We start from the raw sequence: 144179 nt of genomic DNA, 5'->3' as shown, positions 1-144179 counted from the left end.
ATTTCCAAACCTACAGAAACACATTAATGTTCAGGTAAAGGAAGGTCAAAAATTCCCAAACAGATTCAACCCAAATAAGACTACCCCAAGGCATATAATAATCAAACTCTCAAAGGTCAAGGACAAAGAGAGAATCCTAAAAGTAGCAATAGAAAGAATAAAATAACATCTAAAGGAACTCTGGCTTGTCTGGAACAAACTTCTCAAAGGAAATCATATAGGCCAAGAGGGAATGGTATGACATATGCAAAATGCTGATGGAAAAACAAATTCCAGTTGAGAATACTGTAGCAAGCAAAGCTATCTTTCAAACATGAAGGAGAGATAAAGAATTTAGTAAACAAACAAAAGTTGAGGGAATTTATCACAATAACTCCTGTCTTACAAGAAATACTAAAGGGAGTTCTTCAATCTGAAAGAAAAAGACACTAACATGTAACAAGTAAACATCTGAAGGTATAAATCTCACTGGTTAAAGTAAATACACAGGGAAATTCAGAATACTCTATACTGTAGTTGTGGTGTGTAAACCACTAATATCTGTAGTATGAAGGTAAAAAGAAAAATCTGTCAAAAATAACAATAACCACACCAATTTGTTAAGAGATAAGCAATATAAAAAGATGTAAATTGAGACAACAAAAAAGTCAAAATGTGGGAAGAATGGAATTAAAGTGTAGAGTTTATAGTTTTTTCTTTGTTTCTTTTCTTTGTGATCAAAGTTAAGTTGTCATCTTTTTTAAATTGCTAGTTATATCTTTGCAATGTTTTTACATAAGCCTCATGATAACCACAAAGCAAAAACCTATAATAGCTACACACAAAGGCAAGTTGTAGGAGAAGTTTGTAGGGTTCCACTGCGACAGGGAGGAAGGAAAGAAAGGATATTTGAGAAAATTTGCTCTGTGACACAAAAAACAAGTCCTTTATCTTTTAACCATTTGTTACATATATTGCAAATATTTTTTTTACCATGAGTAAGAGTGAACAGTCAGTAGTCAAAACAAATGGCTGAAGAGCACAAGAAGCAGATTTGTGATTGTATGAGTTTTGCACCCAGAGTGTAATTTCCTTCTCCAAGACTTTTGTGCTGCCTAGAAATTTACCTTTCTCATGGAGCAGTCCATTTCCCCATGCTTTATGAAGGCTACCAGACTCCATAAAGTCTTTCTCCAACCCCACCACTTCCTAGGTCCTTTCCAGATACAGCCAAAAAAAGCATCATTCTCAAACACAAATCTGGCCCCACCATTCCTCTGTTAAAAGTCTACAATAGTCTGGTATTCAAGATACTTTGGAAAAAAAAAAGACCCTTTGTAATCAGTCAATTCTTTTATTGTTCCTCTGGGCCAAGGTCTGTGCTAGTCACTGGGAAAATTCAGCACTGAGCAAGATAGACAAAATATTTGCACTTGAGGGCCTCACAGTGTATCAGCTTTATTTCTCATGACTTCATTTCTACCCATAATGACAGAGAGAAACGGGGAGTGCGACAGGAGATAAAGTATATGATAACTGAGGTCAGGATCATTCAAGGCCTTGTAGGCCAAGGTAAGGACTTTGATTTTATTTATATATTAATATCTGAAATGGGCCCTCTTATGAGACATATGAATTCCAGTAATGTGAAAACAACAAACTTTGAATTTGCAGAGCAGGAGGGGAGATAAGAAGTGACTGGATCATTAAAATGTGTTTAAGATATATTGTTAAGTACAACATACCCCCCTCAAGTATTGAGACAGGATGTCCCAGTCAGAAACTAGTAGGGCAAGAATGTGAGCCCTATTTTTATGACCTCAAATGCCACGCTATTTTCATTGTACCAATCTGTCTCCCTCTTCATTGAGGTTCACTGTGGTTGCAGTATGATGCAGGAAGCTTTTGAGCAGCTCATATGTATCACTGAGGAGAGGAGACTTGTGTGCAGAGAAGCCTCATACTATATTAGAAAATGCTTAGGCTTTAGAATCAGATTGACCTGGGATCAGGTCTTGACTTTCCCATTTACCAGCTCTGTAACCTGGACAAATAACTTCTCTCTGAGCTTCAGCCTTCTCATCTGTGTAGTGAGGACTGTCAGAGAAAATGAAAGTCATGGTGGTCAATGAAACCCTAAACTTCTAGAAAAGGAGGGTCCAGATTCATTGTGTGTACAGTTGGAAGAAACAACAGGAACTCAGAAAGTTTCACAAGATTTATTTTACAGCTATGATGCAAAAATGATGCAAAAACTAGCAGCAGTTCCCTTCCCTAAGAAAACTCTCATGGTAATACCTATGGCCCACATTTTGATTTATGCTCTACTCCACTCAGTGACACTCCTTGGGAGGTACCTTTGTGTTTTATTTCAGGATGTATCATTTGGAGTTGGGGGGAAGTACAGGGGCATGGAAAAACGTAGGACGGGTCTGGAACATTCTGTTTGTGTGAGAAAACAAAGATATTTTCAAAAAAGTCAGAGGTTGTTATAAAAATACATAAGAGCTAACTGAAATGGACTACCACTAGCCATTTTGTAACACTTTGGGCAACAATTTGGTTATTGAAACAAGTGGAGTGTTTGAAAGGCCATGAATTCATAAAAGCAATCAAAAGAGTACAAAAAGTAGTTGTAGTGCAAAAAAAAAAAAAAGATTAATATAAAAGGGTATGGATAATTTTTTTTTTATTTCGGCTTATTATGGGGGTACAAAAGTTCAGGTTACATACGTTGCCCATGTACCGCCTATGCCCCCAAGTAAGAGCTCCAGGCGTGTCCATTCCCCAGACAGTGTGCATTGCACTCATCATGTAGGTATATACCCATCCCCTCCTCACACCCCCCCCGAGTCAGCACCTTCAAGCGTGACCATTCCCCAGACAGTGTGCAACACACTCATCATGTAGGCATACACCCATCCCCTCCCCCCACCCCCCACCTCAGTCTGATATGCGATTGGTATCATTCCCAGATGTGAATTTAGGTGATGATCAGGGAAACCAATTTTCTGGTGAGTACATGTGATGCTTGTTTTTCCATTCTTGGGATACTTCACTTAATATAATGAGTTCCAACTCTCTCCAGGAGAACCAAAGAGATGTCGTATCACTGTTATTTCTTATAGCTGAGTAATACTCCATGGTATACATATACCATAATTTACTAATCCATTCACGAATTGATGGGCATTTGGGTTGTTTCCAAATCTTTGTGATTGTGAATTGTGCTGCTATAAACATTCAGGTACAGGTGTCTTTGTCATAGGATGACTTTTGTTCCTTTGGGTATATGCCCAATAATGGGATTGCTGGATCGAATGGTAGGTCTGTTTGAATCTGCTTAAGGTATCTCCATAATGCTTTCTACAGGGGTTGCACTAGTTTGCAGTCCCACCAGCAGTGTATGAGTGTTCCTGTCTCTCCGCATCCACGCCAACATGTGTTGTTTTGGGACTTTTTGATAAAGGCCATTCTCACTGGAGTTAAGTAATATCTCATTGTGGTTTTGATTTGCATTTCTATGATCATTAGGAATGTTGAGCATTTTTTCATATGTTTGTTAGCCATTCTTATATCTTCTTTTGAAAAATTTCTGTTCCTGTCGTTTGCCCACTTTTTGATAGGGTTGTTTGATTTTTTCTTGCTGATTTTCCTGAGTTCTAAATAGATTCTTGTTATCAGTCCTTTATCTGATGTGTAGTATGCAAAATTTTTTCCCATTCTGTAGGTGGTCTGTTTATTCTCGTGACTGTTTCTTTGGCTGTGCAGAAGCTTTTTAATTTAATCAGGTCCCATTCATTTATTTTTGTTGTTGCTGTGGTTGCCTTAGGGGTCTTCTTCATAAATTCTTTGCCTAGGCCAATGTCTGTAAGAGTCTTTCCTACATTTTCTTCTAGAATTCTAATCGTTTCACACCTAAGGTTTAAGTCTGTTATCCACTGTGATTTGATTTTTGTGAGAGGTGAGAGCTGTGGGTCCTGTTTCAGTCTTCTACATGTGGCTATCCAATTTTCCCAGCACCATTTATTGAATAGGGATTCTTATACACTTTTATGATAAGAATGCTTAACAAAATAGGCATAGATGGAACCTACCTAAAAATGATACAAGCCATATATGACAAATCCACAGCCAACATCATACTGAATGGGGAAAAATTGAAAGCATTCCCACTTAGAACTGGAACCAAACAAGGCTGCCCACTGTCCCCATTACTTTTCAACATAGTATTAGAAGTCCTTGTGAGAGCTATCAGGCAAGAGAGTAGAATCAAGGGAGTCCAAATAGGGAAAGAAGCAATCAAACTCTTTCCTCTTTTTAATGAAAACATTTAGCAAAATAATTCCTTTCAGCACTGTTTTAACTGTGTCCTTCAATTTTAATGCATTGTATTTTCATTTTCATTTATTTCAATGTGCTGTTTCTTATTTCTCTTGAGGTTTTCTTTTTAACCCCTTGGGCTATTTAGAAGTGTGTTTTTTTTTTGTTTGTTTTTTTGTTTTTTTTTTTTTGTTTTTTTTTTGTTTTTTTTTAGAAATATGTTTTTTTATACCAACTGCTTTATTTTATTTAAATTTTTTTTATTTCAGCATATTATGGAGGTACAAATGTTTAGGTTATGTATCTTGCCCTTGCCCCATCCGAGACACAGCTTCAAGTGTGTCCATCCCCCAGTCGGTGAAGAATTCCCTTTATTATGTTAAAAATGTGTGCAGTTTTTTCCATCTTTTCTTGTTTTTCCACTGTAATATATTAATGTGGTACATTACATTAATCAACCTTGTAATGATAAGTTGTTTTGGTATTTTTGGGATAAACCCAACTGGTTATAATGTATTTTTAGATACATGACATATTTGGGATTGTTAATATATATTTTTTTCATTACAAAATATTAAGGAGGTACAAATGATTTAGGTTACATGGATCACTCTTGTAATGCCTGAGTCCCAGCTAAATACGTGCCTGTCACCCAAATAGTGTTGATAGTACCCATTAGGCAGGTTTTTGCCCTTCTCCTCCTCCTCCTCCTCCTCCCCCTTGGTTGATTTCCACTCAGTTTTACTTTCTTCTGTGCACATGTGTGCTCATCGGTTAGTTCCAATTTAATAGTGAGTACATGTGGTGTTTGTTTTTCCATTTTTGAGATACTTCACTTAGGAGAATGATCTCCAGTTCCATCCAAATTGTTGCAAAATGTATTAATTCATCTTTTCATGGCTGAGTAGTGCCCCATGGTATACATATACCACATTTTATTAATCTACTCATGAACTGATGAGCACTTAGGTTGATTCCACATCCTTGCAACTGTGAATTTTGCTGCAATAAACATTCAAGTGCAGATGTCTTTTTGATGAAAAGTCTTTTCTTCCTTTGGATAAATATCCAGTAGTGGGATTGTTGGATCGAATGGTTGATCAGCTATGAGTTCTTTGAGGAATCTCCTTACTGTTTTCCATAGAGGTTGTACTAATTTGCCATCCCACCAACAGTGTATAAGCATTCCTTTCTCTCTGCATCAACTCCAGCATCTGTTGTTTTTGGATATTTTGATAAATGCCTTTCTAACTGGGGTAAGGTAATATCTCACTGTGGTTTTAATTTGCATTTCCCTGTTGATTAATAACGTTGAGCGTTTTTTCATGTTTGTTGGTCATTTGTCTCTTTTCTTTTGAGAAGCTTCTGTTCATGTCTTTTGCCCACTTTTTAATAGGTTTGTTTGCCTTTTTCTTGCTGATTTGCTTGAGTTCTTTTTTTTTTCTTTTCTCTTTCTTTCTTTCTTTCTTTCTTTTTTTTTTTGAGTATCACAGAAAAGAGACAAGATTTGAGTTCTTTGTAAATTCTGGTTTTTATTTTATTTATTTATTTTTTAAATTTCAGCTTATTGTGGGGGGTACAAAAGTTCAGGTTACGTATGTTGCCCATGTACCACCTGTCCCCCCAAGTCAGAGCTCCAGGCGTGTCCATTCCCCAGACAGTGTGCATTGCACTCATCATGTAGGTATACACCCATCCCCTCCTCACACCCCCCCTCCCCGAGTCAGCACCTTCAAGCATGACCATTCCCCAGACGGTGCGCAATGCACTCATCATGTAGGCATACACCCATCCCCTTCCCCCACCCCCCACCTCAGTCTGATATGCAATTGGTATCATTCCCAGATGTGAATTTAGGTGATGATCAGGGAAACCAATTTTCTGGTGAGTACATGTGATGTTTGTTTTTCCATTCTTGGGATACTTCACTTAATATAATGGGTTCCAACTCTCTCCAGGAGAACCAAAGAGATGTCGTATCACTGTTATTTCTTATAGCTGAGTAATACTCCATGGTATACATATACCATAATTTACTAATCCATTCACGAATTGATGGGCATTTGGGTTGTTTCCAAATCTTTGTGATTGTGAATTGTGCTGCTATAAACATTCAGGTACAGGTGTCTTTGTCATAGGATGACTTTTGTTCCTTTGGGTATATGCCCAATAATGGGATTGCTGGATCGAATGGTAGGTCTGTTTGAATCTGCTTAAGGTATCTCCATAATGCTTTCTACAGGGGTTGCACTAGTTTGCAGTCCCACCAGCAGTGTATGAGTGTTCCTGTCTCTCCGCATCCACGCCAACATGTGTTGTTTTGGGACTTTTTGATAAAGGCCATTCTCACTGGAGTTAAGTAATATCTCATTGTGGTTTTGATTTGCATTTCCCTGATGATTAGGGATGTTGAGCATTTTTTCATATGTTTGTTAGCCATTCTTATATCTTCTTTTGAAAAATTTCTGTTCCTGTCGTTTGCCCACTTTTTGATAGGGTTGTTTGATTTTTTCTTGCTGATTTTCCTGAGTTCTAAATAGATTCTTGTTATCAGTCCTTTATCTGATGTGTAGTATACAAAATTTTTTCCCATTCTGTAGGTGGTCTGTTTATTCTCGTGACTGTTTCTTTGGCTGTGCAGAAGCTTTTTAATTTAATCAGGTCCCATTCATTTATTTTTGTTGTTGCTGTGGTTGCCTTAGGGGTCTTCTTCATAAATTCTTTGCCTAGGCCAATGTCTGTAAGAGTCTTTCCTACATTTTCTTCTAGAATTCTAATCGTTTCACACCTAAGGTTTAAGTCTGTTATCCACTGTGATTTGATTTTTGTGAGAGGTGAGAGCTGTGGGTCCTGTTTCAGTCTTCTACATGTGGCTATCGAATTTTCCCAGCAACATTTATTGAATAGGGATTCTTGTCCCCAGAGTATGTTTTTGTCTGCTTTGAAATCCCCAGAGCCAGAGCCAGCTCTGAAGCTCTACCTGTGCCCAAGTCCAAGGCTCTGACTCTGTAGCCCCATAGTCACTGCCACGTGTGCGAATCCACCCCTGAGACTCCAAAATTGTGCCTGGACCCTAACACCCTTGAAAGTTCTGATTTTTAGCTAGGAGTGAATGCTGCTCAGGGCTGGGAGGTCATTACAGAAGTATTGGACCTCAGGGAGGTTTTATTGGCCCAGAGGTAGGGGTGGGACTCAGTAGTGGCATACAAATTTTAGCATTCTTTTTTTCTATTTCTGTGAAGAATGTCATTGGTATTTTTGTAAAACAAAATTGGTATTTTTGTAGAACAAAGCTGGAGCCATCATCACACTATCTGAGTTCAAAATATACTATGATGCCATAGTAACCAAAACAGCATAGGTGTTCTTTTTACTAAAGAATGCTCTGGCTATTTGAGGTCTTTTGTTGTGCCATACAAATTTTATCATTCTTTTTTTCTGTTTCTGGGAAGAATGTCATTGGTATTTTTGTGAGGATTGCATTGAACATGTAGACTGCTTGAGATAGTATGGCTATTTTAACAATATTAATTCTTCTAATCCATGATCATGTGCTGTCTCTCCATTTTTTTGTGTGTATGCCAATTTCTTTCGTCAATTATTTGCAGTTTCCATTGCAGAGAACATTCACCTCCTTGGTTAAATTTATTCCTAGGTATTTTATTTTTGCTGTAGCTATTATAAGTCGGATTGTTCTCTTGATTTCTTTTTCAAATTGCTCATTGTTGGAGATATATATGTATATATATATATATATATATATATATATGTTAGGTTGGTGCAAAAGTAATTGTGGTTTTAACATTGTTGAAATTTGCTGTTTGATATTGGAATACATTCTTAAATAAATGTGGTTATGTTATACATCATTTTAATGTGCATTTCTCACTTTATGGCTTTTGGCTAATGACCTATTACTTGCTGTTTTTTTATATTTATTTTAGACTATGAAAATGATGTTAGACAAAAAGCAAATTTGAGTGATTTTCTTATTCGGGTTCAAAATGCATAATAAAGCAGACAAGACAACTCACAACATCAACAATGCATTTGGCCCATGAATTGCTAATGAATATGCAGTGCAGTGGTGGTTCAAGAAGTTTTGCAAAGGAGACGAGAGTCTTGAAGGTGAGGAGTGCAGTGGCAGGCCATCGGAAGTTGACAATGACCAATTGAGAGCAATCATCGAAGCTTATCCTCTTACAACTACACGGGAAATTGCTGAAGAAGTCAAGGTCGACCATTCTACGGTCATTCGGCATTTGAAGCAAATTGGAAAGGTGAAAAAGCTCAATAAGTGGGTGCCTCATGAGCTGACCTAAAATAAAAAAAAATCATCATTTTGAAGTGTTGTCTTCTCTTCCTGTATGCAACAACAACAAACCATTTCTCAATTGGATTGTGATGATGACCAGCTCAGTGGTTGGACCGAGAAGAAGCTCCAAAGCACTTCCCAAAGCCAAACTTGCACCAAAAAAAGGGTCATGGTCACTGTTTGGTGGTCTGCTGCTGATCTGATTCACTACAGTTTTCTGAGTCCTGGCAAAACCATCACATCTGAGAAGTATGCCCAACAAATTGATGAGATGCACTGAAAACTGCAACACATGCAGCTGGCATTGGTTAACACAAAAGGCCTAATTCTACTTCATGACAGTGCCTGACCGCATGCACACCACACAACCAAGGCTTCAAAAGTTGAACAAATTGGGCTACAAAGTTTTGCCTCATCTGCCATATTCACCTGACCTCTCACCAAATGGCTATCATTTCTTTAAACACCTTGACAATTTTTTTGCAGGGAAAACACTTCCACAACCAGCAGGATGCAGAAAATGCTTTCCAAGAGTTCCTCAAATCCTGAAGCATGGATTTTTATGCTACAGGAATAAATGAACTTATTTCTTATTGGCAAAAATGTGTTGATTGTAATGTTCTTATTTGGATTAATAAGGATGTGTTTGAGCCTAGTTAAAATGATTTAAGATTCATGGTCTGAAACTGCAGTTACTTTTGCACCAACCTAAAATCTGATTTTTTTGTTGTTTTGTTTTATTCTTAATTGACAAATAATAATTGTATATACTTATGGGGCACAATGTGATGTCTTAATGTGTACATCATGGAATGATCAAATAAGGCTAATTAGCATATCCATCACCTAAAATATTTATCATTTTTTTGTGGTGAGAACATTTACACTCCTCTCTTTTGGGTATTTTGAAATATACAATATATAATTTTTAACTATAGATCCTAAAAAAGATGGCAGAATGGAGGTAACCTCCTGGATTCCTGCTCCCAGAGAGGGAGGCATAGATCTTGGTCTGCTACACATGAGTGGATTGCTTCCCCACAAGAACAGCATTGTGAATCGATGGAGAGTAAGCATGGGACACAAAAAGCAGGAAAAAGAAAAGATGAATGGGAGATAAGATTATGAAAATCTGGAGAGTGCAAGACAAACAATAGAGAGTAGAGTGTGGGACAGTTGCACCCACCTCACCAGCGAGTGAGGTGGGATCAGTCCCACAGGAGAACGTCTTGCTTCCCCACTGGCCTCCACACCCACTCAGACAGGGATCTGCCTGAAGTCAGTGCAAAATCACCACAGGAGACATGGGGCTCTGTGGAGAGGAGACATTAGCAGGAAGCATCTTGAGCTCCCCAAGCTGTGTGCCAGGACTGCACATGACGGGGGAGGGACTGGTCTGGGCTACGGTTGGAGGCAGTTAGGACACAGGTAAATTGCCTCTACCACTCAGCAGGTCCAGTTTGACAGAGGTGAACACTGAATAGTGGACTCTAACCTGGAAACCGCCACAGGCTAATAGGCCTGCTTAGGGTGGATCAGAAAGAGCAAAAGCTCCTGCTGAACAGGCATGAGATTGTGGAGGGCAACATAAAAGAGACAAGGGGGCATCCTGATGACTCAGCCCCCTGACCCAGCATCTGCCAACCCCTGAAGAGTCACCCCCAGTACTAACGCTCTGTGGGCAGGCAGTCGCCATTTTGGGGGTCCACAACCCAGCCCTGCGTGTGATACGGTGTTGGACAGCTCCCTTCCCCCAGCCCAGCGACTCTCACGATGAGCTCCGCCCTTACACAACCTAGCCGACACATTTTGATGTGTAAACTCTGAGTGTTTCTCCAGTCATGAGAGACTAGTGCCTAGATCTTGCAGGTGCTGGGGTCGGGGGGAGGGGGGCTATTGCTTGCAGGACTCAGAGGCGCTGGGGTCCTGGGCAGACTGTGGCACCCTCCCTCCCCCTAGCCGGCATCTTTTGTATTGAAAGTGGTGGGCACCACCTCTGGAGGTAGGGAGAGACAAGAAAGAGCCACTGTCTCTCTGCAGCTAGTGTGAATCTTGCCTGCAGGTCAAAAGTCATCAGCACAGTGACTTTACACATCAGACTGGTTCTTGATCATCTGATCAGATCAAAACACTGGGGCTGGATTTTGCCTCCAGTTGGCTGCCAACAGTGGGATCAGCGGCCAGGGAACAAAAACCCTGGCAAGAGGCCAAAACAGGCTCCCCAAGTAACACCTCCCACCAGGAGCAACCCCCCAACTGTGGATGAAGAGCCCTGAACAACACATAAGCGGCTCCCCCTAGTGAGAGAGGAAGCAAGAATAGAATTGCATACATCCAGGATGTTAGGCTGCATTGGTGAAGTGCCTTGCCCCTACAGCACCTACTGGAACAGAGCCTGTACATAGCATGTTACTTTTCAAATGAAAACTGAAAGGTGGGAAGCAACCATTGATCCAGATGGGAAGGACTCAATGAAAGAACTCTGGAAGTATGAAGAATCAAATGGAAAACACACACCCAAAGAGGAACACCAGCTCTCTAGCAATGGACATTAACCAAATTCAGAACACTAAAATGACAGAAGAAGAACTTCAAAAATGGATCATAAGAAAACTCAAGGATATGCAAGAAAAAATGGATAACCAACACAAAGAAACCACACAAAATAATCCAGCACTTGGAAGAAAAATTCACTAAAGAAATCAAAATATTAAAGAAAAATCAAACTGAACTCCTGGAAATAAAGAATTTATTCACGGAACTACAAAACAGAAAGTCTCAAGAGAAAGGTAGATCAAACAGAAGAAAGAACCTCAGAGATTGAAAATAACACCCTCCAATTAAATAAATCAGTCACAGAGATAGAGCAAAGAAATAAGAGAAAAGACCAAAGCCTACAAGAGATGTGGGATTATGTGAAGAAGCATAACATGAGAGTTATGGCCATTTCTGAGGGTGAAGAAGATAATATGCAAGGGTTGGATAAGCTATTTGAAGATATAATTGAGGAAAATTTCCCAGTCCTTGCTAAAAATCTAGATATACAGGTACAAGAAGCCCAAAGGACCCCTTAGAGATTCATTGCAAATAGGAAGACACCACATCATGCAGTCATCAGACTGACCAAAATATCCACTAAGGAGGCCCTTCTTCGAGCTGTAAGGAGAAAGAAACAAGTAACATACAAAGGAAAGCCCATCCAAATCACGCCAGATTTCTCAACTGAAACCTTACAAGCAAGAAGAGATTGAGGCCCCATTCTCACTCTTCTGAAACAGAATAATGCCCAGCCTAGAATCTTGTACCCAGCAAAGCTAAGTTTTGTGTATAAAGGAGAAATTAAGACATTCTCAGATAAACAAAGACTGAGGGAATTTACCAAGACAAGACAAGCCCTCCAAGAAGTACTCAAAACAGAGTTGCACATGCACCAGCATAAGAAACACTCACCAATGTAAAACTACTCAAAAGCTAAAGATCAAAGACCAGATACCACAATGGCTCAAGAGAGAAAACATAGCAATGAAGTTCTATCCAACAGGACGAACAGAAATCTGCCCCACCTATCAGTTCTCTCAATAAATGTGAATGGCTTGAACTCTCCACTCAAGAGACATAGGCTGGCCCGGTGGATAAAAAAATACAAGCCAGATATAAGCTGTCTCCAGGAAACTCATCTAACCTGCAAGGATGCATTTAGACTGAAAATAAAGGGGTGGAAATCGATATTTCGAGCAAACGGAAGCCAAAAGAAGACTGGCATGGCAGTTTTGATTTCAGATAATTTAGTTTTTAAATCAAAAAAGGAATGAAAGACAAAGATGATCACTGTAGAATGGTGAAGGGTACAGTTCAACAAGAAGACATAACTATACTTCATATGTATGCACCCAACTTAGGTGCACCCAGACTCATAAAGCAAACCCTACTTGATCTAAACCAAATGATAAACAGCAACACCATAATAGCCGGAGACTTCAACACCCCACTGACAGCTCAGAAAAGATCTTCCAAACAGAAAATAAACAAAGAAATAATGGACTTAAACAGAACTCTAGAACAAATGGGCCTGACTGACATTTATAGGACATTCTATCCAAAATCCATTCAATATATGTTCTTCTCATCAGCTCATGGGACATTCTCTAAGATTGACAACATCCTAAGACACAAAGCATGTCTTTAAAATTTTTTTTAAATTAGAAATTATACCATGCATCTTCTCAGATCACAGTGGAATAAAAGTAGAAATCAACCCTAACAGAAATTCTCATTTCTACTCAAAGTCGTGGAAGCTAACCAACCTTCTCTTGAATGATTATTTTATAAATGAGGAAATTAAGACAGAAATGAAAAGATTCTTTGAACTAAATGACAAAGAAGACACAAGTTATCAAAATCTGTGGGACACAGCTAAAGCAGTCCTGAGAGGAAAGTTTAATTCCATAAATACCTATATCCAAAAGACAGAAAATTTACAAACAGACAACCTAATGAATCGACTCAAAGAGCTGGAGAAAGAAGAACAGACTGAGCCCAAACCCAGCAGAAGGAGTGAAATTAACAAGATCAAATCAGAACTAAATGAAATGGACAACAGGAAAACTATATGGGAGATTTATAAAATAAAAAGTTGGTTCTTTGAAAAGAAAAACAAAATTGACATGCCTTTGGCTAGACTAACTCAGAGCAGAAAAGAAAAATCTCTAATAACCCGTATCAGGAACATGATAGGAGAAATTACAACTGATGCCATGGAGATACAAGATATCACCTATGATTTCTACAAAAACCTTTATGCACACAAACTGGAAAATGTGGAGGAAATGGACAAAGTTTTAGAAACACACAGCCTCCATTGCCACAACCAGGAAGAAACAGAATTCCAGAGCAGACCATATCAAGAACTGAAATGTAAACAGCAATAAAAAACCTCCCCCAAAATAAAAGCCCCAGACCAGATGGTTTCACACCTGAATTTTACCACACTTATAAAGAAGAACTGGTACCTATCCTACAAAAGTTATTCCACAATATTGAGAAGGACAGAATGCTTCCAAACACATTTTATGAAGCCAACATAACCCTGATGCCAAAACCAGGAAAGGACGCAACAAAAAAGGAAAACTATAGACTGATATCCCTTATGTATATGGATGGAAAAATTCTCAATAAATTCCTAGCAAATGGAATCCAGATGCTTATCAAGAAGATAATCCATCACGAATAAGTGGGCTTCATCCCAGAGATGCAGGGATGGTTCAACATCCACAAATCTATAAATGGAATTCACCACATAAATAGAAGCAAAAACAAAGACCATATGACCCTCTCAATAGATGCAGAAAAAGCATTTGACAAAATTCAACACCCTTTTATGATAAGAACGCTTAACAAAATAGGCATAGACGGGGCCTACCTAAAAATGATACAAGCCATATATGACAAACTCACAGCCAACATCATACTGAATGGAGAAAAACTGAAAGCATTCCCACGTAGAACTGGAACCAGACAAGGTTGCCCGCTGTCCCCACTGCTAGTCAACAATAGTGCCGGAAGTCCTTGCGAGAGCAATCAGGTAAGAGAGCAAAATCAAAGGTGTCCAAATGGGGACAGAAGAGATCAAATTCTCACTCTTTGCTTGATAATATGATATTATATCTAGAAAACCCCAAGGATTCAACCAAGAGACTCCTGGAATTGATCAATGAATTCAGTAAAGTCTCAGGAAACAAAATCAATACACACAAATCAAAGGCATTCATATATGTCAATAACAGTCAAACAGAGAATCAAATTAAGGACTCCATATCCTTCACAATAGCAACAAAGAAAATAAAATATCTAGGAATGTATTTAACTAAGGAGGTAAAGGACCTCTATAGGGAGAACTATGAAACACTGAGGAAGGAAATCGCAGAGCATGTAAATAGGTGGAAAACCATACTATGCTCATGGATCGGAATAATCAACATTGTTAAAATGTCTGTACTACCCAAAGTGATCTACAGATTCAATGCAATCTCTATTAAATTACCAACATCATTTTTCACAGATATAGAAAAAATAATTTTATGCTTTGTATGGAATGAGAGAAGACCCCGTTTAGCAAAAGCAATAAAGCAAAATGGGAGGTATTAATTTTCCAGACTTCAAACTATACTACAAGGCTGTGGTTATTAAAACTGCTTGGTATTGGCACAAATTCAGGGACAGAACAGAAAATCCAGGTATAAAACCATCCTCATATTGCCATCTAATCTTTGACAAAGCAGAAAAAACATACTCTGGGGAAAAGATTCCTTATTCAATAAATTGTGCTGGGAAAACTGGATAGCCATGTGTAGAAGACTGAAACAGGACCCACAGCTTTGACCTCTCACAAAAATCAAATCATGGTGGAAAACAGACTTAAACCTTAGGTCAGAAACTATTAGAATTCTAGAAGAAAACGTAGGAAAGACTCTTACAGACATTGCCCTAGGCAAAGAATTTATGAAGAAGACCCCAAAGGCAATCACAGCAACAACAAAACTAAATGAATGGGACCTGATTAAATTAAAAAGCTTCTGCACAGCCAAGGAAACTGTCATGAGAGTAAACAGACCACCTACAGAATGGGAAAATTTTTTCGCATACTACACATCAGATAAAGGACTGATAACAAGAATCTATTTAGAACTCAAGAAAATCAGTATGAAAAAATTGAACAACCCTATCAAAAAGTGGGCAAACGACATGAATAGAAATTTTTCAAAAGAAGATATAAGAATGGCTAACAAACATATGAAAAAGTGTTCAACATCTCTAATCATCAGGGAAATGCAAATCAAAACCACAATGAGATATCGCTTAACTCCAGTGAGAATGGCCTTTATCAAAAAGTCCCAAAACAATACATGTTGGCGTGGATGCGGAGAGACAGGAACACTCATACACTGCTGGTGGGACTGCAAACTAGTGCAACCCCTGAGGAAAGCAATATGGAGATACCTTAAACAGATTCAAGTAGACCTACCATTCGATCCAGGAATCCCATTATTGAGCATCTACCCGGAAGAACAAAAGTCATTCTATAAAAAAGACACCTGCACCTGAATGTTTATAGCAGCACAATTCACAATTGCAAAGATGTGCAAACAACCCAAATGCCCATCAATTCATGAATGGATTAGTAAATTATGGTATATGTATACCATGGAGTATTATTCAGCTATAAGAAATAACGGCGATATGGCATCTCTTTGGTTTTCCTGGAGAGAGTTGGAACCCATTCTACTAAGTGAAGTAGCCCAAGAATGGAAAATTAAGCACCGCATGTACTCGCCAGCAAATTGGTTTTCCTGATCATCACCTAAGTGCACATTTGAGAATAACACCAAATAGGTATTGGACAGCGGTGGGGGGTGGGGGGAGGGGATGGGTGTATACCTACATGATGAGGGCAATGTGCACTGTCAGGGGAATAAACACGCTTGAAATTCTGACTCAGGGGGATGGGGTGGGGGGAGGGGATGGGTGTATACCTACATTATGAGTGCGATGTCCACTCTCTGGGGAATGGACACACTTGAAGCTCAGGCTCAGGGAGTTGGGGGGGCAAGGGTAATATATATAACCTGAACTTTTGTACCCCCATAATAAGCTGAAATATAAAACAAAAGAAAAAAACTATAAAAAAATAAAAAGTAATAAAAAAAATACCTAGGAATGTATTTAACTAAGGAGATAAAGTCCCTCTACAGGGAGAACTATGAAACACTGAAGAAGGAAATTGCAGAGCATGTAAACAGGTGGAAAACCATACCATGCTCATGGATCGGAATAATCAACATTGTTAAAATGTCTATGCTACCCAAAGTGATCTAGAGATTCAATGCAATCCCTATTAAATTACCAACATCATTTTTCACAGATATAAAAAAAATAATTTTACACTTTGTATGGAACCAGAGAAGACCCTGTTTAGCCAAAGCAATTTTAGGCAATAAGAAAAAAATGGGAGGTATTAATTTACCAAACTTCAAACTATACTACAAGGCTGTGGTTATTAAATCAGCTTGGTATTGGCACAAGAACAGGGACACAGACCAGTGGAACAGAACAGAAAATCCAGATATAAAACCATCCTCTTATAGCCATCTAATCTTTGACAAAGCAGACAAAAACATACACTGGGGAAAAGAATCCTTATGCAATAAATGGTGCTGGGACAACTGGATAGCCACGTGTAGAAGACTGAAGCAAGACCCACACTTTTCACCTCTCACAAAAATCAAATCACGGTGGATAACAGACTTAAACCTAAGATGTGAAACTATTAGAATTCTAGAAGAATATGTGGGAAAAACTCTTATAGACATTGGCCTAGGCAAAGAATTTATGAAGAAGACCTCAAAGGCAATCACAGCAACAGCAAAAATAAATAAATGGGACCTGATTAAATTAAAAAGCTTCTGTACAGCCAAAGAAACTCTCATGAGAGCAAACAGACAACCTACGGAATGGGAAAAAATTTTCACATGCTACAGATCCGATAAAGGGTTGGTAACTGGAATCTATTTAGAACTGAGGAAAATCAGCAAGAAAAAATCAAACAATCCTATCAAAAAGTGAGCAAAGGACATGAATAGAAACTTTTCAAAAGAAGATAGAAGAATGGCCAATGAATATATGAAAAAATGCTAGCATCTCTAATCATCAGGGAAATGCAAATCAAAAGCACAATGAGATATCACTTATTTCCAGTGAGAATGGCCTTTATCAAAAAGTCCGAAAACAGTAAATGTTGGCATGGATGCGGACAGATAGGAAGACTCATACACTGTTGGTAGGACTGCAAAATAGTGCAACCTCTGTGGAAAGCAATATGGGGATACCTTAAAGAGATAGAAGTAGACCTACAATTTGATCCAGCAATCCAATTATTGGGCATCTATGCAAAAGAACAAAAGAAATTCTATAAAAAAGACATCTAGACTCGAACATTTAAAGCTGCACAATTCACAATTGCAAAGATGTCGAAACAACGCAAGTGCCCATCAATACATGAGTGGATTCATAAAATGCGGTGTATGTATAGTATGGAGTACTACTCAGCTATAAGAAACAATGGTGATATAGCACCTCTTGTATTTTCCTGGATAGAGCTAGAGCCCATTCTATGAAGTGAAGTATCCCAAGAATGGAAAAATAAGCACCACATGTACTCACTATCAAATTGGTTTGACTGATCATCACCCAAGAGCACATTTAGGAATAACAATAATCGTGTGTCGGACAGATTTGGGGGCGGGGATGGCTGTATACATACATAATGGGTGTGATGCGCACCGTCTGGTGGATGGATATGCTTGAAGATCTGATTTGGTTGGGGAGAGGTGGAGGCAAGGGCAACATATGTGGCCTAGACTTTTGTGCCCCCATAATATGCTGAAATAAAAAAATATATATATTTTTAACTATAGTCACCATGTTGTGCAATAACTCCCCCTATCTAACTGGAACTTTGTACCCTGTTGACCAACATCTCCCCTTTCCCTATCTAACCCCCATCAACTCTTGTCATCAGCATTGTAGTCTCTAATTCTGAGTTTGACTTTTTAAGATTACACATGTAAGTGAGATAGATCATATGTATTTGTCTCTCTGTGTCTGGCTTATTTCACTTAATATAATGACCTCCAGGTTTGTAGGGTTTTTTTTTCTCCAACATTCACCCTATGTAAAATGTAGTTTTTTACTGTAAGTATTAAATTGTATTACATAGGTAAATAATGTAGAAAATTTCTGGGATATTGTAAACAGTGAGTCTCAAAGTGTGGACCCTAGACCAGAAGCAGCAGTCAATTGGGGACTTGTTAGAAATGGAAATTCCTTATTCCTATCATAGATTTACTGAATCAGAAACTCTAGGTGTTGGATCTCTAATTTGTATTTTAATAAACTCTCCACACATTTCTGATGTTGGGTAAAGTTTGAGAGCCACTGTGTTAAAAATTACTTGTGGTTATTCATTAATTCCCACCAGCTCACATTTCAGACAAACTTAATGTAGTGGTTACTACATTATCTAAAAAGAAACACCGCATAACAAGTTAAATAAATTATGTTTAAATAGTCAAACTGTTCTCCTTAGTTTGCAATGGAAAAAATGGCTGCAAAACCATTACAAAGTTGTCCAAATGGGGTATATCAGTCCAGGAAAAAATTTTCAGCATTGCTCCAGGACACAGAGTTGAAAAACCTTGGGACTGAGGGTAGCTTTCTGAAATTGTTAAATGAAGGTCCTGACTAGAGCACTCCAAATTGATAAATCAGGCAGACCAGGAGGGGTCTTACCATTTAAGAAAGGCCTTGAAAGTCAGTAAAATTTAGCTTGATCTAGTAACAATCAGTAGTGACCACTGAACTTTTTTGAGAAGGGAAGCTGTGCAGTGAGTGGAAAGTGAAAAGATTGAATTGTAATGGGGAGGGCTGGATACTCAAGGCCAGAGTCCACAAGCTCTGAGGAATGTGGAGACTTCAGAGGTCCTGGATTATATGGATGGGGAGGAGGCTGGGAGAGGAAACTGACTAACCTCTACCAGAGACTATATTTCAAATTACACTAATAGTGACATGATCAGGCCCAGAGTTGTCATCCAAAAGGGTGTATTCTAGTGGGGACTATGGAGCTACAGGATTTCCTAGATTATAGGTTAGGCAATTGCTTTGTATTTACAGGTGATCTTTCTTCATTGACGAGTGGGTGGAGGCATAGGCTGATAAGAAAAATCAGGTAACCTGTATTCCTTCAGATGCTCTGAGATTGGAGGAAACCCCCCCCCCCAGTTTAGAAGCATATACTTTCCAGGGTTTGTGCCAAATGTACTGGATATGAACCTTAAAGTCAACAAGTGGTACTAGACTCTAGTGCCGTAAGCTAAGTGTGTGTGTGTGTGTGTGTGTGTGTGTGTATGTATGTGTGTAAGAGAGACAGAGAGAGAGAGAGAGAGAGAGATAGATGGCAGGGGGCACAGGGGAAAGAGGAGAGAGAGAAATGCTTGCCTTGTTTTACTGGGGGGAGTCTATTCTTTTTCTTAATAAAATTTTGCAAGTCATTCTGGAGTGAGTCCTTGTCTTAGGAAAATCTTTTCTCACAGGGTCTGAGTGGGAACCAGGTTGATTTCTACCTCTTGGGGAACTCTTGTATAAAGATATCTAGGTTCTCAAAGTCAGTTGCCTTTTATTCTATGATTTTGTGAGCTGCAGCTGTTGGGTGGTTCTGTCACAGAATTTAATTTTTGCCAGGGCCAGTGTGGTAGCTTTTTTGGTGGGGGTGGAGAAGTAGATTTTTAGGGAAACCTTACTTTGAATGTATTAATATCTATTTGATATTGATTTTGGGTCCTGCATCAACACCCCACTTTCAGCAATGTACAGAGTATCAAGACAGAAAATCAACAAGGAAGGTCAAAGTTAAACTGTACTCTACACCAAATGAACCTAACATACATTTATAGAACACAACGAGAAGATACCCATATTTCTCAATGGCACATGGAACAATCTCTGTAATTGACCACATTTTAGGTCACAAAACAAGTCTTAACAAATTTGGAAAATAGAAATTAAATCAAGTATCTTTTCTGACCACAATGGAATACAACTAGAAATCAAAAATAGAAGGAACTTTGGAAACTGTACAAATCCATAGAAATTAAACAAAAGGCTCCTCAACAACAACAAAAAAATGGGTCAATAAAGAAATTAAAATAAAATTACAAACTTTCTTGAGAGAAATGAAAATGGAAAACCAATACAGTAAAACCTATGGGATACAGCAAAAGCAATTCTGAGAAGAAAGTTTATAGCAACAAATGCCTACATCAAAGAGGTAGAAAAACTTCAAAAATAAACAATCTAATGATGCATCTTTAGGAACAAGAAATGTGAGAAGAAACCAAACCCAAAATCAGTAGAAGGAAAGAAATAATAAAGATAACAGCATAAATATATAAAATTCAGACTAAAAAATAAAAAAATATCAATTAAAATAAGACATAGAAAAGGGGAAGTTTGTAACTAATGAGAGCAAATAAAGTTAATAAAAATATAAATTCTAAAAATTTTGTTTTTTAAAGAGGTAAATAAAATCAGCAAACCTTTAGCTATACTAATTGAGCAAAAAGAGAGAAAATCCAAATAAATAAAATCATAAACAAAAAAGGAGACTTTATAATGAATAACACAGAAATACAAAGGATGATTGGAGACTATTATGAACAACTATACACCAACAAATGGGAAAACCTAGAATAAATGGGTGAATTTCTGAATACATACAACCTAACATGATTAAAATATGAATGTAAAAAACCTGAACAGAGAAATAATGAGCAATGAGATTGAAGCATTAGTAGAAAGTCTCTAACCAATGAAAATCCCAGGACTTGATGGCTTCACTGCTGAATTCTATCAAACATTTAAAGAAGAACTGATACCAATTCTACTCAAACCAGTTCTATGAGCCCAGCATTGTGCTGATACCAAAAACAGACAAGGATACAACAACAACAACAACAACAACAAAAACTGCAAGTCCATCTCTGAACATAAATGCAAAAATGAGATTATATAAAGCTAAAAATCTTCTGTGCAGCAAAGAAAATGGTCAACAGAGTGAGTAGAGACCCTACAGAATGGGAGAAAATATTGGCAAACTATCCATCTTACAATGTATTAATAACCAGGATATATAAGGACCTCAAACAACTCAACAGAAAATAAACAACCCAATTACTAAATGAGCAAATGATATTCATAGAAATTTCACAAAAGAAGATGAACACATGTAATATATACTCAATGGAATATTATTCGGACATTAAAAAGCATAAAATTCTGTAATTTGTAGAAATTTGTATGTAACTAGAGGACATTAAGTAAAATAAGCCAGTCACAGAAAAATAAATATCTCCATGTTCTAAATCACATGTGAGAGCTAAAAAATTGATTTCATGAAGGTAGAGAGTAGAATGATCGTTACCAGGGGATGGGAAAAGTAGGGAGGAGGTGGTATGAAGAAAGGATAGTTAATGGGTACAAAAACATACTTAGATAGAAGGAATAAGTTCTAGCGTTTATTTATGTAATACAGTGTAGAAAGATATCATGTCATAAGCAATGATTCTGTACAATAATTCCACAGAAAATTTTTTGGGGGAATTCTTGGTAATTTAAGACCGGCAAAGCATTCCCCTCTCCCACCTGTAAAAGTGCTTACAATGAACAGGGATTCTTTATCAAAGCTCCAAAGATATGTGGACAAAAAAAGTTCAAATTTTCAATGCCTAATGTGTGCACATAAAACAGGCACAAAGAAACAAATGTATATCCTCTTAATTACTGTATCACAAATATAGCAGAAGCAGCAATCTGCACAGTAAAATTCAATCATGGAAAAAATCCTCTAAAGCATTTGGAATACTTAAAAATGTTTAACTTTAAAATGCATAGTAATCAGGAAAAGAATACTTAGGAAACAGGATAAGCTAAACTCCCATGTTAACATGAAGCATCCCACATCAATTCTTTTTTTTTTTTCTTTTTTTCTTTAGATTCTTAAAGCATATTTCAAGTAGGACTTAATTGGGTCACAAACCACAAGAATAATATACAACTGGCTAAGGGGCTATGTGATAAATAATCAGAAGAGAATCTCTTCATGCACTAGTTTGATACAGCTAAATCCTTTATAGTACACAAAACCCATTTTTAATGTAGGGTGACTATAGTTAACAATTATTTATGGTATATTTCAATGTAGCTAAAAGAGAAAATTTGGAATGTTCCCAACACAAAGAAGTGATCTATGTTTGAAGTGATGGATATCATAATTACTCTGATTAGATCACTGCACATCATATACATGTATCATAATATCACATGTAACCCACAGATACATACAATTATCAATCAATTGTGAGGGGGGAGGGGATGAGTGTATACATACATAATGAATGCGATGTGCACCGTCTAGGGGATGGACACGCTTGAAGCTGTGATTTGGGGGGGAGGGGGAGCAGGGGCAATATACATAACCTAAACTTTTGTACCCCCATAATATGCTGAAATAAAAAATAAATAAATGAATAAATAAAACAATAAAATAAACATTCCATCAAAAAAGTTTGAATGATTATTTTATCTGTAAACAAGGATAATTTGACTTTGTACTTTCCAATTTATATCCTCTTTCTTTTTCTGGCTTAATTGCTCTGGCTAGGACTTCCAGTACTGTGTTGAATAAAAGTGGTAAGTGTCCTTGCATTGCTGCAGTTCTTAGAGGAGAGGTCTTCAGCTTTTCCCCATTCAGTATGATGTTAACTGTGTGTTAATATATGGCCTATATTATGTTGAGGTATGTTCCTTCTATGCCTAGTTTGTTGATACTTTTTATCATGAAGTGGTGTTGGATTTTATTTAATGCTTTTTCTGTATCTATTGGCATGATGCTATGGTTTTTATCCTTAATTATGTTGATGTGATGTATCACGTGATGCTTTGTATTTCTCTGTTGTCTTATCATTTCTGGTTCTATTTGGGCCCTATTTCTTTTATTCTTAGTCTAGATAAAAGGTTTCTTGATTTTTTTATATTTTCAGAAAACCAACTTTTCATTTTCTTTTTTTTTTTTTTTTATTTCAGGATGTTATGGGGGTATAAACATATTGGTTACATGTTATGACTTTGCCTCACCCAAGCCAGGATTTGAGGCATACACTTTCCCCCCTACAATGCTCACCACATCCATTAGTTGTGAGTTTACCCACTCCCAACCCCCCAACCCCTAATGAATAGTGTTGATCAGTTAGTGCCAATTTTATGGTGAGTACATGTGGTGCTTATTCTTCCATCCTTGTGATACCTCACTTTGAAGGATGGGCTCAAACTCTATCCAGGAAAATATAAGAAGTGCTAGATCACCATCATTTTTTGTAATTGAGTAGTATTCCATTGTATACATATACCATATTTTATTAATCCACTCATGGATTGACGGGCACTTGGGTTGTTTCCACATCCTTGCAATAGTGAATTGTGCTGCCATAAACATTCGAGTGCAGATGTCTTTATTACAGAATGTCTTTTGTTCCTTTGGGTAGATGCATAATAGTGCCATTGCTGGATCAAATGGTATTTCTATTTTTAGCTCTTTTAGGTACCTCCAAATTCTTTTCCACAGAGGGTGTGCTAATTTGCAGTCCCACCAGCAGTATAAGAGTGTTCCTATCTCTCCACATCCTCACCAGCATTTGTTATTTTGGGATTTTTTTTTTATAAAGGCCATTCTCACTGGGGTTAGGTTATATCTCATTGTGGTCTTGATTTGCATTTTCCTAATGATCAGAGATGTTGAATGTTTTTTTTTTTTTATATATATGTTTGCTGGCCATTATTCTGAAAAGTTTCTGTTCATGTCCTTTGCCCATTTATTGATGGGGTTGTTTGATTTTTTCTTGTTGATTTTTTTGAATTCCACATATATTCTTGTTATCAGCCCTTTATCGGATGTGTAGAAAGGAAATATTTTCTCCTATTCTGTAGGCTGTCTATTCGCTCTAATGATAGTTTCCTTGGCTGTGCAAAAGCTTTTTAATTTGATCAGATCCCAGTTATTTATTTTTGTTGCTGCAGTGATTGCTTTGGGGGTCTTCTTCATAAATTCTTTGCCTAGGCCGATGTCTGAAAGAGTCTTTCCTACATTTTCTTCTAGGATTCTTAAGGTTTCGTGTCTTAGGTTTAAGTCTGTTATCGATTGTGAATTGATTTTTGTAAGAGGTGAGAGGTGGGGATCCAGTTTCAATCTTCTGCATGTAGTTATCCAGTTTTCCCAGCACCAAAATAGATTCTTTTTCCCAGTATATATTTTTGTCTGCTTTGTCAAAGATTAGATGACAACATGTGGATGGTTTCATCTCTGGGTTCCCAGTCCTGTTCCAAAGGTCTATATCTCAGTTCTTGTGCCAGTACCATGCTGTTTTAGTTACTGTAGCCTTGTGGTGAAGCTTGAAGTCTGGTAGACTGATAACTCCCAGTTTGTTCTTTTTACTTAAGATTGCTTTGGGTATACGAGGTCTTCTGTGGTTCCATACAAAGTGTAGAATTATATTTTCTAGATCTGTAAAAGATGGTGATGGTACTTTGATAGGGATTGCATTAATTCTGCAGATCACTTTGGATAGTATGGACATTTTAACAATATTGATTCTGCCAATCCATGAGCATGATAGGGTTTTCCATCTGTTTACATCTTCTACAATTTCTTTTCTTAGTGTTTCATAGTTCTCCCTGTATAGGTCTCTCACCTCTTTTGTTAAATATATTCCTAGATATTTAATTTTCTTTGAGGCTATTGTAAAAGGTGCTGTGTTTTTTATTTGATTTTCAGTGTGACTGTTATTGGCGTATATGAATGCCTCTGATTTGTGTGTATTGATTTTGTATCCTGAGACTTTACCGAATTGATTTATCAATTCCAGGAGTCTCTTGGTTGAATCCTTGGGGTTTTCTAGATATAATATCATATCATCAGCAAAGGGTGAAAGTTTTATCTCTGCTGCCCTCATTTGGATGCCCTGAATTCCCCTCTCTTGATCTTTTATATTGTTTATTCTGAATTTAATTTCTGCTCTGATCTTTATTCTTTCTTTCTTACTAATTTTGGGTTTGGTTTATTCTTGCTTTTCTAGTTCCTTGAGATACATCTTAGGTTGTTTAGTTGAAGTCTTTCTACTTTCTCAATGCAGGCATCTATTGCTATAAACTTCCTTCTTAGAACTGCTTCTGCTGTATCCCACAGGTTTTGGTGTGTTGTGTTTTCATTTTCATTTATTTCAAGAATTTTTTTAAATTTCTTTCTTAATTTTTTCATTGATTCATTTACTATACAGGAGTGTGTTATTTAATGTCCATGTACTTGTCCAGTTTCCAAAGTTCCTCTTGTTTTTTAGTTTTATTCCATTGTATTCAGAAAATATATTTGATATGATTTCAACTATTTATTTTATTTTATTTAAAATTTTCTTGAGACAGGGTCTTTCTCTGTCTTCCAGGCTGGAGTGAAGTGGCCCAACCATAGCTGGCTGCAGCCTCAAACTCCTGGGATCAAGTGATCCTCCCACCTCAGCCTCCCATGTAGCTAGGACTACAGATATGTGTCACCACATTCAGCTAATTAATTTTTTTTTTTATAGATGGGGTCTCTCCATGTGGCCCAAGCTGATCTCAAACTCTTGGCTTTAAGCAGCCCTCTCACCTCAGCCTCCCAAAGTGCTGGCCTTACAGGTGTGAGCCACTGTGCCTGGCCTGATTTCAGCTTTTTTAAATTTGTTGATACTTGCTTTGTTGCCTAACATATGATATCTCCTAGAGAACATTCCATGTGCTAATGAGAAGAATGTCTATTCTGCATCAGTTGGACGAAATGCTCTGTAAATGCCAGTTAGGTCCACCTGGCCTAGAGTGTAGTTGAACTGCTTGCTGTTTATTTGTTTATTTTCTGTTCAATGATCTGTCCATTAATGAATGTGGAGTGTTAAAGTCCGCTACTACTGTTGTATCATAGTCTGTCCCTCTCTTTAGATATATTTCCTTTATGTGTCTGACTGTCCAGTGTTGGATTCATATATATTCATAATTTTTATATCCTCTCCCTGAATTGACTCCTTATCATTATATAATGACCATTTATCTCTTTTTACAGTTTTGACTTGAAGTCTATTTTATCTGATATAAGTATAGCTATTCTTGCTCTTTTTTGGTTTCCATTTGCATGGAATATCTTTCTCTATCTCCTCACAGTCTATGTATGTCTTTATAGGGGAAGTGAGTTTCTTGCATGCAGCATATAGTTGGGTCTTGTTTTTTTATCCATTGAGCTTCTCTATGTATTTTAATTGGAGAATTTAGTCCATTTATATTCAATGTTATTATTGATAGGTAAGGGTTTACTGCTGCCATTTTACTTGTTTTCTTGTTGTTCCTTAACTCCTCTCCTCCTTTCTTCCTTCCTTACTGTCTTCCTTTGTGGTTAAGAGGCTTTTCTCTTGTAGTATGTTTTAATTCCTTGCTTTTTGTTTTTATTGTATCTATTATAGGTTTTTCTTTCTGGTTACCATGAGGCATATAAAAAACATTTTATAGTTGCAATTAGCTATTTTGAAATGATGAAAACTTATCAAAAAGGGAAAAAAACCCAAAAAAACTCTACTATTAAACTCCATCCCTCCATATTGACTTTTCATTTTCTCAATTTACATATTTATATTACCTATTTATGAACAAATTATTGTAGTCATTATTTTTGATAGATTTATCTTTTCATCTTCATTCTAGAGATGTGAGTGATTTACACATCATAATTACAGTATTCTTTTTTTTATTTCAGCATATTATTGGGTACAAAAGTTTAGGTTGGGTGCGATGCACACCATTGAGGGGATGTACATGCTTGAACTACAGTATTCTGAATTTGTCTGTGTGCTTACTTTTAACAGTGAGCTTTATATCTTCAGATGATTTTTATTGTTGCACATTAGCATCCTTTTCTTTCAAATTAAAGAACTTCATTTAGCATTTCTTGTAAGATAGGAGTAGTGGTGATTAATTCTCTCAGCTTTTGTTTATCTAGAAAATTCTCTCTCTGCCTCACATTTAAAGGATAGCTTTGAAGGATATTTGAAGGAATACTATACCTTTTCTAGGTGTAGTATTCTCAGTTTTCAGTTGTTTTCCTTCAGCACTTAGAATATGTCATGCTACTCCCTCCTGGCCTGTATGATTTCCACTGACAAATCTGTTGCTCGAGGAATTTTTGCTCCTTTAGATGTTTCCATTTTTTCTCCTGCTGCTTTTAGCATCCTCTCTTTGTCCTTGGCCTTTCAGAGTTTGTATTAATAATATACCTTGGGATAGTCTTATTTGGGTTGAATCTGTTTGGAGATTTTTGACTTGCTGTATCAAGATATTTATATATTTCTCTAGGTTTGGAAATTTCTCTGTTATTATTTCTTTAAATATCCTTTCTACTTCTTATTCTTTTTGAACTCCCTCCTGAAGACCAATGACTCCTCTGATTATGTCTTTTCAAATAATCTGCTTTCAAGCTCACTAATTATTTCTTTTGCTTGATCAACTCTGATGTTGAGATCATCTGATACGTTTCTCAGTTCACCCAATGTATTTCTCAGGTCCCAGATATCTGTTTGATAAATTTTGTTATTTTGATCTTTTTGTTAAATATCCCTGAGAAATTTCTGAATTGATTTTCTGTGTTATCTTAGATTTCATTGAGTTTCCTAAGGACTACTATTTGGAATACTTTTTTTTTCTTGCTTTTTTAAATATATTTATTTCAGCATAGTGTGGGGGTACAAAAGTTTAGTTATGTATATTGCCCTTGCCCCCCAGCCACCCGAGTCAGAGCTTCAAATATGTCCATCCCCTAGACAGTGTGCATTGCCCTCATTATGTATGTATACACCCATCCACTCCCCCACTCACATCTGCCTGACACCCGATCAATGTTATTCCTAAATGTGCTCTTAGGTGATGATCAGTGAAACCAATTTGATGGTGAGTACATGTGGTGCTTATTTTTCCATTCTTGGGGTACTTCACTTAGCAGAATGGGTTCCAACACTATCCAGGAAAATACGGCAGCTGTAGATTTTCTTCTTCATTGTGATTCAATCTTGACAGGTTCAGTGTTTCTGGGAATTTATCCATTTCCCCTAGGTCCTCTAATTTGCTGGCATACAATTGTTCATAGTATTCTCTTGTAATCATTTTTATTCCTCTGGCATTGGTTGTAATGCCACACTTTGGTTTCTGATTTTAGTTATTGTGTCCATTGTCTCTTTTTCCTGTTAACATAACCAGGGGATTGTCAATTTTTGTGCGTCTTTTCCAACAAACAACTCTTATCTTCACTGATTTTTTTCCTATTGTTTTTCTATTCCACAATTCATTTTTCTTAACAGTAATCTCTGTTATTTCCTTCCTTTTTATAGCTTTCAATTTAGTTTGCCCTTCTTTATCTAGTTTCTTGAGGTGTAAAGTTAATTCATTGATTTGGGAAATGTTTCCTTTTCTTGTGTATGCTTCTGTAGCTGTAAACTTAACCCTTACCATGGCTTTTGCTTCATTCCATATGTTTTTCTACGTATGTTTTCATTTTCATTTGTCTCAAAGTATTTTGTAAGTTCCCTTGCAACATCTTCTTTGACCCATTGGTTGTATAAGATTGTGTTGCTGAATTTTCACATTTCTGCAAATTTTCAAGGTTTTCTAGATTTATTCCACTGTGGTCAGAAAAGCTACTTTGTATGATTTAAAGCCTCATGAATTTGTTAAGACTTGCTTTGTGTCCCAATATGTGGTCAGTCCTGGACAATGTTCCGTGTGCACCTGAGAAAAATGTGTATTCTGCTATCATTGATGAAGTGCTCTGTGTGTGTCTGTGTTGACTAAAATAAACACAAAATGCTTTTGCATGGCAAAAACAATGAAACAAAACACCATCAACAAGGTAAAAATATTCATGACAAACAGGAAAAAACATTTGCAACCTATATCATAAGGAAAAGGTAAATGTCCTACTACATCCCTAAGACATAAAGAACCTTTTGGGAGAAAAAAGGGGCCAGAGCCCCTGTAGAAACTGGGCCAGAAATATAAACTAATAGTACAGGAGAAGACGAGAAAACAGGAAAGGCTCTTAACCATATGAAAAAGATGTGCAACCTTGCACATATCAAGGGAATTACAAGTTAAAATATATACTAATATATCATTTATCACCTATCAGATGGGAAAATTTAAAAATATGGTAAGAGTACTGGTGAGACTCTGTGAAAACTTCGTCTCTCAGATATTGATAGGGAGAAAGGTAAATGGTACATGCGTTTTGAAGAGAGATTTGACAGTAATGAGCAAGATAACTTGTGCTTTTACCTTTTAAGCAGCATTAGCATGCCCTAGGAATCAATCCCAAAGATACAGTGATAAAAATTACCAAGTACTATGTCACACGTCTATTCATTGCAGCCATATTTGTAACAACAGCAAGAATGGAAACAACCAAAGTGTCCATTAATAGAGGAATGGTTGAGTAAAGTACGGTGGGTCCACTCCAGTACTCTCTAGCTGTGGAGAGGAATGAGGGATGTCTCTACAGGGCACTGTGGAGTGATCTCAAGGATTTTTTGTTTCATTTTTAGCAACTTATTTTATTCATGTGTCTTTAACCATTCCACTACATGCATTACATTGTGGCTACCGCATCCATCCACTGAAATAACACAGCTCTCAACATGGGAAGCAAGTAGTGCTTTTGGAAACATTTTTTATACACGTGTGTTTACGAGATGCATTATAGTGTGGTCAGTACATTCATTCCCTGAAATAACACTGTTCTCAACTTGGTGAGCAAGTAGCCTCAAGGATATATTTTTAGATAAAAAAAAGACAAGGTGGAGAAGTTTATGTAGATTGTGCAGCATTTATCTAAGCAGGAGGAAAGAGAACAATGAACGTCCATCTCTCTAACGAGAGATACAGGTCCAATGGCTAAGTAACACCAGTTGCCCCCATTCCTTTAGCCTTTAAGAGATCTGTTGAATACAGCACTGCATAGGCTTTGCTAATTCCGATGTCCCTACCACTCACCTTTACCCAACTTTGGCCCCCTCCAAGAATGCACATTCCCACATAAATCGTTTTGACTACTCTTTCTGCTCAATACTTGTCCCAGATCTCTCCATTTTTTATTAAAAAAATAACACTTTCCCACACACTTTAGGCTCTTCTTGGTCAGAAACCAGCAGTAGCAGTCCATCATGGCCCTGCAGCCTTAGCAGGATCTACTTTGGAAGAGGAGTCTTTCTGGGCAAGGGTTGAAAGCAGTGAGGTGCTGGAGCTGGCCTTACTGGAGCATGAGACCTGACTGTTAGATTTTCAGGACTTTTGTGAGCCAGTTGTTAAATACAGCCATTATTGAAAATTAAATTACATAAACTAACGATCACATTCATTATACTGAAAACAGACACAACACCCACATGCTCAAAAATCATCAATCCCTAATTAATTTTCCAAATTTTGCTATTATGTATGTTCTTGTGGTTATTGACATTTATTGTACCTGAATGGTGAAAACACACCTCTTCCCAACTCTGCCTTCATTGGTGTCAAGTTGGTATCTGGAAATCAGCAAATGTAACAACTTGGGGCATTTCCTCCAAACTCCCTCCCCAACCCCCACCCCAAGATCCAGTTGTTAAACCTTTAGCTGCACGCTACTGGTTGAAATTGATCCACTCTGCAGATGCTCTGATGTGGTGGATATGCTCAGATCTAACCAATGTTGTTATATAACACACAAGAGTCAAGACCTAACTCACAGTACTCTACACAGTGATGTTTTAAATCTGTGAACTGAGGTAGTACATGACAAAGGGAAGTACACAAAAAGGTTTGATACTTAACATTTACAAGGATGTCCTAATATGCCAAAAAATACATCATTACGAGACTTTTGAAAAAGTTACAGAACAATGTGTTTGTGTGTGTGCGTGTGTCTGGTGCCAGTGTCAGGTCTGAAAAGCCCTGCATGGAAATGGCAGTGGGCATCAGAAAAGTGAAAGGGCCCGGGGAAAAGGGTCTCACTCCTTCCCCCAACATCCATCATTTTATTTCTTTTTACCTCCCTCTCTCATGCTACATCCTTTAACAAAAATATATTTCCTCTTTTACCCAACTCAGCTGTGGGACTATCATGTGCCTAGGACACAATTGCATAGCAAGGTATTAGTCCTTTTCCAGGTACCACTGCTTCCTTCCTCCAGGAATATGTGGATTTGTTCATCTGTTTCTGGGAGAAGAGGAATCATTTATTCAAGTACCAAGCCAGGGAAGGAAGGAAGGCATGAGATGGACTCCAGTCTTGCTCTCTGTCATCAGATTGAGAATATAAGAATCCTGACTTCTCAAGGCCTCAAAAAAGAAATGACAATTTGTAACTGGATGTCATCACAATCAATCACCTTGGGTAGAATAGAGGGAGGGAAGAAAGGAAGGACATGACAGCATGGATAGGAGTCCATATCCAGACATGTACAATTGAGGTCTCTCTCTGCCTGCTGAGGGTCTCCAGTTCTTCATTTGTCTAGAACATCATCAACAGAGGACTGAGAAACCAGTGCAGGTAAGAAAGATCTGATTGACCACTACCTTGAGTAAGAAGAAAACCCTTTTGACTGATGTCTAGTGCTTCGAGTTTTAAACCTTTTATTCAGTGTTTTATAAAAAAATTAATTATTAGCTAATTCAGGGCCTGGTAAAGACAAGGGAATTATCCCTGATCTTTGGCTAAAAATTTCCCCCTAAATACTTTTGCAAGTCACTTTCACTCTTTGAGTGCACTTCCTCATAGGTAAAATGGTAATGATAATGCTTAGCTTGCAGAGTTGCTGCGAGGCTGCATGTGCTTAGTACGGTGAACACAGAATAAATAAAAGGTAGTGACTCTTCCTCATATTTCATGGGTCCTTCCAAAGTAAGATCTGAGTCCAATTCATTTCCCCTCTTTTTGATTCTTCTTGTCCTGACTGGCCTCAGTTTCCCCCGCTGTAAAGTTCACACTGGACTACAATAAAACTGGCATTCCATTCACCAAAATTATCCTTCATTGATGTTTGGTTTGGCCCACATATGGGGCTTCAAAAAGGAACCTGAGCCAAGGTTTCTAAGTTGAGTAAAATTACTCAGATGGGATCTGGAATCCCATCTTCTCTAAAAGCCAGTGGATTTGGCAACCATGAGTCCACATTCCTGCATGGCAAAAATTGAGCCAAGCACCAGCTGCCGCCTTAGGTAGAGCATGCACTGTCACTTTGGCCAGAGCCCATCAGGCCTGCTCTACTCGTTTACATGATCTGCTTGATCCTGTAGGTGTTGCAACTTGTGGCCCTCTGGACGACTGAAAACAGTCCATGCCAGGCAGAGGGTAGGTACTTAATTGCTCAATGAATGAGTATCCTACTCTTTTTCCTCTACCATTTTATTCTCTAGCCATGTTAAGAAGAAATCCCAGTTATTGTGTAGGGTGATTCTCGCTTTGAGACATGAATCGAACAAGTCCGTTAGAGTCAGGATAGTCTATAGTCTTACTGTGTTATACTGTGGTAACAAACAACCCATATATCACAGTGTCTTACAACAACAAGGGTTTATTATTTGTTCACACACACAAACCTAGAGACAAAGTGAAAACATTCTTATGTTTCCACATGCATGGATACGTACATGAGTGCACAGGTATGCCTGCAATCACAAGACAAATAAAAACTCTGGCATATGAATTCCCACAGAACCCCATTTAGAGACTGATCAACTTAGATTGCACGATCCTGCTATGATAGGAGACATAAAAAGGCCCCAGCATCCAAAGCAGTAAGGGATAGAGGTACAAGAACATCCACCCTCAGCCAAGGAATTGCCCCACATAATAAAAAGGGTCTGAAAGCTTATAAAACACCTGAAGGCTTAAAAAAAGAGATGTTAAGCATTTTGGACATTAACCATTTTGCACATTCAGAAACAGGGTACCAAATAGGCAGTGCTCTATTGAGGCCTCCTCCTCTGGGCTCCTAGCTCAAGAGGGAGATGCACCCCAGATGTCCAATAGGCAGCGAGAGGGAGCTGGCTGGCCTGGGGTGGAGAGAGGGGCTGGGAGGCTGGAGTCCTTTATCTCCAGCAGGAGCTGTAGACAGAAAGGAAGGGGCCAGAGCCAGGTCACATCCTTGTCCCCTCCCAGCTCTCCCTTTTTTTGTGTGTCCCACCCAACCAAAGTTTGTCACCTGGACTACTGTACAGACCCTTTCCTCTCCGATTTCCCCATCTTCACGCTTGCCTCCCCCCCTCCCCGATCCCTCTATCACAACCACCACATCTCTTTCTGTCAAGCGCAGGGTCTCTGAAAATGCTCTTCCCTAGCTCTGAAACATTCCCTGGCACCTCACCACCTACACAGTTGCTGGTCTAGCCTCCTAAGCCTGGCCTGCCAGACCTCTGTCATTTGTAGCCTCTCCAGCCTTGTCCCCTTCTATCTCAGCAGTTCCTCCAGGGTTGTTTCTTCACTCACGTACCATGCGCCATCCACCATTTGGGTCCAGGAATGCCTAGCCTTCCCTGTTAGCCTCCCCAGGTGTTTATCCCTCCTCACACCTCCTCCATCATTGAGATTTGGCCAGAAAACACAGCTTGCTTGCCAAGGCATCCAGGCTCCACATTTAGACTGGAAGCTTCCTGCAGGCAGGGACCAGACCTCCTTCCAGACCAGACCCTTACCACCTCTGTATGTCCTCCTCAAACTGCAGTAGACCGCAGGGGTCTGGGTAGAGAGCCCTGGGCTGGGAGTCAGGAGACCTGGTTCCTCCACTGGAGATGCTGCATGCTCTAAGGCAAGTCCCTGCCACTCTCGGGACTTCAGTTTCCTTGTTTCTTGACATCAGGGCACCGGACATTTGCTGTTCAGCACAAAGCTCAATAAGCTGCAGATTCACTGAACAGCCCTCAACTGCCATTTCAAGAGTCGGACTGAGGAGCTTGGGTGCCTGGCCCCAAGGAAGTTCAACCTACCGACCCTGATTTCCCAGTTAGAACCTGCTTACCACGAGGCACCCTCCCCCCCCCCCCCCCCCCCGCCACCCTGTTCCCAATTATCCCCACCCCATGTTCTCCTTCCAAGGAGCAGGCTACCTGGTGGGCCGCAGGGCTGGTGCAGGGAGATGGAGTCCGAAGGGGCCTGGGAAGAGTCTCTCAGAGTCAGCAGAGCCTCAGCAGCCTCCAGCTTCCGCTGCCACTCTAAGGAGGCAGAAACCGCAGCCTGGTCCGAGGCTTTGGGGGCCTGCAAAGGAAAGGGCGTGAGAGAATGGGCACTGGAAGCCATACCTCCTCCCAGTGTGACAAGTGCCCCTTCAGCCCCCAGTTCCCTCGAGCCCCCCGCCCCCCAAGGCCTTCTGCTCTTCCCATCCACTAAGCTCCGCCCCTCCCAGGGTTCCGGACCCCACTACTTTCCCAGGACCTGTGGCTGGAGTAGAAGAGGGTCAAGGGTGGCACAGGGCTGGAGGATCAGAGTTGAGCATCTAGAAACAAGGAGAGGAGAGGCCAGGGGATTAAAATCCTCTGACAGACACATACTACCGGTAGACAGAGAGGGGGGGCAGGATTTTGCAATAGCTGGATGTGGAAATCCCAATGCCTGCTGGACCATTAGTCGTTGTAGTTGGGGCAAGTCCCTTCTCCTGCTTGGCCTGTTTTCCTTTCCATACCTCTTATTTCTATATCTTTCCCGAGACACTTATTCCTGCCAGCGTTTTCCTCCCAGGGCAAAGATGAAGATTATGGGAAGCCACAGGTGTCTGTGTTTTAATCTGCAAAGCACCTGGAGAGATGTGATTACTGTCCCTGTTCAGGGACTGGTTCTCACCTCCATATTGCCCAATCCCCATGAGTCTTGAAGGACAAGTCTGGCTCATCTCCAGGAAGCTTTCTCTAATGGCCTCTGGACTTTCCCCTGGGCCTCTGTGGCCTTCACCATCATGGCCTCCACTTGTCAGCAGGACCTTCTATCCCGTCCATCTGCTTCATGTGGAGTAACAACCCTCATTTGTTGGAGGCCTACTATGTGGCAGGCCTGTGTCAGTCCTCTTTTCAGTGCTATAGGTATAGAATATTGTCCCCAGTACACCCATAAGGAAACGGAGGTTCAGACACGTAAAGTCACTTGTCCAAAGTCTCACAAATAGGAAATGGCAAAACTGGGAGAGCCCTGTCCTTGCCCGTTAGTCTTAGATGCTGCCTTCTCCTTCCCTTTTTCCTCCTCCTACTCCTCCCCTTTTTCCTCCTCCTGTCTCCCATGGCACCAAGCACAAGGTTGGGCACACAAGACACAGCCAGTTCCATGGTCTTCACTCCACTCACGTGCTGGGCAGGGCAGGGGGCCCGTGGGGCTCCCCGGAAAGAGAAACCGTCAGTTGCTGCTCCAAGGTCGCTGGAGTGCAGGGCAGAGACAAAGGTTCTGGGGGCTTGTCAAGCAGCAGAGCCCCTGGGGAGCTCTCCTGCAGAGGCAGAGAACATGGATTGGAGTCAGGTACCAGGCCAGCCATGGAAAGAGAAGGCGTGGGCATGTTCTGGGATGAGGATAGGACCCCAGAACGTCAGAGCTCTGAAGACCTTGAAGACCAGCCAGTCTTACCTTTCATTTTGCAACTGGGGAAATTGAGGCCCAGGGGGAAGTGACTTTTCCCAAGGTCACAAGGCAAGTTGGTGGTAGGGTCGCAGATGGAACCCATGTCTTTGGGGCACAGAGAAAGGGGTCTGGGCAGTGGCTGGGTGGGAGCCTCCCCCGCTGGCCATGGACTCTCCTTACCTCCTCGGGGGTTGTGCGGATGTGGGCCTCAGGCTGCAGCACGTTGCTCTCCTTCCCAGCTGTGAAAGACCAGGGACAGCTTTGCTGGGCCTTTCCTTCCCCCGTCCCTCCCGCAGGCCCCACCCCACTTTACCCACCCCTAGTCTCAGGTCTCACCTCACGGTGAGGTGCACCTTTTCGAACCCCCAGGTCTCTCCTTCTGACAAACACTTGGTAGATAACATTGGTGACGTTTTATACTTGGGCAAGGTAAGGTCCAGGGAGTAACTTGCCCCAGGCCACACCGAACTTTGGTGACAGGACTGGTGACAGAACTACTCATGCTTCCTCCACCCAAACTCAGGCTGCCTCCCTGGCCAGAGACACTCACTGAGGACTCCTGCTTCCACGGGCAAATTCTTGGCACGGGTGTGAGCTTTGGGAGGGGCAGCCATACTCCTTATCAGTCCTCGAGCCAGGTGCCTCTTTAGCCGAGCCCGCTGCTCCCTCTTCAAGGCACTCACAGCAGGCAAGATCCTGCCGTGCTCCCTAAAGTAGGGGATTGCAGGTCTAAGGTTAGTCACATTTAGAGGAGGCCTGACCCCTCCCCATCTCAGACACCATACTCACGAGAAGAGGGCACAATTGTGACACTTGCAGGCCTGGAAGAGGCAGAAATGCTTGTGGCCCCTGATTTGGGTAGTGATGCCATGGTTGTGGCAGCGGTCACAGCGACCTATAGCTCTTCTGGGGCCAAGTTCAATCCCCCACGGGGCTCCAGTCTCACGCCCCGTGGTGCATTCGGAGTCAGAGGGGCAGCAGGGCACAGCAGGTATTTCTTTGGGTTCCATGGTTCTAGGGTCAGGAGCGGAGGTCAGAATGGCCACATGATCCCCTACCCTCAACGTACTTCCTCTGCCCTTGGAAAACCCTATCTGAGGTGGCTGGATTCTTCTTCTCTATCCTGCTCACTGCTCGAATGAGATTGCCCCCTCCCTTCTTCTCCCATGGCTTTCTCCAACCTTCACCCTGACCGCTTTGCTCAAGTTGCCTCCTTCCCAGGAAGCCCCACTCATGCATAGGCTCCTCCCAAGAAACTCTCAGCATCATGGGTCCCGGACGCGTTCAATCGATTCATTATTCTCCTTGCTTACCTTCACTCCACCACAGACCCCATTTTCAGTCGCACACATGCACTCCCATGCCCCCTTCAACAATTACTACCCCCCCTTCTTATGTGTCATCCTGTACTCTGCCAAACCCAACTATTATTCCTGGTATCCACTTCAACAAATCTCCTCCAAACCTCCCGCATTCATTCACTCCCCACACATGATTTTATGCCCCCTGCGCTCAATTCGATTATTAGTCTCTTCCATGCCCTATATTCAGTTTTCCCCTCACATTCCATTCTGATTTTTTTCTTGTGCCCCACCTTAAGTTTAATTATCCTCTTGCTCCCCGTTTACGCTGATTTCCCTGTTGTACCCCATGAAACCATATTGTCCTCCTGGATCCCTGGCCCTCTTTCAATTATTATTTTCACTCGTCCCGTCATTCATTCCCTTGATGCTTCCTTCAGCAGATAGATATTTGTTGAGCCCCCTGTGGGGTGCCACGCTCTGACCTAGCCAATAGGCAACTCCTCAGTGCAGTAATTTTTCTCCTGGACCGACGCACCCTCTCTGCTTTCACGCAAACCCAGGCATTGCCTCCACAGCCTCCCAACAATCTTCCATATTCCTCTCCACACTTCAAAAATTGTGCTTGAGCATACCCTCTCCCCTCCCGTCACCAACACACACACCCCATCCTGCCACCTCTGAGTGCCTCACTTCCTCAGGAAGCCCAATCCTTCGCTACCTCCCCACCTCTGAATCAAAAGCAGGCACATGAGTCCTGTCCCAGTGGCCAGAGGCCAGTTTCTCAGGGGGGCTGGGGCAAGGGGTCCCTCCAAAAGGGGTTCCGAGAGGGGTAGGGGTGGAATGGGACATCAGGAGCGAGTGGGGGGGGCACCCTGCTGAGGTGGGAGAGAGGGGAAGGGGTTGGAGATCTGGAGAAGGAGGGTGGGAGGAAATAAGAGGCATGGAAAATGAGGATCATATTCCTGATGCCAGCCTGTGGTTATCACAGCCTCCAGCAGGTTGGAATCAATCAGCTGAGACAAGAGGTCTGAGGGAAGACCCAGTTTCAGCTCCCCTTCCCGCCCTTCCGACAAAGGCCAATGAGCTGCATGCAGCACTGCCTTCCACCTCCCACCGCTGGTGCCTGGCGACCAATGAACTTTTAGGTGCCCTGCCGCTCACGCGCTGTGGTCACGCCCCCTTTGCCTCGCTGTCGCTTCTCCTGTTCTGTCTCTTCTCCCAGGGAAGAGATTCACTGGGCCCGCCAGGAGCGCCTGAAGTGAAGTTGAGCTTTAAGCTCCTCAAGGCTTGTTTCCCAAACTAGTCTCCCTTTGGGTGTGAAATATTTTGTGTGCATGCATTTTTAAGTCATGTTCTTGGTATTCTGTAATTTACCTTTTAAAAATTCAGTGTGTGCTGTTAAGATCAATCTGTATTCCTGTGCCAGGGATTCTGGGTTGGGGTGACTTTGCACCCCCAAGGAACATTTGCCAATGTCTGGAGACATTTTCGTCCATATTTGTGTGTCTCTGTTTCTGACCTCCCTGTTATGTTCCATAGATACATTTGTCTATTCCTGAGCCAGTACTACATTGTCTTAAATTTTATAACTTCATAACACATCGTGACGTCTGCTAGGGCAAGTCCCTACATCTTATTCATCATCTCCAAATATATCTTTGCTATTCTTTGCCTTTTGCCCTTCCATGGACATATTAGAGCCTGCAGTGTCAAGTTTCCTGAAAACTCAGTCGTAACAGATTGGAATGCCTTTTTGCTGAATCTATGGATCAGTTAGGGGAGAATTGACTATGTCCCCCTATTCAGCCTTCCTAGTCACCAACTTGGGATGTCTCCATTTATGTGGGTCTTTAACTTTTTAATCGTTCAGCTTAGTTTTTAGTTTTATCTTCTGTACATTCAGATCTTATACATCGTTTACTGTATTTATCCCAAGATACTGTAGAGTGTGGCTCCTCTTGTATTTGATGTCTGTTTAAAATGACAATTTCTATTTGGGTCTAATTCACACAAATGCATTTGACTTTTTAAAAAGTATATTGATCTTAAAGTCCACCACCATGCTAAAGTCTTATTATATCTAAAAATTTGTCTGTAGGCATTCTGGGGTTTTCTGTGAATCTATGAGTAGTAGAAATAGAATCAGACCTCTGGGCTTCTTACTGTGCTGGCTAGCAAAACCAGTACAAGATCTAATAGAGATGGCAAAACTGGACTTCTTTGGGATGTTCCTGATTTTAAATAGAATGCCGCCAGCATTTTCATATTAAAATGGTCTCCCTGTGTTTTCCCTTCCCTTCCCTTCCCTTCCCTTCCCTTCCCTTCCCTTCCCTTCCCTTCCCTTCCTCCCTCCTTCCCTCCCTCCCTCTCTCCCTTCCTTCCTTTCTTCCTTCCTTGCTTCCTTCCTCTCTTTCTTTCCCTTTACCAGATTAAGGAACATATCCTTACATTCCTAATTTCAAAAGTTTGCCTTAAACATTGTGAATAGATGCTGAATTTTCTTTTTTGCCTGCAAGGAAATGATCAGGACTCTATTTTACCTGTGACTACGATGACTGTCAGTTATAGGTTTTTACAAAACCTTTATCAAAGTTTAACTTATAATCAAAAAGGTACAAAAATCATTAATGACTTTTTTAAAAAACACATGCAATTATTAATAGCATCTAGAGCAAGCAACAAAATATATTAGCCACACACAAACCTCTTTCATGCCTCCTTCCACCTATACTTTTTCTAATGTTAAGCCAGTGTTCCTCCCCTGGGATAATGGTAACTTAGCCATGGCATATTATTTGTGTACATTAGAGTGCTGTACAAATGTACACTGGAACATTAGCTTGCATCAGAATCACCCAGAGAGCATGGTGAAACACAGATTGCTGAGCTCCCTATCTGTATTCTCAGATTACAGGATTTGAAGTGGAACCCAGAGTTTGCATTTCTAACAAATTCCCTGATGACGCTGACGCTGCTGGTGGGGGGGAGGGGGGACCACACTTTGAGAACCACTGCACAAGAGAGGATAGCATAAGGAACCCCCGATTATCCATCTGAAACCATTAACCAACCACTCATGGCTGATCTCATTTCATACATATCCTCCCCCCGATTATTTTCAAGCAAATATCAAAAAAGTGCAAAACTTGTATATCTTAATTTATCTTATTTGATTTGTAAATATTTCAGTGTGTAGCTCTGAAATATGAGAAATCCATTTTATTCTCAACTTTTTATTTTGAAAACACACAACGTTGAAGGGGTAATACAAGTGAACAATCTTTTGCCTAGATTCACATTATCCCATTGCTTTATGTCTCAATATTTTTTTCTTGCTTGACCATTCAACAACTCTGAACACTTCACCCAATTACTTCAGCGTGTATCTCCTAAGTACTAGGGTGTCTTCCTATGCAACCAGAGTACCATTACCGCATTGAATAAATTTAACAATGATACGGCAATATTATCTACGTCCATATACAGTCCATATTTAAATCTCGCCAATTGTCCCAATACTATCCTTTTGAGAGATTTCTTGGGGCATAAACAATCCAATCAACTATCAAACGTTGCATACAGTTGTCATGTCTCTTTAGTGGCCTCTAATCATGAACAGTCCCCCAAACAATTTTTTAAATCTTCCATGACAATGACATTTTTCCAGAGCCTAGGCCTATTGTCCGGTACAGTATCCCACAATATGGGTTTCCCTGATCTTTGCCTCTTGTTTAGATTTATGTTTAACTTTTGGTGTAAGAATATTAAGTAGGTGATGAGGAGTTCACATTATACCACATCTGGAGGCTCCTAAGGCCAGTTTGTCTAGTTATCGGTGATGCTATTGGTATTAATCAGTTTAATCACTTATTTAAGGTGTTTGTCAGACAGATTGCTCCATTGTGAAGGTATCTTTGTCCATTTGCAATTAATAAGTAGTCTGTGGCATGATATTTGGATATTCTGCTCTCCAACCAAATTTCGTCTCTTGGCTTTAATATCCATTCAGGGCTTTTGCCCGATTTGATTATTATTTTGTTGGCTTAAAAATGGTGATTTTCTAATTCTATCATCCATTTCTGCTTTTGTCGGCGGGCACTTTGCTGTAAAAAAAGAGCATCTCATTCCACTCCCGCCTCCACATTGTTGTTGTTTTTCATGTTGTATTTGCTGCAGCAGAACAGAAAAAGCTGTTTATTTGTTTTTTGAAAGAAATATAAAGAGAATAAAGTGAACAATAGTAAGCTAAATGTAAACAAATACATGATGAGTTTGGTAAGAACTTCCCCTCTAACAGTCCAAACAGATTGACAAAATCAGTTGCCTGAGATTAGAATTAACTGGCCAGCAACAACAAAGAAGCGGTTTTTGATAATTACTAAGAGGATCTGAGGTTGTTAATTTGGCCAGCTACAAAATGGCTTCGATCTTATACACACACACACACACACACACACACACCCCACCCCACCCCCACACGCACATTTTAGACGGAGACATGGTAAAAAGGAATTGTTATTTCAATTACAGAATGTATGTTAGACAATGGTGAGGCCATACATAATATTTTACAAAAAGCAGAAGACCTTCAACTAGGTCACCAAGCAAATGCCCCTATAATACAAGGCCTTCCTAACAATATGGAAGAATAATTGATTCAAAATCTGAAAAACCTCAACTCCCTTATTTTTAGCATTACATGAGTCATGAGACATTTTGTCTCCAAGAACTTTCCGATTTGCAAAGACGTGCTTGCCGCATAAAAAATTGAACTCGTGGCACAGATATTTTGGAATTATTTCTATCTCTTAGAAAAAGAATTGAGCTAATTATGAAAGATACTACAAAAACTAGTTCCTATGAGGAAAGACAGGGATCTGGCTGTTAGGTCAAAAACTGAATTTCCTTGTCATTTAAATCAAGGGTCTGATGCTTCTCTTATTTCTTCTTTCCACTGTATGATTCTTATTGGAAACGTAGAGGTTTAGCTTCCTAACGTAGACTATATGAAAAGTTTCATGAATATAGTTATTAAACTCATTCAGTAAGTATGTGCAAATACAGTGAATCATCACAGGTTTTTATTTTGTCAGTCATGGTTGAGATGTGTAAGTTTTATTGATCTTTTTCTAAAAAAAAACGATTTTTGATTCATTGATTTTTCTCTATTGTTTTTCTATTTTCCATTTCATGGATTATTGTACTTATCTTTCATATTCCCTTCCTTTCCTTTTGTCTAATGCAAGTGCTTAACGGTATAAAGTTTCCTTTCAATAATGCTTTAGCTTTGCCCCACAAACTTTGATCTGTTTCATAACCATTTCGATTCAGTTCAATTCACTTGTCGATGTCCTGGAAGACTTTCTCTTTATTATTCTGTCTTTTTAAATTGACAAATAAAAATTATATATGTTTATGGTGTATGATATTTTCATATAAGTATGATGATGTTTTCATATAAGTATACATGGTGAAATGGCTAAATCAAGCTAATTAACATAAGCATTATCTCACATGCTTATCTTTTTTTTTTTTTTTTTTTGTGGTGAGAACACTTAAAATCTAGTCTCCTGGCAAATTTCAAGTACACAATATATTGTTGTTATCTATAGTCACCATGGGGTACAATAGATCTCTTGAATGTATTCCTCCTGTCTAACTGAAATTTTGACAAATTTTGACCAACACCTCTCCAATCCCCCCAATCTCCAGCCTCTAGTAACCACCATTCTACTCTCTACTTCTATAAGATGAACACTTTTAGATCCGACAATGAGTGAGATCATGAGTATGGAAGGCTACACTGCCCATTAGACCTCTAGACCTTTGCTGGCATGAGTGGGTACTGGGCCACAAGGTTTTCTGAGGTGTTTGGCTGGAGTAGAGCAGGTACTGTGAAAATGTTTTCTGTCTTACCAGGCTGCCCCTTTCTGTTCCTTAGGCTACAGGGAACAGGCTTTTGTCAGGTTTTTTTGTTTGTTCGTTAGCTTGCTTTTTTCGTTTTGTTTTGTTTGTTTGCCTGTGCCTTTTGGCCTTTCCAGTAGCTAGTTTCTTCAGCTCCAAGTCTGGGATACATCTGACAGAAACAAATCCCGGGGAACTTAACCACAACGTCCCTCTGAGGTCCCTAGTTGATCTGCTTTCTTCTCTCCACTTTTCAGAGTCTTATGTTTGTTTTATATGTACTGTCAAGGATTTTAAGTCGTACTCAGTGCGAAGAATAGGGAAATATATGTCTGTCTACACCATCTTCCCAGAAGCAGCAGTCTATAAATTTAATTTTTTATTTAAAAAAATTTAATTGACAAACAATAATTGTATCTATTTATGGGGTGAAATGTGATGTTTTGATATATGTACACAATGTGGAATGATTACATCAAGGTAATTAACCCTTCCATCACCTCACCTTACCTATCCGTGTGTGTGTGTGTGTGTGTGTGTGTGCTGAGCACATTCAAAATCTACTCTTTTAGCAATTTCAAAATATGCAATACATTGTTTTTAGCTGATAAGGCTGTGGAATAGATCAGTAAAACTTACTGCTCCCGTCTAACTGGAACTTTGTACCCTTTGACCGACATCTCCCTTTTCCGCATCCCCCCACCCTCACCCCCTGGTAAGCGCCATTCTATTTTCTGCGCCTATGAGATGGACTTTTTTAGATTCCCCATATGAGAGAGAGTTTGCAGCGTGTGTTGTGTCTTCCTTTCCCTTTTATTTTTAGTTGACAGGTGGCAATTGTACATATTTATGGGGTGCAGGCTGATATTTGGATACATGTGTGCCATGTGTGACGATGAAATCAGAGCAACTAGGATATTCATCACTTCATGTATCATTTCTTTGTGTTCACAACATTCAAAATCCTCTCTTCTAGCTTTTTGAACGTCTGAAATAAATTATTGTTAACCACATTCACCCTACTGTGCTATGAAACACTAGAACTTATTCTTCCTATCTAGCTCTAATTTAGTATCAGTTAGCCAAACTCTCCGTTATCCTCTCCTCCCCTCTAACACTTCCCAGCCTCCCCTAACCACAATTCTACTCTCTACTTCTATGGGCTCATCCTATTTAGCTCTCACCTACGAGTGAGAACACATGGTATTTATCTTTCTGTGTCTGACTTATTTCACTTAACATCACATCCTCCAGGTTCATCCATGTTGCCTCGAATGACAGGGTTTCATTCTTTTTCATAGCTGAATACTATTCTATTGTGTATATATACGCCACATTTTCTTTATCCAATCATCTGTTGAGAGATACTTAGGTTGATTCCATGTCTTGGCTATTGCGCATAGTGCTGCAATAAACCAGGGGGTGCAGATACCTCTCCAACATACTGATTCCCTTTCTTCTGGATGAATACCTGGCAGTGGGATTGCTAGATCATATGGTAGTTCAATTTTTAGCGTTTTGAGAAACCTCCATACTGTTTCCCATGATGGCTGTACTAATTTACATTCTGACCAACAATGTATAAGAGTTCCCCTTTCTCCACATCCTTGCTGACACTTAATCTTTCTGTCTTTTTGATAATAGGCATTCTGACTGGGATGAGATGATATCTCACTGTGCTTTAGATTTGCATTTCCCTGATGATTAGCGATGCTGAGCATTTTTTCTTTCACATACTTGTTGACCATTTGTATGTGTTCTTCTGAAAAACGTCTATTCAGATCCTTTTCCCATTTTTAATTGGATTATTTGTTGTTTTGCTGTGGAGTTGAGTTCCTTTTATGCTTTGGATATTAGTCCCTTGTCAGATGAATAGTTTGTAAATATTTTCTCCCATTCTACAGGTTGTCTCTTCACTCTGTTGATTGTTTCCTTTGCTGTGCAGAAATTTTTTGGTTTAATATAGTCCCGTTATTCTGTTTTTGGTTCTGTTGCCTGTGCTTTTGTAGTCTTACCCATAAAATATTTACCTAGACCAATGTCCTGAAGCATTTTCCCTACGTTTTCTTCTAGAAGTTTAAGAGTTTCGGGTCCTCCGTTTAAGTGTTTAATCCATTTTTAGCTTATTTTTGTGTAGGGTGAGAGATAGGGGTCTATTTTCATTCTTCTGCATATGGATATCCACTTTTCTCAGCACCATTTATTGAAGAGGGTGTTCTTTCTTCAGTGTATGTCCCTGGCACTTTTATTGAAAATCATTTGGCTGTAAATATGTGGATTTATTTCTGGGTTCTCTATTCTGTTCCATGGGTCTATGTGTCTCTTTGTATACCAATACCATGCTGATTTGGTTAATATCCCTTTGTGGTATATTTTGAAGTCAGGTAGTGTGAAGCCTCCAGCTTTGTTATTTTGCTCAGTATTGCTTTGCCTATTCAGGACCTCTTGTGGTTCCATAGGAATGTTAGGATTGTTTTTTCCATTTCTGTGAAGAATATCATTGGTATTTTCATAGGGGTTGCACTGAACCTGTAGTTTGCTTTGGGTAGTATTATTGTTTTAACAATTTTAATTCTTCCAACCCATAAGCATGGGATGTCTTTCTATTTTTGTGTGTGTGTTCAATTTCTTTCATCGTTCTTGGTTAAATTTATTCATAGGTATTTTTTCCAGCTGTTATAAATGGGATTTTTTTCCTTGATTTTCTTTTAAAGCTAGTTCATTATTGGTGTACAGAAATGCTATGGATTTTCGTATGTTGCTTTTGTCTCCTTTGACTTTACTCAATTTGTTTATCAGTTCTCAGAGGTTTTCTTTTTATTTATTTATTTATTTATTGTACGGTGTTTAGGTTTTTCTGTCTATAAGATCATGTTATTTGTGAACAGGGACCAATTGACTTCCTCTTTTTCGATTTGGATGCCCTTGATTTCTTTCTCTTGCTTAAATGCTCTGACTAAGGTTTTCATTACTATGCTGAATAAGAGTGCTGAGAACAGGCATCCTTGTCTTGTCCCAGTTCTCAGAGAAAAGGCTTTCAGCTTGTCCCCATTCAGTGCGATGTCAGCTGTGAGTTTGTCATATATGGCTTTCATTATGTTGAGATATGTTCCTTCTATACCTAATTTGTTGAGAGTTTTCATTATGAAGGGACGTTGAATTTTATCAAATGCTTTTCTTGCACTTATTGAGATGATCATATGGTTTTTGACCTTCATGCTGTTGAAGAGATGCCGTACACTGATTGATTTATATATATTGAACCATCGCTGCATCCTTGGGATAAATTCCACTTGATTGTGGTGCACTATCTTTTTCACGTGCTGTTGGATTCAGTTTGCTAGTATTTTGTTGAGGATCTTTGCATCTATGTTCATCAGGGATAGTCGCCTGTAGTTTTCTCTTTTATTGTGTCTTTGTCTGGTTTTGGTATCAGGGTAATGCTGGCCTCACAGAATGAGTTTGAAAATAATGGGTGTTAATTCTTCTTTGAAAGTTGGGTGGAATTCAGCAATAAAGCCATCCGGTCGGTCCTCATCTTTTCTTTGTTGGAAGACCTTTTATTACTGATTCAATCTCATTACTTGATACCATTCTGTTAAAGTTTTGTATCTCTTCCTGGTTCGATCTTGGTAGGTTATATGTTTCCAGAAATTTACCTATTGCCTGTATTTTTTCCCAATATGTTGGCATATAGTTGCTTATAATAATCTTTAATGATCCTTTGTATTTCTGTGTTATCAGTTATAATGTCCCATTTTTCGTTTCTCATTATATTTATTAGGATCTTCACTCTTTTATTCCTAGTGTACCTAATGGTTTGTCAATTTTGTTTGCTTTTTTCAAAAAACGAGTTTTTCACTTCTTTAATCTTTTTTGTTTTTTTTTTCTGAAAAATATAATCCATTTTGAATTACATTTGAATTTTTGAATAAATGCCATTCATTTATTTCTACACTGATTTTTAGTATTTCTTTCCTTCTAGTAATTATGGGCTTGGTTTGTTCTTGTCTTTCTAGTTCCTTGAGGTGTATGATTAAGGTTGTTTATTTGGAATATTTCTGTTTTTTGATGTAGGTATTTGTCGGTATAAACTTCCCTCTTAATACTGCTTTTGCTGTATTGCACATGTTTTGGTATCTTGTCTTTCTATTTTCGTTTGTTTTAAGAAATTATTTGATCTCCTTCTTAATTTCTTCATTGAGCCATTGGTCATTCAGGAGTATGTTGTTTAATTTCCGTATATTTGAACAGTTTCCAAAGTTCTGGAACCACCATTCTACTCTCTGCTTGTATGACATCAACTTTTTAAGATTCCACATATGAGATATGTGTTATTTGTCTTTCTGCACCTGGCTTATATCTCTTAACATAATGTCCTCCAGGTTCATCCATGTTGTTGCAAATGACAGGATTTTCTTCTTTCCTTCTTTTGATGGCAGAATAGTATTCCATTGTGTATATATCCCACATTTTCATTATTCATGCATCTGTTAAGGGACACTTAGGTTGATTCTATATCTTGGCTATTGTGTGTGAATAATGCTGCAATGAACATAGGAGTACAGACATATCTTCACCATAATGATTTCAGATCCTTTGAATATATACCCAGAAGTGAGATTGTTGGTTTAAATGGGAATTCTATTTTTAGTTTTATAAATTTAATTTTAAGTTTTGATTTTAAAATGTGTTTAAAATAAAATAAATTCAAATTCAATTTTAATCCAAATTCAAATTTTAAAGAAAAACTGAAATTTTATACAGGTTTGGAATTCAATTGATTTTCATTTGGTTACATATTGTACTTGCAAAAAAAAACTCTTCTGTCTGATAAAGCCATTTGAAAAAATGCAAAGGAACACCATAAATCGTGCATTTTTAAAAAGAAAGAAAATGATATTCAATAGATTCTCCCATATATCAGGAATATTTAAGACAATTCTATCATTTATAAAAAGCCAAATTTTCGATCAGAATAATAATAAAAATAATAAATGGGGAAATTTTTACATCTCTAATTTCCGATCTTTTCCCCATTTCCTAAGGCATATCCACCTCCAGTGAGTTAATATTCAGAAAGGGTTATTTCATCTTTAATAACCAAAAATGAGTATTCTTCTAAATGCTATTAAAATGACAATCAGAAAATTCAGCAAATGTGGCAAATTAGTCATTTGGTAAATTCATTGATTTTGGGAGAATTGATTCCTTTGTCACCCAGCATCACAAAGCATATCAGGGAGAGTCATGAACACAGGAGATCTCTCTCCCTGGCCGTTCTACATCCCTGGAAGCACAGGGAAAAAAGCAGCTCATTGTTGGCCAAGTGAGGCAACTTCATTCTGAATCTCTTAATTTGGGTCACTATTACAGACTCTGAGTTTTTATGACATTTAGAGGTCAATCGATAGTAATTAGACCTATGTGGTGAAAAAATATTAAGACCATTCTGGAGAAGACAAGATCAATCAAGGAAAGTAAAATGGAACGTTTGAGAGTAAAATTTTTAGATCAAAATGGAATGTTTGTTTTCTTCATTGACAGTCTCAAAGCTCAGAGACAAAGCTAACAAATATTTTAGTTTCTCTTAGTAAAACACTGAGGAGTTGCTGTCATTTTTAGCACTTAGGTGAGTTTCCTGGTCTTTTTTGGTTTTGGTTTTTAATGGCAATCAGCCTGAGGACAGGCCATTCTGTGCCATATTGGATGGATAAAGGTGCAATAAAAAGAATCCTTCATCTTTCTAGCTTGGAGAACCAGAAGACAGAGTTTAGGGCAACTGCAGCTGCTCTAAAGTGAGGAAGAAACTTCAGAGACAGCCCTAGAGGGAAAACTCTGAATTCTGTGGATAATTTCTGTCCAAATCTCTGGCTGCCCTCTGAACAACACATGTGTAGGACAGACTCTAAGGAGCCCTACTAAGACCAAATAAACTGAACTGAAATTTGAACTGCTGCCCAAGAGACAGAGTATGCAGTTTGAGTACAACCAAGTTAATTTCCTGCTAAAACAAAAACATCGGCACTGCCTAATAACATAATAGTCACAATGTTGTCATCTAAATTTACGTTATCATCTAAACAAACAATTTTAAGTTACTTGATATCTGATGAAACAGAAACACGTGACCCATTTTTGAAAGAAAAGACAATCAACAGAGACCAACTTGGAGGTGGATCCAGAGTTTGGAATTAGCAGGCAAGAATTTGAAAGCTGCTATTTTAACTATTCCCAAAAGTTGCATAAAGGAAAATATGTTCACAATAAATAAACAAATAGCAGACAAATAAAAGCTGTAGCACACAGCCAAATGGAAATTCTAGAAGTGAAAAATTCCATGCTTAAGTGTTTACTCAAGAGAAATAAAACCATATGTCCACACAAAAACCCATACTCAAATGTTTCCAGAACCTTTATTTATAAAATTTATAAAATTAAATGTGACTGATGGATGGATAGATAGATATTTGACAAGACAAATATGGTGAAATGTTAATGGCAGAAATTAAGCGAGAGATGTACTGGCGTTCATTGTAAAACTCTCTCAAGTTATCTATGTTTGAAAATTTTTATAACAAAATGGTAAAACATTTTTTAAAAGGGAAATTGGACCTAATATTTTTGCAGCATTAGCTATTTGCCAGATAGTGCACTTAATGCTTTACAAGCATTGTCATGTTTAATCCCTACAATCCCCTTATTGTTACCCTCAGCTTTGCAAATTAGAAACCTGAGGGTGAGGCAGGCTATGTAATTTGTCTGAGGTCACAGTTAAGAAAGTGGTAGAGCCTGGATTCAAAGTAAAATTTGTCTGACTCTTGAATATTATATTGTGATTTGAGGGCTCTTGACAACTTTATAGACATATTCATCCAAGGCCCCAGAATACCTTGAGAAGTCAAGCCCTTACCAAACTGGCTGTGAGTAAGTTAGCAGCTACCTCCTGCAGTTGAAAGGGCTTCAGAGACATAGATTACCCTATGTAAACTTTGGTTTTAGACTGCCATGGGAATCCTTGATCAATGAGCAGGTGATATTTGTTGATATGCAGAGATTGACTCAAAAAGGGAAGGATGGAGTTATATTTACATTCCTTGGTATGAAGAGTGGTATCCTGGGTCCCTTCTGCTTTTTACGCAAAAGTCTATCAATAACTGCCAGGGTGGTGAGCTGCATCAACATAAAAACAAGCCCTTTCAGTGGAAAACCCTAGATTGGCCCTAAGGAGTTATTCAAAACCAAGCCTCGTTGTTCAAATGAATCGTTGTTTCTAGCCCTTCTTATGGGAGATTTCTGCAGCACTTCATTGGCACTCTCACTCACCGAGGCTCTCAGATTTCTGAAATAGTTAGGGATGAAATCAGTAGTGACCAGCGATATTAGCCAGGCTGCTGCCAAAAATGCAGATGAAAACCTGGTTTTATTTAAGACACAGTGGTCAAAAATAACCCACATACTTGATCCTTCACCCCTGCCCCCCTCTTACAGATGTAAGATATAATTTGGTGACCAGATGCAGGGTTGGCAGCAGTCACTAGGCTTTAAATGTTTCAGTTAAATGGCATCTACTCAAGAGTGACAACTTTGGAGATCAAAGGTGGCATCTTACACATCTTCACTTCCAGAGCTCCTGTTGTGGTCCCTTTCACATGCTCAGCACAGACTACCACATACCTACAAACACCCTGATAGACAGGTATGGTGAAGCGTTGTTCAGGAAGTCAGCAAAATCGGCAAAGTAAGGACCTCTGAACATCCTGTCCTCCATAAAAGCAATGAGAAAACTGGCAAAATTTGCCAGAGTGCATGTTTTCAGAAACCTAGACATTCACCTAAAGCTTGTGGTGACCTCGGGTGTGTTTATTCAAGAAAAACAGCTGAATTTTGATAGGAACAGTGAGCTATGTGGCATTTCAACTAGCCCTATTCCTGTGGCCATCTATGCAATTCCGTGGCAGCCTTGAACACCAATAGCCTGCAATCACAGTGAAAAGCAGCAACCTGGTAACCACCAAAGGGAACAGAAATGGGTTGGAGCTCCTGCAAAGCCTCAGTCCCAAGAATTGTCATTGTTTGATCGGTCTTTAGTTCCCTAGAAGGCCCTACTTACGTGGCTGCCTTTATTGGGACTGACTCAGAGTTTGCGCAGTTTGAGATGCCCATTTCCCTCGGTGTATTTGTCAAAAATATTTGGAGGTAATATTGCCGCTGCCTCAGGCGGTGGATAACACTTGGGGCTAGCAACAGGCTAACCAAAACCTTAAAAGGAAAAACTAGGCAATGAGTTGTACATAGGGACTTTGAAAAGCTATGACATACTCCTGGGAATCTAGAAAGCCAGACACATGCCCAGGACTATGACATGGTCTGGAAAGACCCAAAAAGTGCCTTGACTCTCAAGTCTGGTTTATTCTGAGGCTCTGTGCAAGCAGAAACCAAGGCTAAGAAAGAGTTGTCAATTTCCTGGCTGCATGCTGAAAGTATGCCCAACATACACACAGAGCCCCACAACGATGACTGGGAGAGTTACTAGCTCCAGGTATTTAAGGACATTTCTGTGCAATCATTAGATGACCACTAAGCTAACCAAGCAGCGAATTCTGTGGCCACACACAACAGAGGATGTAGACTTTATGGAAGTAATTCACAAAAATCAACGAACAAAGAACAGCAAGCTTAACAACACCAAACTACAGCAACAAAACCTTGAAGGGGTGGGGGAAGTCTGAATTATAGAGCTGTCACATTCCATTATTTAAGACGTCCAGTTTTCAACAAAAACTTTTGAGACATGCAGAGAAACAAGAAAGCATGGAACATACAGAGGGAGCCCAGACACTGGACTTAGTAGACAAAGATGTTGAGTCCGCTGCTGTAAATAGGTTCAAACTAAAGGAAACCATGTCAAAAGAATTAAAGAGAAGTATGAGAATGATGTCCCACCAAGTAGAGACTATCATCACAGAGACAGAAATTATTTTTTTAAAAAAAGACCCAAGTAGAAATTCTAAAGTTGAAAAGCACAATAACTACAATTAGAAATTCACTAGAGGGGCTCAGCAGAAATTGACATCGGCAGAAGAGTGAATAACTGAAACAATTATGCCCCAAACTTCCCAAATTTGACCACAATTGATTAACCTACACAACCGAGAAACACAGAAACTCCGGAGAGGATGAACTCAAGGAGATCTTCACCTAGACACATTTTAGTCAAACAGTGGGAAATAAAAGACAATGAGAGAGTGTTGAGGGAAGCAAGAGAAAAGCAGCTCACCACATACGAGGGATTCCCCAGTGAGAATAACACATGACTTCTCATCAGAAGCCAAGGGGATCAGAAGATAGTGGAAAGTCATATTCAAAGTGCTGAAAGACAAAAAAAATAACTGTTTACCAGGAATTCTCTACCCAGAAATACTACCCTTCAAAAATGATGGTGAAATAAAGCTATTCCCCAATAAAGAAAAACCTAGAGAATGTATTGCTAGCAGAAGTGCCCCAAGAGACATATTAAAGGGAAACCTCAAAAAGACAGTAGACAGTAACTCAAATCCACATGAACAAATCAGAGCACCACTAAAGGTAACTACACCAGTATTGACAAAAGACAGTATAATGTACTGTTGTTTGTAACTCTTTCTTTCTTGGTCCTGATAAAAAGGACAATTATTGCATAAAGAAATAATTATAAAATTCCCTACATGGGCACTAAAGGTATAAAGAAGTAATTTTATCAAAATAATGGCACAAAGGATAAGAGAGTCTGGAGCTTAATACGGCCAAAGTTTTTATATAATAGTGAAATTAAGTTGGTGCTAATCTGAACTAGATTCTTTTAAGTTAAAATGTTAATTGTAGTCTGTGGGGCAGCCACTAAGAAAATAACTCAAAAATATGGTAAATAAACAAAGGGATGAAAAGGGCACAGGGGAAAATATCTGTTTAACACAAAGAATACCTCAATGGAGGGATAGAGGAGCAATCAAAACATGAGAAAAAAAATGCAAAACGGCAGGCATAAATTCTACCACATCCATGATTACATTAAGTGTAAATAGACTGAGCACTACAATATAAAGCAGATATTGGCAGAATGTGTAAAAACCATGATAGAACTATATGCTTTCTACAATAGACACACTTTAGGTTCCAGGACACAAACAGTGTGAATGTAAAAGGATGGAAAAATATGTACGCTGAAATCAGCAGCCACAAGAGAGCTGAAGTAGTTTTATCAACATCAGACAAAATAGCGTTTAAAACACAAAATAAGACTAGATATAAAAATGTACATTCTACCATAATAAAAGCGTCAATCCAATGAGAAGATATATAAATTATAAATATATTTGCACCACACAAAAAAGCATCAAAGTACCTGAAGTAAAAACTGACGGAGAAATGAAGAGAGGAATAGAGAATTCAACCATAGCTTATGACTTTGCTATCTCACCTTCAAGAATGAGTAGAAAAACTAGGCAGAATATCAACAAGTATATACTAGATGTGAAAAAGCAATAAATCAAATGGTCCTAACAGACATCTATAGAACACTACACCCAACAACATCAGAATACATATTCCTCTCAAGTACACCTGAAACATTCTCTAGAATAGAAGATACACTGGGCTACAAAACATCATAATAAATCTAAAGGGGGAGGGGCCCAAAGATGGTGGAGTAGAAGCAACCTGCACTCACTGCTCTCAAGGAGAGGATCAAAGGTTGCAGATAGAGGTTGACCTGTGGATGGACCGGAGAGAGCATTACGAATCATCAGACAAGTGACCAGAGACACCCAAAGCAGGGGAGAGAGAGGCAGGGTGATCCACTCAGCAAGATCAGAAGGTACATGGGAGAAGCGTCCACACATGGGGAAGGGTTAGGGGAGAGATTCCCAGGACTCCACACTCTCCCAGCAGACACTGAAATCTGAGATGCGAGGGGGGCTGTCCCACCACAACAGGCCTCCAAGCTGATCAGGCAGCTGCTTGGAGACCGTGCAGCAGCAAGGCACTGGAGAGCGGGCACAGTGGGGTCCCACCAACTTCTGGTCCCAGATCACTGCAACAGATGCCAATCTGTGCTCTCAGCCCCAGAGCCAGCGGTCTGCAGAGGGGCTGGCTCCACTGCAGCTGGCTGCCTCCCCATTACCCCTTCCAGGTCAAGGAGGGAGTGGGGAGGACGGGAGCTCTCACGCAAGTTGTGACTGGGTGTGGTGCACTCCCCCAAAGCACCCCTCTCCACCAGCTGCCTCCCAGGCATCTGAGCAGAGCAGGCACCCACTGGCCCTCAGCATCTGCTGCCACCATCTTGCCATCTCCATAGAACCACCGCTGCCACCTGAGTAGCACCGCAGCAGTTGCCACAGTTGGACCTGTGTGGAGGGAGAGCTCCAGCCACAGCAACTCCTCAGCGGGGAGCCCCACCAACTGCGGGTGGTCCAGCCCTGCGGGCCCGAGGAGACACCCTGCTGCTGGCTGTGGTCCTGCAACATGCCCAGGCACTGGCCAAGGCCCCCGACATGTCCAGACACCCGCCAAGGTCCTCAGACCCCACCCCACTGCCAGCTGCAGTCTCGCAATGTGCCCAGGTACCCAGCCAGGTCCCAAGAAGTGCCCAGGTGCCCACCATGGTCCCGTGATCTTCCCAGGTGCCGGCAACGGTCATGCCATCTGGCTCGGAGAGGAAGGACTTCCCCAGCCCCCTGCTCAAGCTTTCAGTAGTGGCCTGGGGACCAAGCCGCCAATCTGAATGAATATCCCCTAGCACTAGGGCAGATTGTGACAACCACAGAGGAACAGGACCATGCAGGAGAATAACTGCCCTTACAGGCTCTCAGTGCATACTCCCTCCTGCTGGGTCAATCTTCTGGAGTAGGACACAAAAAAAGGGCTATCTAGGGATTTCCCTTCCTTCTCAATAAGTAGGAAAGTTCCCAGTAAAGGAGAATAGGTGTCCTGCAAAACTATCAGCCCTGAGCTCAGAGAAGAGGTTTCAGATAAGAAGAAACCAGCAAAAGAATTCTGGAAACATGAAAACAAAAAAGCTAGTTCCACAGCCCCACAGAATCACAATAGATCCACAGCAATGGACCCCAACTAAAAGGAAATTATTGAAATGTCAGAAATGGAATTCAGAGGATGGCTGGCAAATGAGGTGAATGGGATTGAAGAGAAAGTTGAAAACCAAAACAAAAAAACCAAAAAGAAAAAAAAAGTCATGACATGACTGAAAAATATGAAAAACTCACTGATGAAATAGACAACATAAGAAACGATATAACAGAACTTAAAGAAATGAAAGAGTCATTTAGGGAATTACAAAATACAGCAGAAAGCTTCAACAACAGACTAGACCAAGCAGAAGAAAGAATCTCACAACTCAGAGACAAGGCTTTTGAACTAACCCAGTCCATCAAAGACACAGGAAAAAGAATAAAGAAGAATGAACAATCACTCAGAGAAATACGGGACTATGTAAAATGAGCTGATATATAAATTATAGGTATCCCAGAGGAAGAAGAAGAAAAAGCAAAAAGCATGGAAAACTTATTCTAGGGAATTATTGAGGAAAAGTTCCCTTGTATTGCCAGAGATTCAGATATCCGGATACAGGATGGTCATCAAAATCCAGGAAGATTCATAGCAAATAGGACATCTCTAAGACAAATAATCATCAACTTGGCCAAGGTCAAAATGAAGGAGAAAATCCTGCAAGCTGTAAGATGAAAGCAACACCTAACCTACAAAGGAATAGCCCATCAGGCTAACAGCAGACTCCTCAGCAGAGACCTTACGAGACAGAAGGGACTGGGGCCCCATGTTTAGTCTTCTTAAACAGAACACGTGCCAGCCAACAATTTTGTATCCTGTAAAACTAAGCTTCATAAATGATGGAGAAATAAAGACCTTTCCAGACAAGGAAACACTAAGGGGATTTGTCACTACTGGACCTGCCTACAGGAAATGATCAAAGGTGCATTATACATGGGACAGTGCGACAGATACCAACTGGTGTAAAAACACCCAAAAGTTAATGCTCACAGCTCTTATAAAACAATAGCACAAGAGGGAATTCAAAATAAAAAGTTATCACCCAACAGCATGAACAGAACAGCATCTCACATATCAATACTAACACTCATCATGAACGGTCTGCATGCCCCACTTAAAAGACATAGATTGGCTAGATGGATGAAAAACCACAACCCAATTATCTGCTGTCTTCAGGGAACATATCAAACCCACAAGGACTCACACAGAGTGAAGGTGAAGGGACGGGAAAAACTTTTCCATGCAAATGGAAATCAAAAGAGAGCAGGTGTAGCCATTCTCACATCAGATAAAATGGACTATGAATCAACAGTGGTAAGAAAAGAAAAAGATGGTCATTATATAATGGTAAAGGGAGCAATTTAATAAGAAGATCTAACAATTCTAATTATATACGCACCTAACACAGGAGCTCCCAGATTGATAAAGCAAATTCTACAAGATCTAAGCAAAGAGACAAAAGGTAGCATCTTAATTGCCAAGGACTTTGACACCCCACTAACAGAACTGGACAGATCATCAAAGCAGAAAATGAATCAGAAACACTGGACTTAAATAAGACTCTAGAACAAATGGACCTGACAGACATTTACAGAGCATTCTACCCCAAAAGTACTGAATATACATTTGTCTCATCAGCACATGGAACATTTTCCAAGATTGAACGTAACTTGGGCCACAAAACGAGTCTCAGCAAATAAAAAATAAAACATAGAAATCATACCGTGTATCTTCTCAGACCACAGTGGAATAAAATGATTAATCAATTCTAGGAGAAATACTCAATTCTACACCAAGTCATGGAAATTAAACAACCTGCTGCTCAACGATCCTTGGGTCAATGATGCAATTAAGGTAGGAATCAAAACATTCCTTGAACTGAACAACAAAGGAGACACAAGAAATCAAAATCTATGGGATCCAGCAAACGCAGTGCTATGAGGAAAATTCATAGTTTTAAATGCCTTCCTTAAAAAGATAGAAAGATCGCAAATTAACAACCCAATGTCGCATCTCAAGGAACTAAAAAAGAAGAACAAGGGAAACCCAAGCCAGCAGAAGAAATAAAATAACAAAGTTCAAACCAGAACTAAATGAAATGGAATCCAAAAAAAAAAAAAAAAAAAAAGGTCAATGAAAGAAAAAATTGGTTCTTTGAGAAGATAACCAAAATTGATAGACCACTAGCCAGATTAAACAGAAATAGAAGAGAAAGGACTCAAATAAGCTCAACCAGAAATGAAAAAGGAGACATTACAAGTGATACCGTGGAAATACAAAATAGCATCTTTGGATACTACAGAAACAACTATGCGAACAAACTAGAAAACCTAGGAAATGGATCAACTCCTGAAAACACACAACCTCCCAAGCTTGAATCAGGAAGAAATAGAAATCCTGAACAGACCAATAATGAACAGTGAGATTGAAGCAGTAATAAAAAATCTCCCAACCATAAAAAGCCCCAGGCCAGATGGATTCGCAGCCAAATCCTGCCAAACTTACAAAGAAGAACTGGTACCTCTCTTACAGAAATTATTCTATAACATCGAGAAGGAGGGTTTCATCCCTAACTCTTTCCATAAAGCCAGTATCACCTTGATACCAAGGCCAGGAAAGGACACAACAAAAAAAGAAAACTACAGACCCATATGCCTTATGAGGACAGATGCAAGGATCCTCAGCAAAATACTAGCAAACTGAATTCAACAGCACATCAAAAAGATAATTCACCATGATCAAGTGGGTTTCATCGCACGGATGCAAGGATGGTTCAACATATGCAAATCAATAAATGTGATTCACCACATAAACAGAAGCAAAAACAAAGACCATACAGTCATCAGAACAGATGCATAAAAAGCATTTGATAAAATCCAGCACCCTTTCATGATAGAAACCCTCAACAAACTAGGCATAGAAGGAACATACCTCAAAATTTGTAAAATCCATACATGACAAACCCACAGCTAACATCATACTGAATGGGGGAAAGTTGAAAGCATTCCCTGTAAGAACTGGAACAAGGCGAGGGTGCCCACAGTCACCACTTCTATTCAACATAGTGTTGGAAGTTCTAGCCAGAGCAATCAGGCAAGAGAAAGAAATAAAGGGCATCCAAATTGGGAAAGAGGAGGTCAAACTATCCCTGTTTGCTGATGATATAATCTTATATCTAGAAAACCCTAAAGACTCCACCAAAAGACTCCTAGAATCGATAAATAAATTCAGCAAAGACTCAGGTTACAAAATCAATGTACAAAAGTCAGTAGCATTTCTATATGCTAGTAACAGTCAAGCTGAGAGTCAAATCAAGGACTCCATACCATTCACAATAGCTACAAAGAAAATAAAATACCTAGGAATGTCCTTAACCAAGGAGGTGAAAGATCTCTACAATGAGAACTATGAAACAAACACTGATGAAAGAAATTGCAGATGACACAAACAAATGGAAAAACACCCCTTGCTCATGGATTGGCAGAATCGACATTGTTAAAATGGTCATACTGCCCAAAGTGATTTACAGTTTCAACACAACCCCCATCAAAATGCCAACGTCTTATTTCACAGACCTAGGAAAAATTATCCTAAGCTTCATTTGGAACCAAAAAAGATCCCAAATAGCCAAAGCAATCCTAAGCAGTAAAGAACAAATCTGGAGGCCTCACATTACCTGATTTCAAATTATACTACAGTGCTCTGGTAACCAAAACAGTATGGTACTGCTGTAAAAGTAGAGACATAGGCCAATGGACCAGAGCAGAAAACCCAGAGATAAAACCATATAGCTATGACCAACTGATCTTTGACAAAGCAGACAACAGAATATACTGGGAAAAGGAAGCTCTATTCAATAAATGGTGCTGGAAAACTGGATAGCCACATGCAGAAGAATGAACTAGGACCCCTATCTCTCACCATATACAAAAATTAATTCAAGATGGATAGAAGACTTAAACGTCAGGCATGGAACCGTGAAAATTCTAGAGGAAAACGTGGGAAAAACTCTTCTAGACATTGGTCTAGTTGAAGAATTTATGACTAAGACCCTGAAGGTAAATACAGCAACAACAAAAATAAACAAATGGCAGTTAATGAAAATAAAATGTTTCTGCACAGCAAAGGAAATAACCAACAGAGTGAATAGACAACCTACAGAATGGGAGAAAATATTCACAAACTATACATTTGATAAAGGGCTAATTTCCAGAATCTACAAAGAACTCAAACAAATCAGCAAGAGAAAACAACCAACCACATCAAAAAGTGGGCAAAAGACATGAGGAGAAGTATTTCAAAAGAAGAAAGAGAAATGGCCTGCACAAATTTGAAAAAGTGCTCAACATCACTACTCATCGGGGAAATGCAAATTAAAACTACAAGGAGTACATGTGCATTCATTGTAGTTTTAATTTGCATTTCCCTGATGAGTAGTGATGTTGAGCACATTTTCATATATGTGCAGACCATTTCAAAACAAGCACCACATGTACTCACCAGCAAATGGGTTTCCTTGATCATCACCTAAATGCACATTTGGGAATGACACCAATTGGGTATCAGACTGAGGTGGGGGGTGGGGGGAGGGGATGGGTGTATACCTACATGATGAGTGCATTGCGCACTGACTGGGGAATGGACACGCTGACTCAGGGGGATGGGCGGTACATGGGCAATATATATAACCTGAACTTTTGTACCCCCATAATAAGCTGAAATTAAAAAAAAAAACTGCAACGAGATACCACCTTACCCCTATCAGAATAGTCATCACTAAAAAGTCAAAACACAATAGATGCTGGCATGGATGCAGACAGAAAGGAACGCTTATACACCGTTGGTGGGACTGCAAATCAGTTGCACCTCTATGGAAAACAGTATGGAGATTCCTCAAAGAAATAAGCATAGGCCTACCTTTCGATCCAGAAATCCCACTGCTGCATATCTACCCAATGGATATAAAGTCACTTTATTAAAAGGACACCTGCACTCAAATGTTTATTCCACCACAATTCACAATTGCAAAGATGTGGAACCAACCTAAGTGCCCATCGATTCCCGAGTGTATAAAGAAAATGTGGCATACACACACACACACACACACACACACTTACCATGGAGTATTACTCAGCCATAAAAAGGAATTAAATAATGTCTTTTGCAGCAACTTGGATGGAACTGGAGACCATTATCCTAAGTGAAGTATCTCAGGAATGAAAAACCAAACACCGTATGTTCTTACTAATAAGTGTGAGCTAAATCATGGGTATACACAGGCACTAAGACACTGGAACGTAAGGAGTGCGGAGGTGGGAGGGGAGGTGTGGGATAAAAACTTACCTGTGGGGTACAACGAACACTATTCTGGTGACAGACATACTAACAGCCCTGACTTAAGCATTATACAAGGTATATAATGTAAAAAACATTTATCCCCCCAAATATTTTGAAATTTAAAAAAATAATAAATAAATAAATAATTTAAAGGGATAGAAACAATATAAAGTAGATTCTCTGACCACAGTGGAATGAAGATAGAACTGGCACTGACTGATCAACACTAAGGTGCTCACACAGTAGTAATGTTCTTTGGGGGTAAGGGGGTTGGGGTGGGTAAACTCACAACTAATGGACGCAGTGAGCATTATGGGGGGGGAAGGGCATGTCTCAAATCAGGATTGGGATGTGGCAAAGTCATAACATGTAACCAAAATGTTTGTACCCCCATAATTTCCTGAAATAAGAAAAAAAGAAATCAATAAGAGGCACATTATCAGGAAATTCGTAAGTATAAAGAAATTAACAAACTCCTAAATAAACAATGGGTCAAAGAAGAAATCAAAATAGAAATTACAGAATACTTTCAGACGTATGAAAATAAAGACTCACCATACCCAGACTTATGGGATGCAGTTAAGCAGTGCTTAGAGAAAAAAAATTACAGCTCTAAATGCCTATATTTTCGAAAGAAGAAAATAAAAAGAAAAAAGAAGATATATCTCAGGTCAATAACCTTTCTTTCCACAAGACACTGGGTCAAAGAGCAAACTAAACCTAAGCAAATGGGAGGAAAGAGTGAACAATTATTAGAGGATAAATTAATGAAATAAAGAATAGAAAAGCAACAGAGATAAACCAATGAAGCAAAAATCTGATTCCTTGAAAACGTCAACAAAATTGGCAAACTGTAAGCTGGATTGACCGGAGAAAAGTGAGGAGACTCAATTTACTAAAATCAAGAAAGAAAGAGGAGACACTATTATCAACATTATGGAAATATAGAGGACTATAAAGACCTAATATGTGTATTCCAAGGAAGACTGCCTTAAAAAAAAAAGACATAATATGAACAATTGTGTGCAAATAGATTTGATGGCTTAGATGAAATGGACAAGATCCTGGATAGACAGGAACCATACAAACTGGCTCAAGGAGAAATAGACAAAATGAATAGCATTATGAAACTGAAACACAGTAAATTAGTAATGAAAAAAAAAAAAACTACCCAGATAAAAAAGCCCAGGCTAAGATGGCTTCACCGGCGAATTCTGCTAAATATATAAGAAAGAATCAATAGCAATTCTTCACAAACTCTTCCAAAATAAATGGAAGAGGAGGGAAAACTTCCTAAGTTATTAGCCTGACAACAAAATCATATATAGACATCAAAAGAAAACTATGGCCAATATCTCTTATGAATATGGACAGAAAAATTCCTCAATGAAATACTAGCAAACCAAATCCAGCAAAATATGGAAAGAATTATACTCCATCACCAAGTGGGATTTATCTGAGGTACATAAGGCTGCTTTAGCATCCACAAGTCAACTAATGGATTTTGCCACGTAAATAGAATTGTTTAAGAAACACATGATCATCTCAACTTATGCAGACGTGGCATTTGAAAAAATTCAACAGCCCTTCATGAGAAATACACTCGGCAAACTTGGAAAAGAAGGGAACTTCCTCAAGCTGACAAAGAGTGCCTATGAAAAGCCCACAGGTACCATCATATTTAAAGGTGAAAGGCCAAATCCTCTACCCCTGATGTCAGAAACAGTACAAAAGGGTGTGTGCTGTTGCCACTTCTACTCAACAATGTACCGAGCGTTCTAGCCAGGGTAAGTGGGCATGAAAAAGAAATAAAAAGCATTAAGATGGGAAATAAAGATGTAAAACTCTCTCTATTAGAATATGGCATTGTCTTGTAATTATAAAATCCTAAGGAATCCACTAAAATACCTTAAAAATAATAATTGAATTGAGTGAGGTAGAAGGATACAATGTCAATACACAAAACTAATTTCCATAGAGTAGCAAAAAGAACTTCAAATATGAAACTAAGAAAACAATTCCAAAAGAAGCATCCTATGTACTCACCAGAAAATTGGTTTCCCTGATCATCACCTAAATTCACATCTTGGAATGATACCAATCGGATATCAGACTGAGGTGGGGGGGGGGAGGGGATGGGTGTATGCCTACATGATGAGTGCATTGCGCACCATCTGGGGAATGGTCACGCTTGAAGGTGCTGACTCGGGGAGGGGGGGATGCGAGGAGGGGATGGGTATATACCTCCATGATGAGTGCAATGCGCACTGTCTGGGGAACAGACACGCCTGGAGCTTTGACTTGGGGGGACAGGCGGTACATGGGCAACGTATGTAACCTGAAATTCTGTATCCCCCATAATAAGATGAAAAAAGAAAAGAAAAGAGAAGAAAACAAAAGAAAAGAAAACAATTCCATTTGCAGTAGCATCAAAAATAATAAAATACATAGGAATAAATTTAACAGAAAGTGCAAAACTTATACTCTGAAACCACAACACATTGTGGAAAGAAATGAAAGGACATAAAAAATGGAAAACTGTTCAAATCCCTGTGCCTTGCTGGTGGGAATGTGAAAAGGTGCAGCCACCTGGGAAAACAGAGCCACCTTTCCTCAAAACACTAAATACAGAATGACCATATGGTCCAGCAATTCCACCTCTGGGTACATATCCCCCCCCAAAATGAATACCGGCCTCAAAAAGACATTTTACATCCATGTTCACAGCAGCATTATTCACAATAGCCAAAAGGTAGACGCAACCCAAGTGCCCATTGATGAAAAGATGGATAAACAAGATGTGGTATATCCATACAATGGAATATTATTCCACCTTAAAAAGGAAGGAAATTCTGACACATGATGCATCATCTGGTAAACGTTAAAGACATTATGATAAGCAAAACAAGCTGGTCACAAAAGGATAAGTGTTACAGGATACCACTTACATGAGGTACCTAGAAATAGTCAAAATCATAGAGACAGAAACTAGAATGGTAGTTGCCAGAGCCTGGCAGTGGGCAGGGAGTGCAGAGTTAATGTTTAATGGGTATAGAGTTTCATCTGAGGAAAATGAAAAAGTTCTGGAGGTGAATGGTGGTGACAGTCGCACAACAACAACGTGAATTTCTTAATGCCACAGAGCTGCACACTTAGAAATGGTTATAATGTTAAATTTTATGTTTTGTGTCATTAACCATAATTTATAACAAGAAAAACTTGGAAAGATGTCCCCTGCTCATTGATGGGAAGACTTACTATGGTTAATATAGCAGTACTCCCCAAACTGATCTACAGATCCAATGCAAGCAATCTCCATCAAAATCCCAGCTGACTTCTTTGAAGAAATTCACAATCTGATCCTAAAATTCATGTGAAAACTCAAGAGAGGGACCCAGAATAGCCAAAGAAATCTTAGAAAAAAAGAATAAAGGTGGAGGACTCACAACTTCCCCATTGCAAGTTTTACTACAAAGCTATGGCAATTGAGACAGCGTGGGTTTGGCGTGAGGACAGTCATAAAGATTAATGGCATAGAATGCAGAGTCCATAAAGAAATCCTCACATTCACAGGAAATTGTTTTTAAAAACAGAATGGCATTATAATACAACGGGGAAAGGATAGTGGTTTCAACAAATGGTGCTGGGGTAACTGGATGTCCACATGCAAAGGAATGAAATTGGACCGGACCTTTCTGACCCTTATTTCACTGCACATAGAAAAATTAATTCAAAATGGATCACGGGTGTAAATGTGAGAGCTAATAGTACAAAACTTTAGGAGAAAGCATATCAGTAAATTTTCATGATGTTGGGTCAGGCTATTGTTTCTTAGCTCCAACTCCAAAAGCCCAAGCAAACTGGACTTCATTAAAATTTAAAACTCTTTTGTGCCAATTAATAATACCATCAAGGAAGTGAAAAGAGAAGCCATGGAATGGGAGAAAGTATTTGCAAATCAGATAACCTATAAGGGACTTGTAACCAGATGATACAAATTAGTTTTAGAAATCAATAGTAAAACACATAGCCTCATTCAGAAATTGGCAAAAGATGTGAATGGCCACTTCTCCCCAAAAGACATACAGATAACCACTGAGCATGCAAAAAGAGGCTCAATGTCAATCCTCAGGGAAATGCAAATCAAAATACAGTGGCCTAATACTTCATACCCACTAGGATAGCTAAAATCGAAAAGACAGAAAATTATGAGCATTGTTGAGGATGTGGAGAAACTTGAACCCTCATACATTGCTCATTGGAATGAAAGATGGTACAGATACTACAGAAAATAGTCTGGCATTCCCTCAAATATTAAACACAGAGTTACCATATGACCAAGAAGTTCTATTCCTTGGCATATGCCCAAGAGAAACACAAGTGTATGTCCACACAAAAGCTTGTTCACAGATGTTCATAGCAGCATTGTTCACAACAGCCGAAAGGTGGAAGGAAATCAACTGTCCATCACCTGATGACGGGATAAATAAAATATCATACATCCATACCATAAAATGTTATTTGGCTATACAAAGGAATGAAGTGCTGATACATGACATGGCATGAATAAACCTTGGAAACATAGAAAAATCACAGAAGACCACACACAGTGTGATTCCATTTATGTAAAATGTCCAGAATAGGCAATTCGGAAAGTAGATTACTGGTTGCTTAGGGCTCAGGTGCGGGAATGGGAAGTGGCAGGCAATAGGTATAGAGTATTTTGGAGACCTGATGAAAATATTCTAAAGTTGATTGTAGTGATGGCTGCACAACTCTTTGAATATGCTGAAATGAATTGAATTATAAAATTTAAATGGGTTAGGTGAATAGTATGTGAATTTTGCCTTGATAAACTGTTCTAAAAACAGGTGGATTGAACCCCTTTAAGACCGAAGAATATTGAGTGAATCGTCAACAGCAGACCTTTACTAAAAGAAATGTTAAATGAAATTCTGCAGGCACAAGTAAAATGATACCACATGGAAACTTGGATTGGCCAAGAGGAATGAATGAAACCTATGGCTATATATAAAAGATAGCTTTTTCTCATTTTTTTAATTTCAGCTTATTATGGGGGTACAAAAGTTCAGGTTATATATATTTCCCATGCCCCCCATCCCCCTGAGTCTGAGCTTCAAGCGTGTCCATTCCCTAGACAGTGCACATCGCACTCATCACGTAGGTATGCACCCATCCCCTCCCCCCAACCCCCTCCCCACCAATCAGAACTTCAAGCGTGTCCATTCCGCAGACAGTGCGCATCGCACTCATCATGTTGGTATACACCCATCCCTTCCCCCCAGCCCCCACCTCTGTCCGATACCCAATTGGTGTTATTCCCAAATGTGCCCTTAGGTGATGATCAGGGAAACCAGTTTTCTGGTGAGTACATGTGGTGCTTATTTTTCCATTCTTGGGATACTTCACTTAATAGAATGGGTTCCAACTCTCTCCAGGAGAACCAAAGAGATGCCATATTGCCGTTATTTCTTATAGCTGAGTAATATTCCATGGTATACATATACCACATTTTGCTAATCCATTCATGAATTGATGGGCATTTGGGTTGTTTCCACATCTTTGCAATTGTGTTTACGCTTTGTATGGAACCAGAGAAGACCCCATTTAGCAAAAGCAATTTTAAGCAACAAAAACAAAATGGGAGGTATTAATTTGCCAGACTTCAAACTATACTACAAGGCTGTGATTATTAAAACTGCTTGGTATTGGCACAAGTGCAGGGACACAGACCAGTGGAACAGAGCAGAAAATCCAAATATAAAACCATCCTCATATAGCCCTCTAACCTTCGAAAAAGCAAACAAAAACATACTCTGGGGAAAAGATTCCTTATTTAATAAATGGTGCTGGGAAAACTAGATAGCCACATGTAGGAGACTAAAACAGGACACACAGCTTTCACCTCTCACAAAAATCAAATCATGGTGGATAACAGACTTAAACCTTAGGTCGGAAACTATTAGAATTCTAGAAGAAAACGTAGGAAAGACTCTTACAGACATTGGCCTAGGCAAAGAATTTATGAAGAAGACCCCTAAGGCAATCACAGCAACAACAAAAATAAATAAATGGGACCTGATCAAATTAAAAAGCTTCCGCACAGCCAAAGAAACAGTCACGAGAGTAAACAGACAACCTACAGAATGGGAAAAAATTTTTGCTTTTTCTCATTTTTAAAGATGTATAAATGACAACAGATTGCTTATAACAAATTAACATGAAAATGGAGTGATGTTTATAACCCATGTATGTTATAACATATGTAGAAGTAAAACATGTAACAGCAACTCTGCAAAAACCTAGAGGAGAAAAACTAAGGTATACTCTAGTGAGGTTCATACATTATATGTGAAATGGCGCAGTATTACTTGAAGATAGAGTGTGATGAGTTAAGCTTGTATATTGTAAGCCCTAGAGAAATCATTTAAATAAAATTAAATGCATATAGCTAACAAGACAATAGTGACGATAAAATGGAATCCTAAAACACCCAACCAAATTATGAGATGAATAAAAGGATGAGAGGAACAAAGAGCAAATGGGACCAATTGAAAACAAATATCGAGTTTGTAGATTCAAACAAAATATATTGATATCCATTACATTTATTTTTTATCTCAAGGAAATAGGAAAAGAAGAAAAACCAAGCCCCAAGTTGGCAGAAGGAAGGAAATAATTAGGAAAGATTAGAGCAGAAATAAACGAAATAGAGAGCAGAAAACCATAGGGGGAAAAAAATCAATGAAAGGAGGAGTTGGCTTTATGAAAAGATAAAATTAACAACCCTTTAGCTAGACTAAGAAGAAAAGAGAGAAGACTCAAAGAAATAAAATCAGGAATGAAAGAGGAGACATCAAACCTGATGCCACAAATATAAAAAGGAACATAAAAGACTGCTATGAACAGTTATGTGACAGCAAATTGGACAACCTGGAAGTAGATAAAGTCATAGGAACATACAACTCACCAAGGCAGCATCATGAAGAAATAGAAAATCTGAACAGACCAATAAGGGAGTAAGGAGATTGAATCAGTAATCAAAAACCTCTCACTAAAGAAAAGCCCAGGACCAGATGGCTTCACTGGTGAATTATAACAAACACTTTTAGAAAATTAACACCAATCTTTATCAGATTCTTCCCAAAAATTGAAGAAGAGAGAATACTTCCAAGCTCATTCTATGAGGCCAACATCACCCGGATACCAAAGCCAGACAAAGACACCACAAGAAAAGAAAACGACAAGACAGTATCCCTGTTGAACATAGATGCAGAAATTCTCAAGAAATACCAGCATCCCCAAATCAACAGCACAGTAAAAGGATCATATACCAGAAGTAGCGGGATTTATCCCTGAGATGCAAAGATGGTTCAACATACACAAATTAATTCCTGTGATGCACCACATTGACAGGATAATTGCATTAGATTTAAAGGATCTAGACACTGTGAGGAAATGATAAAGATTGCCAGAATGGAAGAAAATGCAGACCTAACTATATGCTGTCTACATAAACTTACTTTGCATATAAAATATGAGTAGGTTAAAAATAAATACGTGGAAAAACTATATACTCTACAAACACCAATCAACTGAAAGCAGAGTGGATATATGAATATCAGATACTTCTTAACAGAGAATATAACCAGAGACAAAACTGTATATTTCATGAAGCCAGACATAGTGCTGGGCCTTAAAATAAGTCTCAATAAATTTGGAAGGGTTGCCGTAGTCCCACTTTTTCATTTTTGCCTATGTCGCCTGAGCTTTTGCTGTCATATCTAAAAAATGATTTGCCAAGGCCAATATCAAGGAGCTTTTTGCTCTAAGTTTTCTTCTTGAATTTTTATGGTTTCAGGTCTCATGTCTAGGTCTTTAATCCATTTTTAGTTGATTTTGTGTATGGTGTTAGATAAGGGTCCAATTTTATTCTTTCGCATGCAGATACTCAGTTTTCCCAGTATCATTTATTGGAGAGACTATCCTTTCCCCCATTGTGTCCTCCTGGTGCTCTTGTCCAAAATTACTTGACCATATATGATTAGCTTAATTTCTGGGATCTCTATTCTGTTACACTGGTTTGTGTGTCTGTGTTTATGCCAGCACCCATACTGCTTTGATAACTATAGCTTTGTGATATATTTTGAAATCAGGAAGAGTGACCCCTCCACTTTTGGTCTTCCTTCTGAACATTGCTTTGGCTAGTTGGGGTCTTCTTTGGTTCCATGTGAGTTTTAGAATTGTGCTTTCTATTTTGGTGAAAAATGTCATTGGAGTTTTGAGAGAGATTGCCTTGGATATGTACATTACCCTGGATAGTACGGACACTTTAACAATACTAATTCTTCCAATCCATGAACACAGGATATCTTTCCATTTATTTGTGTTTTCTTCAATTCCTTTCATCAAATGATTATGTTTTCCAGTGCACAGACCTTTTGCCTCCTGGGTTCCGTGTGTCCCTGAGTATTTTATTCTTTTTGACGCTATCGTAATTAGGATTGTTTTCTTGATTTCCTTTTTGATAAATCGTTGTCTGCATGAAGAAATGCAACTGATGTTTGTATATTGATTGCATATCCTGCAACTTTACTGAATGAGTTTATTAGTTCTAAGAGTCTTTTGTGAAGTCTTTGGGGTTTTCTACACATAGGATCATGTCATCTGCAGAGATGATTGTACTTCTTTCTTGCTGATTTGGATGCCTTTCATTTCTTTCTCTTGTCTGATTGCTCTTGCTAGTACTACATTGAATAGAAGTGGCATCTACAAAACCTCTGCACAGCAATGAAAATAGCAACAAAATGAAAAGGCAACCTACAGGATGGGAGAAAATTTTTGCCACTGTATATCTGATAAGGGGTTAATATCCAAAACACATTAGAAACTCACACAAGTCAATAGTGAAAAAAGAAATAACCCAATTAAAAACTGAGCAAGGGACCTGAATAGACATTTTTGCAAAGAAGACATATAAATGGCCAAGGGGTATATGAACAAGTAATCATCAGTGAAATACAAATTAAGAAACACATTGAGACCTCACCTCACATCAGGTAGAATGGCTATTATCAAAAAGAGAAGAGGTAACAAGTGTTGGCAAGGGCGTGGATTACAGGGAACACTTACTTGTACACTGAATGTAAATTTGTACAGCCACTATGGAAAACAATATGGAGATTCCTTAAAAATAGAACTACCATATGACCCAGAAGTCCCACATCTGGTTATTTACTCAAAGAAAATGAAATCAGTACCTTGAGGAGATATCTCTACCCCCATGTTCATTACAGCATTATTGAAAATAGGCAAGATTTGGAAACAACTTACGCGTCTGTCGATGGATGAATGGATAAAAAGAAGTGGTATGCATATGCAATGGAATATTATTCAGTCATAGAAAGAAAAGGATTTCCTTCTGTGACAACATGGATGAACCTGGAGGACCTCATGCTAAGTGAAAGAAGCCAGACACAGAAAGACAAATACCGGATGATCTCACTTATATGTGGAATTTAAAAAGCTGAACTTACGGAAGCAAAGTGCACAATGGTTATTGTCCGAGGCTGGGGCGGGGGACAGAGGGAGCAGGGGAGATAAAGAGCAGAAATAAATATAATAGAAAATGACCAAACTATAAAGAAAACTGTTGGTGAAAGGCTACAAACTCTCAGTATAAGATGAGTAAGTTCTGGGGATGTAATATACAGCATGGTGACTAGGCTGTACATTATATATACATATAGTAATATTTCACATAATATATGATGTGTGATATATTACATATAAATGGTACACGTATATATGTATGTAATATTTGTGTATTTTGTATATACATTCAGTATGTAGTGTCTGTCGACAGATAATGGATGTACAAATTGTGGTACATACAGACAACAGAGTGTTAGTCAGCCTTATCAAAGTAAAAGATTCTGCATTTGTGACAACAAGATGTACCTGCAAGGCATTATGCTAAGTGAAGTAAGCCAGACACAGAAAGACAAATACTGCATGATCTCACTTATATGTGGAATCTAAGAAGGTCACATACATAGAAGCAGAGAATAGAATGGTGGTCACCAGGGGTGAGGATGTGGGGTGAAACAGGAGATGTTGGTCAAAGGATACAGGGTTGCAGTCAACTAGGATAAGTGAGTCTAGGGAGCTAACATATGGCATGATGACTATAGTTAATAATACTGCATTGTATACTGGAAACAGCATAAGAGAGTGATTTCAGGTGCTCACACCACACGCACACACATACACACACACACACACGCACACAGAGATCTTGGCAACCGTTACAGCCACATCAGTGATTTGCTGGACATTTACTCATCTCCACTGAGCATGCATTATGTGTCAGGCACTCTTCTAAATGCCGAGGACACATGCATTTTAAAAAAGGTAAAAAGCAGGCAAGGTCCTTTCCCTTGTGCAATACAAATTCTAGTAAGGGTAGACCTAGCATTTCTCATCTAAAATAGTCATCTTCAAGGTCATGGTAACAACTGAGCTTGGATGTCTCTACTAGACACTTACCTCATTGCAAACAGAAACTCTTGTCTTCCTTCAACAAACATTTTTGAGTCCCTACTATGTGCTTGGCACAGGCCAGCACAATGGAGAAACAATAAAGAGCACGGTGCCCTCGTGGAACTAACGATATAGGAAAAGGATGCTGATTAGGGGAAGTACTCACATTATTAAGTGGTTACTCTATTCCTGGCACTCACTCATTGCATATAACGGTTTTGAAGACCTTACACAAGCCAGACATTGTTTTAATTTAATCTTAACAATGATCTACATTTAATAGAACGATCTTCTTCCCTGTGAAGAAGGAACTGGCGTCACTTCCATTTTACAGATGGAAACAGGGCCAGGAAGGTTAAATCGCTTGCCCAATGATCCCACACAGGCTGACTCTGAGACTCCAAGCTAAACCGGTTACCATACTGTTTCCTCACTGAAACTTCACAGAGTTAGCTCCAACCCCTAACACATGCCTGGAACATAACTGGTATTTAAGAATGCTGAATGAACAAAATGCTATTTACAGATAAGTAATAAAACCACAGTGACATGAGTGAACATTTAGTGTGTGAAAAATGTTTTACATTTTGTGTCCATTTCTCCAAGAGAGAGCACCTTATTCTGCCAAGCTAACATGCTCTCATTCTACCTCACTTTACTTGTCTGGGTTGTTCCGATATGCACGTTTCTCATTGAATGTATTGCTGCACAAATGTTTAAAGCTCTCCATTCTTGCCATAGGGAGCCAATAAAGCAACAAACATGTGTTTATATTGAAGGCAATCCAACACAGACTTTTCATTGAGCATAAAAAAAAGGCTTGAAATCATGCAGCGTATGTTCTCTGACCATGACAGATTTAAATAACAAACCAATAACTGAAACGCATCAGAAAATTGAAAAATACTTGGAAATTAAACAGAAAAATTTTGAGCATCCCATAGATCAAAGAAGAAGTCACAAAGCAAACTAGAAAATATTTTGAACTGACTGAAAATGAAAACACACATATCAAAATTTGTGAGATGCAGCTACAGCAGGGATGTAGAAATTAATTAATTTCTTTAAATGCTTATATTATAAAAGAACAAAAGCTCAAATAATTATCTAAGATTGCACCTTAAAAAGATAAAAAGAAAAAAAGAAGAAGATGAGTAGGGTAAAACCAAGGTGTGTAGAAGAAAAGAACTAAAAAGAGCAGAAATCAATATAATAGAAAATGAACAAACTATAAAGAAAACTGTCGAAATAAAAAACTGGTTCTCTGAAATGATCAAAACAACTGATAAAACTCCAGATAGGCTGTCCAAAAATGAAGAAAGAAGACACTCATTATCAAAACTGAAAGTGTGAATAGTATAATAGATGCTATAGACACTAAAAGGATAATAACAGGATACTTTGAGTAACTTTATTCCAATAAATTCAAGAATCTTGGTGAAATGGACAGACTTCTAACAGGTATAAAAGACCAAAACTGAGTAAAGAAAAAGTAGAATATCTATATGTTCCTATATGTATTAAAAATTGGACATGTGATTATGAGTGATGTCAGCAAAATGGCAGACTAGGAAGCCCCAGACTCTTGTTCCCCCGTGGAAACATCAAAGAGACAACCCAAGAGACTGGACAAAATAACCTTATAAAAGGTCTGAAAACCAGTCAAAGATCTACAACAACCAAGAGAACGCCAAATCGACAAAAAGCCACATACACAATGATAGGAAATCCATGGAATTTTTACAAACCCTTGCTCCATCCTCGCCCCTGCATGGCATGGAGCTGTTGGGAGGAAAAGGCCCAACTCCTTGTTCCTTCACTTAAGACAGAAGGGGAAAAGTGGGGTTTGTTTGCAACATTCCTGCCTGTCTGAGGGCTGCTGTAGGCAATGTTTCTCTCTTTCCACACCCAGAGATCAGACAGGAAATAAGAGCATTGTTTGGATCTCGGGCTGGAAGCCACGGAAAGCAGTGGAGGGTGCCCAGGTGTAAGAAAACTGCAGGGTACTGCAGACCCATGGACACCTGGAGGCATGAGATTATGTGCAGAATATCTCTATGGTCCAAGAAGAAGCCTACAGGAGACTTTTGGGGAAAATAAGACATTTAAAAGCTGGGGAACTTTTTCAAAAGCCTGCTCTTCTAATAACTACACATAATTCATTGTTAATCATCTCTAAAGACCTGTTAAGTTAAAAAAGATTATAAAATTTTTACAATTGAATTTGTAATTCAAAATTTTCCCATAAAGAAAACTATAGTCTTAGATAGACTTACTGGTGAACAGTGTCAAACCTAAAAAAAAAAAAAAAAAAAAAGGCCGGGCGCGGTGGCTCACGCCTGTAATCCTAGCACTCTGGGAGGCCGAGGCGGGTGGATCGCTCAAGGTCAGGAGTTCGAGACCAGCCTGAGCAAGAGCGAGACCCCGTCTCTACTAAAAATAGAAAGAAATTATCTGGCCAACTAAAATATATATAGAAAAAATTAGCCGGGCATGGTGGCACATGCCTGTAGTCCCAGCTACCTGGGAGGCTGAGGCAGTAGGATCACTTAAGCCCAGGAGTTTGAGGTTGCTGTGAGCTAGGTTGATGCCACGGCACTCACTCTAGCCCGGGCAACAAAGCGAGACTCTGTCTCAAAAAAAAAAAAAAAAAAAAAAAAACCTACCAACAGTCCTAGAAGAACTTTTTCAGAAAATAAGGAGGGAACACTTCACAAATTCCCAAATCACTTTATGAAGCCACCATTACTTTTATAGACAAAAATGGAAAAAGACCCTAGAAGAAAAAAAATACTTCAAACCACTATTCCTGATGAACATAGATGCAAAACTCCCTAATGGAATTTTAGAACTTTTAATTCAGCTGTATATGAAAACTATAATCCATTACCAAGCACAATTTATTTTAGGAATGCAAGGTCATTTTTCCATTAAATATCCATCAATGTATTTCACCATATTAATGTAATAAAAAGAAAGGACACTTATTATCAAGCTGTATAACAGAAAAGTAATCTGACCCTTATAGACATTGGCCTAGGCAAAGAATTTATGAAGAAGACCCCAAAGGCAATCACAGCAACAACAAAAATAAATAAATGAGACATGATTAAATTAAAAAGCTTCTGCACGGCCAAAGAAAGAGTCACGAGAGCAAACAGACAACCTACAGAATGGGAAAAAATTTTCGCATGCTACACATCTGATAAAGGACTGATAACTAGAATCTATTCAGAACTCAGGAAAATCAGCAAGAAAAAATCAAACAACCCTATCAAAAAGTGGGCAAAGGACATGAAGAGAAATTTTTCAAAAGGAGACAGAAGAATGGCCAACACACACATGAAAAAATGCTCAGCATCTCTAATCATCAGGGAAATGCAAATCAAAACCACAATGAGATATCACTTAACTCCAGTGAGAATGGCCTTTATCAAAAAGTCCAAAAACAATACATGTTGGTGTGGATGCGGAGAGACAGGAACACTCATACACTGCTGGTGGGACTGCAAACTAGTGCAACCTCTGTGGAAAGCAATACGGAGATACCTCAAACAGATTGAAGTAGGCCTACCATTCGATCTAGCAATCCCATTATTGGGCATCTACCCAAAAGAACAAAAGTCATTCTATAAAAAAGACATCTGCACCCGAATGTTTATAGCAGCACAATTCACAATCGCAAAGATGTGGAAACAACCCAAGTGCCCGTCAATACACGAGTGGATGAATAAAATGTGGTATATGTATACCATGGAGTATTACTCAGCTATAAGAAATAACGGTGATATAGAATCTCTTATGTTCTCCTGGATAGAGTTGGAACCCATTCTACTAAGTGAAGTATCCCAAGAATGGAAAAATAAGCACCACATGTACTCACCAGCAAATTGGTTTCCCTGATCATCACCTAAGAGCACATTTGGGAATAACACTAATTGGGTGTCAGGCAGATGGGCAGGGAGGGGGGGAGGAGGGGATGGGGGTATACCTACATAATGAGTGTGATGAGCACTGTCTGGGGAATGGACACGCTCGAAGCTCTGACTCGGGGGGAGGGGAGGGGGGGAAAGGGCAATATATGTAACCTAAACTTTTGTACCCCCATAATACGCTGAAATAATAAAAAAAAGAAAAATAATCTGATAATGTGAAACACCCATTCGTGAGCCCCCAAACACCCAATACACTTGATAAGAGCGTAAAGGAACGTCCTTAACCTGATAAAGTGCTCCTACAAAAAACCTGCTGCTGGCATCATATTCAATGGTGAAATACGGAATGCTTCCCTCATAAGATTAAAAAAGAGGCAGAAGGTCTCCCTCCATAGACTCTAAGCATGTGGATACCATTACACTTGAGGTCCTCGTTAGTGCAACAAGGCAAGAAAAAGAAAGAAGAGCCATACAGATTGAAAAGGAAGAAATAAAATCTCTTCATTTACAAATGGCATGATAGTCTACATAGAAAATACTAAGTAATTCAGAAAAAAAGTGTCTCCTAGTCTAATATGTGATTTAACAAGGTCACAGGATAGAAACTCAATATACAAAAATCCACTGTATTTCAATATACTAGGGACAAATAATTGGAGATGAAAATTTTTTACAATATCATTCACAATTGCAGTAAAAGCAATGAAGCATCTATGGAGTATTTTCATGTAATATGTGAAAGACCTACATGCAGACAACTATTAAATATTGCTGAGAGAAATTAAAGACCAAAATGAATGGAGATATATTATGTTCATTTATCAGAAGACACAGGTGGAGATGTCAATTCTCTAGTAATTGATCTAAGATTCACCATAATCATGATTAAAATGAAAAAGCTATTTCTCAAACTTGTGGGAAACTACAAAACGACATACAACAGCTAAAGCCTGTCCTGTTCCAAAAGGAAAAGAACAGAGGTGCAGTACTTACATCACCAAAGTCCCTGACTTAGTATAAGGATATGGTAATCATGACAGCATAGTCTTATCACGAGAATAAGCATATGGATCAATGGATAAAATAGAAAGCCTAGAAATAGACCTACAGATATATAGTAAGGTGATTTTTAACAAAGGCTTTAAGATAATTAAATTAACTACTATTTAATTAATGGTCCTGGAAAAAGTGGATCTCCTTATGGGAAAAAAAAAAACAACTTAAACTCTTCACACTGCATGAAAGCATTAATTCAAAATGAATCCTAGATCTCAATGTAAATTGTAATATATTAAAACCTACAAAAACAGAAGAGAAAATCTCTGTCATGAGGCTAGGCAACGATATCTTAGGTAGGACACAAAATGCATGAATCACAATGGAAAAATAATCAATGGACTGCTATCAGAATTTTTTAAAAAACAAAAACTCTTACTTCTCAAAAACAAGGGTTCAGTGTCTCCGTGAGGCACAGTTTTCTAATCCCGGACTGGAACCTCGTCACTGACCTTGACTTCTATTAAACACCAGAACAGAAAACTGGGCCTACCTATTTCCAGTTGCAGAAACTCACGGTATTTTCTGGGGCTTCTGGTAGTAACGCTCTCCCTTTTCTCTATTTTTGGCCAATTTCTTTCTTCACTCCTTTCAGGCATGCCTCTCCAGGAAATCTTCACCGACTGTATTCCAACTCCCAAGGCTGGGTGACTGCCCCTGCCCGTCCTCCCATAGCCCCATAAACTTTCCTCCATACCTCTCTGTTGCAATCATGCCTTTCTTGGCTTCTCCCTCACAGAATGGCTTGAAGCAGCAACTGAGTCTCATTCAGGGCACGGCCCATGATAGGCTCACAAAGATCAGCTCTGTATCCTCACGGTAATGTAAGAGATGCTTTCCTAAACAGTACTACTATTTCAAAAACCAAATAAAAGACTGAGGGCCACCTACTTCCACTTCCCCTTCAGAATACTGTTAGCAGGGAGTTCCCTTGAGGTCACTGGGCTGGACCTCACAGACCTGGTTGGTAATAGGGGGCATAAGTTGTGAGCATTGCTTGAACCCCAGTGTCAAAGATGGATTTTGACCTAGTAGGACTAGGCAATGATGAGCTTTCACCTCTGCCGTTCTGCTTTCAACTTAGCCCAGCCGAGGCCCTTCCCCTCTCTCCTTGACACTTTTCAAGCCCTCCAGGCCCCAAATCACCTGTCCAACATCCACCAGATACTGAATGCTACACAGACATGGCATTTCACATAACCCTCTCAAAGGAAAACCTCCGCTGTTGATTTGGACTGTAAATGCCATCACCAGGCCCACCATCCTGGCTGTAATGACCCATTTGGACCCAAACACCTACCCAGGGCCTCCAGGTACAAAATTCTGCGAATGGAATGAAGGGGAGGACCCACGAGGACGCCACTGTCCGTGGTATTCCAGCCAAATGACAACTCACCGTCTCCCTGAACACCTCTACTTTCTCTGTTCAGCAAGCAGAAAGCTGGCTTGAGCCTGCTGGGAGGGCCATGGGAAAGAACAAAGGGAGAGAGAGATTGGAGGGGTGGGAGTAAGAGGCAGCGGGAACAGAGGGGATGTGACATACCAGAAATGTATCCACTGCTGCTGGAACACACTGCACTGGGCCCTGGGCCGAGGGAGGGAGGAAGGATGGGTGGCAGAAGAGGGGCTGAAGGGGCGTGGAGGGGGCAGGGCTTTGGCCTCCTTGTAACCAGCAGAGAGAGGAACTTCGCTGGGCTCTTCAAGGAAGTCCTGTTGATCACTACCGGCACATCACACACTCCTGGAGACATGATCTTCACTCCCTTCCTTCCACCTGCTGACCTGGTGAGTCTGATGGCCCTCCATTGTCATGAAATGTCCTCGGGGAGATGGAGGTTGGTCTGTGCAGTCCGCTGCTGCATCCCCAGCCCCTGGGACAGGGCCTGGGATGCACATTAACAGTTGCCGAATGAGCTAATGGAGGCCAGGGGTTGAGAGGGACCATTAGGATGAGGCTATTTACTCTACTTTGCAGATTGTGAAAGGGCCACTAAAGGACTCTGCGGAATGTGCTGTTTTGTCTGACACCACGGAGAACCCATCCGGAGGCACAGGCTCGCCCAGGGAGCCTGCTCTTCTGCGAGAGTCTTGGAGGAGCCGGTTCCAGAGAGCCCTGGCATGTTTCACCAGGTCCTTCAGGTGAGAGCTCAGAGCCATCCTCTGTCTCTCTCTCTCTCTCTCTCTGTCTCTCTCTCTCTCTCTCTCTGCACGCAGCCAAGCACACGTGCCTCTCCTTCCTCTTCCACCAAGGGAACGCCAGGCCAGGCCTGAATTCCCCAGGGCTCCCCAGAGTCCACTCATCACTCTGCTCTCCTCTCTAGGGCAGGGTACCAGACGCTCGAAAACTGAGACCATGGAGCCGCAGACACAGAGCCATGAACGGTGATCAAGCCCTCTCTGCTGCCTCATGCCGCTGCTTTCCCCGGTGTCTCTGTTGCTGGGCCTGAAATAAATGCTGGCATGCTTGACCAGTTTTGCTTCATGGTATTTGATGTAACTCTCAACACTGACCCCAGCCTCTGGTGAATTGGGGGTGGTCGGCTTTGGCGGTGGTGGGGCTGCGGAGGGAGGCTGTGGTGGTGAGGCTGTGGAGGGAGGCTGTCCGGCCTCCTCCTTGAGGCTGTGCTGCTTGTTCCCCAGTCCTGCTTGCAATGGGCTGCAGCCAGCCAACAGTGAATTTCCCACAGCTGACAGCTCTGACCCTGATGGGGCACTTATATGCAGGAATGAGGAAGGAAGGAAGAAATAGCATCTCTCTCCCCACCCCCGCCCCAGCAACGTACACAGTCTTCATATCTGACAAAAACTGGGCAGTGTTTACATGGGGAGGGTGACGGTCACGTGCGGGTAGCATCTGTGGGTTTTAAAGAAAGGCCTTTGACCCCTAACCTTATAGAGAGCTCCCAAGCACCCCAAACCCACCACAAGACAGAACCCTTCCAACAGACCAGCTGGTCTCCAACTGCACGTTGTTCCTTCTCATAGGATAAGGGCTTTTCTTTTCTTTTTTTCTTTTCTTTTTTTTTCTGGAATTCCTAAGGTGACCTTTATATGCACTGCAACATAATATCTGCAGGAGAAGTCTATAGGGGTGGGGGGGTGGTTAGAGTATATTTGCCCCTTTAACTTAGCAATGCGGTGGAGACCCTCCCAGAAACTGCAACACCAAGATTCACCAGGACAATGGACAATGATATAGGATGTGCATTTTATTTATTTTTTATTTTTTGGCTTAAAACAATAGAAATTTATTCTCTCAGAGTTCTAGAGGCCAGAAGTTCATCATCAATTTCACTGGGCCAAAATCTGAATGGCACCAGCACTACACTCCCCCAAAGGTTCAATAGGAGAATTTCTTCCCTTCTTCCAGCTTCTGGTGGCTGGTGGCATTCCTTTGCTTGTGGCTGCATCACTCCAATGTGTGCTTCCGTTTTCACATTGTCTTGTCCTCTTCTGTCAAGGTGTGCCTTTTCATATCAAAAAACGTAACTAGGGCACAGGAACACCCAAATATTCTCTCCTTCCTCACCCAACTTGTGTAGCCCTCTATGTAAAGCCAAGACAGGGAGCAGTGCTCAGACAGGGCCTGCTGTGTGAATTAATCACCCTTTAGTTGTTCAGAGGTCCACTCTCTTTTGAGCACACATGAAATCCAGGTGAGGTAGGGTTCCGGTAGGCAACAGCATTTCAAAGTTCCATAGCTCTTTTCCTATATCCCTGGAGAACAGAAAGGTGGGACCCACAGGCACAGAACAGATGAAGCTGTTAATCATAGTGTGACGGAGTTCTTTAGATCGGGTGTCTCTGCAGCGTTTTTGATGGCCCAGGCACTACCTGTCTCCTCACCACACCCCTGTCCTCCCGAGCTGGGCCTTAGCTCAGTAGGGAAGCTCAGCTCCGTGATGCTGCTTCTCCAAAAGGGGCTGCGACTTCACATCGTGGGCTTCACCCATGTCCAAAAGAGAAGCAGGGTTCCAACTCCCTGGGGCTGGAGGGCCTGTTCGGTGTTGTTCCTTTGTATTTTAGCTGTTGTCACAACCACGACCTCAGCCATTGCATTCATATGAGGATGTCAGAGAGAGTCAAAGCATGCATGGGCATGGGTGTGCTTGTACTTGTGTGTGTGCCTGTGCTTGTGTGTGTTTAGAATGTGAATATTTGTTGAAACATGAAATGAGGTGGAGAAACCTGGGAATAAACACAGGGCACAACCCAGCAGTCACACTTGCAACCCAAGTGGCAGAGATGGGATTCAATGTAGCAGGACTTGGCAGCAAGGAGCCCACGCCTCTGCTCCTCTCCCCTGGTACAACCCCACCATGTCTGGGGTTCTCCAATCTGACTGTAACACTGTCCAAGTCTTCTTTGCCCAGAACCATCTGCCCACTACCCACCAGATGCCGACTGACGCCCACACACAGCACTATACACGGTCTCCTGAAAGGAACACCTCTTCTGCTGATTTGACCTCTGCCTGTCATTGTCCACCTCAGGTGCTCTTGGCTTTGGTGGATCATGAGGACTTCCCTGCCTCCCCCTTCACACAGGCCTGTGGACTCTGCAGCCTCACAGCAGAAGATGCTTTACTCTGCCAGCCCCACACGGACAGGGGATTCACTGTACACCTGCCACTAACATCCCTGTTCTAACCAGCCTAGGGGAACTTGAGCTCTCTGCCTGATCCAGGGAAGTCCTTCCTCCTCTTTGGGCACAGCACTTGCAGACCTAGGTGCCTGCATTTTCAGGAAGTCATGTTCTTCTAGCTGTACAGGGTTCCCCCCGCCCTCCTCCCCAGCTTTCTTGAGGTGTAATTAACAAATAAAAATCATATATATTGGAGGTTTACAATATGATGATTTGATATACGTGTACACTGTGAAATGACTACTGCGATCAAGCTAACTAACACATCCATCACCTCACCTCACAGTCACCATTTGTGTGTGTGTGTGTGTGTGTGTGTGTGTGGTGAGAACACTTAAGATGTACTCCCTTGGAAAATTTCAAGTATATGGTACAGTATTATTACCTGTGTATAAGTATGCATATATAATATTGTATGTCATATATACATATATTCATATATCATTTATATATCATTATACAATCTATATTATTTATCATGTAATAGATATTTAATATACATACTATAAATTATATAAAGATCTGTGAATATATGATACATTTATTGCATAGAATAGTCACTGCTTCTGTGAATTTGGCTCTTTTACGTTCCACATATAAGTCAGATCATGTGGTATTTGTCTTTCTGTATCTGGCTTATTTCACTTAGCATGAAGTTCTCCAGGTTCATCCATGCTGCAAATGGCAGGATTCCTTTCTTTTTCATGGTTGGAAAATATTCCTCTGTGTGTGTGTGTGTGTGTGTGTGTATACACACATATATTACATTTTTTTTATTTTATCCAATTGTCTTTATTTTTTTTTTATTATGTCAGCATATTATAGGGGTACAAAAGTTTAGGTTACCTATATTGCCCTTTTCCCCCCTCCCCCCTGACTCAGAGCTTCGAGTGTGTCCATTCCCCAGACAGTGCGCATCACACTCATTATGTAGGTATACCCCCATCCCCTCCTCCCCGCCCCCCCCCCCGCACATCTGCCCAACACCCGATTAGTGTTATTCCCAAATGTGCTCTTAGGTGATGATTAGGGAAACCAATTTGCTGGTGAGTACATGTGGTGCTTATTTTTCCAGTCTTGGGATACTTCACTTAGTAGAATGGGTTCCAACTCTATCCAGGAGAACATAAGAGCTTCTATATCCCCATTATTTCTTATAGCTGAGTAATACTCCATGGTATACATATACCACATTTTATTCATCCACTCGTGTATTGACGGGCACTTGGGTTGTTTCCACATCTTTGCAATTGTGAATTGTGCTGCTATAAACATTCTTTATCCATTCACGCATTGATGGGCACTTAGGTTGTTTTCCCATCTTGGCTGTTGTGAATAATGCTGCAATGAACATGGGAGTGCAGATACCTCTTCAAGGTACTGGTTTCATTTCCTTTGGGTATATACCCAGAAGAGGGATTGCTGGATCATATGGTAGTTCTTTTTTCAATTTTCAAGGAATCCCCGTACTGTTTTCCATTATGGGTGTACCAATTTACCTCCCCATCAACAGTGTACAAGGGTTCCCTTTTCTACACACACTTGCCAATACCTACCTCTTATCTTTTTGTTAATAGTCACCCTCAGTGGTGTGAGGTGATACCTCATTGTGGTTTGGATTTGTGTTTCCCTGATGATTAGTCCTTGAGCACCTTTTCATATACCCGTTGACCATCTGCATGTATTCTTTGAAAAAAAATGTCTGTTCAAGTCCTTCGCCCATTTTAAACATTGGGTTATTGGGGGGGGTTTGCTCTTGAGTTCCTTACATTTTTTTGGACATTAGTCCATTATCAGATACATGGGGGGACAAATATTTTCTCCCATTCCAGAGTGTGATGGTTAATTTGGGGTGTCAACTTGTCTAGATTAAGGAATACCTAGACACCTGGGAAAGCATTATTTTTGGGTGTGTCTGCAAGGTTGTTTCCAGAGGAGATTGGCATTTGAGTCTGAGCGGACTAGGTGGCAAAGATCCACCCTCAGTGTGTGAGTGGGCAGCATCCAATCTGCTGGGGGACTAGAGAGAACACAAACAGAGAAAAGGCAAATATTTTGGTCTATCTGCTGGAGCTGGGATACTCACTTCCTCTTCTGTCCTTGGACAGCAACTCCAGACTCCCTGGCCTTTGGACTCCAGGGCTTAGACCAGCGGGCCCTCAGGATCTCAGGCGCTTGGTCTCAGAATGAAGTTACACCATTGGCTTCTCCAGTTCTGAGGCCTTCAGACTGGGATTGAGCCATACTATCAGCACCCCAGGGTCTTCAGCTTGCAGACAGATGGCCTGTTGTGGGGCTTTTCAGCTTCCATAATTGTGTGAGCCAACTCCTCTAATAAATGCCCTCTCATCCATCTATCTATCTATCTATCCATCTATCTATATCCTACTGGTTCTGTCTGTCTAGAGAACCCTGACTACTACACATAGGCTGCTTTTTCAGTTTGTTGATCATTTCCTTCGCTGTGCAGAAGCTTTTTAGTTTGATGTAGTCCCACTTGTTTGATTTTGCTTTAGTTGCCTGTGCTTTTGGTGTCATATTCAAAAGCTCATTGCCAAGATCTTAAGCCTCCTGATCCTTCTATGGCTGAAGAGGTCTCTGATTCAGCTGAAAAGTGTCCAACATGCCTCCCCTTACTGTCACCCCTGATTAGAAACAAGTGAACTTGTTGTGATGTTTGGATATAGTTTGTCCCCACCAAAATTTGTGTTCAAATTTGATCCACGATATGGTGGTGTTGGGAGGTGAGGCCTAGTGGGAGGTTGTTTGGGTCACAAGGGCTCTGCCCTTGTGAGTGGATTGGTGCCCTTCTCAGGGTAGTGAGTGAGTTCTCACACCGGCGAGACTGGACTAGTTATCATGGGAATAAGTTAATTCGCAAGAGAGTAGGTTGTTATAAAGCCAGGATGCTCCTCGGGTTTTCTCTCTTTGCATGTGTCCGCTTCCCCTTTGACCTTCTGCACCATGTTATGACACAGCATGGAAGCCCTCGCCAGAAGCCAGGGCCATGCCCTGGAACTTCCAAGCCTGCAGATCCATGCTCCAAATAAGCCTTTTTTGTTTATAAATTACCCAGTCTCATGCATTCTGTTATTGCCACACAAAACAAAAGAAGATATGTGTGCATGTCAAGAGAAGCCCCGTTACTCATCGCATGATGATTGTCTGAGCAGACAGGCCAACCACGTGCAGGAAGAGGACAGACAGGTCAGCAGTAGGGAAAAGCATGGGTCATCAGTTTTCCACCTTTGTTTCTGAAACAAGACTCTGCCCAAATTCTGAGCTCTCCTCCTTTGCTTACACCTCCACCTCCACTGCCAACCACGTCACCTGACAATCCCTGTGCCTGGGGGATGTCTCGGGTACGTGAGCAAAGTGGGCAGTGCCTCAGGAGAGGGTGCGGGGTCAGCAAATTCCCCACCCCTCCAGGATCACCCAGCACTACTGGTGAATAGATCATTGGAGTTTGCGAGTGAGCAAGAGATTAAGCTAGTTTTTTCTGCTTCGGCCACCCTCTTTGTCTCTGGTGCTGTATTCCCATGAATCCCGGGCAACCTTAGGAAGGTACCGACATTTGCCCTCAGCTCTGCCAAATGTTACACAGCCCACTGTGTTACAGGGGCTTCATATGTTCTTTTTTTAGTCTCCCATCATCCAAATCAAGGTGAGTGGTGTGATCTCCATCCTGAGGCCATACCAACAGCACAGGACAGAGCCAGCATCCAGTCCCTGGTTGATCTGAGGCAAGGTCCCTTCCATGACATGGATGCAATCTAAGAGCCACTGCCCTGACTAGAAATCTGGGGATCTACTGTGTGTCAGTCACAGCCCGTGCTCTTAGGGATGGAGGCACTGTACTTGCAGTTCCACATGCAACAAAGGTAAAACATTACAGGTGTTGAGGTTCCCAGGAAACGGGGCACCTGGAGACAGTTCCCACCACAAACTGTGCAATCTCCTCTCACACTGCATCTAAGTGGAGGATTGTTTCCACTGATAAAATGATGGTGTAACCCAATGGGGCAAAAACTGCACCTGGAGGGGTGTAGCAGAGCCAGATGAATAGAATAGAAACCTCCAGCAATTGTCCTTCTGCACGAACAAATTCAACAACTATCCACGCAAGCAAGCACCTTCAGAAGAACCAATAATCAGGTGAGCGAACATTCTACCTGGTTTTAACATTACATCAAGGAAAGAGGCACTGAGGAGGGCAGAAAAGACAATCTTGCACTGCCTAGGCCACACCTCCCCCATCACCCTGGCAGTGCCATGCCAGCATGCCAAGTGGAGAATTTGTGTGCCCGGGGGTGGGAGAGTGAAGTCATCATGGGACTTTGCATTGAAACACACGGTTGCCCTGGCACAGGGAAACACAGCACAGGGCAGAATTCTGCTGGTGCACATGGAGGAAGCAATCAGACCAGCCAGGCCAGAGGGAAATCCTCCACCCCAAAACCCTAGTTCTGAGTAGCCAAAAAGCAGCCTGGGAACTGGACTAAGTTCATAAGGCAGTCAGGCCACAAAGGCTGCAGTCCTTGGGCAATTTCTGCAGCTGTGCTGGCTCAGAGCCAGTGGACTTGGGCTGCACATGACCCAGTGAGACACCAGCAGTGACGGCCAAGCCAGTGCCTATGTCACCCCTCCCCCAACTACAGGCAGTGTGGCTCAGGCAGAGTCTTCTTGCACTTGGGGAAAGGAAAAGGAAGGGTTCAGAGGACTTTGTTTTGGTACCAGCTCAGCTACAGTAAAAGAAGGTACCAAGCAGGCTCCCGAAGCCCCTGCATCCAGGCCTTAGTTCCTAGATGGCATTTCTAGACCCACCCTGGGCCAGAAGGAAACATGCTGCCCTGAAGGGAAGAACTGAGTCCTGGCAGGATTCACCACCTGCTGACTGAAGAACCCCTGGGGTCTGAATAAACATCAGACATAGCCAGGCAACAGTCACCATGGGCTTTGGATGACACTGGGCCAGCTTCAGGTGTGACCTGGTATGAGTGGCCACCAGGGAGTGCCCATATCACTCCTTCCCCAACTCCAGCAGCCCAGCAGAGAGAGTGAGGGAAGAGAGTGAGAGATTTTGCCTGGTGATCCTGAGAATTCTCCCGTATCTTACTCAAGCCCAACAAGGCAGTACCACCAGGAGTCTGCAAGAGTCACAGCACTACTGGGCTTGGGGCACTCCCAGTGCTGATACGGCTGCAGTGACCAAAGACTTAAATCACTGCTCTCAATTCCCACTGATTATCTGGAAAGCCTCAAGAAGGACGGGTTCAAGCAAGCCCAGACCACAAAGATTAAAATAAATACCTATCTCTTCAATGTCTAGACATTGACAAACATCCACAAGCATCAAGAGCCTCCAGGAAAACATGACCTCACCAAACACACTAAGTAAGGAACCAGTGATCCATCCTGGAATGACGGAGATATGGAACATTTCAGACAAAGAATTCAAAATGTCTATCCTAAAGAAGCTCAATGAACTTTAAGACAACACAGAGAAGGAATTCAGAAGCCTATCAGAGCAATTTAACAAAGATATTTTATTTAAAAAATATCAAGTAGAAATTCTGGAGCTCAAGACTTCAATTCACAAACTGAAAAATGCATCAGAGTCTCTCAGTAGCAGAATTGACCAAGCAGAAGAATGAATTAGTGAGCTTGAAGACAGGCTGTTTGAAAATACTCAGTCACAAGAGAAAAAAGAAAAATAGAATAAAAAAGAAGGAAGCATGCCTATAAGATCTAGAAAATAGCCACAAAAGGACAAAACTAAGATTCATTGGCTAAGAGAGACAGAGAGACGGGGGGGTGGAGAGAGAGAGAGGGAGAGAGATAGACAGATAGATATTGGGGTAGAAAGTTTATTCAAGGAAATAATAAGAGAGAACTGTCCAAACCTAGAGGAAGACATCAATACTCAGGTACAAGAAGGTCATAGAACACAGAGCAGATTTAACTGAAACAAGACTACCTCCAGGTATTTGATAATGGAGCTCCCGAAACTAACTGATGAGCACACATGTGCACAGAGGGGAGTAAAACTCAGTGGAAATCAACCAGGGGGGAGTGGGGAGGAGGAGGAGAGGGGCAAAAAACTACCTAATGGGAGCAATGGGCATTATTTGGGTGATGGACACACTTATAGTCATGACTCAGGCACTGTAAAAGTGATCCATGTAACCAAAAACATTTGTATACCCTTAATATTTTGAAATTAAAAAAATAGTAGTCAAGCTCCCAATGTCACAGATAAAGAAAAGATCCTAAGAGAAGCAAGGGGAAAAAATAGCATATAATGGAGCTCTGGTACAAACAAGCACCACATGTACTCACCATCAAATTGGTATTAATTGATCAACATTTATGTGCACATACAGTAGTAACGTTCATCGGGTGTCGGGCAGGTGGCGGGGGGTGGGGAGGAGGGGATGGGTATATTCACACCTAATGGGTGTGGTACACACCGTCTGTGGGATGGACACACTTCTAGCTCTGACTCGGGCGGAGCAAAGGCACTATATGTAATCTAAACATTTGTAACCATGTAATATTCTACAATTAAAAAAACAAAGTGAAGAGACGACCCACAGAATGGGAGAAAATATTTGCAAACTACCCATCTGGCAAGAGATTAATAGCTAGAATATATAAGGAGCTCCAAGAACTCAATAGGAAAACACTCAAACATTCTGATAAGTTCTGACTGGGGGGGATGGGGTGGGGGGAGGGGAGGAGTGCACACCTACATGATGAGTGTGATGTGCACTGTCTAGGGAATGGACACAATTGAGGCTCAGACTCGGGGGGGATGGGGAGGCATGGGCAATATATATAGCCTGATCTTTTGTACCCCCTTAATGAGCTGAAAAACAAACAAACAAAAAAAATAAAAATAAAATAAAATTAAAAAAAAAAGGACAATGGATCTGAATAGACATTTCTCAAAAGAAGACATGCAAATGGCAAACAGGTGTATGGAAAAAATGCTCAACATCATTAGTCATTAGAGAAATGCAAGTCAGAACTACAACGAGATATCCCCTTGCCCCTGTTAAAATGGCTTTTGTCCAAAAGACAGGCAATAACGAATGCTGGTGAGGATGTGGAGAAAGGGGAACCCTCGTGTACCATCGGTGGGACTGTAAATTAGTGCAACCACTATGGATAACAGTATGCGGGTTCCTCAAGAAATGGAAAATAGAACTCCATGTGACCCAACAATCTCACTGCTAGGTAGATATCCAAAAGAGGGGAACTGAGTACATCAAAAGATATCTGCGCTCCCATGTTTATTGCAGTACTATTCACAATAGCCAAGTTTTGAAATCAAGGTAAGTGTCCATCAGAGGATGAATGGATAAAGAAATTGTGGTACATAGGCACAATGGAATATTATATACCCCATAAAAGAATGAAATCCTGCCATTTGCAACAACATGGATGGAACTGGAGAACATGATGTTAAGTGAAATAAGCCAAGCACAGAAAGACTAATCTCGCATGTTTTCACTCATATGTGGGAGCTAAATGCTAAAAACAATTGATCTCCTGGGGACAGAGAGTAGAATGATGGTTACCAGAGGCTGGGAAAGGTAGGGGGGAGTTGGGGATAAAGTGGGGATGGTTAATGCCTGTGACAACGTAGTGAGAGTTAGATAGGATGAGCAATATTTGATAGTGCAACAACGTGACTGTAGTCAACAGTAAGTTAGGGTACACTTTAAAATAACTGAAAGAGTGGAATTGGGATGTTCCTAACACAAAGAAATGATAAATGCCTGAGGTGATGGATACCCCAATTACCCTGATTTGATTAATTCACATTGTATGCCTGTATCGAAACATCACACGTACCCCATAAAGATATACAACTATTATCTATATGTTATATACCCATAATATTTAAAAAATAAAAAGACGAGATCAGGCATGTTCAGGATGGTATAGCCGTAGACATAAAAATAAAAATAAAGATTAAAAATAGAAAAAAGAGGAAGGAGAAAAAAGAAGACTGCATCTTCTGTCCCCATCATCCATTGCTCCCCATGGTCGCCTGAGTAATTCCTCAGGTCTCCAGAGTACTCTTGAGAACAATCAGAATACTACTGGTCTCCTACAAAAGATGGAGTCTCATGGTGGACCTTTCAGGCACAGGATAATGAGTGAGTGGACCTCACAGGGGTACCGTCAAATCACACTAATCTGTTGTTTTTTTATTTCCTATAGGGGGAAAGCTGCCTCTCGCTGCAACACCCAGAGTGGTGCCCTCAGCATTGCAAGGTGGGCAGCTCAATCTGCCAGCCTTCCTTAAGTAGAGCACACTCTCACAAACTGCTCTCACAAAAGGTTGACCCATACTCCCTGCACTAATTCCATAAAGGGACTTGGTTTTCCTGTGACTCCAGTTTGAGAAATGTACTGAGATCATGCCAGTGAGGGCCAACATGGGCTTTCCTTCTTTCCATGACCCTGCCAGTCAGTTTTATTCATTCTCTTGCTTGAAGATGGACACTCCTAGTCTCCATCTCAGGCAACAGACAGGCAGATGGAGAAGTTTAACCCACAGAACTACTCCCACTAGCTCACTCGTGGGGTTCTGTAATTTGTGGGGTAAAGCAGTGGAAGAGGGGCTGGAGGGTAGTGGCATGATTTGAGAGACGTTTTTCTTAGGATGGATGGGATGGTGCTGAGTGAGGCTAGAGGTAGGCCTGGGGCAAGGACCAGAGAGGGGCCAAGGGTGACCCTCAGCTTTCTGGGTGGAGTAACTTATGTCCTTCAGGTGCCATCGACCAAGATAGGGATCACAGGTGGTGGGGGAGGAGAATTCAATGAAAGGCTGAAGAAGTCAGGTCTGGACTTGGACTCTGCTAAAATTCATTTAGCCGATGGGTTGGTGAGAATCTACCTTGCACATTCTCAGCAGCTGCAAAGGAAACAAACAGAATTCTATCCCATTCAGGAGGCTGATACACATTCAGCACTGTTTTTGTTTTTTACATACACAGTAACACATTTATGCTTTGATGTTTGGTGTGGGCTCAAAGGGTGGGGCTCAAAAATCGGTGGTTCTTAACCACGTTGGGTAATATTTGTATGAAACATCGATGTGAACGCAGGTGGGTTCCCCAGGCCCTGAATGGCCACTCAAGAGCAGACGAGACCTGTATTTCAGGGACACCATAAACCACTGGTGGTACGCACCATGGAGCATGGATTGGGAAGCTTTGGCTTTGGCTTACTTACTCATCAATGTCATCTGGGGATTGTGAGGGGAATGCAAACCGTCTCCTCCCAGAGGCAGGAGCTAGACTCATATTACTTACTTGCTGTGAGGACTAAATGGCATAAAACGTGCAGGGGAGTGCCAGGCAAAACCTGGCCCCTAGTAACGGTGAATTCCCATATCTCCTGTGAGCATAAGAGCTATGATTTTGGGGGGTGGCATTTGGAACTCCACTGGGAATAGTATCACCAATCGGCATTCAGTAATTCATAGTAATAACAGTGACCAATTATCTCATATGGACAGCTCTGCTTCTTCTGCAATTGCCTGGCTGAGTAATTAGTTGGACATGTATCATGCCCTTCACTTTCATAGCTCCCGGGGTGGCTGTCAGGAGCTTTCTCATTACTGTTCACAGCATTCCTGAGTGGTTGAAAAGGACCGATGTTGTTACCCTTTTGGGGGGATGAGTCCAGAGACTAACAGGAATAATAGCCTCTGCATCACAGAAGGGCTGTGAGAATTACATGGGTGGGATGCCCCCTCCACAGAGCAGCTGGTGGTGTACCAGGCCCAGAGCCAACACTCATCAGCTTCCTAGAGATCGGGTCCTTTGAGATATGCTTTGGATGCCATTTGCCCTCAGATGCTCTAGCAGCAGTCATTTGCATGACAATCATGATGATACTAGCAATAGCTGCTAAGACTGAAAGCTTGCAGTGAGGAGGGTTATGGGCTGCTGAAATGATTGCTTGAGATATATTATACCCCCTTCCCTTTGATCTCAGCTGCAGTCAAAGAACCCACCTCTCCAACACTTGCAACAGAAGCTCAGAACTGTCATTTTGTTTTTAGAGAAGTGACTAGGAGAGAGTCAACTACTTAGCCAAAGTCACCGTTGGGGCGGTCTGGTCCCAGCCCCCAGATCGCCTGACCCTCACTACAGTGTTCTGTCTGGCAGGCCCATTATCATGCTTCTTCTTCTACAATACCTTGCCTTGTGGGGTTTCAAGTAGGCACTCTCCTCCAAGGACAAAAGGGGGCTAGTTTCACTACATACTTTATTCCCTGTATGCATAGGAAGAGGCAGGTATGAAGGGGCCTTACTGTTGGCCTATAGCCTGCCATGGGTCCAAGTCATTGCACAGCTTTTGGGTCACACACACATAGGTTAGGATCTCAGGAGAGAATCTTGGGGGCAAATCCCTGCACCTTTTCTCAGCCTTGCTTTCCATATATTTAGAAACAGGAGTAAATAGGAGCAGTGACGTCAGGAAGATGGCAGAAGAGAAGAACCCACAGCATCACTCTCTCTACAAAAGGACAACCAGAAGTTAATCAAAGACAAGAACACCACCCTGAATTCACCATATCTCGGGGGAGAAGCGAAGAAAATCCCTGGGCTCACAAAACTGGGAGACGTCACAACCGGTAAGAGGAACTGTCATCTTAGACTGTACCACCCCGTCACCCAAGCCGGCATAATGCCAGTCACAGAGAATTTCCCCAAACTCATAATCTCTGAGGTGGGAGGAGAGAATTGGAGGTGGGTGTATGATCTGTCTACCAGTCTGGGAATCTTCAAGGGAGGTCCCCTCTGGTCCCATCCCACAAGAACCACAGGGAGTGGCAGGAGAGCTGAACCACCTGGGATGAATTGGAGACAAAATGTAGGCGCACTGATCACAGTGTCTGGCACCTGGTTGTTGGCGGCTGCTCTGTGCTGCAATCAGTGGGCATGCGAATGCCGAGGAGACTAGCTAGAGCCATAGCACTGCAGGGGGCACGATCCACAGAAAAGCCCAAATCCCTGGCCAGATTTACCACAAGACCCAGGGGATCATGTGGAGCCTTCCCCTGACCTGGAAACAACCAAATGGTCGGAGATAAGGCGCCAGTGCCCACTTAAGTCTTCCCCAAACCAAGAAACAGCAGCTGGGCACCAATACAGTTCCGGTGCAGCAATTAAGTCCAGTGCTCACTATAAGTCTTTCCCAGACTGGAAGCCAGAGCAGGCCAGGGATTACGTTCCAATATTAGGTAGTAAAGGCCTAACACCACCAAAGACCAGCTGCAAAACCTGAAAGAAGTGCCCATCTCCTCAAATGCACAGGCATCAATGTAAAGACACAGGGATTGTGAAAAGTCAGGGAAATATGACACCACCAAAGGAAACCAACAAAGCTCCAGTAATGGACCCTGAATAATTGAAGATCTATGGCATGTCTGACAAAGAATTCAGAATAATCCTCTTAGAGAAGTTCAGAGAATCACAAGAAAATGCAGAGAGAAAACCAAATAAAATTTGGAAAACTATCCAGGAACAAAATTGAACATTGGACAAAGAAACAGAAACGATTTTTACAAAATCAGATATAAGTCCCAGAAATAAAGAATACAGTAACTGAACTGAAAAACCAATTAGAAGGCTTCAACAGCACACTTGATCACACAGAGGAAAGAATCAGTGAGCTCAAAGGCAGAACATGTAAAATTATCCAATCAGTGAAGCAAAAAGGAAAAATAATTTAAAAAGAGTCAAGAAGGCCTATGAGAATTCTGGGAAACTGTCAAGGAAACTAACCTCCACGTAATAGGAGTTCCTGAAGGAGACAAGAGAGAATAAGGCTCAGAAAGCATATGTAAGGAAATAATGGCTGGAATTTTCCCAAATATGGAGAAAAATGATAGCATACAGGTGCAGGAAGCTCAGAAGTGACCAACCAAATTCAACCCAAGGACAGATTCCCCAAGGCACATCATAAATACATTATCAAAAATCATAGGCAAAGAAAAAATACTCGAGGCATCAAGAGAAGAGAAACACATCACATTCAATGGAACCCCAATACAGCTTTCAGCAGATTTCTCAGCAGAAACCCCGGAGGCCAGGAAAGAGTGGGATGATATGTTCAAAAGTGCAGAAGAAAAAAACTGCCAGTCCAAAACACTGTATCCAACAAAGCTATCCTTCAAACACAATGGAAAGATAAAGACTTTCCAAGAAGAAATGCCCATGGAACTTATCAACACCAAGCCTGCCTTACAAGAAATGCTAAAGGAAGTTCTTCAATCTGAAAGAAAAGCACACTAACATGTAACAAGTAAACATCTGAAGGTATAAAACTCATCGGTAAAAGTAAGAAAACAGACAAATTTAGAATACTCTAATACTGTAATTGTGATGTGTAAACCACGTATATCTTAAGTATGAAGTCTAAAGGACAAAATGATTAAAGACAATAATAACTACAACAATTGGTTAAGAGATGTAATATAAAAAGATGTAAATTAAAACGGCAAGAAGTCCAAATGTTGGGGAAGTGGGATGAGTTAAAAACTTGAGATTGCGCTACTTTTCCTTGTGATCAAAGTTAAGTTTTCACCAGTTTAAAATAACTTGTTCATAACTCTACTACCAAAAACCAGGAAAGGACACAACAATAATAGAAAACTACAAACCAATATCCCTTATGAATATAGATGCAAAAATTCTCAATAAAATCCTAGCAAACCGAATCCAGGTGCTTATCAAGAAAATAATCCATCACGACCAAGTGGGCTTCATCCCAGAGATGCAGGGATGGTTCAACATATGCAAATCTAGGCCGGGCGCGGTGGCTCACGCCTGTAATCCTAGCACTCTGGGAGGCCGAGGTGGGCAGATCGTTTGAGCTCAGGAGTTCAAGATCAGCCTGAGCAAGAGCGAGACCCCATCTCTACTAAAAATAGAAAGAAATTATATGGACAGCTAAAAATATATATAGAAAAAATTAGCCGGGCATGGTGGTGCATGCCTGTAGTCCCAGCTACTCGGGAGGCTGAGACAGGAGGATCGCTTGAGCCCAGGAGTTTGAGGTTGCTGTGAGCTAGGCTGATGCCACGGCACTCACTCTAGCCTGGGCAACAGAGTGAGACTCTGTCTCAGAAACAAAAAAAATATGCAAATCTATAAATGTAATACACCACAGAAATAGAACCAAAAACAAAGACCATATGACCCTCTCAATAGATGCAGAAAAAGCATTTGACAAAATTCAACACCCTTTTATGATAAGAACGCTTAACAAAATAGGCATAGACGGGGCCTACCTAAAAATGATACAAGCCATATATGACAAACCCACAGACAACACCATATTGAATGGGGAAAGATTGAAAGCATTCCCACGTAGAACTGGAACCAGACAAGGTTGCCCACTGTCCCCACTGCTAGTCAACATATAGTGCCGGAAGTCCTTGCGAGAGCAATCAGGTAAGACAGCAGAATCAAGGGTGTCCAAATGGAGACAGAAGAGATCAAATTCTCACTCTTTGCTGATGATATTATATTATATCTAGAAAACCCCAAGGATTCAACCAAGAGACTCCTGGAATTGATCAATGAATTCAGTAAAGTCTCAGGATACAAAATCAATACACACAAATCAAAGGCATTCATATATATCAATAACAGTCAAATGGAGAATCAAATTAAGGACTCCATACCCTTCACAATAGCAACAAAGAAAATAAAATATCTAGGAATGTATTTAACTAAGGAGGTAAAGGACCTCTATAGGGAGAATTATGAAACACTGAGGAAGGAAACCGCAGAGCACGTAAACAGGTGGAAAACCATACCATGCTCATGGATCGGAATAATCAACATTGTTAAAATGTCTATGCTACCCAAAGTGATCTAGAGATTCAATGCAATCCCTATTAAATTACCAACATCATTTTTCACAGATATAGGAAAAATAATTTTATGCTTTGTATGGAACCAGAGAAGACCCCGTTTAGCCAAAGCAATTTCAGGCAATAAGAACAAAATGGGAGGTATTAATTTACAAGACTTCAAACTATACTACAAGGCTGTGGTTATTAAAACAGCATGGTATTGGCACAAGTGCAGGGACACAGACCAGTGGAACAGAACTGAGAATCCAGATATAAAACCATCCTCATGTAGCCATCTAATCTTTGACAAAGCAGACAAAAACATGCACTGGGGAAAAGAATCCTTATTCAATAAATGGTGCTGGGAAAACTGGATAGCCACGTGTAGAAGACTGAAACAGGACCCACACCTTTCACCTCTCACAAAAATCAAATCACGGTGGATAACAAACTTAAACCTTAGGTGTGAAACTATTAGAATACTAGAAGAAGATGTGGGAAAGACTCTTATAGACATTGGCCTAGGCAAAGAATTTATGAAGAAGACCCCAAAGGCGATCACAGCAACAACAAAAATAAATAAATGGGACCTGGTTAAATTAAAAAGCTTCTGCACAGCCAAAGAAACTGTCACGAGGGTAAATAGACAACCTACAGAATGGGAAAAAATTTTTGCATGCTACACATCCGATAAAGGACTGATAACTAGAATCTATTTAGAACTCAGGAAAATTAGCAAGAGAAAAATCAAACAACCCTATCAAAAAGTGGGCAAAGGACATGAACAGAAATTTTTCAAAAGAAGACAGAAGAATGGCCAACAAACATATGAAAAAATGCTCAGCAACTCTAATCATCAGGGAAATGCAAATCAAAACCACAATGAGATATCACCTAACTCCAGTGAGAATGACCTTTATCAAAAAGTCCCATAACAATAAATGCTGGCATGGATGCGGAGCACAGGAACACTCATGCACTGCTGGTAGGACTGCAAACTAGTGCAACCTCTGTGGAAAGCAATATGGAGATACCTTAAACAGATACAAGTAGACCTACCATTTGATCCAGCAATCCCATTATTGGGTATACACCCAAAAGAACAAAAGACATTCTATAAAAAAGACACCTGCACCCTAATGTTTATAGCAGCACAATTCACAATTGCAAAGATGTGGAAACAACCCAAGTGCCCATCAATACACGAGTGGATGAATAAAATGTGGTATATGTATACCATGGAGTATTACTCAGCTATAAGAAATAACGGGGATATAGAATCTCTTATGTTCTCCTGCATAGAGTTGGAACCCATTCTACTAAGTGAAGTATCCCCAGAATGGAAAAATAAGCACCATATGTACTCACCATCAAATTGGTTTCCCTGATCATCACCTAAGAGCACATTCAGCAATAACATTAATCAGGTGTCGGGCAGATGTGAGGGGGGAGGGGATCGGTGTATACATACATAATGAGTGAGATGCGCCCTGTATAGGGGATGGACACGTTTGAAGCTCTGACTTGGGGGGGGGGGGGAGGGAGGGCAAGGGCAATATACATAACCTAAACTTTTGTACCCCCACAATATGCTGAAATGATAATTAAAAAAATAAAAATAAATAAATAAATAAATAAATAAAAGTGTCAAAAAAAAAATAAAATAACTTGTTATAACTCAAGATGGTTTTAGTAAGTTTCATGGCAACCACCAAGCAAAAAACCTGTAAGAGATACACTCAAGATAGATAGCAAGGAATCAAAATGTACTACTAGAGAAAATCATTTAACAACAAAAGAGGACAGTTAAGAGAGGAAATAAAAGACGAAAGGATCTACAAAATAACCAGAGAATAAGTACCAAAAGAGTAGTATTAAACCTTTACCTGTGAACAATATCCTTGAATATAAATGGATGAAAATCTCCAATTAAAAGACATAGAGTGGATAAAAGGAAAGCAAGACCCAACTGTATGCTGTCTACAAGAACCTCACTTCACCTATAAAGACCCACAGAGCCCCAAAGTGAAGAGATAGAAAAAGATATCCCATGTAAACGGAAATAAAAACACAGCAGGAATAGCTCTGCTTATTTCAGATAAAATAGACTTTAAGTCAAGAATGGAAAAAAAAAAGGATAAAGAAGGCCAGCATATAATGATAGAAGGGTCAGTAAAGCAAGAGGATCTAACATTTGTAAATATATATGTACCCAGTACCAGGGAACCCAAATATATAAAGCCAATATTAATACACCTAAAGGGAGAGGTTGACTATAATACAATAATGGTGGGGTACTTCAACACCCCACTTTCAGCAATAGATAGATCATCCAGACAGAAAATCATCAAAGAAACATTGGAGTCAAACTGCTCTCTAGACCCAATGGACCTAACAGATGTTTACAAAACATTCCATCCGCAAGCTACAGAATACACAATGTTCTGAGCAGCTCATGGAACATTCTCCAGAACAGATCACATGTTAGGTCACAAAACAAGCCTTAACAAATTTGAAAAAAATCAAAATCATGTCAAGTATCTTTTCTGACCACAATGGATTAAAACTAGAAATCAATAACAGAAGGAATGTTAGAAACTCTACAGATTCATGGAAACTAAAAACCATCCTCCTGAACAACAAACAGGGCAAGGAAGAAATTGAAAAGAAAAATTTTTAAATTATTTGAAACAATTGAAAATGCAAACACAACACTCTAAAACCTATGAGATACAGCAAATGCAGTCCTGAGAGGGATGCTTATAGCCATGGATGTCTACATCAGAGAAGAAGAAAAACATATCTCAGATAAACAACCTGATGTTACGGCCCCAGGAACTAGACAAAAGAAGACCAAAAATCCTAAAGTTAGTAGAAGGAAAGAAACAACAAAGATCAGAGCAGAAATAAATAAAACAGAGGTTTAGAAAAGCAAAACAAAAAACCAACGAAACAAAGAGTGAGCTTTCTGAAAAGATAAAGAAATTGACAAATCTTTAGCCAAACTAACTATGGAAAAACGGGAGGAGACTCAACTGAAGAAAATCACAGATAAAAAAGGATTCGTTACAACTGCTACAAGAAGAATACAAAGGATTGTAAGAGACTATTATGAACAGCTATAAGCCAATTTTCTATTAGTAGTCTAGATTTATTTTTTTTTATTTTTTTATTTTTTTTTGAGACAGAGTCTCACTCTGTTGCCCAGGCTAGAGTGAGTGCCGTGGCGTCAGCCTAGCTCACAGCAACCTCAAACTCCTGAGCTCAAGCGATCCTCCTGTCTCAGCCTCCCAAGTAGCTGGGACTACAGGCATGCGCCACCATGCCCGGCTAATTTTTTCTATATATATTTTTAGCTGTCCATATAATTTCTTTCTATTTTTAGTAGAGATGGGGTCTCGCTCTTGCTCAGGCTGATCTCGAACTCCTGAGCTCAAACGATCCGCCCACCTCGGCCTCCCAGAGTGCTAGGATTACAGGCGTGAGCCACCGCGCCCGGCCAGTAGTCTAGATTTAGAAGAAATGGGTAAATTCCTGGGCACATACAACCTACCAAGATTGAATCAGGAAGAAATAGAAATCCTGAACAGAAACAATAGGGACTAACAAGAGTGAAGGAATCGGCAAAAAGACCAGTGACCTGATGGCTTCATTGCTGAATTCTACTAGACATTTACAGAATGCCGAAGAGAAGGGAATGCCTCCAAACACATTCTACAAAGCCAGAATTACCCTTATTCCACAACCTGACAAGGACACAGCAAAAGGGGAAAACTACAGACCAATATGCCTAATACACATAGGTGCAAAAAGCCTCAGCAAAACACCAGCAGCACATTGAAAACATCATTCACCGTGATCAAGAGGGATTCATCCCAGGACTGTAAGAATGTTTCAACATACACAAGTCAATAAATGAGATACATCACATTAAGAGAATCAAGGACAAAAACCATATGATCATTTTAATAGATGCTGAAAACAGTATTCAATAAAATTCAACATCCCTTCATGATAGAAACTCTCAACAAACTGAGTGTAGATGGAACATACCTCAACAAAATAAAGGCCGTATATGATAAACCCAAAGCTGATATTATACTGCACAGAAAAACATTAAAAGCTTTTTTTCCCTACGATCTGTAACAAGACAAGGATGCCCACTTTCACCACTTTTATTCAACATAGTGCTGGAAGTTCTAGCCAGAGCAATTAGGCAAGAGAAAGAAATAAAGGGCATCCAAACTGGGAAGGAGGCAGTCAAACTGTCCCTGTTTGCAGACGACATGATCACATATATAGAAAACCCTAAAGACGCTACCAAAGAACTCCTAGAACTAATAAATGAATTTAATAAAGTTGCAGAATACAAAATCAACGTACACAAATCAGTAGCATTTCTATTTTCCAATAGCAAACTATCTGAAAAAGAAATCAAGAAACAACTCCACTTAAAATAGCCACGAATAATAAATAAAATACCCAGGAATAAATTTAGCCAAGGAAGTGAAAGACTTTCTACAGTGGCATCTATAAAACACTGATGAAAGAAATCAATGAAGATGCAAACAAATGAGAAAATGTCCTGTGCTAACGGATTGGAAAAGTTAATATCGTTAAAACGTCTGCATTACCCAAAGGGATCTACATGTTCAATGCAATCCCTGTTAACATACCAATGATAATCTTCACAGGAAAAGAAAAATAATCCTAAAATTCGTATGGATCCACAAAAGATCCCAGTAGCCAAAGCAATCCCGAGCAAAAATAACAAAACTGGAGACATCACATTACGTGACTTCAAAATATACTTCAAAGCTATGGCAACAAAAGCAACATGGTAGTGACATAAAACCAGAACACAGAACAATAAAACAGAGTAGAGAACCCAGATATAAATCTATGCATTAACAGCCAGCTGATTTTCAACAAGGGCTCCAAGAACATATACTGGGGAAAGGGTAGTCTCTTTAATAAATGGCGTTAGGGAAACTGGGTATTCACACACAGAAGGATGAAACTAGACCCTTACCTCTCACCCTATACAAATATCAGCTCAGCATGGTTTAAAGACTTGTGCATAAGACCTGAGACTATGAAACTACTGGAATAAAACATAGAAAAAATGCTTCATGGTATTGGACTGGGCAACCATTTTTTAAATAAGACCTCAAAAGCATAGACAACAAAAGCACGAATAGACATATGGGATTACATCAAAGTACAAAGCTTCTGCACAGCAAAGAGAACAATCAATAGAGTGAAGAGAGAACACACAGAATGAGAGAAAGCATTTGCCAACTATGCATCTGACAAGGGTTTAATATCTGGAATATATAAGGAACTCAAACAACTCAGTAACAAAAGAAGGAGGAGGAGGATGAAGAGGAGGAGGGGGGAGGAGGAGAAGGGGGAGAAGGAGGAGGAGAAGGACAAGGAGAAAGAGAAGAAGGAGGGGAAGAAGAAGGAGGAGGAGGAGAAAAATAAGGAGGAGGAGGAGAACAGGAGCAGGAGGAAGAGGAGGAGGAAGAGGAAGACAAGAAGAAGAGGAGGAGGAGGAGGAGGAGGAGGAGGAGGAGGAGGAGGTGGTGGTGACAGAGGAGACTGATTTTAAAATGGGCAAAAGACCTGAATAGACATTTCTCAAAATGAGACACACAAATAGCCAACAGGTATATGGGGAAAAAAAACTCAATGTCACTAATCATCAGGGAAATTTGAATCAAAACCACAAGGAGACATCACTTCACCCCAGTTAGAATGGCTATTACCAAAAAGACAAAAAATAACAAATGCTGTAGAGGATGTAGAGAACAGGGAACACTTATAAACTGTTGGTGGGAATGAAAGTTGGTACAGTCATTACAGAAAACAAGAAAACAGTGTAGAGTTTCCTCCAAAAATTAAAACTGGAACTACTATATGGTTCAGCAATCCCATTACTGGGTATCTGTCCAAAGTAAATGAAATTAGTATGTCAAAGAGATATCTGCACTCCCATGGTTATTACAACACTGTTCACAATAGCTAAGATATAGAATCAATCTAAATGCCCGTCTACAGATGAATGAATAAGAAAATGTGGTGTGTGTGTGTGTGTGTGTGTGTGTATGTGTGTACACACATACACACACACACACACACTGGAATACTACCCAGCCATAAAACAGAACGAAATCCTGTCATTTGAGGCAACATGGATGAACCTGGAGGACATTATGTTAAGTGAAACAAGCCAGGCACAGAAAGCAAAACACCACATGATCTCGCTCATATGCAGAATCTAAAAAATGTTGATTTCATAGAAGTAGAGAGTATAATAGAGGTTACCAGAGGCTGGGGAGGGTAGGGCGGTGGGGAAATGGGAGGGGTTGGTCAAAGGGTACAAAGTTACAGTTAGACAGGAAGAATAAGTTCTGGTGTTCCATTACAAGGTAGAGTGACCGTAGCAAATAACAAATATAGTGTATATTTCAAGATAGCTAGAAGAGAAGACTTTGAATGGTACCACTAGAAGGAAATGATAAATGTTTAAAGTGATGGATATGGTAATTACCCTGATTTGATCATTATGCAATGTACACTTCAATGCATTGAAGCATCCCACTATACTGAATGAATATGTACCATTATTACACGTAAATTATAGATTAAAAATTAATGAATGAAGAAGAAAAAATGTCAAGAGTGTGGCTGTTGGTGGGAATGAAAATTGGTACAGTCATTACAGAAAACAGATGGAAAGCTCTGTAAGGGCAGAGCTCATTATTGTGTCTCCAGCTGTCAGTGTGGTCTCCACCCATAGAACTATGGTGATTCTAACCCCAGGATGTAGAGTAATCTCTGACCCGTAAATCAATAAAAATTTGTTAAATGTAAAAACAACCCAAACAAACAAAAAGAAAACTGGGGTAAATATTACCAACCTTGCATGATTGTGGTGAAGACTGGATAAAGCAGCCAGCATGTACACCCCAAGTAAAAAGCGTCCATACGAGAAGACACAGAAACCAAAATGCAAATAGAAGTGAGAGACTGGGAGCAAACATGTTCTTCAATTACAGCAGACTAAAGAATCATATTTGCAATATACGGAGAGCTCTGATGAGACAACTCAGGAAACACAAGCAAGAACAAACAACAACAGAAAGGCCAACCAAGAATTTGAGCAGGCCGTTTATAGAAATACAAATGGCCAGTATGAAAGGACTAGGAGCTCCACATCACAAATAGTGATGGAAATAAAGTAACAGTCAGATTCCACTTTTCAAACTGCAAATTGACAAACATTTAATGATACCAAGCGGGTACCATATACCGAGGTTCTGATGTTGGTAGTGTGAATTGGTGTAGATTCTTTGGAGTGCCATCTAGCAGGGATCACTCGACTTTAACATATTTACCCTCCTGTGCATCTCCACGTTCTTTCTTCCTGCTGACACCAATCAGAATTAGAACCCGGGTGGGAAAACTGATGATTTCTAGATCAGAGCCCTGGGGGCTCAGATGTCACTGTCTCAAAGTCCATCACAGGGTCATAGAAAGCCTGTTTCAAGAACTGGACACACCCTTGGGCATCCTCAAGGTCAGGACCTTGGAGGGTTCCCCGGGGCTGAGCCTGAGCCTTGGCTGAGTAGCCTGGCTCTCAGAAATTACAGCTAAAGGACTTAAGGTCTCCATGAGACACAGTTTTCTACACCTGTGCTTCCCTCAGGTGCCCTACCTTGGCTTCCACTGACACATGGGAGAGAAACCTGGAGTTTGATTGTGGATCCCCAGCAAAGCTGGGGCTCCACTCATTGGGAATTTAGGGGTAGTTTTGGGGATCTGTAAGAGCCTCCCTGTGTACTCATCGAGTTTCTTGACATGAGGATGGAGCTGGTGAGGAGGAAGTTGCCACTGGCAAGTACCTGGGCTTGAATTTCAGTAAAGCTTAAAGCTAACAATGTCCAACTAGATCTCTCCTTAAGTCTTCAGGCTTACATATTCATAAATAGAGTAACGTAAAAATCAGGAGCCATCATTTTCAGTTAGTCACTTAGTCCTCTACATTGTTGGAGTGGAGGGGTGGGGCTGGAAACCTGATGAGTGAGTTCAAGGGAGAGTGGGGGAGAGGAAAGGGAAACAATGATATTAGTCAATGAGGCATCTCAGCACTCAAGGCATTTATGAGAATGTATCAACTGCTTGAACAGGGTGTACTCATCTACAGGAGGGGATGGTGGAAATCTAGGCCAGGGATGTGGGAATGGAGTTTCATGGAGGGGACGGGCCCTTAGCCTCTTTACACCCAGCAGGATGAAGAGCTCTGCTGGCCTCTGACAATAAGTCCTTTCAGACACCACATGCACATCATGCTCCTCAGAAACCATGAAGTTCACTGGCATTCTGCTGTGGCTGACTCCTGACCTGACTGTATGAGGAAAGCTGCATCGCCCTGGGACTCCTAGAGTGGGGCCCTCAACTTTGCAGGGTGGGCAGCTCAATTTTTCAGCCTTCCCAAGGGAGAACAAACTCTGTAGGACCTCTTGAGACTGATTTCCCTCCAGTGTGACAGATTACCAGCCCCAGGAAGACTGGGATCTAGACCTTTGGAGTTCACTGCTGAATCCCTGGTACCTAGAACTCAGCTTGGTGTGCAGACAGTAGGCCCTCAACAAACACTTGATGAGTGAAGGAAGCAATCTCAGTGTTAGCAAGGCTAGTTTTTCTCCATTTTCCAGAACAGGACTGGCCCGGCTAAAAATACAGTGCTCTTCATTTATTTGACAATGCCATGGAGAACTCATCCAGTGGCACAGGCCCGCCAAGGGAGCCTGCCCTTCTGTGAGGGTCTTGGAGGAGCCAGTTCCAGAGAGCCCTGGCATGTTTCCAGGTGAGAGCTTGGAGCCAGCCTCCGCTTCTCTGTCTCTTTCATATCTCTCTCTCTCTCTCTCTGCCCAATCAACCCTGCCTGCCTCCCCTTCCTGTCCACCGAGAGAACCCCAGGCCAGGCCTGAGTTCCCCAGGGCTCCACAGGGTCCGCTCATCACCCTGCTGTCCTCCCTAGGGGAGGAGAGGATACTGAACACTCAAAAACTGAGACCACGGAGCTGCAGACACAGAGCCATGAACAGTGATCAAGCCCCCTCTGCTGCCCCATGCCCAGGCTTTCCCCAGTGTCTCTGCCACTGGGCCTGAAACAAACTCAGGCACGCTTGATTCTTTTGGCTTTATGACATGTGTTGTCCCTTTCCACATGAATATCCACCTCCTGTGTTTTATGCCTTGTCTCTTGTGGCGGCGGTGGCAGGGAGGAGGGCGTTGTGGAGAGAGGGTTACCACAGTACTTAGCCGTATGTGGTGATTCCCTGTGCCTTGGAGCAGTATTGTTTGTTCCTCAGTCCCTGTTGAGATAGAACTGTGGTTGATGGACAGTAAGCACGCTACTGGTTTCAAACACTTCATATAGGGTGGCTGATGGGCAGTGACTGGGTGATAGCCGTGGGGCCACTGAAGAGGCTTGTGGGTTGAGGGACAGGGAGTTGAGGTCAGAAGGAGGGAGGGTGTCGCAAAATCCACAGGAAAGGCTTTAGAGGCATTAACTTATACTTTGACCCCTTGGAGAGAGGCCCTCCAGCACATGGCTTCATCCATCACCTCAGGTGGTTTATCTTTTATTATGATACCATGTCTCAGTGTAAGCTGCTCTTGATATGTACTGCAAGAAAACAGCAGCGGGGGAAGAGCTGAGTCTGGTGGCTGCTTCCCGGAAATGGGAAAAGCCTTGGGCTTCTCGGGGACAGGTCTGCTCCTGGCTAAGCCTCCTCCAGGGAGTCCAGTCCCCTGTGGCCCTGACCACCCCATGGTCTAATGGAACCTTTGGGCTCCTAGGAAACTCCCAATCCACCACGCCCCTCGACTTGACGCATTGGGTTCTGAGAAACACCTGGGAAATGCAGACTGCAGGAGTCCTCAGAGCCCCTCCTTCTCTTCTGTTTTCCGCTTCTAGACTATTTTTCTACCGTAATATTTCAAACCTGCCACAAAACAGATAGAATAATACAGCAGCCACCACCACTATGTAAAAGCGCTTTGCTATATGTGCTGCAGCTCTCTCTCTATCTCCTTCTGAATTAAATTCTATGGAGACATAGAAAGCATCCCCAGTCTATACTCACTCCTCTCCTCCCTAGAGTAGTTCCTCCACCCTGGGTGTCTGAATGCTCCTGGGTCTCCATGCGGTCTCAGAGCAGCTCCCTCTCTGGCATGGGTGCTCCCACATTGCCTTAGAGATATTGCCCTGATGCCTCCCGGTGAACATGGGGGGATTCTACCCAGAATCCCAACCCAGAGGGCAAAAGCAAGAGCACCTCAGCAGCTTTTACAGATAACCCAGGATCTAGCCCCCTCCCACCTGTAGCCTTGTTCTTCTGAGGGGGGCCCTGTCTCAGTGTGGCAGCTGAGCTCTTCATCTCCCTTTTTCCAGGAGAGGCCTGGAGCACCAGCCTGGGTCCCAGCCCCGCCCAAGCAATGAGAGCATTTCACTCACACAGGGGGCTGCTCCCTTGTCAGCTTCTGTCACATCCCATGGGCTCAGTGACCAGGCATGGCTGGTGGGGAAGGGGAGGAAGACAGGGCCAGGAGACCCAAGTCCTGGGGAGACCCAAACAGTGGGCCTGCTGGAAGAGGGGTGGGATCACCAGACCACACAGCACAGTCCAAGGTGGCCCATCATCCATCTGCTCTATCAAGGCAGTTGGTACCCAGAGGGGCTCACTGGGTGCAGGAGCAGGTGTGGTGGGCAGCCCTCTACGATCGCTACCAAAGATCCCCCCTCCTGGCACTCACACCCTTATGTAATTCCCTCCCCTTGAGGGTGGGCTGGACCTAGTGACTCGCTTGTAACCAACATAATTTGGCAAAGGTGATGACGTGTCATTTTCAGGCTTAGGCTGCAACGTCTGTGACTTCCGACTTGCTGGCATTCATTCTCTCTCTTGGGCTCTTCTTGCATGTGTGCTTGCCCTGAAGGGGAAGGCCAGTTGGCAAGGAGCTGATGGAAGTCTCTGGCCAACAGCCAGAAAGGCACCGAGGCCCTCAGGCCAACGACCCATGAGGAAATGGATCCTGACAGCGACCATGTGAGTGAGCTTGGAAGTTGATCCTCCCCCAGTCGCGCCTACAGATGAGACCGCTCTCCCTGGCCTGACACCTTGAACACAGCCTAGTGAGAGACTGGGAAGTAGAGGACCCAGATGAGCCATGCCCAGGTGCCTGATCCACAGAACTCTGAGAGGAGAACTGTTTACTCTTTTAAGCCTCTATGTTTTGGGGTAATTTGTTATACAGCAATCAATAATAATTAAAACAGCAGGAATATCTGAGGACTGAGGACCGAACACAAGACAAAAAAGACGTGACCAGGGCTGGAGGGCTTCTCAGGTGCCAGGGTGGAGCAGGGTGTGCCCACGTTTTAGTCAGTCCCAGGGGCAAGTCCCAGCTTTGTCGCTAATCATCCGTGTGACCTTGGACAAGTTACCTGAAGGCTCTGGCCTCAGTTTATCCTTCTGTAAAATTTGACTGACATTCAACTTGCAGGACTATTGGAAAGATAAGTGTCAATTTATGTAACTCACATGACAAGAGAGTCTGGTACGTAGTAGGCCCTCAGTAAATGGCAGCCACGACTATTAATACAGTTCATCTGGGATCCTGCGTCCTCCTCTTGGGAGCTCCCCAGTGACTCAGGAGGGTTCTGGTGTTGAAAACACCAGTGCAGGCAAAATATCTTCCTAGCTAGTAGCACAAAAGCATTTTGTTCTCCAGGAACAGAGGCACATCAGAGTGGATACTTTTCTTAAAAATTCTGTTGTGTGGGAGGCAGCCCCAGCAGGAGGCAGTTCAGGGACCATATCCTTTTTGCAAAGGACCAAATGCTCTCGGCCCTCCCTTCCCTCCCTTCCTCCTCCCTCCCTCGGACACTTCTTCCCTCCCTCCTTCCTCACCCCCTCCCTGCCTTCCTCTCTCTCAGGTGCCCGATTCCAAGTTCCTACCCCCATGATTCTGCCCCTTTGCACTAATTTCAATTTCCGCCCTACCAGAAACTCAGCCCTTCTCGATGTCATCCTGGTTTTATACTAGATAAAGCCATATCAATGTCCTCATTCTGCAGTGGTCGCCAGCTCCCCCAGGCCACAGAGGATAGTATCTGGGTCACTGGCTTCTGGGGAACAGCTCAGGTGGGCATCAGTCTGACCTCTGCATTATGCCTTAGAGGCGGGCGCATTTGAAGGCCCAGTGTATGCACTGTAGAAAACTAACTGCACCGGGACAGGAGCCCAGGACACATTCTGGACCAGCAATGGAGACTTCCCTCTGCATCACCCAGATCCAAATCAGATGATTCTGAAAGGGCCCCTCCCCATCCAGGACTTTGTCTCTAATCCCTCAGACCCTGCACCTGAACATCTCAACTCTGCTCCTCTACTATAGCCTCACCTTTCTCCAAAGCATGGCTAAAATATGCGTTCAGTCCCCCCCCCACCCCCAGATCTTTCAACTGGGCCCTGCCTCAGAGCCTTGGCACTTATGGCTCTCCTCTGGAACCACCATTTCCCTACTCAGCCTTTCACTTGTCCTTTTGGGCTCTGATGCTCCTGCCCCTGTAAAGAACCCTTCCTTCTTCCCAGATCACCCCAGCCCTTGGTGACAAGTTCCCCATCGGCTGCGCACACAAACATACCGTGCACTCTTCTCCATCATAGCATTTTGCACGCTGAATTGTCACCTCTGGTGGGTTAATGTGCATGACTGTCCCCACCCAGACTCTCATCTCTGGGGCAGGAGCTCTGTCTTGTTGGTCCTGGAACAGCCAGTACCTGGACACAGGGCTTCACATACAGTGTGGGCCCAATAAATATTTCTTGAAAACAATGAGTCAGTGAGCATGTGTCCACTGAGGCTTTGTTGCACCTAGAATCTCTGATCTGGGGCAAGGGTGAGCAGCATCCTTTTTATTTCCTCACGCTTGGAGCGCAGAGCCCCTCACCCAGCAGGACCTGGGTGTTTCCATCGAGTGGGCTGAGAGCAGTCTTCTTGGAGGTACCGACGGCTTTTCTGCATTCCAGAATTGAATCTGGGCTGGCCAAAAGTAGGTAGGGCAAGGGGTATGAGGCTGCATGGGACACAGAGATGGACAAAACTGCTGCCACTGCTTAAGAGGCCCAGGACCAGGGGACAAGAGTTTGAGGACACTTTGCGCCCTCCTTCCCTTCTGGACAGCACTCAGAGGACCCCTGGGTGCCATGGCGCCACCCTCCAACCAATCTGGTGGGTGAGCAGTGGCCATAACTTGGTAAACAGCCGTAGAAACCCAAGTGGAAATGATGGGATTTAATGGAGCAGGGATTAGTGATAAGGGGACCTCACCTGTAGACCTCACATCCACCCACAGCACCGCCCCCCCCACACACCCGCATGCACACAGGTCACGCCCTGAGCCCCCTGTTCACCGCCCACCAGAGGCTGATTTATACACCAACACAGTCTCTCACATGATACCCTTAGAGGCACACCACTGCTATTGACTTGGATCCTGGCCACCATGACCCTCCTCAGGCTCTCCTTGCTGTCATGACCCACTTGCACAGGCCCTTTGGTTCCTGGGCCCTCTCAGCTCCAGGGGAAGACATATGTCATCTCTCAGTCCCACTACCAGTGTCCTCACTTGACTGTCTCATCATAGTCATACATTTTCTCTCTGTGTTACCTTGAGCAAGTTGCTCTACCTTTCTGGGCTTCCATTTCCCGATCTACATAATGAAATCTTTGACTAAGTGACCTGCAAATTCCTGTTCTTCCTGCACATTCAGTCACCCCATAGCTTAGAGGACTGCGATACTCACAGCTACCAGCTGCTCCAGCCAGTCGGGGCCTAGTTGCGAGGCCCCTGAGAGCACTGCTGCCCTGGGGGCGGGGCTAGGCCTCCCATGGGCCCCTGTGGCTCCATCCCCTAAGACACTACCTGACACCACTGGCCTCTCATCCTGCCCAAAGTTGTTCCCTTTCCCATCCCAGAGCTACAAAATGGGTAAGCTGGCTAGAGTCTCCTAGGCCAGTCCCCTTAGGGGACTGCCTTAAGTCCCATGACAGACTTCAGAATCTCTAGCCAGGGCCTGCACACAACCTGGAAGATTGTGGGAGATCGAGGGCTGGACCCCGGGACTCAGGCTAGCCCCTGACTGAGCACCCTCCCTCTAGGGAACCGCAGCAGAGGAACCCAGCTCTCTGTGGGACACACCTTTGTAATCTTGTACTGCCTCCTGGTAGCCAATGTTGACTTCTACAAATGCACAGACTGGAAACCTGGATCTGCTTATTTGCAGTTTCACAAAATCCCTTCAGTTGCCTGGTCTTGCGCTTCAAGTGCTCTTCCTTCTCGCCCTTTCCCTGTCTAATGTCTTTCCTCACTCATTTCAGGCATCTAATCCTCTAGGAAACCTCCACGGACTCCATTACAACCCCCAGGGCTAGGTGGGCGCCATGTCTGAGCCTTCTCATGGCCCCCTAAACTTCCTCCCATGGCTCTCTGTTGTACCTGCGCCTTTCCTGGCCTCTTCCCACCAGAGCCACTGGAAGTGACATCTGAGCGTAGGCTTGCAGGCATGACCAGCCCTGGACCCTCACAGTTCCCATAAGGGATGCTTTTTCTCAACACCTCTCATGTTTCAACCATCAAATTGGCAAATATTTAAAGGGGTGAATACCGTCAAGAGGGATGGTGAAGGACCATGAGTACTATCCTGCACTGTTCCTGGGAGTATGAATTGGTGCCGCCTCTTTGGAGATCCATCTATCAATAGTTATTCCACGTTTAAATGCATGTAGGGGTTTGATCCAAAATTCCATTTCTGTGTATCTTTTCTAGACAGATACATCCTCTGTGAACAGGGACATTGGAGAAATGTTTCAGGACATTAAAAGTTGGGGGGAAACCCGAAAGTCCTCGTGTGTGGAAATAGGTAAACAGTCATAGCACATCGCTTAGAACACTATGCAGAAGGTGAGAATGATGAGCTAGTTCTCCATGAACTGACAGGAAAAGTTCACCAAGACTCACCGAAAAAAGCAAAAATCAAGTGCCACAAATACATGCATCATGATCCAATACGTATTTTCTGGTCCCATCAAAGAGAAGCACATGTTTCTATTATAGAATGGCATGTATATATGTGCAAATGCATTGATTGAGGAATTCTCGAGGAAACACACGAAGCTGTTGGTGAGGGGGCTGGTGATGGAGTAGGGTGGGCAGGGGAGACTATTGTTTTATCCGTGTTGTTTTAGTGTGCAGAAATGTGTGCAAGGATTATTTGTGTAAGACAACATTTTAAACAGGTAAGATACCTGTACCTACTATGTGTTTAACAAAAAGGAACTGCTATTATTTTTGTAACCATAAGAATCACTTCCCCTCTTGTAGGAGCTTCTGAGAAACTGGCTTGCAAGGCAACAAAATTTTATTGAGATCCTCCTATGTACCAAGTGCCAAGCACTTTCACACGTTTACCTGTAATTCATCCAGTTCCATCTCCAGGCTGACAGAATCCAGTTGACCCTTCCTCCCTGTAAAATCCAATCCAAATAAAAAATTCAGCTTCTTGTTGAATGCCTGCCCACTTGTTAATCCCAGCACCCGAGGAAGCTGGGGGCCAACATGGTAGCATTTCTCGATATGAACCCCATCCACAGTGTGCGGGGTCTTGTCAACATCACTCCCAGCTCCTCTCTGACTCTCCATAAAACTCTGGGTCCATTCAAGGCAGTTGCAGGGAGGCACCTTATTTTCTCGAAGGAGATCCAGAAAGAAAAGAAAATCCTACCAGGCTGGGCAGGGTTGTCAGCCTCACCCTGCATCAGGCTCCGGGGAGTGAGCAGCCTGGCCTCCCATACCAGCCTGGGACTCATTTCTTAGAAAAATCCTCAAGGTTCGTGTATAAGTCTGCTCGGGCTGCCATAGCAGAATACCTCCGACTGGGTGGCTTAAACAAGGCAAATTTATTTGCTCACAGTTCTGCAGGCTGGGAAGTCCAAGATCAAGTTGCTGGCCGATTTCGTTGCTGGTGAGGGCTCTCCGCCAATTTCGTTGCTGGTGAGGGCTCTCCTCACGGTTAGCCGCCTTCTTGCTAAGTCCTCACATGGCTTCTCCTGGGCGTGTGCATGGGGAGAGGAAGAGAGAGAGCCCTGTGGTGTCTTTTCTCAGAAGAACACTAATCCTACTGGCTCAGGGCTCCACCGTTCGACCTCATTTCACTTTAATTGCCTCCTAAAGCCTCTAGCTCCAAAAACAGTCACCTTGGGGGTTAGGGATTCAACATACGAATTTGTGGGAGACACAGTTGAGTACACGGCCCTTGGAAAGTTTTTTTGTTGCTGACCCTGACTTTCTGGCATTTCCCATTCCCTGCTGTCCAAATGTCCCTGTGGAATCACAGATGTCACTGCCTTGAGATACTGACAGATACAACCGCCCCCTCACCCTGCCTAAAGCGGCCTACTACCACATCCCAGGCTTACTAATGGAGAGGTGGATTAAGCCCCCCACCCCAGAGCACCTGCTGACACATGTCACTGCCACTGCCTTAAGCATCATCACAGACTTCAGAAACCCTGGGCCGGGTCCTGGGCACACCCTGGCACATCTCAGATAGAGGGCAGGACGTTGAGATGGTTCCCCAGGACTGATCCTGGCCCCTGAGAAAAACACACTAGAAAACTGCAGAGGAAGGGGCTCAGGGGGGCTTGGTGGCAGACAGATTTCTAGTCTTGTTCCGCCACCTGGTGGCAGGTCATGACATCTACAGGAGCACAAATAGAAACCTGGAGTTTGATCATGGATACTGGACAAATCTTGGGCCTTTCTCCCTGGAAATTTCCAGAGGCCTTCCTGGGAATTTGGAAGAACCTTCCTACCTAGGAAATGAGTTTCTTTATATGAGGATGGAAGTTGTGCAGGAAAGTGACAGTGTATTAATCGTTATTTGGGTCTTCATTTGTATTCATTCATTTAAAGTCAGCAATTTAAACCCAGCTTTTATTAAGCACTTAACCAGCACTTATGAGCCTGGCTATTTTATTCGTATAGCTAGTCATATACACAAATAAGAAACATTATTTTCACTTGTTCATTGGTTCATGGTCAGTTAACTCCTAAGTTTCAGTGGAGTGGTGTAGGAGAAAACCTAATTGGAGTGGATTCAAGGAGAGGAAAGGGAGAGAGTGAGGACAGACAATGAGACCTGTTCACTGCTTGGAGGAGTTTCTGAGAATTTGGCATAACTTGCCTGGAAATTCACTAGATTTTGGTAAGGATTTTTGTGAATATCAGAAGTAACTATGTGCATGAAAGCTAAGGGCTCTTTACCTCTGATTTGCACAAGAATCCTATGAATCTCAGAGCTGTCTGGAACCATTGGAACCCGCCTCTCTGCAGCATACCATACAAGTGACCACTCAGGCTCTGTTTCAACACCTCCAATGTTGCTAATCTCATTACTTTATAAAGCCAGTGATGACCTGACTGGTGGGGAGAGTTTCTTCCTGTGAATCCCATCTGCTGTGTCTGGGGTCTTATTAAACTTGTTCCCAGCTTCTTCCCCTGACCCCATCTCTACAATTCTGGGTCTATTCCATCTAGAACTCTGCTGTGATACCCCACGAGCAAATGTGATGGCAGAGGTCCAATCATAGGTTTTTAGTGGATATGTACTCAGGGGTCAAACAAGTAATGCTGCATTTACCTCCACACTATGAAGATATAAAGAGGCTGCAATACACACACCCTACTCATAAAAACATACGTCTTATATATAAGGATCACTCTATGAGGTTCAACTGTTAAATGTGGGAAAACCAAAGAACAGTAATATGACCATAGTGTCCACATGAATGAAGGAGGGTGACCAACTGTCCCAGTTGGCCTAGGGCTGAGAGGTTTTCTAGGACATGCGACTTTCAGTTTTAAAACTGAAGTGCTCCCAGCAGGCAAGCTGGGACCGTGAGTGACCTAACATGCAATGGATCACTCATTATCAAATAAAATGAGCCACCCCTAGAAGTCTGCGCATCCTGTCATCATGGAGCAGACTCTCAGCGCTGCTCTGCTGAGCAAGCAGAAAGCTGGCTTGAGCCTGCTGGGAGGGCCATGGGAAAGAACAAAGGGAGAGAGAGATTGGAGGGGTGGGAGTAAGAGGCAGCGGGAACAGAGGGGATGTGACATACCAGAAATGTATCCACTGCTGCTGGAACACACTGCACTGGGCCCTGGGCCGAGGGAGGGAGGAAGGATGGGTGGCAGAAGAGGGGCTGAAGGGGTGTGGAGGGGGCAGGGCTTTGGCCTCCTTGTAACCAGCAGAGAGAGGAACTTCGCTGGGCTCTTCAAGGAAGTCCTGTTGATCACTACCGGCACATCACACACTCCTGGAGACATGATCTTCACTCCCTTCCTTCCACCTGCTGACCTGGTGAGTCTGATGGCCCTCCATTGTCATGAAATGTCCTCGGGGAGATGGAGGTTGGTCTGTGCAGTCCGCTGCTGCATCCCCAGCCCCTGGGACAGGGCCTGGGATGCACATTAACAGTTGCCGAATGAGCTAATGGAGGCCAGGGGTTGAGAGGGACCATTAGGATGAGGCTATTTACTCTACTTTGCAGATTGTGAAAGGGCCACTAAAGGACTCTGCGGAATGTGCTGTTTTGTCTGACACCACGGAGAACCCATCCGGAGGCACAGGCTCGCCCAGGGAGCCTGCTCTTCTGCGAGAGTCTTGGAGGAGCCGGTTCCAGAGAGCCCTGGCATGTTTCACCAGGTCCTTCAGGTGAGAGCTCAGAGCCATCCTCTGTCTCTCTCTCTCTCTCTCTGTCTCTCTCCCTCTCTCTCTGCACGCAGCCAAGCACACGTGCCTCTCCTTCCTCTTCCACCAAGGGAACGCCAGGCCAGGCCTGAATTCCCCAGGGCTCCCCAGAGTCCACTCATCACTCTGCTCTCCTCTCTAGGGCAGGGTACCAGACGCTCGAAAACTGAGACCACGGAGCCGCAGACACAGAGCCATGAACGGTGATCAAGCCCTCTCTGCTGCCTCATGCCGCTGCTTTCCCCGGTGTCTCTGTTGCTGGGCCTGAAATAAATGCTGGCATGCTTGACCAGTTTTGCTTCATGGTATTTGATGTAACTCTCAACACTGACCCCAGCCTCTGGTGAATTGGGGGTGGTCGGCTTTGGCGGTGGTGGGGCTGCGGAGGGAGGCTGTGGTGGTGAGGCTGTGGAGGGAGGCTGTCCGGCCTCCTCCTTGAGGCTGTGCTGCTTGTTCCCCAGTCCTGCTTGCAATGGGCTGCGGCCAGCCAACAGTGAATTTCCCACAGCTGACAGCTCTGACCCTGATGGGGCACTTATATGCAGGAATGAGGAAGGAAGGAAGAAATAGCATCTCTCTCCCCACCCCCGCCCCAGCAACGTACACAGTCTTCATATCTGACAAAAACTGGGCAGTGTTTACATGGGGAGGGTGACGGTCACGTGCGGGTAGCATCTGTGGGTTTTAAAGAAAGGCCTTTGACCCCTAACCTTATAGAGAGCTCCCAAGCACCCCAAACCCACCACAAGACAGAACCCTTCCAACAGACCAGCTGGTCTCCAACTGCACGTTGTTCCTTCTCATAGGATAAGGGACTCTTGCCTTTCTACGGGTGACCTTGATATAGACTGCAGCATATTATCTGCAGGAGAAGTCTGTCGGGGGGGAGGGGTAGAGCATATTTGTCCCTTTAATCTAACACCATGGGGGTGGCCCGGTTAGAAACTGCACCACCAGGAATCACCCAGGCCAATGCAGAAGCGGTGGGCTCTTCAGACACACAATACGGGGTAAGGGGACCTCACAGGGGCCCTCATCAAATCACATTGATCTGCTTCTTTCCTGAATGAGGAGCCGAATCCCACTGCGGCCCCTAGACCCAGGCCCTCAGCTTTGTAGGGTTGGTGGCTCTAGTCTCTCAGCCTGCCCATGGGAGAGCAACACTCTCGAGGACCCACCCCCACAGGACCCCTCGTCCCTGCTGTCACCTTCTCTCTCATTAAGACGGAGATAAATCTGGAAGGCATTGGTGGTTTTATGCGTCAGTATCTTTCTTACACCTCTTCAGAAAGATATTCATTTGGTTGGGATCGGGCTGGTGGTTGAGGTGGGGAGGAGTTTAAGACATACTCACATATTTGGGGCCACATACTTGGTCCTACTCATGGGACAGCATTGCTTGGCCCTAAGGACCTGGTAGGACTGTGGCCTATAGACAGTGATTTTTTTCCACAGGTATCTTGTTCTGATCTTGAGGAGGGCAATTCAATGTAACCATGAGGAAAAACATATCCTCTCTCCCTGTCCAAACACACATACCCTTCATATCTGACAAGGGATGTGGGCTTCAAATGGGGAGCGGGTGGCTTGGGATTTTGAGGGAAGGCCTTAGATTGAGGTACACATAATCCGCTCCACCCAACCCCACCCCAAACTGAGACAGAGCCCTTCAAAAACACTTACCCCCTCCGCCTCAGATTGCACATTCCCATATTATGATATTCCCCCACCCCACACCCACCATGAGCCTTTCATTCATGCCAGCAGAGGAAAGGGAGTGAGGGGTAACAACGAAATGTTCTCTGGACCCTACATAGCCTAGAGTAGGTCCTGTGGAGTTGGTGCCAGGATCCCCGGCGTATGTGTCCATAGGGGCACAAAAAGGCTTCCCGAGGCCAACAGGCAGGGCTGTAAAATGTGTGTATGAATCTCTGAGGAACAAAGATAATTTTAGGCTAATTCTTATGAACGTTATACCCACCAGCGCCACTCTAAGGCATGGAGAATACCGGTCCTTTAAAAACCCGCTGGTGCTGGCCGGTGTAAATTTGGTAGGGTTGTGCTTTCATCAGATCCCTCCCTGCTCAAAAGACCTCCGTAGCTTCCCAGGCCAACCAAATTAGGTCTGGGCTCCTCAGTCTGCCCATCAGGGCTCTTCTGGGCTTCACCCCAGGCTGATTTAGACTTATCTCTCATCCCTGAAAGCAGTTTTCCCTCTACATAAACAGGAAAACTTACACATTCGTACATCCATGCCTTTGCTTCTGAAAAGACCTAACTGTCATCGTGTAACACACTGAGCTCTGGCTCTCCCAGGCTACAGGGGTGAGCATCTGCTCAGAGGCTTCTGGGAGTCAGCTCCGGTGAGTGCCACACTTAGCCCCTCGCCCATCACGCCTTAGAGATGATGAACGTAAAGCCCCCGGTGTGTGCACTGTAGAAACTGCACAGGGACAGGAGTCCAGGGCAGCTTCCAGACCTGCCACAGGTGGAGTCTTCTCTATGGCTCATCCAGGAGCCAAGAGCAGCTGCTTTCCAAAGAGCCATTTTCCGCTGCAAGTTTTTAGCTCTCAGCCCTAAAGTCCACCAACTGAGGATCCTGGCTCCTGGACTTGTCCCCACCCCCACATTATCATTGCTGCCCAGTTTCCCCAAATTCTAACCTTCCAGTTCCACTGAAGAACATGGGACTCTCCAGATGCCCACAATACCCTGCCTCAGGGCCTTTGAACTTACTGCTCCCCTAGTGCTTCATGCTCAGGCGGCATCTCAATACAAGGAAGCCCTCCTTGCTCTTGGACGCCCACCACCCAGGGTCAGATGTCTCTCCTCTAGGCTCCCATACCGTCTGCTTCTTATCTCCATCCCAGCAATTAATATACCCAACTGCCACATCTGGCTGATTTACTTACATGACAGCCCCATCTACACTCCCAGATATGGGGCAGAGGCTGAGTCTGGTGTATTCTTGTATCTCCAGTGCCCGGCACAGTGCCTCACATATAGTAGGTGGTCAGCAAATGTATGTTGAATAAATGAGTCAATGAGCAAGGTGTCTAATTCATTAATTTTTTATTTTTCCCTACATTCTGGAGAACTAAGAAAATACAAGTAAATATCAGATGTATTTTTGTGCAACAGACACTGACCAACGTTTTATTTTATCTTTTTATATTTGGAGAGGGGGGATCATTGTACTGGTAAAGTCTTTCAAGCTTTCAAAGAACAGCTTATTCCAATGCTATAATACATTCCAGACACAAAAAGATATAGTGTCCCAATTTCTTTCATGAAACAGCAAATCTCTCCTTCTAAAACCGAAACAAAGAACAATAAAACATTTGACCAATGTCATTCACAAACCCAGACACTCACCTTAAATACTTAATCAAATGTCTACAGAACCAAGGATTTTGAAAACATGGTTAGGTATGGCTTTTGTTTCAACCTCGATATAATACTGTCATCATTTAGTTTTAGCCAGTTTATTTCCTACAAATTATTTGTCATTAGAGAAAAGTCAATTAAAGCAAACAAAACTTTGCAATGTACAAGTTGAAAGCTAAATCACCAAGAAACACAAAGGAGAACTGGAGCACAGATACCACGGGTGGTACGTTCTCCCTAACCCCACTCTATACCCCTCGACTCTTCAAAAGTCACAGCCCCAGTGCCCACTGCTACAGGGCCCCTTCGACTACCCACAACAAAACAAAGTGAGGACTCAGCCTCAGCTTTCACCGGTGGCAGGAGGAGCCCCTGACCCTAGCCTGAGATTGTAACGAGCACTGGCACTGTCCCCGGTACTGGTAATTGCTCCAGCCATGGCTCTAGCCCTGGCACTGGCACTTGCACTGGTACGGGTGCTGATGCTTGCTTCAGCCATGGCATAGGCCCTGGAACTGGAACTGGCACTAACACTGGCACTTGTCACGTCACCAACAGCAGCTGCATCTCGGGCACGGGGTATTTCCTCCTCTTCTTTCAATGCCTCATTTACTGCCACGGAAAGGATCTGGGGTGGGTGTCATTCACTTTGGCCACAAACTCCAGGACTTCCATCTGTCTTGTTTCCTTTGAGAGCCCCACAAGAATACCTAGAGCAGGGGATTGCTGCTGGACGCCTACTTGTGCACCAGATACTTCTGTTGCACACAAGCTTTGGTGATGAGCTTCATGGGCTCCCTAAAGATGAAATGCTTTTTAGACGAATGTACCTCCAACAAACACCCTCAACACCTCCCAGACCACCTCCTCAGGGACACAGCTGGCCTGCATGAAGATCAAGTCCAGAGTAATCATCAAGAGCCCAGTCTTTGGTGTGCCCTGGTCGCCTGTCAGGCCCCAAACCAGGGCAGGGTCGATTTTTCTGATCAGGACATAGGAGTGCTCTGTTGGATCAAGTTCCTTCACCTAGAACCCAAAGACTAACTCGGGGAGGTCAGAGGCTCTCTTGAAAATCTCGGGGAGGAAGCTCCTGTACCTTTTGATGACATACTTCAGCATGTCTGCCCTTTTGATCGGCACCGTCTTCCGGTTCTTAACCAGCAGGTACTGCACCAGCTCAGCTACTTTCTAGCTCACAGGGTCTCTGGGCATGCGCATCAGGGATGTCGGGGGCCCGCGGGGTACTTGGGGGGGGGGCCCCTAGGGGTTGCTGGGGTCCACAAAGGAACTTGCAGAAGCACCTGAGCAGGGGCTCCATGCCTCAGAAGAAGTGCTCCCAGGGCTCCAGGGAGCACTTGGTGTCCCCGCTGTAGGCGCCCCCGTGGGGGGTTCTTGGGCAAAGGAGGAGAGAAGGAGGAGGCCACGGGGCCTCTGAGCCCCGCAGGCCCTGGGTGTCACCTCTACCGCGGACGTTCTCACCTGCGGCTTTGGCTGGCCCAGGAAGCAGGAACTCTGGGAAGAGATGCGCGTCCACGGGCATTCGGCGGCCACAGCGCTGTGTGCGAGGCCGCGAGGACGGTGACGTCGCCGCGGCTGCAGCGGCGGCTGCTGAGAAGACCCGGAGCCCCAGGGTCTTGAGTCGGAGGCCGCCGCCCTCAGACCCGGAGGAGGAGGAAGCGGGAGGGGAGGGGTCGGGGCTAAGCCTCCGCCGCCCGGGTCTTCCCCGAGCTGTGGGAACCGGCGGGTGCCGCCCCGCAGTGCCTCTTCTGGTAGGGGACAGTACAGCAGGCTGGGGCCTGAGGGATGCGGGGGCGCTGCTCCCAGAGGTGGGGCCTCTGATGTGAGGCTTGAAAGAGACCATAAGCCTCAAGGCCAGGCCCAGAGTGAACGCTTAATAACTGCTAACTGTCATTGTGAAGAATCAGATCATTCTGGATTATCTTTGTCTCCCCTCTTTCCCTTGTGGAAAAGGCTCTCTAGCAGATGTCTCTGTTCCTGCCTGTAGGCATTTATCCAGCAGCTGCCCCTGCAGCTTCTTCTTCAAATAGTCTACCCGAAGCTGCTTTGCTCAGTGCCTGACCCAGAGTAAGCACTTAGTGAATGTTCCCTTGATTATTACACGATACCATACCTCTTCTCTACATTGCTTCTACCCTGTGGTCATCCAGATGTGGAGGAAGAACCTGGGGAACAAGTGACCTCCATGCAGAACTGCAGATGTACTTCCTTTTCCTTATGATCAGCGGATCTGAGGAGCAAAACATCGATTCTCTGGTGTATCATTTCTCTACCGGACAGTCCAGAAAGTTATTGTTAACTGTAATCTGACTTTCCAAATCACCATTCTTAATGACATTTTCTTGTTACTGCTCTCACTTCCGTGTCACTGGGCCTCGTTTTTCCTCTACAAACTGCTTCCTCCCATTTCACCTCTCATCTGAGATTCGGGGACCCTCAGTAAACTCCTGCTCTGAGGTCAGTCCCCAGGAAGCCCACAGATAAATAACAAGAAGATTTCTCCACCCCAGCGAGTGCATTCTTTTACAATATCATGTGGTACAATTTAGCACGCCTTTTTCCCCCACCTAACCTTTCCAGACAGTAACCAGTGTAGCCTTCTTACACATAGCAAAACTGTCTACTTTTCTAGAGCAATTTTTGTATCTCACTACAAGATTGACTCAATTTCCATATAATTTCCACACTTCTGCTTCAGGGCTTTTGAATTTCTTCTGTTGATCTAAATTATGTTGCTACTAATTCTACTACATAGATTTAGAAATTGTTTTTATTGTCTGGGTGGAACAAGTTCCCCCTCACATTTCTTCTTTTTCAAAACTTCTTCAAATATTGTGAAAAATGTTGTCCTCTATAAGAACTTCAGGACCACACATTTCGAGTTAAAGAAAAAAAAAAAAATCCCCAGCTTCAATTTTAATTAGAATTTCTTAGGATGTATAGTTCACTGTGAGAAGAATTAAAATCTTTAAAAGATGTAGGCTTCTCATCCATAAAATAGAGTACGTTCTTCCATCGATTCCAGGTTTTAATCAGAGTAGTGCAGTTACCTTTCACAGTTTGCCCTGTATAGCTTTTGCATATTTCTTGTTTGTCCATGGCAGTTTTTTTCAGTTTCATCACTGCTGCAAATTGGATACATATATATATATATATATATATATATATATATATGAAGCCTAGTGGTTTTATATAGTTTATCTGGCATATGGCCACCTTCATAATGCCTCTCCTTAATTATAAGACTTTTGCAGTGGATTCTCTTGCATTTTGTAGCTAGACAATCACATTGTCTCTGTATTATTTTTTTGCTTTTAATGGGAAGGACTCTATTCATTTTTGGTGAAACATGTTGATTTCTGATACTGGTTGTGCCAATTATCAGCGTTATTGTCTGTCAGGTCCAAGTCAATCTGTCTTTGCTTTGCTTTGTGATACTAGAGCTGATCCCTGTGAACCTTTCTCCTACGCCAGCTAACAGAATGTTAGGCTTTGTCAATAGAGAGCACTGGAGGGACCGTATAAGTCCCAGCAGGAAGACAGGTCCCTCCTAGCTGCAGTCTCCCATTTGATGGTATTCACTGAAGGAGGTCAGAGGCCAGCACAGACAAGGTCCAGCTGCACCCTCAGGCCGTGCTCTCCCTACCATCACCGCCTCCGAGCAGCACCAGCCTTCCTGTGCACCACCACCACTCACCACCCTCCTAGGGTGGGGGTCTCTTCTATGGACCGGTGAAGGCCCACACTCTCTGGCAAGTTTCTGCACCACCGGCAGGCTCCATGTTCTTTTGATAGCCACACGCTCTTCAAAGAGGTCTGATTCTCAGCTGGGGAGGGACGGTGGTCTCTCCTACTTCTGTACTGTCTGTTCTTCCTCATTCTAGAGGTAGTAGCTGATACTTTACACCTGCTACTCTTGGACCCCTTAAAGGCCTCTTCTACTCCTTTTAGTAGTTAACCACCTTCTATTGCTTAGCCATGCTTTGTATTCAATGTTCTCTGTCCAAATAACGAGCACGGTTTCTGCCTCCTGATTGGGCCCTGACTCACATACCACTTATCAACCTACAGATAGATGTTTCCCTCTAAACCAAACTTCCTAGGGTTTTCTTTTTTTCTATTCGGAAATGTAGTTTAAATTTAATCAAATGGCTTTTCATCATCCATCAAATTATTAATGTTCACATGGTTTTTCTTCCATAATGGCTTCTAATTGTAAAGAAGCCTAGAAAAGATAGAGAAAACACAAGCAAAGAGATATGCATTAGAAATCATTGCAAGTTGTGGGAACAATACAAATTTCCATAAAACTGTCCTTGATGAATCTTTGGCTTCAGACTCTCATTGAGATACCATAGGTGCTATAGAATCCTCTCTGTGTCACCCACTAAGCCCGGTCCATTGGCCACGTGGAGGTTTTAGCCTGTGAGTTGGAGGAGAGCTCTGCTCCCTGAAACACTCCCTGGCCCCTATTGTAGAATTTGCTCACAATCGTTCTCTATTCTCCCCATGACGAAGTCACCCATTCTCAACAGAAAGCTATCCAACTCCCTACTCCATCCACAGCCAGACCAGAGAGGGCCCTGCAGGCCAAGGAAAGGGAAAAAGTCAAGGCTTTGGCATGCTTTCCATTTCAAAGCGGGACCACCAGACTCAAGCTGAGAGCAGTCTGCTTGCTAGGCCCACTCAGTGTGAGTGGTGCAGTCAAGCTTCCATTCATGTTCTCTGCTTATCTGTGCAGCAGTGTAGGCCTATGCACTCCCTCCCTCTACCACCCCACACACTGCCCACGCTAGCCGGCTCTAAAAAAGTGAAGACAAAATAGAAAATGGGCAAAACATGTGGACCTACTCCCCAGATCTCAGAAATTCAAATGGCCAATAAACGTTTCAAAAACAATGCTCAACCCCACTAGTAATCAGGAAAATGCTCATAAAACAACAAAGAGATACGGATTTTACCCAACATATCAGCAAAAAAAAATTTTAAATAGGTTAATGTCAAATATATGGTAAAATACAATAGTTAAGACTATAAATCGATAGTAACATCTATTAAAAATTTAAATGTGTATGCACTTGACAACAAAAATTCACATAATGATGTTCATCCTGGGTACAGTTGCCAAACAAAATACAGGATGCCCAGTTAAACTTGAATTTCAGATCAACAGCAAATATTTTATGTGTGAGTGTGTCTTATCCAGTATTTGAAGCATACTTATACTAAAACAATTATCAAGTGCTAAGCAATTGTTCATTGTTTTCCTGTACTCTTATTTGCTAACTCTGGCTACCCTAATCCTAGAGAACCACCCGAGCTGTGCAAAAGGAGATGTGCACAAGAATTGTCATTGCCATCTTGTTTATAATAACAAACAAAATTGAAAAGAACAGAGATATTCACCCACAAGAAAATGGTTTAAAAACCTACCCTGTAACTAAATACCGTGCCTAATTTAAAAGATTAAAGCTGGGAAAAAATCTATTCTTGAATTTTAAAATGTTATGGAACAATATTTGGAATTTGATGTCATTTATTAAGAGAAAGCAAAACTAAATTACGTAGAAGTACGTAAAATACATTAGTGTAAACGCATAGGACTAGATCTAAAAAGATATTCACCAACCTTTTAAGAGTGAGGCTTTTAATTCTGGAGGGTTAGAGTATGTACTTTTCAAGTGTCCATCATCTCAACATGGACTTTAAGTGCCAACAAATTTTAAAAGTACTGAATTCCATATATGCACGGGTCTACCTCTGGGATTCATGTTCTTCCTTGTTGATCTATTTATCTTGCCTCAAGCCAACTCAACTCTATTCTAATTAGTATATCTTTACCATATGCATAATTTATATTATGGCAAGTTCCCCTCTGGGTTCTTATTTTTCAAAATTGCATATGAGGAGGTGTATGTCCACTGCTGTTCCATCCATAGGAAAATTCTCGGTTGGCAAGTTCAGTTTCACCTTGGTCAGGGCACGAGGATCCCCCATATGCCTCCATCCCCAGATGTTCACACCCACCACCCTCTGTCCAGTGAAACTTCTACGTATCTAGGACCGTTGAGTGATGAGTTGTCCACAGATGATGAAATAATATGGCATGAATAAGTCCTAATGTGAAATAATTGTAGCAAATGTAATGTAAACCTGCTAAAATCACCAATTAAAAGAGACTCTCAAGTTAGATTTTAAAAATAAGAACCAAGAGACACATTTACATCAAAAGGACACAGAAAGATTGAGAATGAAAGGGTGGAAAAAATATAAAAACAAAAAGAAAGCTGGGGTAGCAATTTTTTGGGGGGGGTTGTTTCTTTGCTTATACTGGTAGCACTTTAAATTGAGGTATAAATTACATGCATGAAAATGCACAAATCCAAATTAAGTATAGAAATTACTGGCTCTTGTCTACTGCACTCACCTCTGTAAACCATCAGACAGATCACAATAGAAATGATTCCAATCACCCCAAACAGTTCCTTTGTGTTCCTTTCCAGTCAATATCTACCCCTCCCATCCCCTCCCATTTTCCCTCCCTCCCACAACTAGTTTTCTGATCTCTATCATTGTAGATTAGCTTTGCCTATTCTGGAACTTTATATAAATTGAATCACATATGTGCTCATTCTTTCTGGCTTCTTTTGCTCAACATAATGTTTTTGAGATTCATCCATGTTGCTGTGTGCATCAATAGTTGGTTCTTTTTATTGCTGAGTGGTATTCCATGGTAAGAACACGTCACAGTTTGTTTATTTATTCTCCTACTGATGGTGTATCAGTCTCATTGTGTATCAGTAGTGTGTTCTTTTTCATGGCTGAATGATATTCCATTGTATGAACACATTACACTTCACCTAGTGTCCTATTTGTGGTGTTATAGTCGGCCTAACCAGCTGTCTGGTCTGCCTCTCCCTTTCCTTTAAAGTGATCAATGTCAAAACACTCCACACCAGAGCAAGCAATTGATCTCAAGTAACTCGAAGTTTTATTACTCACTCAGGCACACTTAAGGTTAAGGGAGTCCTGAGGGAGGGAGAGAGAGACGGTGGGGGGGAAGGGAACACCTGGAAATGTATACAGGAAATATATACAGGACAGGAGCCCCTTGTGGGATTTTTGAATAGTGCCAGGCGGGGAGGCTAATTTCTTGTATCCCACACAGGAACTGTAGGGGCGGCGGGGGGGGGGGGGGGTGAGGAAGAGCAGCCTTAGGAGTGTGCAGGTGACATTGCTAAGAGTGAGTTTAGGGAGGTGGCACATCAGGGGGGGAGTTATCTAGGAGAGTGGCGCATGTGAACCACTTTACCTCCAGGGCTCAAGTTCCTTTAGGATCTAGGAGAGGGTGGTGGGGGGAGAGTGGTATCCAGTTATGTTATGTGGGCAGAGGAAAACAAATACATTTGGATAGGTGCATGGCCTGGACTCATGGGCCTGGGACCAGACCTGATAACATCGGTGTCCCATTGATCTGGCCCTGGAGAGCATAGAGGAAAACCTAAGGGCTTAATGCAGTAACATTTGGTATGGATGGTTTTACGGATTTGTTTCATGAACTTAGGGTCAGCTGGCATGTGGCAAATAGAGGGTGTCCTGCCTGTGGGGGAAGATAGCAAGCAGGTCTGACACTGTGTGGCATCCAGCCATTGGGATGTAACTTCAGCCACGTGTGGACACACATTAGCACAGGGGGTAGCCTTAAGCAATAGCCTTGCCTCAAGAGACACAAGAGGGCAAAGTTTTAGCCCCAGTGGGAATGGTGTTTGTTCTCCTAGGGTGGGTGTGGGGACTATAAGTGAGGGTGGTCGTGAAAGTGGGTTTTATTGCACACAATGTGAAGGATGGGGGAGGAGAAGGTTATGATCCAGGAGTCTAGAATGTGGTTATTGTCAGGGTTGTGGTCATCCTTTGTGATGCTGTGGTCGGCTGGGCTGTAATCACTGTCCGGGATGCAGCGATGGGCTCCCAAGGCCAGTATGACTCTTGAGACAAATCTAGGGCATGGAGGCACAGGTTAAGGTCAGATAGCCTATCATCATAACTATGCTAAAGGCAGCTCAGGGGATCACTACAAATGTAGGACCACATTATTTTTTGTTCATCCTAAAGGCTGTGCAGCAGACCAGTGGAACACAACAGAAAATCCAAATATAGAACCATCCTCATATAGTCACCTAATTTTTGACAAAGCAGGAAAGAATATACTCTGGGGACAAGAATCCCTATTCAATAAATGGTGCTGGGAGAATTGGTTAGCCACTTGTAGAAGACTGAAACAGGACCCACAGCTTTCACCTCTCACAAAAATCAAATCACGGTGGATAACAGACTTAAACCTTAGGCGTGATACAATCAGAATTCTAGAAGAAAATGTAGGAAAGACTCTTACAGACATTGGCCTAGGCAAAGAATTTATGAAGAAGACCCCCAAGGCAATCACAGCAGCAACAAAAATAAATGAATGGGACATGATTAAATTAAAAAGCTTCTGCACAGCCAAAGAAACAGTCCAGAGAATAAACAGACCACCTATGGAATGGGATAACATTTTTGCATACTACACATCAGATAAAGGACTGATAACAAGAATCTATTTAGAACTCAGGAAAATCAGCAAGAAAAAATCAAGCAACCCCATCAAAAAGTGGGCAAATGACATGAATAGAAACTTCTCGAAAGAAGATATAAGAATGGCTAACAAACATATGAAAAAATGCTCAGCATCCCTAATCATCAGAGAAATGCAAATCAAAACCACAATGAGATATCACTTAACTCCAATGAGAATGGCCTTTATCAAAAAAACCCAAAACAACACATGTTGGCGTGGGTGTGGAGAGACAGGAACACTAATACACTGCTGGTGGGACTGCAAACTAGTGCAACCCCTGTGGAAAGCATTATGGAGGTATCTTAAACAGATTCAAGTAGACCTGCCATTTGACCCAGCAATCCCATTACTGGGCATATACCCAAAGGAAAAAAGGTCACTCTTTAACAAAGACACATGTACCCGAATGTTTATAGCAGCACAATTCACAATAGCAAAGATGTGGAAACAACCCAAATGCCCATCAATACATGATTGGATTAGTAAGCTGTGGTATATGTATACCATGGAATATTACTCAGCTATAAGGAATGATGAAGGTACGACATCTCTATGGTTCTCCTGGAGAGAGTTGGAACCCATTATATTAAGTGAAGTATCCCAAGAATGGATAAACAAGCATCACATGTACTCACCAGAAAATTGGTTTCCCTGATCATCACCTAAATACAAATCTGGGAACGACACCAATTGCATATCAGACTGAGGTGGGGGGTGGGGGAGGGGATGGGTGTATGCCTACACAATGAGTGCATTGCGCACCGTTTGGGGAGCGGTAACACTTGAAGGTGCTGACTCGGGAAGGGGGCGTGGGGAAGGGAGGGATAAAAAAAATAAATAAAAAATAAAAAAAATAAAAATTAAAAAAAAAAGAAGTTTGATAAGCACTGGAAAACCCTTATTTTCTAATGATACAGAGCTGAAGGGGTTAACCTCTGGCTCTCCTTGGTTATTGGGCCTGTCTTTGTTCTATTCATGCTCACTTCTTGCTTTTTTTTTTCCTGAATTATGTACCAATAAATTCCTTTCTTCCATATTCTTTCCTTGGACAATTTGAAAGATACTGTTTTAAATACTAGACATTTATTATATACTTTTGGCTTTCTCCCCTCATCTATTGTTTCTTTAAAAATGGAGTTTGGTCAATATGAGCTTGAGAGAAAATAATAATAAAAAATATAGACCATCTGAAAAAAAAAATAAAAAAAAAATAAAGACTGTGCAGGATAATATAACATGCCTAGTCTATAATTTTGTAGAGGGAGAGTTGTACACTACAGACAGGGATGACATCGTGGGTGCAATATTGCCCAGGTGGCCTGGCAATTGAGTAAGGGAAACTGTGTCCAGATCCAAGCCTTCAGCCGTATCAGGCATAGCCAGGCCAGTGATAACTGAAAAACTCCACAGTAACATTTTCAAGTTTTTAGGGGTGTGCTGTGGACATCGGAGACTGTTTGTTTATAGCAACAGGGGCCACCTGTGTCCCAGGGCTGTGAGAGACTGCCCAGAGGTCAGCATCCTGTGATGGGAAATAGATAGCCTGAGGCATACTATTGTAGGATATTGGCATCAGGGGCCAGCTTGGGATCTTTTTTGGCTTTCTGCAAGATCTACGTGGTGGTAGGCATCAGTCCATGTGCCAATACTTTTATTTCCTGTCAGGAAGGGCCTGAAATTAGGTAACCTTTAAATCCATCACAATTGGGGAAAGCTTTAGGGAGTGGTAATGCATGCTTTCCAAAAAAGTAGAAAAGTGATGTTGGATATTTCACTGTTCCATCTATAGCCAGTGGTTCCCAGAGTATTAGGCACCCTTGGTCCAGGTGGTGTCAATCCTTTGTGAATTGTGCTTGGATCAAAAAAGGGCAGGGAGATGGATTATAGGGGAATGGGGGGAGCTCAGGAGTGGGGACTCAGAGTAGGGAATCCACAACTTGGAGTCCAAATGTATCCATACTGGGGGGATTGACAAATTTCACCCATGTCAGAAATTTTACTAGAGTCCTTCTGGCTTGCCCAATAATTAACACAACCATTTTTCGTCTGAGCCAGATTGCTGTCCTTTGAGTCAGGGCATCAATGCCAATTATCAGGGTGGCCAATTTAATGGGGGCTATGACCATAGAGAAATCACACACAGTAATGATGTTGGAATCATTCAATTCCTGGGTGTCTTTCCAATATCACACCTGCTTGGTATTGGAAAGACCCCCAGGAATTCAAGTGACTGGAGAATCCATATGGATTAAGGCCAGAAAGTGTTGAGTACTGTCAAGGTAACAATGGACCACCAGGGTTGTATATGGCCAAGTGACCCCGGATGGTGCCTGGGGCACCAAAGTACTGCCAAGTCTCTGTTATATGAAACCAGAGATTACCACTGACAAAGGTTGGGGAAGCTAGAGAGGCTATTTAGTGAGAGAGCCACTGGGAATTAATGGCCCAATGTTTGCCCCAGAAAAGGGTACTTGTGGACCATTTGAATGGTCCATTATTAGATGTCCTATAGTTCTGAGACAGTGTTCCCTGATCTTAAGTGGTTGCAGAAGCCTAAATCTCAGTTTCTAGTACCAGAGAGTCTGCTTGGGTTCTTGAAAATTTGGATTTCAGGGACCCTTATCATCACCCTTTTGGGCCTCCCTTTGTTTAAAGTATCTACTTTGTGTTTGAATTTGGTAGACAATGGCATTCAGGACAGCCGCATGGTTGGCTGGTAATTATAATCCATCTAAGTCCTTTTCTACAGTGACCATTAATCCAAACAGGGGCAATATGAATGCCCTGCAGTGGAAGTGATGGCTCTAAGAAGTAGCTGCTGAGTAACTGCATCTAAGGGGGCATTCCTGGGGCTAGGGAGGGCGTTCTTGCCTTGCAGATGTTCACTGAAGGAGTAGACCCAGTGGACTATGAAATTTTGCACAACAGCTATTGTCTTCTTCTAATGAGGCCCAGCTGCTGAGGGCTCTAACATTAAGCATGGCAGTGATAGAGTGGGCTATCCTCTAGGCCATCAAAATGCAATGTAGGAGGGAAAAATATAGGATCCTTCTTCAGGGAATACTGTACTCTAGGAGGGCCCATTCAAGAGTTCAGCTGGGACCCTCAATAGATTGTTCACTAAGAGGTCGCATACATTGGAAACTAAGAAGGGGGAACGTGGGAGGGAGGTGAGGGATAAAAACTTACCTATCAGATACAACATACACTATTCTGGTGATGGGCACACTGAAAGCTCTGACTTCAGCATTATACAATTCATCCATGTAACAAGGGCACTTGTACCCCCTAATATTTTGAAATAAAAATTCAAAATAATCAAAAAATTCAAAAAGTGCATCAAATACAGTTTGGTGGGTATCAGGATGGGACCAGTTTAACTCAGAGTTAGTGTTGAAGAGGCATAACAGCCAAACGGCCCCCTTTTCATCCTCTGACTGCCTGCAATCCTTAGTTAAGATTTGAATTTCCAATTGGGTAAGATACTGGGTTTCATTTAGAATTTTCCTTTCTTGCCCCCGAGTCATGGTTTTGTGGGTGATTATGGTGTAAATCAGTGTAATCCATTAAACTGACAAACTAAAGAAATTAAATCTAGTGATCCCATCAACTTATGCAGTGAAAGCATTGGACAAAATTCAAAATCCATATATGAATAAAAAGTCTCAGCAACCTATAGACAATAAAGGTCATCTATAAAAAAAAACAACAGCGATCATATTTGATGAAACACTGAGTGCTTTCCCCCCCAAAATTGGTAACAAGGCAGAGATGCCCACTCTCACCACTCTTATTCAACGTTGTACTGGATATCTGAGACAGTGGAATAAGTCAAGGAAAAAATAAATAAATAAAAGGCTTTCAGACCGGAAAGCAAGGAAGAAACTGTTGCTATTTATAGATGGCATGATTATCTACATAGAGAATCCCATGAAACCCATCAAAAATCTTTAGAATTAATAAACGAATAAGACCACAGGGTATGAGGTCAACACACAAAAATCAATTGTATACCTATATGCTAGCAAAGAATAATTGGAAACAGAAGGATCAAAACTAATAACGGTCCCTAACTCATTCTATGAAGCCAGTATCAACCTGATACCAAAATCAGGAAAAGACACAACAGAAAAAGTAAACTACAGACCAATATCCCTCAAGAACTTAGATGCAAAAGTCCTCAACAAAATACTAGCAAACCAAATTCAAAAGCACATCAAAAAGAGAATTCACCATGATCAAGGGAGCTTCATCCCAGGCATGCACGGATGGTTCAATATATGCAAATCAATAAATGTGATTCACCACATAAGCAGAATTGAAAACAAAAATCATATGATCATCTCAACAGATGCAGAAAAAACATCTGATAAAATCTAGCCCTGCTTTATGATAAAAACCCTCAACAAACCAGGCATAGAAGGAACATACCTCACAATAATAAAAGGCATCTGTGACAAACCCACAGCCAACACAACATCCTACTGAATGAGGAAAATTTGAAAGCATTCCCCATAAGAACCGGAACGCGACAAGGATCCCCACTGTTACCACTTCTAGTCAACACAGTACTGGAAGTCCTAGCCAGAGAAATCAGGCAAGAGAAAGAAATAAAGGACATCCAAATTGGAAAAGAGGAGATCAAACTATCCCTGGTTGCCAGTGATATGATCTTATATCTAGAAAACCCTAAAGACTCCTCCAAAAGTCTCCTAGAATTGATAAATAAATTTGGCAAAGTCTCAGTTTGCAAAATTAATGTACACAAATCAGTAGCATTTCTATACGCTGATAATAATCAAGCTGAGAGTCAAATCAAGAACCAAATACCATTTACAATAGCTGCAATGAAAATAAAATACCTAAGAATATACTTAACCATGGAAGTGAAAGATCTCTACAAGGAGAACTACAAAGCACTGATGAAAGAAATCATACATGACACGAACAAATGGAAAAATGTCCCATGCTCGTGGATTGAAAGAATCAATATTGTTAAAATGTCCATACTGCCCAAAGTGATTGACAGATTCAATGCAATCCCATCAAAATACCAACATCATTTTTCACAGAACTAGAAACAACAATCCTAAATTTCATATGGGATCAAAAAAGAGCCCAAATAGCCAGGGCAATCTGAAGCAAAAAGAACAAATCTGGAGACATCACGTTACCAGACTTCAAATTATACTACAAGGCTATATTAACCAAAACAGCATGGTGTTGGTATAAATGTAGACACACAGACCAATGGGACAGAATAGAGAACCCAGAAATAAAACCATAAAGCTACAAACAACTGACTTTCGACAAAGCAGACAAAAACATACCCTGGGGAAAGGATGCCCTGGTCAATAAATGGTGCGGGGAAAACTGGATAGCCACATGCAGAAGAATGAAAGTGGATTCCTATCTCTTACCATGTACAAAAATTAACTCAAGATGGATTAAAGACTTAAATGTAAGATCTGAAACCATAAAAATTCTAGAAGAAAACATAAGAAAAATTCTTCCGGACATTGGCCTAGGCACAGGATTTATGACTAAGACCCCAAAGGCAAATACAGCAAGAACAAAAATAAATGTCACTTAATTAAACTAAAACGTTTCTGCACAGCAAAGGAATAATCAATAGAGTAAACAGACAACCTACATAATGGCAGGAAATATTCTCAAACTATGCATCTGACAAAGGACTAACGTTCAGAATCTATAAAGAACTGAAAGAAATCCACAAGAAAAAAACAAATAACCCTGTTAAAAAGTGGGTAAAAGACATGAACAGATTTTTTTTCAGATAAGGTATACAAATGACCAACAAACTTATGAAAAAATGCTCAACATCATTAATCACGTGGGAAATGCAAATTAAAACCACAAGGAGATACCACCTAACCCCTGTCAGAATGGCCACTACTAATGAGTTGAAAAGAATAGATGTCAGCGCTGATGTGGTATAAAGGGAACACTTATCGACTCTTGGTGGTAATGTAAATTAGTACAACCTCTACGGAAAATAGTATGGAGAGTCCTCAAAGAACTAAAAGTAGACCTACCATTCAATCCAGCAATCCCACTACTGGGTAACAACCCAAAGGAAAAGAAATCATTACATCATAAAGACACCTGCACCTGAATGTTTATCACAGCACAATTCTCAATTTCAAAGAAATGGAATCAAACCAAGTGTCCATCAACTTATGACTGGATAAAGAAAATGTGGTATGTGTTTATATAACACACACACACACACACACATATGCTGTGGCATACTACCAGCCATAAAAAGCAATGAAATAATGCTTTTTGCAGCAACTTGGATGGAACTGGAGACCATTATCCTAAGTGAAGTATCTCTGGAACTGAAATACAAATGCCACATGTTCTCACTTCTAAGTGGGACTCTGAACAATGGGTGTATCTGGTCATAAAGCGTTGTAATGGACAGTGGAAACTAAGAAAGGGGCACAGTGGGTGGAAGATGAGGGATAAAAAATTACCTGTCGGGTACAATGTACACTATTCTGGTGATGGGTTCACTAAAAGCCCTGATTCAGCATTATACAATTTGTCTGTGTAAACAAAAAACACTTGTACCCTCTAAATCTATTGAAATAAAAAACAATAACATTTATAATAGCTCCAAAAAATGAAATACTTAGGTACACATCTAGCAAAACATGTACATGATTTGTATGCTGGAAGACTTAAATAAATGGAGACACATACTGTGTTCGTGTATTGGAAGATACAATATAATTATGAAGTCAATTTTCCCTAAATTTACCTGCAGATGTAATGACAGAGTTTTTGTAGATATTGACAAGCTGATTCTAAAAGTATACCCACACGCAAGGGAAACAAAAGAGCAAAACACTTTTGTAAAGGAATAGCTAACAGAGGAATCACACTACCTGATTTTAAGAGTTAGTATAAAGCTACACTAAGCGGAAAAATGTGGTATTAGCGAAAGGATAGACACATAGATCAATGGAAAAGAGTGAAGAGTCCAGAAATCGATCCGCAAAAATATGGTCAATCAATTTTTTTACAAAGATCCTAAAGAAATTTAATAAAGAAAAATAGTTCATTCAACAATAGTGTTGAAACAATTGGATAGACCTGCATATGCAAAAATGAACCTCACATGTTATACAAAAATTAATCAGAGGGTCATAGAACTAAATGTAAAATCAAAAACTATAAAACTCATAGAAGAAAATATCATAGACAATCTTTGTAACAATGAGTTAGGCAAAAAGTTCTTATATCTGATACCAAAAGCATAAAGAAAGGAAAAAACCATTTTAAAAACTAGTAAATTGGATTTTGTCAAAATTAAAAACTTGCTCTTGAAAGACCCTGTTAAAGGAATGAAAAGACAAGCCACACACTGGGAAAGCATATTTTCAAGGCATATATTTGATAAGGTATTTGTGCCTGGAATATATAAAGAACTCTCAAAACTCAGTAATAAGTAAACAAACAACCCAATTAAAAATGAGCAAATTATTTAATTGCATAATTCACTAAAGAAGATATATGAATGTCAGGTAAGCACACAGATAGCCACTCATTAAGTAAATGCTAATTAAAACAATGAATTCTAGGAGGAGGAGGAGCTGGAACTCTCATATGCTGCTGGTGGGCATGTAAAATGGTACAACCACTTTAGACAACAGCTTGGCTGTTTCGTAAACAGTTAGGCATAAACCTACCCAGATGTATGATCCAGTCATTCTACTCCTAGACATTTACCCAAGAAAGCTGTATCCATACAACGACTTATACATGAATATACACAACTGCTTTATTTGTAATAGCCAAAAACTGGAAACAACCTCTTGCTGAGATGCCCCACAGTTTTCCATGGTGGATAGTCTCCTTTTTTGCAACCCGCAATAAACCAACTTTGTTCAAAACTATGGGTGTCTTCCCACTTATTTTTGTCTGGAAAGTATTTACATAAATGGAGCTTCCACCACGATTCAGCTGAAGTCGTCACTGTGTTAGACCTGAATCCTCAGTTCAGTAATAGTGTGCACATCTGAGATCCCTTGTGTCACCACCTGTTCAGGGCATCATCTTACTATGGCTGGCAGAAATTCAGGCTGAATTAAGCTTTGATGTTTTGTTGAATCCCTTCATCACTGGGTTTATTTTATTTTCCTAGGAATAAGGCCTCTCAGGATTTGTTCAATTATCTGATCAGATTTGTGTTGTTCCCTGGTGCAATTCTTTCCTGGCCTAACAGCTGCTCTTATGGTCTGTCTGCTAGTCTAGCATCTTAAGTGCCGTTGTCTATAAGATGATTAGTCAATGGGGGAAGATAGGCATAAACTCAGTAAGTCTGTCCTCCGGCCAGTCCCTGGGATTGAGGAGCTAAGACGGGCTCCTGAGACGTGTGTTCTTTAGACATGCGTTGCCTCAAGTCACCATACCAAAACACTATGAGGACTTCTTCCTCAATCTTGTCTTTGAGTCCCTAAAAATTGCCTTGTTTACTTTCACTTGCCCAGAATCAGTTGGTATTGTCTGGTCCCCAGATGGGTGACAACTGACCTTTCACCAAATGCTACAGACATCAAGTTCCATAAACACCATCCTTGCAGGCTGTTGCTCTCATGGGGTCATTTTACCTAAAACTGCATTTCTTCCAGGCCAAATACCTGTTTCCTTCATGTTTTCTCATTATAATGCTAGCATGTGTACTTGTCCCTAACTGGCACAACTTCACCAGGGCCAGTTTTAAATTGCGGTGGCCTTTTGCGGCACATTTTTACATGAAACTGATTTTTCATTTGAGAGGTACCTTAAAACAAGAAGTGAATAAATCCTCACGAGGAGGTCATTTTTCCTCAGAGATCTAAATGGGAAATCATTTTACTTATTATAGGAGGCAGTCCCAACTTCATTTCCATCACTTGGGGGATTAATAAATCCTGGCTTTTATTCATGTGGCTTGATAATATTGTCAAGGGCTTGACTCTTGTAAACCAGCCATACTGTCATTCTCTTTAGTGTGTATGTTTATCAGAATGTTTCCCTACATCTAAATAGACATTTTTTCCTCTCTTTACAGGAACTCCCGTGAAGTGAATGTAAAATTTTGTAACCTTGAGATGCTTTGCATGCACCTTAAGGGCATGGCCACAATAAAAGTGGAGTTTAACAAAAAAAATGCTTCATGATATTTCTTACAATAGCAGAGATAAATTGGTCATGATATTAAACCAACATTGGTTGGGTAATTTTAAGGGTATTGCCAAGAATGTTTCCAGTGCATGTCCTACCTGCCAATGACAGTATCCTGGCAAGACTATAAAAGCCAGACATGGATGGGAACCAAAGCCTCAGTGTCTCTTTGAACACCTCCAAATGGATTTTATACAAGTGCCTCTAGCAACTACCCATAAATATGTTCTGGTTAATATTTTTCTTTCTTAGGGTGGGCCCACTCTCTCAGTTGGAGAGTTATGGTTGATTTTTAAAATTACTATTTATTTCAAATTAGAGAATATCAACTTATCTCTTCAGTAACATGAACACGTATTTTACTAGAACTATTTTAAAAGAATAATTTAACACCATTTACTCAGAAGATCACTGTCTTTATCATCAACAGACTTTACCAAAAGTAATGAGAGCTAGTTGAATTCTCAAACTATAATTATCAAAGCTCTCAGATATCCTCAAACTTCCAAGCACCAAACTATTGCAATTGGCCTTGATGACAATAAGAACAACTGTCATCAATTGAGAACTTGTGGAGGATCCCTTAGAACCCACTAGTTCTCTCCTCCTGAGTTAGAAACAGACTGCCCCACACACTTGGAAATTATTTCCAATCCTACTTTCTGACAAACTACAGGCTAATGTGTCCAAGTATGAGATCATCTGATGCTTTCAGATGTATCATCAACAAATATAAGCTTCATTTCCAAAATCCCTCTTAAGCAATTTCTGCATCATCTGCATGCAGCCTGGAGATTTGGTCTTCTGGAAATGACATAAAAGAAAAACTGCTCTTGAACATCAACGAATAAGACCCTATCAGATACTGCTAATGCCTAGCACACGAATAAAACTTGATGTTGATTTGGGGAATCCTACTTTCCAATTAGAAAACCATACATCAGTTTTTCCTGGCTACTAGATATTCATTTCATTGGGTCACCTCCAACTGAGGATTCTTTGGAATTCTTCAGAAGCAGATGAGTTCAGAAATGGACAGATTTTGCCCAAGACTACAAAACACGTCACCTACTTCAGAAGTGGACCACTTCTGCCCACATCTACAGAATAAGATTAATTTTCTGCTTTTTCAGTACATTTTTCTGTCCTTCTGTACTACTCAGTCTTGTCTATTAGATATTGTCACCCTATGGAACACAAATATACTCTTTTTACCATTCCTTTTTGGTTCCCTAGTTTTTTCTTCTGCCACTTAATAAAAAGACAAAACACTTCTGTATCTTTTTCTCAGATGATAGATATTGCTCTGAAGTTTACAGATTGCTGGATTTTTACATTATTTTTTATTTATGTATTTTTATTTCACGATATTATGGGGGTACAAATATTTTGATTATATGTAATGCCTTTTCCTCACCCAAGCCAGGGCTATAAGTATGCCCTTCCCTCATACAGTGTGCTCCACATCCATTAGTTTTGAGTTTATCCCCTCCAACCCACCACCCCACCACCCCACCACCCCACCTGGCCAGCACCCAATGGATATTACTACCATGTGAGCATCTTACTGTTGATCAGTTAGTACCAATTTGATGGAGAGTATATGTAGTGCTTGTTTTTCCATTCTTGTGATACTTCACTTTTAAGGATGTGCTCAAGCACTATCCAGGAAAATATAAGAGGTGCTAGCTCACCATTGTTTTTTGTAGTTGAATAGCATTCCATGGCATACATATACCACATTTTATTAATCCACTCATGTGTTGATGAGCACTTGGATTGTTTCAACATCTTTACAATTGTGAATTGTGCTGCCAGAAACATTTGAGTGCAGATGTCTTCATTGTAGAATGTCTTTTTTTTCCTTTGAGTAGATGCCTAGTAGTGGGATTGCTAGATGAAATGATATTTCTATTTTTAGCTCTTTGAGGTATCTCCAAATTAATTTCCATAGGGGTTGTTTTTACTCATTTGCAGTACCACCAGCAGTGTAAGAGTATTCCAATCTCTCCATATTCAAGCCACCATTTGTTATTTTAGGACTTTTTTAAGGCCATTCCCACTGGAGTTAGTGAGATGATATCTCATTGTGGTTTTGATTTGAATTTCCCTAATGATAAGACATATTGAACACTTTTTTATATGTTTGCTGGCTATTTTTCTGTCTTCTTTTGAAAAATTTCTGTTCATTTCCTTTGCCCATTTATTGATGGGTTTTTTTGTTTTTTCTTGATTTTCTTAAGTTCTGTATAGATTCCTGTTATCAGCCCTTTATTGGATGTGTAGAATGAAAATATTTTCTCCTATTATGTAGGTTGTCTATTTGCTCTAGTGATAGTTTTCTTGGCTGTGCAGAAGCTTTCTAATTTGATCAGGTTCCATTTATTTATTTTGCTGCTGCTGTGATTGCTTTGGGAGTCTTCTGCATAAATTCTTTGCCTTGGCCAATGTCTATAAGGGTTTTCCCAACATTTTCTTCTAGAATTCTTAACGTTTCACGACTTAGGTTGAAGTCTGTTTTCCATCGTGAGTTGATTTTTTTTTTTCCCTTGAGATAGAGTCTCACTCTGTTGCCCGGGCTAGAGTGCTTTGGCATCAGCCTAGCTCACAGCAACCTCAAACTCCTGGGCTCAAGCAATCCTACTGCCTCAGCCTCCTGAGTAGCTGGAACTACAGGTGTGTGCCACCATGCCCCGCTAATTTTTTCTATACATTTTTAGTTGTCCAGCTAATTTCTTTCTATTTTTTTAGTAGAGATGGGGTCTCGCTCTTGCTCAGGCTTGTCTTGAACTCCTGAGCTCAAATGATACTCCTGCCTCAGCCTCTCAGAGTGCTAGGATTACAGGTATGAGCCACCACACCCGGACTGAGTTGATTTTTGTGAGAGGTGAGAGGTGGAGATCCAGTTTCAATCTTCTGCATGTAACTATCCAGTTTTCCCAGCACCATTTATTGAAAAGAGATTTTTTCCCCCAATGTGTGTGTGTATATAAATATATATATATATATATATATATATATATATTTTTTTTTTTTTATTTTGGCTTATGATGGGGGTACAAAAGTTCAGGTTACATATGTTGCCCATGTACCACCCATCCCCCCGAGTCAGAGCTTCAAGCGTGCCATTCCCCAGATGGTGCGCAACGCACTCATCATGTAGGCATACACCCATCCCCTTCCCCTACCCCCCACCTCAGTCCGATATCCAATTGGTGTCATTCCCAAATGTTCATTTAGGTGATGATCAGGGAAACCAATTTTCTGGTGAGTACATGTGATGCTTGTTTTTCCATTCTTGGGATACTTCACTTAATATAATGGGTTCCAATTCTCTCCAGGAGAACCAAAGAGATGTCATATCACTGTTATTTCTTATAGCTGAGTAATACTCCATGGTATACATATGCCACAATTTACTAATCCATTCATGAATTGATGGGCATTTGGGACCTGATTAAATTAAAAAGCTTCTGCACAGCCAAGGAAACAGTCACGAGAATAAACAGACAACCTACAGAATGGGAAAAAATTTTCGCATACTACACATCAGATAAAGAACTGATAACTAGAATCTATTTAGAACTCAGGAAAATCAGCAAGAAAAAATCAAACAACCCTATCAAAAAGTGAGCAAATGACATGAATAGAAATTTTTCAAAAGAAGATATAAGAATGGCTAACAAACATATGAAAAAATGCTCAACATCCCTAATCATCAGGGAAATGCAAATCAAAACCACAATGAGATATCACTTAACTCCAGTCAGAATGGCCTTTATCAAAAAGTCCCAAAACAACACATGTTGGCGTGGATGCGGAGAGACAGGAACACTCATACACTGCTGGTGGGACTGTAAACTAGTGCAACCCCTGTGGAAAGCATTATGGAGATACCTTAAACAGATTCAAGTAGACCTACCATTCAATCCAGCAATCCCATTATTGGGCATCTACCCAAAGGAACAAAAGTCATTCTATGACAAAGACACCCAATGTATATTTTTGTCTTCTTTGTCAAAGATTAGATGACAATATGTGGATGGTTTCATTGCTGAGTTCTCAGTTCTTTTCCAAAGGTCTATATCTTTGTTCTGGTGCCAGTACCATGCTGTTTTGGTTACTATATAGCCTTATAGCAAAGATTGAAGTCTGGCAGACTGATGCATCTCAAATTGTTCTTTTTGCTTAAGATTGCTTTGGCTATACGAGGTCTTCTCTGGTTCCAGATGAAGTGTAGAATTATTTTTTCTGAGTCTGTAAAGAATGACGGTGGTATTTTGATAGGGATTAATTCTGTATATCACTTTAGGTAGTATGGACATTTTAACAATATTGATTCTACCAATCCATGAGCACAGTAGGGATTTCTATCTGTTTACATCTTCTACACTTTCTTTTCTCAGTGTTTCATAGTCATGTATGTCTCTCACCTCCTTCATCAAATATATTCCTAAATATTTATTTTTCTTTGATGCTATTGTGAAAGGTGTGTCTTTGATTTGATTTTCAGCTTGATTGTTATTGTCATATGTGAATGCCACTGATCATTGTTGATTAATTTTGTGTCCTGAGACTTCACTGAATTTATTTATCAATTCTAGGAGTCTCTTGGTCAAATCCTTGGGATTTTCTAGATATAATAGCATATCATCAGGAAAGAGTGAGAGTTTGCCCTCTTCTGGCCCTATTCAAACACCCTTTATTCCCCTCTCCTGTGTGATTGCTCTGGCAAGTTCTTCCACCACTATTCTGAATAGAAGTGGAGATAGTGGAGAATCTTGTCTGGTTCCAGTTCTAAGTGTGAATGCTTTCAATTTTTCTCCATTCAATATGATATTGGCTGTGGGTTTATCATGTATGGCCTTAATAATTTTAAGGAATGTCCCATCTATGCCTATTTTGTTAAGGGTTATTATCATAAAAGTGTTCCAGATTTTATCAAATGCATTTTCTGCATCTATTGAGAGAATCATATGGTCTTTGTTCTTGCTTTTATTTATGTGGTGAATTGCATTTATAGATTTGCGTATGTTGAACCAGCCTTGCATCTCTGGGATAAAGCCCACCTGGTCATGATGAATTTTTTTTTTATGGGCTGTTGGATTTGGTTTGCTAAGATTTTGTTGATTTTTGCATCTATATTCATGAGGGATATTGGTCTGTAATTTTCTTTTTTTGTTTTGTCTTTTTCTGACTTTGTTATCAAGGTGGTATTGGATTCATAAAATGAGTTGGGGAGCATACTATCCTTCTCAACGTTTTGGAATAATTTTTGCAGTATAGGTATGAGTTCTTTGTGGGTTTGGTAAAATTCAGGTGTAGACCCATCTGGTCTGGGGCGCTTTTTTTTTTTTTTTTTGGAAGTTTTTTTATTGCTGCTCCAATTTCTGCACTCAATATTGGTCTGTTTAGGAATTCTATTTCCTCCTAATTGAGCTTAGGGAGGTTGTGTGTTTCTAAGAATCTGTCCATTTCCTCCACATTTTCTAGTTTTGGGCTTATATATTTTTATAGTACTCAAAGGTAATGTTTTCTATGTCCATGATGTCTATAGTGACTTCTTTTTCATTTCTGATTGAGTTTATTAAAGTCTTTTCCTTTCTAGTTCTTGTCAATCTAGCAAGAGGGCTATCAATTTTGTTTATCTTTTCAAAAAACCAATTTTTGATTTTATTGATCTTCTGTAGAGTTATTTTATTCTCAATTTCATTTAGTTCTGCTCTGATCTTAGTTATTTCTTTTCTTCTGTTAGGTCTGGAATTAATTTGATCTTCCTTTTCCAGTTCCTTGAGATTGTTTGTTATTTTGTTAATTTGTGAGCTTTCTGTCTTTTGGATGTGAGCATTTAATGCTATTAGTTTTCCTCTCAGGAAAACTAATCACACAGATTTGGATAACTTGTGTCCTCATTATCATTTAGTTCAAAGAATCTTTTGATTTTCATCTGGATCTCTTCCTTGACCCAGCAATACATTGTTTAATTTCTATGACTGGGGAGAAAAAAGATGGCGGAGTGGTGGTGACCTCCTGGATTCGTGCTCCCAGAGAGGAAGGCCTGGATCTTGGCCTGCCACAAAGCTAGAGATTCGCTCCCCCACAAGAACGGCGGTGTGAATCCACGGAGAATCAGCATTGGACACAGAGAGCGAGAAAAGACTGAGGTGATCGGGAAATAAATTGTGAAAATCTGGAGAGTGCGGGAGGGACAATAGAGAGGGGAGCGTGGGACGGCTGTACCCACCTCACCAGAGAGTGGGGTGGGTTCAGCCCCACAGGAAAGCGGCTTGTTCCCCCACTGACCTCCACACCCACTCAATTGGGGATCTGCCTGAAGTAGGTGCAGAATCGCTGCAGGAGACGTGGGGCTCTGTGGAGAGGAGACATTAGCAGGAAGCATTTTGGACCCTGGAGCGCTGTGCACCGCCCACGAAAGACTGCAGAGACAGGCGCCTAGCACACGCCGAACTGTCTCATATACGCGGGCGGGTGGACTCTCTTGGTCCCCGGCTCCTCCGGTGCCTGCCAGACCATGAGCATTCAATCTTAGTGCCAGTGATCTGCAGATGGGTGGCCGCCATTGTCAGGGTCTACAGCCTAAATGCTGCAGAGCGATTGGGTACCGGGCGGCTCCCTGGGCAGCTCCTTGCCCTATTCCATGGACCCCCACTAGGAGCTCCACCTTTGTGTGAACACTGAGTGGTTCCCCAGTCACGAGAGAGTGGAGTGTGGACCTTGCGGACATTGAGGCGGGGCAGAACATCGCCTGTGGGAACTGCAGCAGCTGGGGTGCTGGGTGAATGAGGGCACCACCCCCCTCCCCCTATCCACTGTCTTTCTCATAGAGAGAGGTGGAAACCACCTCAGGAGAAGAAGAGGAGCAGCCCCCCCAGCGGAGGTAGCAAAATCCTGAACAACACGCGAAGGGCTCCCCCTAGCGACAGAGGAGGCAGCTTACCTGGCACGCACGGCATGCCTCTATCGAGACTAAAGCTGAAAGAAGGAATCTTAAGGATTCATCCAGATGGGAAGGGCTCAGCGAAAGAACTCTGGGAGTATAAAGAATCAAGTTGAAACCTTGCCCTCAAAGAGGATTACTAGTTCTCCACCAACTGACACAAACCAGACTCAAAATAGCAACATGTCACAGGAAGAATTTCAAACATGGATCATTAATAAGCTGAACATTATGCATGAAAAAATGGATAACCAACACAAAGAAACCACAAAAAAGATCCAGGACTTGGAAGAAAAATTCACCAAAGAAATTGAAATATTGAAGAAAAATCAAACCCAATTCCTGGAAATGAAGAATTTATTCAGGAAGCTACAAAACACAGTGGAAAGTCTCAAGAGCAGGGTAGATCAAACAGAAGAAAGAATCTCAGAGATCAAAGATAACACTTTCCAATTAAATAAGTCAGTCACAGAGATAGAGCAAAGAAACAAGAGAAAAGTCCAGACTCTACAAAAAATGTGGGATTATGTGAAGAAGCCTAACATGAGAGTTATGGGCATTCCTGGGGGTGAAGAAGACAATAAACAAGGGTTGGATAAATTATTTGAAGATATAATTGAGGAAAATTTCCCAGGCCTTGCCAAATCTCTAGATATACAGGTTCAAGAAGCTCAAAGAACCCCTGGGAGATTCATATCGAATAGGAAGACACCACGTCATGTAGTTATCAGACTGACCAAAATATCCACTAAAGAGGCCCTTCTTCGAGCTGTAAGGAGAAAGAAACAAGTAACATACAAAGGAAAGTCCATCCCAATCATGCCAGATTTCTCAACTGAAACCTTACAAGCAAGAAGAGATTGAGGCCCCATTCTCACTCTTCTGAAACAGAATAATGCCCAGCCTAGAATCCTGTACAGAAACTTTTCAAAAGAAGACATAATAATGACCAGCAAACATATAAAAAAAATGCTCAACATCTCTAATCATTAGGGAAACGCAAATCAAAACCACAATGAGGGTAAGTTAGGAAGATGGCAGACGAGAAAAACCGCTAGCCAGAGTGTCTCTGCAAGGAAGACAGATTTTATAAGAAAGTGAAAAAAAATAATCAGGCAGACAAACATAGATCAGATGGGAGCTGCAAGGAAGAGTGCCTGAAACTACAGGAGACTCCACATGAAGAAGTTGCAGAGGAGAACTGGAAGGAGAAAGGCCCCAACGAGGTTTGGAGACCAGCAACAAGGGTCAGTGGTGGTGACTTCAGGAGAGCAGGGCAAATTCCAAGGTGGAGAGACACCAATCCAGCTTGGGCAACCCATGGGTGACTTGAGACCAGCGCTCCTCTTCCCGGAAGGGCCAAGGATTGATCTCCAGGGCCCAGGTGACAGGCCTGCAGACTAGATCCCGTCCACCCAGGCCTCAATCACATTGTCCTGGGGGACAGAAAGGTTAAATGTGAATGACCCTACTGAGTGTGTGTGCCTTCAGAGGTAGATCAGCGTGCCTGAGGGGCAACCCTCCACTCACAGGAAGGCTGTGCACCCAGCCCAGGCTGTGATCCTGGGCAAGGAAACTCCTGGCCTGCATGACAGCCAGGGTAGATCCACTGGCTTGAGGTCTTGTCTGCTGGCAGAGGCCCCAGAAAACTGCAGAATAAGGGAGGGTGGAAAGGAGCAAGGCCTGCTCTAGATTGTAGGACTCAGACAGCCCCACCCCCCAACACAGACTTTTCTGCTGAGAGGGTCCATTCCAGCCTCTCCCTGGCAGCTTTTCCCAGAGGCAAAGAACAGACCTTTGACCCCTGCTAACAGCATTTGTGGAGGGCAGGCTCACCCAACCCAGCTCTGCCCAGACTCACTCCCTGACCTGCCCCCACTGAGGTGCAGAATAAGGACACACCTGAAAGTCCCAGGGCCCCACCCACCACGTGAAGCAATAGAGTGCCTCTCCAGAGGAATGAGAGCTGGTTACAGGACCCCAAAACAACACTGCAGCCTGCCCCTCCCAGCAAGCGGCACCTACTGACAGGGAGGTCATTCTGCACATGCTTTTACTGCATCTACTGACTCATCACATAGGGTGTGGTCAAATCTCACCCACAAATACCACTTAGTGGCTCAGAGACTAAACAGGGTGTGTCATCATCGAAACGAAAATCTAAAGGCAAGAAGCAGCAGTTGATCCACATGGGAAGGAATCAGTGAAAGAACTCTGGAAGTATGAAGAATCAAATGGAAAGCACACCCCCAAACAGAAACATGAGCTGTCTAGCAATGGACAATAACCAAACTCAGAACACCAAAATGACAGAAGAAGAATTTCAAACATGGATCATCAGAAAACCCAGTGATATGCAAGAAAAAAATGGATAACCAACACAAAGAAATCACACACACACAAAAAAAATCCAGGACTTGGAAGAAAAATTCACTAAAGAAATGGAAATATTAAAGAAAAATCAAACCCAATTCCTGGAAATGAAGAATTTATTCAGGG

At 41.5% G+C, this 144179-nt stretch overlaps 3 protein-coding genes across 4 annotated transcripts; 2 read left to right on the top strand and 1 right to left on the bottom strand.

The window, feature by feature from the left end:
• Nucleotides 1–32874: 32874 nt before the first annotated feature.
• Nucleotides 32875–118570, bottom strand: LOC138378559 (doublesex- and mab-3-related transcription factor C1-like). 2 transcript variants are annotated; one of them, XM_069463885.1, is made up of 7 exons: nucleotides 118375–118570; nucleotides 36469–36626; nucleotides 36099–36157; nucleotides 35651–35787; nucleotides 34752–34812; nucleotides 34427–34574; nucleotides 32875–33428 (listed from the first exon to the last, which is right to left on the bottom strand). In XM_069463885.1, exons 2-7 carry the CDS (start codon nucleotides 36530–36532, stop codon nucleotides 33316–33318), a joined length of 582 nt encoding a protein of 193 aa, XP_069319986.1. In that variant the 5' UTR covers nucleotides 36533–36626; nucleotides 118375–118570; the 3' UTR covers nucleotides 32875–33315. The 2 variants fall into 2 exon arrangements, with proteins under 2 accessions (XP_069319986.1, XP_069319987.1); XM_069463886.1 differs by lacking the exons at nucleotides 34752–34812; nucleotides 35651–35787; nucleotides 118375–118570 and having other exon boundaries at nucleotides 33316–33428; nucleotides 36469–36532.
• LOC138379140 (protein FAM236D-like) lies at nucleotides 77830–78223 on the top strand. The gene is made up of 2 exons (XM_069464505.1): nucleotides 77830–77865; nucleotides 78035–78223. Exons 1-2 carry the CDS (start codon nucleotides 77830–77832, stop codon nucleotides 78221–78223), a joined length of 225 nt encoding a protein of 74 aa, XP_069320606.1.
• On the top strand, nucleotides 112983–113798 carry LOC138378715 (protein FAM236D-like). The gene is made up of 3 exons (XM_069464076.1): nucleotides 112983–113118; nucleotides 113309–113472; nucleotides 113651–113798. Exons 1-3 carry the CDS (start codon nucleotides 113083–113085, stop codon nucleotides 113676–113678), a joined length of 228 nt encoding a protein of 75 aa, XP_069320177.1. The 5' UTR covers nucleotides 112983–113082; the 3' UTR covers nucleotides 113679–113798.
• Nucleotides 118571–144179: the final 25609 nt, after the last annotated feature.

The sequence above is a fragment of the Eulemur rufifrons genome, chromosome 30 (genome assembly GCF_041146395.1).
Source record: "Eulemur rufifrons isolate Redbay chromosome 30, OSU_ERuf_1, whole genome shotgun sequence".
In the NCBI taxonomy this organism is placed as follows: domain Eukaryota; kingdom Metazoa; phylum Chordata; class Mammalia; order Primates; family Lemuridae; genus Eulemur; species Eulemur rufifrons.
This window is presented reverse-complemented; position numbering and strand designations above follow the sequence as displayed.

What these genes read in the sequence shown, in the direction of transcription:
- LOC138378559 (XM_069463885.1), bottom strand. Translation starts at nt 36,532, where the DNA reads ATGGCTGCCCCTCCCAAAGCTCACACCCGTGCCAAGAATTTGCCCGTG. An exon ending in CCCCCTGCCCTGCCCAGCAC is followed by an intron (nt 34,813 to 35,650) that starts GTGAGTGGAGTG and finishes CCTTGTTTCTAG; the next exon opens with ATGCTCAACTCTGATCCTCC. An exon ending in CTCTTCTACTCCAGCCACAG is followed by an intron (nt 34,575 to 34,751) that starts GTCCTGGGAAAG and finishes TTTCCTTTGCAG; the next exon opens with GCCCCCAAAGCCTCGGACCA.
- LOC138379140 (XM_069464505.1), top strand. Translation starts at nt 77,830, where the DNA reads ATGATCTTCACTCCCTTCCTTCCACCTGCTGACCTG. An exon ending in TCCTTCCACCTGCTGACCTG is followed by an intron (nt 77,866 to 78,034) that starts GTGAGTCTGATG and finishes CATTAGGATGAG; the next exon opens with GCTATTTACTCTACTTTGCA.
- LOC138378715 (XM_069464076.1), top strand. Translation starts at nt 113,083, where the DNA reads ATGATCTTCACTCCCTTCCTTCCACCTGCTGACCTG. An exon ending in TCCTTCCACCTGCTGACCTG is followed by an intron (nt 113,119 to 113,308) that starts GTGAGTCTGATG and finishes TCTACTTTGCAG; the next exon opens with ATTGTGAAAGGGCCACTAAA. An exon ending in TGTTTCACCAGGTCCTTCAG is followed by an intron (nt 113,473 to 113,650) that starts GTGAGAGCTCAG and finishes TCTCCTCTCTAG; the next exon opens with GGCAGGGTACCAGACGCTCG.